General features: G+C 42.9%; 2 protein-coding genes across 5 annotated transcripts in view; one reads left to right on the forward strand and one right to left on the reverse strand.

Annotated features, from left to right (window-relative positions):
• Window positions 1-20155: 20155 nt before the first annotated feature.
• Window positions 20156-65010, forward strand: KDM3A (lysine demethylase 3A). The gene is made up of 27 exons (XM_040335233.1): window positions 20156-20520; window positions 23019-23197; window positions 38310-38465; window positions 38931-39041; window positions 40185-40287; window positions 40420-40544; window positions 42567-42636; window positions 42750-42832; window positions 42958-43110; window positions 43681-43832; window positions 44702-45231; window positions 46950-47151; window positions 48407-48621; window positions 48711-48863; window positions 49777-49875; window positions 51893-52020; window positions 52103-52265; window positions 52411-52580; window positions 54496-54732; window positions 55779-55950; window positions 56060-56150; window positions 58371-58501; window positions 59047-59166; window positions 59254-59393; window positions 60478-60654; window positions 60766-60900; window positions 64153-65010. Exons 2-27 carry the CDS (start codon window positions 23027-23029, stop codon window positions 64231-64233), a joined length of 4068 nt encoding a protein of 1355 aa, XP_040191167.1. The 5' UTR covers window positions 20156-20520; window positions 23019-23026; the 3' UTR covers window positions 64234-65010.
• Window positions 65011-93323: 28313 nt separating this feature from the next.
• The window catches only part of LOC120924341 (charged multivesicular body protein 3), a 65975-nt gene continuing 15119 nt past the window's right edge, over window positions 93324-144179 (reverse strand). Inside the window, exons 3-8 of one of the 4 annotated variants that reach the window (XM_040335237.1) lie at window positions 142084-142223; window positions 107696-107756; window positions 104824-105003; window positions 100236-100357; window positions 96444-96558; window positions 93324-95075 (exon numbers count right to left, since the gene is read on the reverse strand). In XM_040335237.1, coding sequence (XP_040191171.1) covers window positions 94936-95075; window positions 96444-96558; window positions 100236-100357; window positions 104824-105003; window positions 107696-107756; window positions 142084-142223 — 758 coding nt within the window. In that variant the 3' untranslated portion in view covers window positions 93324-94935. Of the gene's footprint in view, window positions 95076-96443; window positions 96559-100235; window positions 100358-104823; window positions 105004-107695; window positions 107757-113646; window positions 113692-134354; window positions 136341-140499; window positions 140616-142068; window positions 142224-144179 lie in introns of those variants that run through there. The other 3 variants (XM_040335236.1, XM_040335234.1, XM_040335235.1) reach the window with 3 other exon arrangements.

A 144179-nucleotide genomic window follows, 5' to 3' on the forward strand; every position in this document is an offset into this window, starting at 1 on the left:
GCTAAAAGTGTTATACAGATCATTTGTCAGTATTGGCCAGGAATGATTTTTGTGTGATTCCCAAAAAAACATGGGTCACAATGATTGGCTTAGCTAAGTCGTGAAAAAAAGAATGCAACAGTCAGGAGCTGAAAATTGAGTCTTATTTTTAAAAACCAAAGTAAAACTGTACTCCTGCCAGGCAGGAGGAGGGCAGGGTGAGTGGCTTGGAGGAGGCTGCAGGCCCAAGTAACTTGGACGAGGTGGCAGGCCCAAGTGGCTTGAACGAGGTGGCAGGCCCAAGTGGCTTGGACGAGGTGGCTGGGCGAAGTACCAGGTGTCAGGTGCCTCCTCTTCGCCTGCGTCCGAGAAGGCAGGTGAGGGATACGAGGGTGCGTGACGCCTCACTGGCCCTCATTCGGGACGCCCATGCAACCCTTCAGCAGCCTCCCACTGCTCAGGAGGGATTTGTGACTGTTGTTTTGGCAAAAATGGCAGACATGACAGTGGACCAGCGATTACTCTTTGAGGGACTCCTCATCACCCTAGCAAATCAGGGGGTGAGGGGTCTTCTCACGGAGGACACTGTCATTTGCAGACATGCCCATCCTCAGACACCAGATAACTCCCAACCTCCTCCACCTTCTTCTTCTCATGCTACTTCTCAACCTCCCCCACCTTCTTCTTCTCATGCTACTTCTCAACCTCCCCCACCTTCTTCTTCTTCTCATGCTACTTCTCAACATTCTTCTTCCTCTTCTTCTCCTGCTCATTCTCAACATTCTTCTTCCTCTTCTTCTCCTGCTCATTCTCAACATTCTTCTTCCTCTTCTTCTCCTGCTCATTCTCAACATTCTTCTTCCTCTTCTTCTCCTGCTCATTCTCAACATTCTTCTTCCTCTTCTTCTCCTGCTCATTCGCAAAATTCTTCTTACTCTTCTTCTTCTACTACTCCTACTCCACCTTCTTCTACTGCTCCTCCTCCTTCTACTGCTCCACCTCCTTCTACTGCTCCTCCTCCTTCTACTGCTCCACCTCCTTCTACTGCTCCACCTCCTTCTACTGCTCCACCTCCTTCTACTGCTCCTCCTCCTTCTACTGCTCCTCCTCCTTCTACTGCTCCTTCTACTGCTCCTCCTCCTTCTACTGCTCCTTCTACTGCTCCTCCTACTTCTACTGCTCCACCTCCTCCTCCACCACCTTCGTCTACTCCTCCTCCACCACCTTCGTCTACTCCTCCTCCTGGCATGAGTACTACCCCTGTGGCACCACCTCCAGCCAGGCAGAAGAGGAAGGCTGCTGAGAAGGCTGCAGAGAAGGTCAAAGAGCAGGCTGCAGGGAAGCCACCAAGGAAGGCCTTGAAGAAAACAAGAAAGTGACTCCCTTACTTCCATGTGGTGTACCAGAGTTCAGGCTGCTATAGTACCACAACCTGGTGACATATGCCTGCCCTGCTCCAGTTTGTGACCTCGGGGAGTCCAAGACCTTGATGCGTTCCTTCCTGAATGAACCTCTCAAGTCCCCATTTTGGCCTCCAACTGCTCACCAGTCACATCAGGCCACACCTGGCTGTGCACAAATGGCAGCAAGCTCTCCAGTGCTGACTTTTGCTTAGTTACTTTAGTTTTCTAACCAAAATAAATGGTAAATTTTTATTTTACAGTTCATACTTGTCCTTGTTTTTTTTTGCAAAAAAATTTAGCTTGTGAGAAGGCAGGTTATGTTTAAAATAAAATGGGATATAAGGTGTAATTTGAAAGGGACAGATGAGATAAGACAAAGCAATAAGGTTTCAATGGGGGGAACTTGACATTCCAAAAAAAAAGAGGATTTGCATTTTTGCTAAATTATAAATTAAGGGGAATATTAAGAGCAGGATTTAAAACACAGGACCAAAATAAGGTGACAATTTTTTAAGAAAATATAATTGAGATCAGTAAGAAAAAGGTTCCACAAAATTTAACAGAACTCTGTGTGAATATCATAACAAAAGCAAAAAAGAATATTGCTGTTTTGTGCCCTTACAAAAAATTGGGTAAAGCGCTGCAAATAAACGATGCAATAATGTTGGAAGCGGGACGAATGTGCTATCTCCATTCCAAACGCTACTTTTACCGAGGGTGTTCTCCAGTGTCTAAGTTTTTCACAGGTTTCTTAGCATACACACGTCCGAGTTTCTCGTTGATAAAACAGCCCGACGAAGAACTCGTCGATCCAAAATCCACTCCCGTCGAGAAAATAGAGAACCTGCTCTCTATTTGCTCGACGAGTTCCTCCGCGGCTCCAACGGGCCGAAAGTGTACACACGACAGAGTTTCTCGGCAGAATCCGGCTCTGACCGAGTTTCTCGACGAATTCTGCCGAGAAACTCTGTCGTGTGTACGAGGCCTAAGATACACTACGCCGCCGTAACTTACCTTTTTTTCGAATCCTCAAAATTCGCTCCGTAAGTTACGGCGGCGTAGTGTATCTTTGGCGGCGTAACGGCGCGGCATTCAAATCTCTGTGATGGGGGCGTGTTTTATGCAAATACGTTGTGACCCGACGTAAACTACTTTTTTTATCTTGTTTTGTGGATACAAAACAAAGATACGACGCGCAAAATTTGAAATTACGCAGCGTATCAGGAGATACGCCGGCGTAATTCTTCTGTGGATCTACCCCCATGGATATTATATCCTCTTAAATATATATAAAATTATATACAGCAATAAAAAACACATATATAAATATGTGTAAGCGTGACATCATCCGTGATCGCCCAAAACATAATAACCTCATTACATCATAAAATTAAATAGGCATATAAAATATATAAAATAGAATGAACAATAAATTTAATTAAATAAAATAAAAAATGGTTATAACAATAATTACCTATTCGAAATGAAACAGTTCAAATCAAATTCAACATTTAGGCCTGCTGGCGAGGAAACGTTGGTCTCATAAATCCAATAGGATTCTCGACGACTCAATTGGCGGATATAATGTCCGCCCCCGCCAGTGCTTAACAACTTTTTCAATCCCGCAAAATTTTAGGCCTTTGGGGCGATCGCGGATGATGTCACGCTTACACATATTATATGTGTTTTTTTTATTGCTGTATATAATTTTATATATATATTTAAGAGGATATAATATCCATGGTGTTTTGTTGGTTAGATAATGACGGGTTTTCTCCCTTTTCCTGTCATTTACATTCACCATTTGTATATATTTTTCTGCCCTCTTTTTTTTTATTTAACCACTTGACCACTGGGCACGTAGACCCCCTTAATAACCAGACCAATTTTCAGCTTTCGGTGCTCTCACAATTTGAATGACAATTACTCAGTCATACAACACTGTACCCAAATGAAATTTTCGTCCTTTTTTTCACACAAATAGAGCTTTCTTTTGGTGGTATTTAATCACCGTTGGGTTTTTTATTTTTTGCGCTATAAGAGAAAAAAGACTGAAAATTATGTAAAAAAAATAATTTTTCTTTGTTTCTGTTATAAAATTTGGCAAATTTAGTATTTTTTCTTCATTCTTTTGCATAAATGTGAAAGATGAAGTTACGCCGAGTAAATAGATACCCAACATGTCACCCTTCAAAATTGCACACGCTCGTGGAATGGCGCCAAACTTTGCTACTTAAAAATCCCCATAGACGACGTTGCAGGGTATTGTGGGGTATTGCGGAGTATTGCGGAGTATTGTGGGGTATTGTGGGGTATTGCGGAGTATTGCGGGGTATTGTGGGGTATTGCGGAGTATTGCGGGGTATTGCGGGGTATTGCGGGGTATTGTGGAGTATTGCGGGGTATTGCAGAGTATGGGGGCATTGCAGAGTATGGGGGCATTGCAGAGTATGGGGGCATTGCAGAGTATGGGGGCATTGCAGAGTATTTTGGGGCATTGCAGAGTATTTTGGGGCATTGCAGAGTATGGGGGCATTGCAGAGTATGGGGGCATTGCAGAGTATAGGGGCATTGCAGAGTATTGCACAGGGAGGGATGGATGGCTGGATCTGTGACTGCATGTGTCACAGATCCAGCCCGCAGCAGCAGCAGCAGCTGCTGCTACTTCCGCTCTCTCCCCTCTCCTCTCTCACACTGTACCGTTCGGTACAGAGAGGAGAGGGAGGAACCGGCGTCATCACATGACGCCGGTTTGTTTACTAGTGATCGCTCCGTCATTGGACGGAGCGATCACGTGGTAAACCGCCGCTATGAGCGGCGATTTACCATGATCCGTGATCAGCCGGGTCCGGAGGACCCGGCGGTCACGGAGACTCCCGTGTGCGCGCCCCACAGGGTGCGCGGGAGCGCGATTCTGGGAGGACGTACATTGACGCCCTCCCAGAGTTAAGCAACCGCCTTGTAGACGTATTTCGTCTATAGGGCGGTTGCTAAGTGGTTAATATAAAATGAGGAAAAAAAGTTGCGCTAACTATAAATATTGTAAACCAGTAGCAGCTAGCACCAACAAAAGACAATATTGTGTACAAAGAATAAAAAAGAAAAAATGCAGCGCTGAGTATTCAGTGAAATGAATCAAAAAATATGGTAAATAATCAAAGTTCAGTGAAAAATCAAAGAAATTTAAAAAAGAAAAAAGAGGGGGACACACCCCCAAGTAATGTGACAGGTAAATAACCTGAAAAACAGCTAGAAAGTGAGATCTAGCTGGATAATGTGTAATATAAACACACCGTGATAAGTGAGGGGACACAAAAATAAATGATAATGAGAACCTCAAATGAAGTCCATATAATTTATACGTGTAACTCAAAAAATGTAAATGTGATAGTCCAAGGTCAAAATGGCCTATACAGTCCAAAGAAATATATATATGCAATGTATTTCCTTTTTTGGAGTTGGTCAGAAGTTCTTTGTGGAAAAGACCAAATGACTGTAGAGGAATGGAAGATGTTGTGATCTTCTCAGGTATGGAACTCAGATGTTCTTAATAAGCAGTTGGAACCTCATCAGCAATCCATAGTAGTATCCAAATAAACAAGTATAAAGATGGGTACTCTTACCGGAAAGTGTGGACATACACGTCAGCGACGGTATGTCAAACACGCATGTACGAGCTCCTAGGCAGCCGTGATGTCAATGGGGAAGCTGTTTGATGTGCCAGCCTTTAATCCGCCAGGACGGGTCCAATCCAATGAGAGGAGACAGCTCGTGCAGGTGTGGTTCTCAGATGAAAGAGTGTAATATGCAGGCCAAACGTAGAAACCATGTAAGGGAAAACGTACTCACATAGTGCGGTTAATCCCAAAACAAGCCTTTATTAGGCATAGAAAATAAAAGCCAAAATAAACAAAAAACTGGATAAAAATATATAAAATAGATAAAAAAGTACAAGCCCAGTGAAAGACTAGTACAAGTGATCACAAGTAAAATATGGCGTAATGAGCAAGTAGCGTATGAGCTATGTACCCGACATGTTTCGAGCGACAGAGCTCTTCAACTGGGGCATGTTGAAGAGCTCTGTCGCTCGAAACATGTCGGGTACATAGCTCATACGCTACTTGCTCATTACGCCATATTTTACTTGTGATCACTTGTACTAGTCTTTCACTGGGCTTGTACTTTTTTATCTATTTTATATATTTTTATCCAGTTTTTTGTTTATTTTGGCTTTTATTTTCTATGCCTAATAAAGGCTTGTTTTGGGATTAACCGCACTATGTGAGTACGTTTTCCCTTACATGGTTTCTACGTTTGGCCTGCATATTACACTCTTTCATCTGAGAACCACACCTGCACGAGCTGTCTCCTCTCATTGGATTGGACCCGTCCTGGCGGATTAAAGGCTGGCACATCAAACAGCTTCCCCATTGACATCACGGCTGCCTAGGAGCTCGTACATGCGTGTTTGACATACCGTCGCTGACGTGTATGTCCACACTTTCCGGTAAGAGTACCCATCTTTATACTTGTTTATTTGGATACTACTATGGATTGCTGATGAGGTTCCAACTGCTTATTAAGAACATCTGAGTTCCATACCTGAGAAGATCACAACATCTTCCATTCCTCTACAGTCATTTGGTCTTTTCCACAAAGAACTTCTGACCAACTCCAAAAAAGGAAATACATTGCATATATATATTTCTTTGGACTGTATAGGCCATTTTGACCTTGGACTATCACATTTACATTTTTTGAGTTACACGTATAAATTATATGGACTTCATTTGAGGTTCTCATTATCATTTATTTTTGTGTCCCCTCACTTATCACGGTGTGTTTATATTACACATTATCCAGCTAGATCTCACTTTCTAGCTGTTTTTCAGGTTATTTACCTGTCACATTACTTGGGGGTGTGTCCCCCTCTTTTTTCTTTTTTAAATTTCTTTGATTTTTCACTGAACTTTGATTATTTACCATATTTTTTGATTCATTTCACTGAATACTCAGCGCTGCATTTTTTCTTTTTTAAGTGGTTAATATAGGTTGGTCAATCTCCACTTAGTTAGTGACCAGACTGGGTGCAATTCCGATCTGAGCCACTATTGGCCTTGTGTGTCGGATAGCCTGATTGGATGGTTGGTTGTCATGACACCATCCCCGCGCTATATATATATTTTAACAGTGGGACGTCTGCGTTGTTCTCTTTGCCCTACGCTGAGGAAGTCTCGCCCACAGGACGTAACTCGTACGAGGGGGAGGAGCCACGTGTGACGTCACCCGCGATCGCCGTTCATATGCTGTACACACCGATTGGAGTTATCTGACTGTTGGCCCGCACTCGGCTGAGAGTGCAGTGACATGTGAGTGTACTGCTAGTGTTTTTTAATAAATGCCGTTTTTGTACTGAGAGCATTAGATCTCTCTCCCTTTTATTTCCACATACACCATATTGCTGTCTTATATGGGCCTTCCATCTTGGAGTTGCCATGCGATCTTCTTTTTTTTTATTTCTTTTTTATTTTTTTATTTTTTTATTTATACAAAATAGAAGACCGGCCCACAGCGAGTAAACAGTACAACAGTTGTTATATGCAGGCACACATACAAAACATGGCAGTTACATGAAAATGTTCTGCGGAAACTATTAAGCTACCTGTGGAGATACCTCGCCCGGTCGGGGATATCGGCGCACAGAGCAGAAGGCTATTTGCCATCCGTCTCGCATCGCCGCCCCCAGCACAAAAACCGGCATCCCAACCCAAGCAGTGCTCTTGTGTCGTCTTTCTGCAGCCGGGCACTATGGAACCGTGTGCCAGTCCTCCACAATTTCCTTTTTCTAAGTGTAGTAGAATATAAGAAAATAGAAGTAGGGATCTGGGTGCTGCTCAGTGAGCAGTCCAGAGATAAGGAAGGTAGAAGAAGAAAAATAGAAGAGAAGAGGGAGAAAAGTGGTAGAGGGAGCAGAAAGATAAGTGGAGGGTGAGGGAGTGAAAAGGGGGGGTTAGGGGGGGTTCGCGAGCATGGACCAACATCACTGTCTAGCGATTTCTCTCGCCGTGGCGGCCTCCGCCGTCAGGGCTGCATGTCCAGGGGGGGCGGGCTTTGACCAGGGGGTGGCGGTAGTTCTCCTCTAAGGGCCTGGCCCTCCTCGGAGTACTTAAACATTGTCCATAATTGCCAGGTCTGGGAGTAGAGTTCACTCCTATCTTGCTTTGACAGAACTAGGTCCTCCATCCACCCGATCTCGTCCACCTTCCTCAGCCACATGGCCACTGTCGGTGGGTTGGGGGATTTCCAGCACAGCGGGACACAGGCCTTGGCCGCATCCAGCAAATGGCGCACCACCGACTTTTTGTATACACGCGCTGGGGTAGAGGTTGCGTGGAGCAGGAAATACGCTGGGTCATCTGGGACTTCGCGTTCCGTAAATTTTTGTGTAACTCGCCTGACCTCCTCCCAGAATGGTCTGAGGAGTGGGCAGGACCAAAAGATATGTAATAGTGTCCCTCTGTCTGAACGGCACCTCCAACAGGGGTCCGATGTGTCCGGAAACAATTTATGCAATAGGACCGGAGTTCTGTACCACCTTGTCAGCAGTTTGTAGTTGGTCTCCTGGACCCTGGTGCAAATTGATGATTTATGTGTAAATGTGAGTATCCGCTGTCTCTTAGCGGGCGTAAGCTGATAGCCCAAGCTGCAGAAAGACGACACAAGAGCACTGCTTGGGTTGGGATGCCGGTTTTTGTGCTGGGGGCGGCGATGCGAGACGGATGGCAAATAGCCTTCTGCTCTGTGCGCCGATATCCCCGACCGGGCGAGGTATCTCCACAGGTAGCTTAATAGTTTCCGCAGAACATTTTCATGTAACAATGGAGGGAAGTTGAGTTTGAATATATTAGACAGTCGTGATGGAATCCGTGTTCCTAAATACGTTAGTGCTGTGTCCGTCCATTTTAGATGAAAGCCTTGTTTAAGTCGGGTCAGTAGTGGTTGAGAGATTCCCACCCCCATCGCCTCTGACTTTGACATGTTAATTTTTAGATTTGATAGTTTGCCGTAAGAGTCAAATTCACGCATCAAGTTTGGAAGGGACGACGACGGATTAGTCAGAGAGAACAGCATGTCATCAGCATAGGCCGAGACTTTGTATTGGTTGTTTCCGACCGCGATACCCGTAATATTCGGGTTCCGCCGTACTTGCCGCAGGAAGGGTTCTAGCGTCAGGGCGAATAGGAGGGGCGATAGCGGGCATCCCTGTCTGGTCCCATTCACAATCGGGAATGGGTCTGACAGCGTTCCATTTGCTCTTACTCTGGCCGTTGGTTTCGTATAGGCCGCAGTTATCCATCGCATCATTTTCTGACCCATCCCTACATGACGCAAGGTGGCGAATAAAAATCTCCAGCTCACCCGGTCGAATGCCTTTTCGGCATCCGTCCCTACAAAAACACAGGGGACCTTTGTTTTATTAGCTACGTGGAGCAGGTTCAATACCTTGGTCGTATTGTCCCTGGCCTCTCTGGTTGGGACAAAGCCCACTTGATCCAGGTGGACAAGGCCAGGGAGATACTTCTGAATTCTCGTGGCGATCACTTTCGTGAACAGTTTGATGTCGGTGTTCAGCAATGAAATGGGTCGATAACTGCCGCATTGACCAGGGTCTTTACCCTCTTTATGGATCACTGCTATTTGCGCCTGCAGGGTGGATATATGGAACGCGCCCTCTGTCCCCAAGGTATTGAACAGGCTCACCAAATGGCTCCCCAGAGATGGCAGCAGGGTCTTGTAGTATGTGGCTGTAAGACCGTCTGGGCCCGGGGCCTTCCCTGGTTTGGATGATTTTAGTGCCATCTGTATCTCTGGTAGGGTAATTGGTTCTTCCAACTCTTCTCTCATTTCTGTTGTTAAGGTCGGCATGCTGGAGGAAGTCAGATATTCCGTCGTCTGGTCCGAGTCAAGTTTTGGGATTGGGGGGGGGGAGATTGTACAGGTTCGTATAGAAATTTTTGAATTCCTGGGAAATCTGTTGAGGGGTGGAAGCCTTTCGTCCTTCGCGTGTGATTATGTGCGGTATGTACGATGCCGCGTTTTGTGTACGGAGTGCTTGCGCCAGCATTCTCCCGCATTTATTGCCCGGTTCGTAAACATGACGCCTGTATATCTGTATCGCCGCTTTGGCCTTGAAATGTAACAGATCCGTGATCTGTGTGGGAGTGGTGTTCAGTTCAGAGTTCACTTGGGGCGTCTGGGACTGTTTATGTTGGGTTTCTAGTAACTGCAACTTAGCGAGCAGTTTGTTGAGTTGGTCTGTTCTCAGTCTCTTCAGTCGGGCCCCATGTTTGATGAGAATCCCCCTTATGACTGCCTTGTGGGCTTCCCAAACTACCCCCGCATCGCTGTCTTGTGTGGTGTTAGAGTCAAAGTAATGTCTCACCTCCTCAACCACCTCTGTCATGGTATCTGCGTCCTGCAGCAGGCTCTCATTAAGTCGCCAGGGACGTGTCTGGGCCGTCTGGGCATCTGTCAAGGCATATACTAGCGTGACCGGAGCGTGGTCAGACCAAGTTATCGATCCTATCGACACGTCTTCCACCGCCGAAAGGTGTCTGTGAGGTATCAGGAAGTAATCAATCCTGGAGTAGGATACATGGGGTTTGGAGTAGAAGGTGTAGTCCTTCTCTCCAGGATGAAGAAGACGCCAGGCGTCCACTAGCTGTGCCGAGTGTAGCGCCGCGTGTATGCGTTTACGGGAGTCTCTGGAGGTAGAGGAGAGCCCTGTTGAGGTGTCCTCCTCAGGAATCAAAGGAATGTTAAGGTCACCTCCTATAATTAGTTGACCCTCCGCGTATCGCGATAACTGTTTTAATTGTCTGGACAGAAAAGTATCTTGGTGCTCGTTTGGGGCGTAGAGGTTCGCTATAGTAACCTGAACCTGTCCAATTTTGCCCTTCAGGAACAGAAAGCGTCCCTCCGTGTCTAATTTAACATCCTCATACGACCAGGGGACTCTAGCTGAGAGAAGTATGGAAACCCCCCTGGATTTTGCTGCCGCATAGTTTGAGTGGTATACCGTGGGATAGTGTCTACTTTTTAGCATAGGTATGAACCAAGCAAAACAGATCAACACAGCATCACATGGTACATAGCAACCCAAAATCAGCAGGGTATTCTAGTTCTTTCCTCAGCTTGATGTGTCATTACTCCCCGTATGAAGGGGACCCCTCTGCTGCGCTCTATGCATGTGGTGCTATTTCTAACTAGAACAGGCAGAGTGGTGGTGAGCCATGTTATCTCCCCCTCCCCTTTTTTAAAAGTACCACCGCCCCCCTCTTTCACGTCCCAACCAATAAGGCACAGGGAGTCCGCCGAGTTGTTCCCTCTGAATGAGAGATCTCCCCTCCCCCCCACACCGAGCAACCGCTCAACACTCCCTCCCCCCACATCACAACGGGCCCCAGTGCAATGGTGTCCTCCCGTCACCCCATAGGTTCCCCAAACTCCCTCCCGCATGGCCACTGTCCAGGCCTCCAGAGGGCCCAGCTACGCCTCAGCGTACCTGTTGGTCCGGCGATGGGGGACCTTTCGCCTCCCTCACTCCATACCGGGCAGCGGCTTCAAGTGTCATTGAGAGGGGAGCAGTGGGGGGGGGGGGGGCGCTAGCGTGTCTCGTTACAAGTAGGAGCGGGTCATATCATGTCCCTTTGTGGGGTGGAAGTTCGAGGAAGTTCCTGCCTGTCAGGTGGGGTCATGAGGGTGAGAGGTTCCATCTCCTCAGCAGGGGAGCGCCAACTTCAAACTGGTTAAAGGGCCTCTGCAGACCGAGCATGCACATGTGGCCTACAGGGGTTGGTTGCCTTCCCCCACCCTCCGCATAACATCAAACAACAGGCGTGGGTTCAAAGTGGGAACACATCTGGGCCAAAGCAGAGTCTATGGGCGCTCCCTCTTTTCCCTGGTCTGACATGGCGTGGAGGGAAGAAAGAGAACCTGACGTCGGCCAGAATATGGCAGCTCGAGATCAGTCTCAGGGAGAGGGGGGCATGCATTGGAACGCCATTCAGGATCTACTCACGCCTATCGTGCCCATTAGTGGGGTGGAAGTTCGGGGAAATCCCCGCTTGTCAGGTGGGGTCATGAGGGCGAGAGATCCTGTCACCTCAGCATGGGAGCGCCAACTTCCGAACGGGCAAGGGGTATCTGCAGACCGGGTATGCATACGTGGCCAACAGGGGTTAGTTGCCTTCCCCCACCCCCCGCTTAACATTGAACAACTGTAGTGGGTTCTGAGTGGGAGGACGGCCGGGCCAAAGCAGTGTCTATGGGCGCTCCCTCTTTACCCAGGTCTGACATAGTGCGGGTGGAAGAAAGTAAACCTGATGATGGTCAGGCTATGGCAGTTAACATTCAGTCTCAGGGAGAGGGGGGTCAAACATTGGGTTACCATTCAGGGTCTACTCACGCTATCCCTGAGGCTCGTTTCCCGTACGCGGCAGGATCTGCAACCAATCCGGCACCGACACAGGCTCAGCTCCCAAAAACCGGAACAGTCCCGGCAGGTCCACCAGAGTCATCAGGGTGTAGGCCATCCCTTCCTTCCTAAAGGTGACAGACAGTGGGTAACCCCACCGGTAGGTGAAGCCGAGTTGCTTCGCAAGGTCCAAGACGGGTCTAAGCATTGCCCTGCGTCGAAGTGTTGCCCTGGAGAGATCCGGCAGGATCGTGATTCCTGCTCCCTCCACCGTCACCTCATCATGTTCCCAGGCGCCTCGCACTATTCGCTCCTTCTGTGCACATCTGAGCAGTCTGCAGATCACGTCGCGCGGCCTATCTTGATCCGCCATCCTGGGGCCTAGACCGCGGTGCGCTCTGTCGATCTCGATTACCTCCAGCGGTTCCCCCAGCACCTCCCGGAACAGCTCCTGGAGTTTCCCATCTAGCGTCTCCGCATCTACCGTCTCGGGCAACCCCCGTAGCCGCAGATTGTTGCGGCGGCTCCGGTCTTCCACATCCTCCAGGTGGAGCTGCAGGGCAATCGCCGTGTCCCTATGCTGGTCTCTCGCCCTCTCCAGGCCCGACACCCGCTGCTCCAGGGCCGTAAATGATGCTTCGCCCGACGTCACTCTCTCCGCCAGGGAGGATACGTCCGCCTTCCCCTACTGGAAGTCTCGGCGGTGGGTCTCCTCCAATTTGAGGATCAGCGCCTCTATGTCCGACCGCGTGGGGAGGGCCTCAAGCAGGGCTCGGATTTCCCTCTCCACTGGGGAGCCCCCCGGGGAGGAGGACGGGGATTCCATGCCGAGGTCAGCGAGGTTCGGTGGTGCCCGAGAGCCTGAGGGTAAGTCTGGTGTCGCCGGGGCTAGAGTCCACTCACTTCGCTCCAGGGTTTCTGTCCGGACTGCAGGTGCCGCACCGCGTGGCGCCGTTGCTCTGGCTCCCGGGGATGTCCGTTGCTGGAACTGAAAATACCAGTGCAAATCTCCAGACGGAGTGTTAGATCTGGTCACCCGGGTGGTAGCTTTAATGCTACGCTTTTTGGCCGATTGCATGACGAATTTAGTGTTGTTTTGGCCGGTATAGGGGAGGACAAGGCCGGGAGCTCAAGGAAGAAGCAGCTTCACTCAGCCATGTCCAGGCCACGCCCCGTCGCCAAGCGATCTTCTGACCGTTCCCTATAGGACCTGAGATTGATTGACATGCATTGTGACCTTTTTAAGGTCGAATTGTTGAGGTGAGAGGCCATCCTTACTTATTGGTGGAGGATCTGTGTTTTGGTCACCTGCTTTTGTATCTACACCACTGAATGAAAATCTATTGGATTTCTCCTCTTCACTTTCACCTATGGACTCTGTTCTGTTTTATATCATTATTTAAATGTTTGCCCTGCACTGTTTCACTTTATATGGAATTTGAAGATACCTATATGCCATCCTTCCTGGCATCAAAAGAAACAATTTTACAAATTAAATTATTTCACCAGATATACGATTGCCCCAGTAGCGCTCCCCATTCTTTGCTTCAAGGAATGTGGCGAGTGAGCAGATACATGTGTACATATACTTGAGATTTGGTTAAAAAATGATAGACATCTTTGGCATATACTTGGGCCTATCAAATATCTGCAACTCCAATGTCTGCATTCCGGATTTTTTGGAAGACCTTCAAATAGACTCCCATGTTATCACTTTTTGAGAATTTTGTTATTTTACTCTAAGTGGGGATCATGTTGGCATGGATGAGATCTACCTCCTCTACACTAGGAGAATGGATGAAACAAATTTAGTTAGTATTACCCCTATATAAAACTTTAGGGGTCATCCGCAATAATTTGATTGCATCTGAATCCCATGGCTTGTTTCTACCTCTTTTTTATTTCAGACTTGCTTTAAAATGTTGGTCTAAAATGTACTTTAAAATTTATGTTAACCAAAAAAATGTACTTCAAAGTGGAACTTCACCCCCCTCTTTAATAATTGCCACGTTTTTTGGGGGGTTTTCAGGTACATGGTTTTGACAGGTATCCGCTTCCACTTTAGCCTGGATTGCCGAAAGTTCGTCCACCCTTCACCCGCAACCTTCTGGGACACATCACAGGTCCCAAAAGACTGCGGGACCATTCACAAAATGCAGCGCGATTCACACTTGCTTCACAGCCATTTATCCTTAGTTAAAATGCCGGTGCTTGGACACGAAGCACGTTGAAGAACTGGCTTAGGTGAGGACAGTGCAGGATCCCTGGACAGGTAAGTGTCCATATATTAAAAGTCAGCAGCTACAGTATTTGTAGCTACTGGGCTAGATTCAGGTACCTGTTACTGTATCTGGCGTATACTTACACCGATTCTCAAAGGCAGATACGCTAAAAAAATAGGCTTCCTCCGCCGACGTAACTTGAATACGGCGGCGCATAATTGTGTGCAAATCTACGCTGGCCGCTAGGGGGCGCTTTCGTTGTAGAATATGCAAATTACCTAGATACGCCGATTCACAAACGTACGTACGGCCGACGCAATTTATTTACGTTGTTTACGTTAGGCTTTTTCGGCGTAAGGTTGTTCCTGCTATTAGGAGGCGCAGCCAATGTTAAGTATGGACGTCGTTCCCGCTTCGAAATTTGAATTGTTTACGTCGTTTGCGAATAGGGATGGACGTAATTTACGTTCACGTCGAAAAAAAACGTCGTTGCGGCGTACTTGGGAGCAATGCACACTGGGATATGTACACGGACGGCGCAGCGTAAATACGATACGCTGCGCCGCCGTAAAAACAAGCGCAGGTACCTGAATCTAGCCCTCTGACTTTAAATTTTTCTGGGGGAGACTGGAGCTCTTTTAAGTGGGGTACACCCTATAAGAAAATCGGGCGAATGATCGTCCAATTTTCCTCATTGTTCCACAGAAAAATCGTAAAATTTGTACGAAGATTCTCGTATGACAAAGGCTTTTTTTTGTTGTTGTTTATTGTTTCTGATCATACGCAGTCTTTCGTTTCTGATTTTTCTTGTACGAAAATCGTATGAAAATGGTACACATTAATCACCTAAGGACCAAGCCTGTTTTTCAGATTTGGAGTTTACAAAACATTTTTTTTTTGCTAGAAAATTACTTAAAACCCCCAAACATTATATATATTTTTTCTAACACCCTATAGAATAAAATGGCGGTCATTGCAATACTTTTTGTCACACAGTATTTGCGCAGCGGTCTTACAACCGCAGTTTTTTTGGAAAAAAAATCACTTTTGTATTAAATAGGACAACAGTAAAATTAGCCCAATTTTTTTATATATTGTGAAAGATAATGTTGCGCCGAGTAAAATGATACCCAACATGTCACGCTTCAATATTGCGCCCGCTCGTGGAATGGCGTCAAACTTTTACCCTTAAAAATCTCCATAGGCGACATTTAAAAAATTCTATAGGTTGCATCTTTTGAGCTACAGAGCAGGCCTAAGGCTAGAATTATTATTCTCTCTCTAACGATTGCGACGATACCTCACTTGTGTGGTTTGAACACCGTTTTCATATGCGGGCGCTACTCACGTATGCGTTCGCTTCTGCGCGCAAGCTCGTCGGGACGGGGCGCTTTAAAAAAAATGTTTTCTTATTTATTTTATTAATTAAAAAAAAAAATGGATCACTTTTATTCCTATTACAATGAATGTAAACATCCCTTGTAATAGAAAAAAAGCATTATAGGTCCTCTTAAATATGAGATCTGGGGTCATTTAGACTAAAATGCAAAAAAATAAAAATTTGTCATTTGAAAAAAATGACAAGAAAATATTGCTTTAAAAAGCATGGGCGGAAGTGACGTTTTTAAGTCGCTTCCGCCCTGCTATGAGGACGGGTGGGGGCCATCTTGCCCTCACTCCTATCCCAGCCATCAGACCGTTTTCATCAGACAAACCGATCGTGTGTACGCGGCATAAGTTGCTAAAGATTTCCTACATTATGGGCCAGATTCACAGACATCTGCGGCGGCGTAACGTATCGTCTTTACGTTACACCGCCGCAAGTTTTCAGCGCAAGTGCCTGATTCACCAAGCACTTGCGTGTAAACTTACGGCAGTGTAACGTAAAGCCGTCCGGCACAAGCCCGCCTAATTCAAATGGGGCGTGTACCATTTAAATTAGGCGCGTTCCCGCGCCGAACGTTCTGCGCATGCTCCGTGTGAAAATTTCCCGACGTGCTTTGCGCGAAATTACGCCGCCCCGATGTATTTTTTGAACGGCGACGTGCGTTACATCGTTTCGTATTCCCGGACGTCTTACGCAAAAAAAAAATTGGAAATTTGACGCGGGAACGACGGCCATACTTTAACATGGCTGTTCTAAATATAAGCCATTAAAAAGCAGGCTTATGTTTGCGACAGGAAAAAACTAGCGACGACGTAAGAGATTGCGACGAACGCGCGTATCTTCGTGGATTGCCGTAATCAGCTAATTTGCATACCCGACGCTGGAAAACTACGCGAACTCCACCCAGCAGCCGCCGGAAAATTACACCCAGGATCCGAAGGCGTACGAAGCCGTACGCCTGTCGGATCTTAGGCAAAAGCCGTCGTATCTTTGTTTGTGAATGACAAAGATACGATGCGGCAAATTTGAAAGTACGCCGGAGTATCAGCAGATACTCCGGCGTACTTTTTCTATGAATCTGGCCCTTTTGTTTCTAATTTATAGTCAAAATATGTCCCTGTCTGCCTTTCAATAATAGTCTTTAAGTTACTTTTTCAACTAAAAGATATACATTTCGCACCTAACACATACAGTATATTACGAGGGGGGTGCTGATAAGTATTGAGCCTTACCCAGAGGCCACTGTCACCCAAAGTCTGTGACATTTCATCATGGATCTGCTTTACAACTTTCCCTTTGGAGAAACAGGAACTTGATTATGGTTCTATGCTCTTCCACGTTGAATTTTTCTGGAGGTGCTGCCATGTTCAATTTGGACCTGAAAAAGAAAGATAAGTTAAAATCATAGGAAGCTGATTTTTGCACTCTTGAATATGGACAAATTTCTCAGTGCATCCTGCAATTTACAGCTTCCTCACTCAATTTTCTCTGGGTAAGGCTTAGTACTGATAAGCACCCCCTCGTATAACTAGTTCATAGAACTGGATCCAACGCCCACGTGAAAACCATAAATTTTACAGTACATAGCTTGGGATATTATTAACAGGCTGGACAAATCTTACGACAGATGCATCCACCATTACAAAGGCATTTCTAGCTGAATGCATACAATATATACAGTACATACAATGCAAATGTGATTCAAGCCAGCAACCCATCTCAGAGCATCTTCACTGAAAGAACAAGGTTTTGAAAACTACAATATCACCTTTATTTTATATTATTACCTCTGACATGTTCGTAAAACAGTTCAATTAAAAAAACATTAAACAAAACAACATTTAAATCGGGTGTAAATAACAAAGAAACCACATTTAAAACCATTCACCAGCTATATTCATTATACAAAAATGATTTATGAAAACCTTACCTTATTCTCTTGCGTTATGTAAATTGATATTTGTAACAATTTTGTGTGCAATGTAATCATAATAATTTGGAAAACTTGATTGCTCTGCTTAATCTTAACAGCAACATTTATACAATATATGCATTTTGGCAGAATACATTTTACAGCTGCCAGTAAAATAATTACCAAACCTGAATTCATCAATCGAAAGTCATATTTTGTATAATAGTTTTACTGTTCAAGTGTATTATAATAAAATATACAATTTTTTAATGGTCTAGAGAAAACTTTTTTTTCAACCCGATTCTTGTTAAGCCTGCTTTGCCGACACACAAGGCATCAACCCTAAAGAACCTATAAAATATATTCTTCATACATAGTGTGTGTGTGTGTGTATATATATATCATCCATCTTAATTGGATGGAAACCCCATTCTACTAACTATATAGACCATAAAATATATATTTATTTATTGAATTTCTTGAATAAAAAGGTACATCCAAATTAAATGAAATAATTGGATAAGAACCCTAGTTCATCAACCCCAACGAACCTATAACTATATTATTTTATTATACAGTATATAGTTCATATTTTTATAAGCTCTGTGTTGAGTTGATACAATGGGGTTCCCACTCAATTTTTACCATTATACTGATCTAGGTGTACCATTCTAGAATGATGATATATGATATATATATTCTAAAGAGTTAATGGAATATTTTTTATAATTGGATGGAAAACTTATTCCAACAACCCTTAAGAACCTATAAAACTTTTTTTAGATTATTTGTATACAGTGTATATATAGATATAATCTTAATTGGATGGCATCCCCATTAAACTAATTGCATATAACATAAACATTATATATATATATATATATATATATATATATATATATATATATATATATATATATATATTACAAAAAAAAGACATATTGTTGAACCTATCTTATGACATTGTATTTGGTAATGGTTTATCCCATTGTGATCATGTTTGGTAATGGTTCCTCCCATTGTCATCATGAGTGGGGTAGTAGTAGCAATGGTTCCTCCCATTGTGATCATGTTTGGTAATGGTTCCTCCCATTGTGGACATGAGTGGGGTAGTAATGGTTCCTCCCATTGTGATCATGAGTTGGGTAGTAGTAGTAATGGTTCCTCCCATTGTGATCATGGTTGGTAATGGTTCCTCCCATTGTCATCATGAGTTGGGTAGTAGTAGTAATGGTTCCTCCCATTGTGATCATGGTTGATAATGGTTCCTCCCATTGTGATCATGGTAGGTAATGGTTCCTCCCATTGTCATGAGTGGGGTAGTAATGGTTCCTCCCATTGTCATCATGAGTGGGGTAGTAGTAGCAATGGTTCCTCCCATTGTGACCATGGTTGGTAATGGTTCCTCCCATTGTGATCATGGTTAGTGGTAATGGTTCCTCCCATTGTCATCATGAGTGGGGTAGTAGTAGAAATGGTTCCTCCCATTGTGACCATGGTTGGTAATGGTTCCTCCCATTGTGATCATGAGTGGGGTAGTAGTAGTAATGGTTCCTCCCATTGTGATCATGTTGGTAATGGTTCCTCCCATTGTCATATGAGTGGGGTAGTAATGGTGCCTCCCATTGTGATCATGGTTGGTAATGGTACCTCCCATTGTGATCATGGTTGGTAATGGTTCCTCCCATTGTGATCATGGTTGGTAATGGTTCCTCCCATTGTGATCATGGTTGGTAATGGTTCCTCCCATTGTGATCATGATTGGTAATGGTTCCTCCCATTGTGATCATGATTGGTAATGGTTCCTCCCATTGTCATATGAGTGGGGTAGTAATGGTTGCACCCATTGTCATGAGTTTGGTATTGGTGGTTTCTCCCATTGTGATCCGTGGGGTAGACCATAGTAATGGTTTGCCCCATTGTGATCAGTGAGGTAGTAATGGTTTCTCCCAGTGTGACAATGTGTTAGTGTAACGTCCCTCCATGGTTGGTCTATTGGTTCTATCACACCATGTAGACCTTTCATTGGGTGTGTACATTGGATAATGTTGGACATGGAGAGGTGTCATGGCGGTTTCCAGTCACATTCTCCTCCCCACCATCTTGGGGCTCTGCCCATCCTCCATTTCACGTCCACCACACAACACGCGGACACAAAATGGCCGCCGGAACTCTTGGTGACTTTTCCCCAAGGCGGGAGCCGCGCCCAGCGCCGGGCTGTTGGCCGTCCCCATGCATTTCCGCCCAAGGACTAAGCCCGGGCGGTCAAACTGACTTCCCCGCCGCCTTCACACGACGTAGCTCGGTCTACTTCACCAAGACCGTCGTGTGAAAACAAGATGGCAGACGTGTGGGGGGAAGGCGCAGGGCGCAGCCTCGTTCTGGGTCTGACGTGACTAATAGGCGCGTGCGGGAGAAGCCCCTCCCCTCATCTCCACAGCTGCCTTCCTACCCCACCCCCACCAACTGACTCTGCTATCCCCGCTGCGGATGCACGGAGCTGCACGTAATCCATAGCCCTAGAACTGCGAGAGCTCCTTCCGCCGCCCGGGACTATTTTTCCTTCCGCCTAGCTGGTAACAGGATGTAAAGCCGATAACAAAGCGTCTCTGAATTAAGTATTGGCCGCCCGCTAGTAGCCGTACTCGGTTTATGGAGCTACAATAACACATTCCTAATCGGACTATTTTCGCTGAGCGACGTGCCCACGTCTATTACATAGGCGGCGGAGGGATACGTTTTTTTTTTTTTCAGTGGGAGCCGTCACTGGATTCCCCCAGCGCTATAGGGAATCGCTTTATAACTTGGGAGGGAGGTGGAGCGTCGCTTGGGTAGCTTAGCAACTCGAGCTTGATCGACGTTACCGTTTTCCCAATCGGAGACGGCAGCTGTCTGCCCAGTCACGCCTTCCACCCCGTATTGGCCAATGGCAAGTTAGGAGGCGCGGTTTGCAGAGTACGCGTGCAGCATTGTACCGCCTCCTCCTTCTCCTTCTAGCATAGTAGTAGTATCCTGCTGTACGGAGCTGAGTGAGGAAGGATACCGGGCAGGCTAAGTACAATAGACGGTGACGGGGGAGAGAGAGAGAGCCTATTCCTTGGGAAGGTGACAACCGCTGGATGAGAAAGTGGCTATAAACGGTGAGTACCGCCATAGGAGCGCACTCTTCTGTAGTCACCAGTCTGCACCATCGTCTGCTTTATGTACTGGAGGACTGCGGGCTGTGCCCTGCAATGCTTGTCACCTTTCCAGACTCCATTACATCTTACAAAGCCTCGGAGGGGCACCTGACAACAATGTATCCATATGTAAATATTGCCACATTGTACCCCCACCAATGAAAGTTTAGTGTATGGGTCTGGGAAGATATGGGGTCACACAGCAGAAAATAACATGGGTGGTCATGTACGCGGATTTGTAGACCCCCCCCCCCTATGTTGGTCACCACCTTGGCATTGCCCACCATTGATGAGTTACATCGGTGTCCTCAGCCTGGTTGGATAAGTTGGACCTGATTTCTGATTGGATGTGTTGGAGCGCATCGCATCCTAGTTGGTTACGTTGGACCTTGTTGTGGTTGGACCCTGACCTGGTTGGATATGTTAGACTAGAACTTATCCTGGTTAGATACGTTGGATCTCATCCCGATTGGTGGGCATCATTGCGGTTGGATCTCATCCCGATTGGTGGGCATCATTGCGGTTGGATCTCATCCCGATTGGGAGCCCCTGATTGATGGACCTCCATTGCGGTTGGATCTCATCCTGATTGGGAGACCATCATTGGTGGACCTCATTGCGGTTGGATCTCATCCGGTTTGCGAGCCCATCATTGGTGGACCTCATTGCGGTTGGATCTCATCCTGATTGGGAGCCCATCATTGGTGGACCTCATTGCGGTTGGATCTCATCCGGTTTGCGAGCCCATCATTGGTGGACCTCATTGCGGTTAGATATCATCCTGGTTGGGAGACCACCGATGGTGGACCTCATTGGACTTGCGTCCCGTTTGGATCTTATCCTGGTTGGACAGATTGCAGAGACCCCATCCTGGTTGTATATATCAGATTGATCATATCTTCCTTTTTATGAAGTGACATGGGTTGCATTTTTTTGGGTGACCCCCCCCCCCCCCAAATCTTCCTGCCCTTGTTACACTGCATGTAAATATTTAGTCATTGCTCCCTCGTCACCCGCTGAACCCTGTCTCGGTAGGATATGTTGGATCCCATCTTGGTTTGGATGTGTCATATTGATCACGTCTGCCTTTTCTGAAAGGAATCGGGGTTGTTTTTTTGAGGTGACAAGTCTAGGTGACCCCCCCCCCCCCTATCTTCCTGGACATGTGTCACATCTGGATGTAAATATTTAGCCACCTGCTTCCTGTTCTCGTGCTCTCATTGGTATGCAATGAAGGGGCGGGGACTGCTGCATGTATGACCGTGGCCATAAACTTGACGTTGTAAAGTGGCAGACACTACATAGTGTGGTTTTGTTAAGGAAGGACCCTGACCTGGTTGGATGTCTCATTGAGTACATCCTGCCTTTTATGAATCTGTAAGAATCTGGGTTTGAGTTTTTGGGTGACAAGTCCAGGTGACCCCCCACCACCCACCCCCACCTGCTGAACCCGGTCTTGGTAGGATATGTTAGATCCCATCCTGGTGCAAAGTGTCAAATTGATCACATCTGCCATTTCTGAATCTAAGGAACTAGGGTTGTGTTTTTGGGGTGACAAGGTCAAGTTGTCTCCCTCACCCACACACCTTCCTGGCCCATGTGTCACCACCTGTAAAATATTTAGCTGTCTGCTCCCTGATCAAGTGCTGTCATTGGTATGCAATGAAGGGGCGGGACGTGTCCCTGGTCATAGACTTGACATTGGTGTCTAATGTAGAGTGGCAGACACCTTCATAGTGTCTTTTGTTAAGGGAGGGGACCCCCCGGTTGGATGTGTCATATTGATTACATCCTGTCTATTAATCGGCAAAGAACTGTTTTTTTTTTTTTTTGTTTTTTTTTTGGGGTGACATGCCCAGATGACCCCCATTTTCCTGGCCATGTCCTAAATGTAAATATTTGGCCACCTTCTCCCTGGTCACGTGCAGGACCCAGTCCATATTGGATATGTTAGATCCCACCCTGGTGTGAATCTGTAAAGGAACTGGGTTTGAACTTTTGGGGTGACAAGTCCAGACCCCCCTCCCCCATCTTCCTGGCCATGTGTTGCCACCTGCTCCCTAGTCACGTGCTGAACCCTGTCTCGATAGGATATGTTAGATCCCATACTTTAATGAATATGTCAGATCACATCTGTCTTTTATGAATCTAAAAGGAACTGGGGTGACAATTGTAGGTCACCCCTTATTTTCCTGGCCATGTGTCGCCTCTGGATGTAAATATTTAGCCACATGCTCCCTGGTCACGTGCTGTCATTGGTATGCAATGAAGGGGCGGGACTTGTGCTGCTGCATGTGTAAACCTAGCCGTAAACTAGACGTTGGTGTTAAAGGTAGAGTGGCTCCACACAGACACTCAATCATTTTTGTTTTTAATAAAGAAAAGTGCTTTTTTATGTAATTGTTCTGAGTTTGGGTAAGGTCATCCTCCTAATGTGTTTCTTTCTGTTTGATCTTTAGAAACCTCCATGATGGTGCTCGTGCACCAAGAGAGTATGAATGTCCTGGTGGGACAGAAGTTTGTCTGTGTGTTGGGGGACGATCCAACGCTTGAGGTCGATGATGTAGCAGACTGGCCATGGAAGAGCGGCATCATTCGGGCTGCCTCCCATAAAGACGTGAGCTGTGACGAGTTGAAGGTAATTGGGTGCTTGTGAAGTCTACGTTATTGTTCTCATCATATGGAAATGTTTGGCGGCTGCTTGATGGAGACTGTGTGTAGTCATTTGTTGTATGTAAATCTCAACAATAAATGTCTTTTTATTTGCTGTCTCTTACCATTGACAAGTATTTTGTGATTATCTGTTAAGTGCAAAAAAAAAGCCTGTTGATCATGTCAGAAATTCAAAGCTGTCCTGTTACTCCGCCTGTGTTGTCTCAAAGAGCCCTCCTAGTTCTTATCATAGACTACAGAATGATTTAACCTTTTATGTTAGCGATTGGAGTGTGGTAGCAATAGAGTAGTTTATCGTTAGACATCGGGCATGGCTGACACCATTCAGTCCGCGAAAATGGTTTGTCAGCCCACATCGTTGGCATAGTGCATTTCTGGCAGATCAATGGGTTTTCCTGAACATGTCGTGTAACTAAAGAGTTAAAACACAGAGAAAGCGTCCATGCGGAGAAGTACAGCATGTGTTGTTTTTTTTCTCATTTTACCTTGACATATATTTCCAATACTGCATGTCATGTTGTGGTATTTGTTGAAATACTGTAGACCTTTTTTTTTTTTTCTTTTATCAGGTTTTCATTGTCACATATTTCTAGTGGTAGGGGTGGGTGCTTTAGTGTAACCCTTTATAGCGTATTACTAGTTGGAAGTAATTAGTGTTGGGTTGTACAATAAGTTATTGTGTTATATTTCCAGTTGCCCAATCTATGCTTCTTTCTTGGTAGTCAAAGCATCCTCTAGGCCTGCCTTTTTCAACCACGATGCCTTCAGGTTTCTACAAGGGGGTGCCTTGGCAAAATTCCATTCCCACCCCCCCCCCCCCCCCCCCCAGAAACTCTATACACGCCAGTGGGTGGATGAAGCCCAATTTTTATTTGCTGTATTTATCGGCGTATACCACGCACTTTTTCCCTGAAAATAGGGGGAACATCACGGGTGCGCGCTATATGCCGATAGCATACCTCGGAGGGGAAGGAGAAGGACGAGCGCCCGCCGGAAATCACCGAGCCGTCATCTCCTCTCGGCTCTCACTCAACCGTCACACACGCACAGTCCCGCCTCCGCCACCAGTGTTCCGTCTGTCACAGGAGATGGTCCGATGGTGGAGGCGGGACTGTGCGTGTGTGACGTGACAGCCGAGTGGAGATGACGGCTCTGTGATTTCCGGCGGGCGCTCGTTCCCCCCCGAGGTATGCCATAGGTACGCTCTACAGTCTCGGCCCGCGCTGCCCGCGTTTAAGGGTTTCCTCACCCTTCTACTCACCAGACTGCTGAACAATTAGGTATAGAAGCCCCAAGCAGCGCTTCAGTCCCGGTCAGCGCTGCCTGCGTCTGAGAGTTCCAGCTCCCTCCCTTCCACCATCGAGTGCTGACAGCTAGAAGCCCTAAGGTACTGGGTATCTCCTTGAACATAAGAGCTGCTCTCTGAGTTGCTTGCTGCACATTGCTGCTCATCTTATTTTTAATTTTAACTCCATTTACTATTTGGACTAAAAAAAATAGTTTTCCCAGAATATTCCCTCTTAAAATTGGGGTGCGCGTTATACGCCGATAAATACGGTTTTTAGTCAAAGGTATTGTGCACCATTACAATCTTCTAGCCACCAGGGTACTAACAATCAACAACGTCATTGGTTGATAAGGGGACATTGGGGACCTACACAGCATCCTTGTTTGACCTCCCCTGCCCCCCTCCAACACGGGGTGGGGGGGGGGGTCACATTAGTGAGGGAGAAGAGAAACCTTGGGATATTAGTAACAGTGTGAAAAGTTTTATATTTGCTTTGGAAGAATAAATCGCCTCTAACTTTGGGTGTCCTGTGAATGTGGCTGTTATGTAAAATCAATAGTTTTTCATTTATACAATGGGGTGCCTTGAGATTTGTGCAGAGTTTTAATGGGTGCCTTGACTGAAAGAGTGTTGAGGAACACTGGTCTTCTAGGCTTTGTAGGGATTCATGATCCTAGAGCAGTTTTACACCTGGGGTAACCTTGAAATATTTTTTTTCTCAGGGACCTCCTGCTAAAATTATTAGATCTATGGTAATTAGCGTGATCAGTAGGTTGTAGAGACTTTTACATTTAAAGAAGGTGGGGGGGGTTTACTTTATTAGTCGAGAACCCGTCCAGGTCCAGCAATTGTCAGCTGGCCCTCTCTGGACAAGACATGTAGACAACTAGCGTGTTTTGGGGGGAGGAGAGAGTTTGATTTAGAACTTTATTAGTGTCAGGAATGACAGCTTGGCCCATGTGTTCTTTGGTTGTAGTTGGGATAAATCAACCTTTTCAACACAGAGGGACCCTTGAAATGACTTTCTGGTCTCAGGGAACCCCTGCTAAAAATGTACTATCTCTACAACTCATGATACATAGTGTGGTGGTCAGTGGGAAGAATGTTGCTTACACTTGTGGTTATTGAGAAGAATTATCCCCTTACAAATGGGTTCCCAATGACAACTTTGATCTTCTTGAGCAATTTCTGCCCCTCAGATAACCAAGGAACCCTTGGCAACCTCTGGAGGAACCCTAGTTGAGAAACCCTGCTCTAAATTATTGTAACCCCCTTTCAGGTTTTTATTTTTGGTTGCATCCCTGCTTGGGAGATTTTCACTCACTAATTAACCCAAATGTCACCATTGATACACAAACGACAGTCTTTTACTGTCTTTGTTTGCTAAAGAACAAAACTTTATTGTGGTCAGTCTTTGTTTGGAATGTTTCTCATTGCTTCCGGTCCCAAGATAAAAAGTGAGGGAAAATCTTCTGAGCTTGGGCAGAGAGCTGTAAGAACTGACCGATCAATCTTCGGTTTGAGCTACTGTTGGGTGCCTATCGAGGGAAGACTTGCTGTGTGGAAGCCACATTGCCGGAGCTATTAAGCTTACGTGGGCTCAGTTTACATTGCCATGATTGGGATCCAACGTGAGACCCCCTAAACCACGTGGCATCCCATGTTGGTCAATTAGCACTACTGAAGTCGCTTTTACTTTGGAAAAGATTCCTGTACTACTTCAAGGCAACTTATATCTGACTTGTGCCTCAAAGTAGTGCTCAAATCGCCAGGAAGTCTCTTGGGGAAGTCGCGCGTCTTTCAGGTTGTGGCAGTGTGTGAACCAAGCCTAAATGTTTAACTTTTTTATCTGGCTACGCTTGCAAGCCTAAAAGTTCCCATCGCCTCTGAGTATGTTCTAGAGATGATCAAACTTTGGTGACACTGTCCAAAACAAAAAAAGCTTAGGTAGACATGAGTCAACCTTCTTGGTAGCCTGTATTTTTGAATTTGGTTGGCTATTGAGTTTGCTGTCTAAAAGAGATGCGTGCCTCTGCATTTTTATGCAGTTGGATTTTGTTCTGTAGTTTCCTTTAAACGGGAGGGTGATTTGTTTTTTTTTATCTGTTATGGATTTTTCTGGAAAATCCTGGGAGTGAAGGAACCAAATGTTAGAGAAACAGCAGGGTCATAACCAAAATAAGTTACCGTCCATGGAAGCACCTGGCTTTGAGGTGCTTAGACCAAGGGTAGGGAAATTTTGCGCTCCAGCTGTGGTGAACCTACAAGTCCCATGAGACAATGTAGGACTGACTGGCATGACTTTTTAGAGGCATGATGGGATTTGTAGTTTTACCACAGCTGGAGTGCTGAGGTTGATTAACCCATGCTTTTAGTGTGTGCCGACTTTCAGCTTGGACTGACTTACTTTTAGACAAAGTATTCAGAGCAGGAACATGCATACAATAATACTAAATATGCAAGCTAACACTTGGGTAATTCAAATAAAAAACCTCATAAGTACATGAAAATTGGAAGCAGTGCAATAAAATTAACTAAAATTTAACTGTCCGTGTGTGATCATCCAAGATCACCATTCGTTGGTATATTGCTCCAAATATCCAGGAATGTCACTACATGCACATATGGAATGTCCAAGAAAAGCAGTGTCCCACAAGTGAAACCGGCAAATGCAAACAATGAAGCAGTGATCCAGGTCCCTCCACCACAGACAATCTCACCTCATTGATTTGACCTGAAACAGGTCACTATGCCAAAAGATCCATTGGGATGATAATGATGATAGATCAGTTAAACTTCCACAGCACGTGTTTGGATTAAAAGAGAGGAAGGGGACAATCTAGTGCTCTCAGTATAAACTTTGTTTATCAATAAAATATATAAAGATTACGCACAAGGAAAGCACTCATGAACAAGTTCCGATTATGCAAACATATCTGAATGATGGCCGCAGGTGATGTCGGACAAGGCTCCCCCCCCCCCCCCCCCGTACACGTTGCGTCCTGTAGGCGGGGACTTCTTCAGCTTGGGGACGGAAGCTTTTACTTTTAGACTTGAAGCAAAACTTGACTTTGTAAGTATAGTGCCATTTTGTAGTTGCCAGCCAAACCTGTCACCTTGCACTCGGTTGGGTACTGTTCCTATCCAATAAGTAAATGAATGGAGCCTGGGACACTGATCAGCAAGCATGGCTGTTCATATTTTGGGGCAAATCTGTTGATAAGCATTGTCTTTTTCTAGAGAGTCACTATTTGCGTAGGCATTAGGGAGGGTGGCACAGGCATTGTCGTAGGTCCTTTCTATGTTTTGATATGCAAGACTGTTGTGTTGTAAATCTGAATGACTTAATTTAAATGGCTTGGCCATGTGATAAAACTCTTGTGTATTTTACATTGTTTCTGGTAAAGTGTAAACTAGTCTGTTTGCCGGGAAGTATTGTAGACACGTGTGTAGATGTCCTCCTGGTTGAACATCTGAGCATGCTGGTTCTTTAGAATGCCTCTTTTTATTAACGTATGACCATGAGATTATCATTCATTATTTACTGTTGACAACTTTTTGAAAACTTTATAGCTTACCATTAGTAGCATGAGTTTGTATGGAAGCCAGTCAGTGGTATAAAAAAGAGAAATGGAAGCCAGTCAAACTTCCAGTATGTTTTTGGAATTTTGACGGAAACCAGAGCAGCTGAAAAGTAATCTCTCGTGTGAGGGCGCATATAACCTCCGGGCACATGGGGTGCTGTTGTGAATATTAGCCAGTAACGGAACATCGAGGTCACCGTGCTTATCTTGAATGCACTGTATTTTTAACCCGTTTATCGCAAATTTTTATGGCAATCTTACATTTCTGGATACCTCCAATGAAGTGCTTAATTATGACACAGCTAGTTGCCCACGTTTAACATTCAAAGGTCCTGTTATATGTCCCATTTATTTTTTCTGTTGCCTTCCAAACTTTAGTATCTTTCACTGCCTAAAATAAAGCAACCGTGTTTAGAATTGCCCTTGACCTTGAGACCCGTTCAAATTCTTACTTTCATTTCCAAACCTGAACTGGAAGAATGTTGAAGAGACGCTCTTGTAGGTCCATTCTCCCCCCTTAAAAAACAGTATTGGGTTAATGGCCTTTTTCATTGTATAAGTAATCAGTATGGTGTGCTGATCCTAATGAGCTGTTCTTTCTGTGCCCAACCCTGTATGAATGCTTCTGCATATGCCAGCTGCCATTGGCATTGTTTGGAAATGCCACTTAGAGTCATGTCTTTGCTGCTTCCGTGAGCCAAGTAGTTACATGGTTAATTGGAGCACAAAGAAACATGTCCGTTGTGTCCGATCTCAAACGGTCCAGTAGAGGAAGAATACTCCAATTTTTAGACAGGACATGTACAAGTGCTTGATATTTTTGCAGATTTTTTGTTTAGAAAATTGCTGTCAGTTGTCTCTTGTAGTTTCCATAAGTCCCGCTCACACTGGTGGGTTAATGACCTGGCCAGAAGTGAATGAATGCTTGGTGCTGTACACTGTGTGCTAAAGCTGCAAGTCAAACTAGATGGAGACAAGCAGCTTGCCACTGAGTAAAGGAGGCATTAAGAGATCATTCTACAAACCTGCAGCTGACAACTGGAGGCAGCCATCTTGTGGGCTGGGTCACCACTGACAGTATGAACCTGATAGGCTACACTGGAAGCTTGGTTCTGCCCACAATATGGCTGCCTCTACAATCTGATTTAGTTTCAGAATCTGACATCAAAAACTATGTCTGTATACTGTGTGTTTCGGTTGTGTCATTGATTTATGCTGTGTACAATGAGGACATTAGGAGAATATACAACATTGTAGCATATAGAAATGTCTGAAAGAGTAGATGAGGGTTGGAGAAATACCATTAGCTTTTTTTATTAAAATCATGCTTAATGTTATGATCATGGGTGGTTTTGGGCTTAGAGACCACTTTTAACGGGGGGTTCGTGGTTGTCTATTTTTGTATGGGGAACATGAATGTTTGGAGCCGTCAAAGAACATGGGTCATGTTATCCCTGCATCAGGACAGGTCCAAAAGAATCCAAAAATAGGACCGGCTATTGGTCTTTACGCAAAGTCAATGTGGAGTCCAAATGCGTTTCCACAACTATTGGTTTTGGAGGACTGTTCTAGAAGACATGGATGCATATTTGTGCTGGATTGCAAATGTGACTTGCTTAAAGAATATTGGTATTTATAGACTAAGTGCAATATGGAAGTCGTGAATACTATTTTTTTTATTTTATTGTTTTTGGACATTGTGACTGCCTGATGGTGAACTTGTTGTGTTTTTTTGCCATCTGGGGCTCCTTGTATGGCAGTGTCGGGGTTGTGTCCCCCAGGAGAGGTGTGTGTGTGTGTGTGTGTGTGTGTGTGTGTGTGTGTGTGTGTGTGTGTACGTGCGTGCAGAACTTTGTTTTTCCACGTAGTATTTTCTCGATCTGTTACCAGGCAGAGTTGAGCAAAATAGTGCTGATCTCTCTGGGAGCTAGTGTGATTGGTATAGTAAGCAGAATATGGAGATTTAGAACAGTACATTATGCTATAAAATGTTCTTCACATTGTAAAGTTAACTATGTGGTTTGTCTACAGTTTAGTGATTAACGACACGTCCTTTGTTGCACGCCTGCTTGGCTAATTTTTTATTTTTTTGTGTGTGTAAGAAGCCATGTGACCCAGCCCAAGTGGTGAGAGACGGAGCCATTGTTTTCTAGTGAATGTCCTTTGCAATGGTGCTGCTGCTGCTGCTTTGCTTCTCTTCCCCCATCCCCCAGCTGCTGTGGGTTTGCAAGTTCCTCTGTGTGTACGTGCCGTCTGCCTTACAGAGGAGGGGGTTGTTATCGTGTGTAAACTTGGGACAAGCAGATTCTTCAGCATACAGTTGGGGAGGGGAGCGCCAGGCTAGCTTGTTGCTCTCGTGAGTCATGGTGTTATGTGAGGGGTGTAGCCCTGCCAAACATGACATTATCGTGCGCAAAGTCGATGAGCAAGCCTTTTTTATTACATTGTATATGCAGTTATATGAATTGAGTATTATGGATTAATGAGCAGGAAATGAAGAAAACATGAAGTGCTTTGAAATATTGCTAATGACCTTGTGTATTTGTGTGCGGTTTTTATTTGTGTTCAGCTGAAGGATTACCTCCTGGGGTTTAAAAAAAAAAACACACGGAAAGGCAAAATAATATTTGGGATGTAAAGTATACCTTGCATTGGGTCTGCCTGCTTCAGCACATGTGGCCATTGAGAATTTTGGTATTGGATTGAAAGCAAGAAGATCGGCAATGGTGGCCACAGTGATTTACTCTGTGAAATTGGTTTGCATTGTTACTAAACCCACAACCGTAATATCGGTCTGTATATGCAGTAAAACATGCTCCTTGTACTCGCTGTGAAACCTAAGGGGTTACATTTTTCAAATTGTGTAAAAAGAAAAAACGCTGTTTGATTTCATCCTCTCTCTTTCCGTTGTCCCTAATCATCTCCTGGTAAGATAAAGGCTTTGGAGTCACTGTGCACATGTTCAGTATGGTGTGTATTGCTAGAGTTGTGTCCCCCACCCCCCTCTTGGGGAAAGTGCATGTGATCAGCACTGTCCAAACAGAGGGTCAGGGGTCCTGCAGCCTCAGGACTGTCAGAGCAGAATGAAAACTCATAGAAGCTTTAACCAGACACTGATAGAAGTCACAAGACTGCTATATATTGCCGATGAGAAAAGGTATTTAGCAGTTTATATTTAATAAACCAATTGCATTTCCATGTTCTGTGGAAGACCAGATATAGTGAATGCAGGGTCCTGGGTTTAGTAACGCTTTAAGCATGTTGGCCTGGAGAGTGCCTTTTACCTGCTTTTTTTTATTCTGTTTTGTATGTGGCATTGGCCATTTGTATCAGTCTCCGCTTTTTGCAGCATCCAGTTTGGGGTCCCTGATGTTGGCCATGAAATCAGTTTGGGTCATTGGTTTAACCAGTGTTTTACTCTGAGAGAAAACCAAAGCACCACAAGTGGACCTCCTTTTTAACATGGGCCAGAACGTTTCAATCCTTTCTGTGTTTTTTCTGAGCTCGAGGCCACAGTGTTGGGTCAGGACTGCAATTGTTATACTTTGATCCAGATAGCTATTGCTCCTTAAAAATTACAGTTGGCACCAAAATTGAGGTTTCCTCTAGTTGTTGAGCTGGTACCTGGCATGGACAGGGTTGCTCTTGAATTCCATAATAATTTGACCACCCCATATAAGTTTAATTTGCAATGCAAACAAATGGCTTGCCGGATGCACAATCAGAGTCTCAAAGCTGCCATGACATTAAATCCATGCGTTGCTTTCTATCTGATTTTAAGATACTTGCAATGTCTTGGTTGGAATATCAGAACGGCATGCATTTATTTCCCTGACGTCTGTCGGCTGTTTACTCTTGCTGACTCCTCCCACCAGCCAGTAAATTTCAGCCTTTCAGTTTCAGGTCTGCTCTTATAGGCTAACAGGCAAATCAGGAAATGATGCAAGCTCTTTCATAAGAAAAGTCTGAATGAATGACTGTAACTTTGTAGAATTAGACCTCATGCATATGGGCCATGCATGCTTGCAGTCAATTTGCTCCTGCAGTTTTGCAATTTATAAGCTATTCTAATCTGTTGCTCCATTGTTGCCTTATCATTGGAAAGGCATGGAAGTGCAAGCTTCTGTTATTGGGTCAGCCATCTCCAAATTGGACCCTTTTTACAATTACATTTTTTTTGCCTGACTTGACTGCCTCCCTTTCCCTCTTGCAGGAATGAGTAGAGAGGAGACGGGAGGGTGCTTGCATTGCAAATTGCATACTATAAAAGGAATTTGCTGGGGTTTTGTGCAGGCTGTTGGGGGAGTAGAGGATGTGTGAGAGCGGATTAGTCTGGCAGCTGTGCACTTCAATAGATTTAAATATTGCACAGAGATGTTGCTCTTAAAATATACATTTTGGCTTGTTAGTTTAGGTGTTTATTTTGCATCTCTACGTGTCGTTACAGATGACAAAATTCTATGAGAAATGACTTGCTATATGTTGCCTTTTTGCTGGATGGTGGTCGAAGCTATAGCCCAGCCTTTCTCAACACTTTAAACGAAGAGGAACCCTGGAAACTTCATGTCTTAGGGAACCTCTAATAATAATTACAGTATATAGAGCTGACTGGGCGTTTGATGGTCTGTGGGACGACGCGTGCATGCCGTGTCAGTGGAAAAGTCCATCCTTTTGAAGATGGCTAAATCTTTTAAATCAATTGGTCGGGATCCCCTAGCCATCTCTGGAGGAATCATGGGGTTGGCAACCCTAGCTAGTTGGCAAGCTAGGGTTGCCCCCTCATCCCTTTCAACCCAAACACGTATGAATTACACAGGTTCTGTGGTTGATTATGGTGGTAATTTAAGCTCTGTGCTATTTCTGCATTAAATTGTCCTCAGAACCTGTGTAATTCATATGTGTTTGAAATTAACCTCTTGACCACCGCCCCATGTCAAAAAGACGTCCTCCTTTTTAAAGTTGAATATCTCGATAACGGCAGCAGCTGCTGCCACAACCGAGATATTCATCTTTGCAGGGGGCGGTGGTGTACACGATAACGGCGGTCTCCGCGGCGGATTCGCCGCGAGATCGCCGTTATCGGTGGCGGGAGAGGGGCCCCTCCCGCCGCTCTCCCGCGCTCTCCGCCGCTTACCGGAGCCGTCGGTAGCGGCGGAGGGGATCCGATGTGTCCGGCAGCTGAGCGGGGACGGGACTGAAGGAGAAATCTCCTTCACCCGTCCTCATAGCTCTGCTGGGCGGAAGTGACGTCAAAACGTCAGTCCCGCCCAGCCTCTTAAAGAAACATTTTTTTTTTTGTCATTTGAAAAAATGACTTTTTTTTTTTTATTTTTTTTTTTGCATTTAAGTCTAATTATGAGATCTGAGGTCTTTTTGACCCCAGATCTCATATTTAAGAGGACCTGTCATGCTTTTTTCTATTACAAGGGATGTTTACATTCCTTGTAATAGGAATAAAAGTGATCAATTTTTTTTATTTTATTTTTTTCAGTGTAAAAAATTATAAAACTAAATAAAAATAAATAAGAAAACCAAAAAAAAATTTTTTAAAGCGCCCCGTCCCGACGAGCTCGCGCGCAGAAGTAAACGCATACGCGAGTAGCGCCCGCATATGAAAACGGTATTCAAACCACACAAGTGAGGTATCGCCGCGATCGTTAGAGCGAGAGCAATAATTCTAGCCCTAGACCTACTCTGCAACTCAAAAAATGCAACCTGTAGAATTTTTTAAACGTCGCCTATCGAGATTTTTAAGGGTAAAAGTTTGACGCCATGCCACGAGCGGGCGCAATTTTTAAGCGTGACATGTTGGGTATCATTTTACTCGGCGTAACATTATCTTTCACAATATATAAAAAAATTGGGCAAAATGTATTGTTGTCTTATTTTTTAATTCAAAAAAGTGATTTTTATCCAAAAAAAGTGCGCTTGTAAGACCGCTGCGCAAATACGGTGTGACAAAAAGTATTGCAATGACTGCCATTTTATTCCCTAGGATGTCTGCTAAAAAAAAGTATATAATGTTTGGGGGTTCTGATAAATTTTCTAGCAAAAAAATTGTGATTTTCACATGAAGGAGAGAAGTGCCAGAATTTACCTGGTGGGCAAGTGGTTAAAGGGATGAGGTGGCAATCCTAGCTGTAGTGTGTGTGTGTGTGTGTGTGTGTGTGTGTGTGTGTGTGTGTGTGTGTGTGTGTGTGTTGTTTTTCGTCTTCATCACTTAACATTTCAAAGCAAACCAGTTCAAGCCGTTTGAGAGCAGGAAGTGTGATTAGTGAATTAACTGTGGAGGTGAATATGTAGTCACAAGTCAGTGGTTTGGCGAACAAATCATTGATGGGGAGGAAGGAATCCGGTTCCAGCAGGTTTCCTCATACTGGGTTAGATATAGCTTGGAATAGAACTGGATATGAGCATGGGACATGTCTTAAATACTACACTTCACATAAAAAAAATATAATAATCTATCAGTGGAAATTATACTATGGACACAAATCTACCTTGGCTCCGTTCACATTTGGTGTGGCAAGAACAAGCATTCCCATGTGTGGTGTGTTTTATTTACGATAATTTTTTTTTCCCCCAGTGTGATTTTCATGTTTGTTGCGTCGTAGGGAAGCCCATTCATTTCAGTGGGCTTCCCTATGGCACGTGAGCTGCCCTATGGCACATTTGTCACCCAAAAGCTCCTGCTTTAGGCATGTTTTCCTTTTTATTGTGTTGTGCGATAATCCCTGCAAATATGCCCCATGTTTGGGGTGCCATTAAGAATTCTGGCACCAGAGTGTGCGTTTTACCACAATTTTGGACTCGCAGGCAGCATTACGGTGATTCCAAATTGCCAAGTGTGAACCAGGTTTCCATAAAACTCTAGGGTTCCTGCAGAGGTTGCTAGGAGTTCCTTGAGCAACTTCTGCTTCTTGTAGGTTCCCACTGACACACACCATTGATCCTTTTTATCTATCTGTGAGGGGTAATTCAGTGCCCGCAATTGTAAGGAGCATGCCCCCCCCCACTGACCATTACACCAACGGAATCATGAGTTGTAGCTATATACTGTAGTCCTTTTTTAGCAGGGGCTCCCTGAGACCGGAATTTTTTTATTTTTTTTTAGAACGGTTCCTCTGTGTTGAATAGAGAGAATTTCCACCTCTCCATTTAACTAATGCTGATCTGAATGTATGAACTGAGGATGGCTGGGCAGCAACCTGCACAAGAAAAAGCAGTTTTCTCCATTGCCCTTGGCTTCCTAGGGAATGGCAGATGAAGACTATTTGCTTGGAGATGCTTTAAAGGAAACCCCAATGGCATTTTCCTAAAATGTTTGGCTCCCAGATTGGTCTGTGGTAATACTCATTACATGGGCTGAGTGGGTATAACTGTGTCCTGTCTTAAAGGGATCTGTGATTAAAGGGGTGTCGCAAAGCATGATGTAGGAAATGGTTAAATTTATTTTTTGTAACTTAATTGTTTTTGCAGTTGAATGGTTAATGCCTGTGCATGGATTTCATTGCGTTTAAGCTGGATGTACTCTAGTAGAATTGTGACATTTCTTTCATGAGAAGTTGTTTTTCTGCTAATCTTTGAAGACTGGAAATGCAAAATTTGGTTGGGGGATGGGAGAAAACTCAGTTCTTCCCTCCTAGTTTTGGGACTAAAAATGTGGCTTTCAAACTGTTTTAGCGTTTTATAAACTGTTAACCCTTTATGGTCACCATGCCCCACTAACCATTCTGATACCGCCGCTTTATGTCCGTGTTTAATGTGCATTTGTAGGCTTTTGCTTGTCCCGGATTCAGGTGATCTAGGGAAGGCTTTGAATAGTGAGAAATGTTCAGTTTGATAACATTGCAGGAAGCTTTTCAGCTTTAACCCTAATGTGTCCCTGTAGACTTTGATTTTGTGGTTAGATCTTCTTATCCCAATAAAATGGAAGCAATGCCACCAGTGATTACCCAGCAAAAACGAAACCCTTTTCTAGTGATTACTCATCCCGTCCCCCTGCTGGTTAGACAATTTCATGTAAACAAACAGCCACATGGTGATCAACCCCTCCCATCACTGGAAGTGGGTGTGGAGATAAATCCCGCCCTCCCTGGGGAGGTCACTTCATCTCTGACACATCCATGTGCCGTGTATTGCCAAGATTTCCATTCACTATTTTTAAATGCAATAATTGCAGTTTACAGGGGATCCTATTCTCTCCAGCTGTACTGCTGGGAGAACCGTATACATTTCAAACATAGCAGTCCTATTACACAATCATATCCTGCTATGTAGATGTGAGAATGCAATTTCATTTGATGCTGGAAGTTACAGGAGCATCATGATGCATCCCCCCCCCCATCTGATTTTTTTTTTTTTTTTTTTTTTTTTATCATATTGACTTATGTTCTTTTTTGGATTGGTTTTAAATCTGCATTGATGACTACTTTTTGTAAAATGTTAATCTAGACTTTTCTTTCTAGATGTCTACACAGAATGGTGCATCAAAATTAAAAATTCTGGTGCCCAAAACTGATTAAAAAAAAAAAAGAGGGGGGGGGGGTCTCTATCTAAATTAGTTTTTAACATTTTTCATTCTGAATTTTAATGACTATTTGTCAGCAGTTATCGACATCTTTTGAAACTGTTAAAAATACTGCTTGCTGCCTCACTGTGCCGGTGCCTAGACTGATGTTTAACATGGGAGTCGATGGAAGGGGTGCCCAGTTTGAGAAATCAATGCTCCCCAGCCGTAGGTCCCCCAGACAACAAACTTTGCACACTTATAGAGAAGAAATGGGGCTACATTTGTGCCTAGTTCCGGGTCCAGGGGACCTACGACCGGCCGGTACCGGGTTCCCAAAGTCACCAGAGAAATGACGACAGTTTAACATGGGAGTCTATGGAAGGGGTGCCGGCTTGGAAAAATCGGTGCTCCCCGGCTGTAGGTCCCCCAGGCAACAAACTTTTGCCCACTACGGCCGGCTGGTACCGGGTCCCCAAATTCCGGAGATCAGGCGCAAAAAGGTGACTGGAGTATAACCCGGGGGGGGGGGGGGGGGCATTTTCAGCACAAACAAAAAGGGCTGAAAAACTTGGCTTATACTCGAGTATATCCTAAAGGAAATTGCATAATGTATGGCCAGCTTTTGGCATCCCTTACTGGCCACTGTTGTCTTCTCCTTTGGGCTAACGCTGGGTGCCAGGTTTTTGGACTCTAGATTGGTCAGCGGGAGGTGCATGCACATGGGAGCCAGTGATTCAGCACAGCCAGGAATGTATGCCGAAGTGCACATCTCGGTGTTCATTCATTGGAAAGATGCAAGCGGGCAAGTCTGTATTATACACGCTAGGTCCCTTCTGTATATCTCTTCTGCAATGAGGTATTGCTATCTATTTATTTTATTTATATATATCTATCTCCTTTTTATTTTTTTGTAGATTTAGTTCCTGACACCTTTAACTACCTTTTGTGAGGATTTTATTTTGCATCTGCTTTGATTTTTTGTCTTTTTAAAATAAAAAGGGAATGACAGTTGCAGCTCTTCAATTGTGTGTGTTTTTTTTTCTCTACGCACACGTGGACATTTATGCCGTTCAAACGGAAATTTATGAACGTTAAAAATAGTTTGGCATGGCAAGAAGCAGCTGTTGCTAGGCGTGGTGTGCTGAGGAGTGTTGAAGGTTTGTGTAGACGGACCGGCTTTGTTTATGAACCCTGCATTTTACAGTTGAGTGCAGGGCTGCGTAAAAAAGTGTGCGTCTGAATGCCAAGCACAGCTCCAGAATGGTCCACTTTTTGCAAAAATTAATAGGAACCTTTTAAGAATAACAGATGGTAGCTCATACTCTTAATTTGAGTAGTTAACCCTACAAGATTTTTTTTTGAGCCTCCTTTTGTGTGTTGCTCTGCAGAGGACGTTGGTTGCTCAGAACATTTTTTTTTTTTAGTCCTGCTGACTAAAACTGGCATGGAATTGAATCTAGATGGAAGTAGTCGGCAGGCTTTGAGACATACATTAGTCATTTATCTGGCTGTGGTTCAGTTGTGTGTCTGTGGGTGGAGCTACGGTCGGTGTTGTGCAGCGTCATACTGACGGAAGTCGTGCACGTGTCTGCCACTAAATATAGTTTTAGTGCCACGCATTAATTTGTGTCTACATCATTTCTTATACTGTGTTTTTTTTTTTTTTTTTTTTTTTTTTTTTTTTTCCACTAAGGTCTGTGTGGAGTTTGAAGATGAATCCTGGGAGAACAGATCATGGATTGAAATATTTGGGCCCCAAGTCCAATTGTTCTTGGTTGAGCACAGCCTGGCAGTGGCTGATCGCCAGTGTCCAAGTAACCCCTCGGTATCTGTGCTTTGTCCAGCAATGGTGAGTATCGGCTTGAATAGTGACCTTGGGTTGTGAAGAAATGGCAGAAAGACCCAATGTTGTATGCCACCGACTCATTAAAAAAAAATGGCTCATTAGTATATCTTCTAGAAATGTATATTACCTTTTTAAATGTAACACCTAGAGCTGCATGATTAATCGTGAAGAATCTAAATCACAATCTTTTTTTACCTTTCCCGATTTTTCAAAACAGCATTTTACAATCGTTCTTTCTAACGAGTGCAAAAAGTTCTCACAGCTGGTTGGGCCGGCAGATGACCGGTTGGTACCCGCACACTGCAAAAATCATGCTTGTCATTTTAGCCAGAATCGTGCAGATCTAGTAGCACCTATGGTCTGACATTAAAGTGGCAGATTCATATTTAACATTTTAATTTTTTTTGTGGTAGTGTTTACACAGTTTCTGAATTATTATTTATTTATTTTTTCTTGGGGGAAAAAAAGCAATTTCAGCCGTTGGTGGCCAAAGTATCTATGGAACCCATGACCTGCATACAGTTTCTTGGGGACAAGAACAAAGTCTACATGCATACAGAAGTTGTGAAGCCTGTGCGGGTAAATGTTTACTTCATTGTTTTTATTCTAGTTCAGGGAGCAGCTATGTGAAACGATCTAGTACAATTTTGACTTTAGGCCTACATTAAGGTGCCGGCATGTGAGCCGCCCATCATTCGAATGTCCTTTTTTTTTAGATTTTTTTTTTTTATATAAATAACAAACATGTTATACTTGCCTCCACTGTGTAGCTCGTTTTGCAGAGTGGCCCCAAATCTGGTCTTCTGGGGTCACTCGGAGCCTGCCTCCTCTCTTCCCCGCAAGAACTATCCACCTTCATGTGAGGTCTTTCGCATGGTGGTTCTTGCGGGGCGCGCTCCCGTGATACAGCCGGCAGCTATAGCCGCTCACTATCACTTGGCCCCGCCCCCTGGCGTCATTGGATGTGATTGACAGCAGCGTGAACCAATGGCTGTGCTGCTTTCAATCAACAATTGACTGAGCCGAGAAGCCAGTGCGTTTACGGCGCAGGACTTTTTGAGGGGTCAGGTAAGTTAAAGGAGGCTCGTTTGGGAGGGGGCACTAATCCTCAAATGTTTTTTCACCTCAATGCATAGGATGCATTAAGGTGAGAAAACTTGTACCTTTACAACATTTTAATAGCTGTTTTAGCCAGAAGTGTTTTTTATTATTTTTTCTGTTTAGGGATTAAACAGAAAATTGGTAATGTTTAGGCCCATAGAGGAAGATTAAGCTTTATGACTTAAAGCTTTTAACCCAACAAAAAAAATCCTGTTCCTTTTTTTAAAGCATGTTGTTTAGCACAGGTGGTAGACCTCATAATTTTGTCTGTCCACAGTCCTGTCCCCCCACATGTTAGCGTTTTTTTTTCTTAAGATGTTCAATCGTTAATAATTAAATTGTTTTACAAGATAACCGGGTATGCCACGCCTAGTGGTGCCTAATCATTACAATTTTTTTTTTTTTTTTTTTTTTTTTTCATTTCTTGACCATATTTTATATAAAAAATTGCAAAAACAAAGAATGTGAAGACTAATTCTCCTAATGAACTCACTCATTTGCTTTTTACAAATACAACCAAGAAAAAGTAGTGTACACCCATTTTATATATTGCCTCCTCCCTAAGATCCATCTATCCTGTGCAGAATTGTTCAATTGTTTACAAACTGCTTATAATTCTAGGATCGGGACAGCTTGAAGCAGTTTATGCAAGGAAACCGGACTTTTAACAAGGCTTTTCAGGAGCTGATAAGAAAAAATGTGGATGAGAGCCGCATATTACAAGGTGAGATCACGCTCTACTGCGTTTGAAAAAGACTCTTAGTGAGCGATCAGTATTGGTCTTCTCTTTTCAGAAATAATCAGCAGTTGTGTAGCTTTTGCGTGTGCAGTGTGTAATAATGTTTTACTTCTGAAGGTGCCAAGAATTTAATTGGGACAACTATAAAGGTTTACAGCATGAGTGAAGGAATCCAGTGGTTCACTGCCACAGTGTTGAATGCCAACGGAGGTTCTCGCACTCTGGAGATTAAATGTGAACAGGTAAATATCCATTAGAACTTAATATGGTCTTCATGGTTTCGCCAGCACTGTTCCTGCATGCACACTATTGTTTGTTTTTCTTGCTTACTATGAGTAGAAGGTTCCTCATACTGAACCCGACATCCCTAAATATGAGGTGATCTGTAGTGGAAGTAATAACCAGATTTCTAGCTGCTGGAATTAGTCCTATCCCTTGGCCTTGATTTTTTTTATTTTCCATTTTGCACTAGAAATGGATCTGTAGTAGGTTGGCTATACATGTAGAGCAGGGGTGTCCAAACTTTTTTCAAAGAGGGCCAGATTTGATTAAGTGAATATGCGTGAGGGCCAACTATTTTGCCTGACATTCTTTGAACCATTAAAATTCGGTCTAAGTGTGTTCGCCTGAGCACTAATACACTGCCCAACAAGAATTCTCTTGCCTTTGTGGCTGTGTGTGGTGAAGAGATGAGCTTGGGCGTGTTATTTGGATATACTGTATATATTTCTTTTGCGGCCCCAACGAATCCCAGAGCGATGCTTAGGACTAAGGATGAGCTTGGGCGTGTTCTTTGGATATACCGTATTTATCGGCGTATAACACGTACGGGCTTACCATTGCCATGAATGCAGCCTCACCATTGCCATGAGTGCAGCCTCAACGATGCCAATCTGCAGCCTGGGGGAGGGGGGCGGGACGAGTGCCGACAGATTACAAACCGGAGAATCTCTAGTTTACCCTGTGGCCTCTTTTATACAAAGTCCCACCTCCTATGATAGACAGAACAGTCATCCAATGGCATCCCAGGAGATGGGACTTCCAATAGAGGCGCTGCTGAGAAAACAGGAGATTCTCTTCATGTAATCTGATGGCGCTCGTCCTGTCCCCTCCAAGGCAGCGCCAGTAAATACAGTATATATCTTTTGTGGCCCTGGGGGCCACAAACAATACATATATCCAAATCCCCAGGGGGGCCATTTTAAATCAACAGGGGGGCCGGACTTTGGACATGCCTGATGTAGAGGGATCTTCATGATCCGTTGTGTAAAAAAAAAAATCAATCTGTTTAATGTTTATGTATAAGGCCCGTTCCACACAGGGCAGATCGGCAGGGGATCGCCCAGTTGATCCCTGCTAAGTGGGTGGATGACAGGTCAGTTTCTGCGTACTGAGCAGGGAAGGGCCAGTCAGAGCCCCACTGATTCCTATGGGGAGATCGGGCGAAAACAGACAGCATATCTGTTTTCAGCAAATCTCATCTGATCCGCTATACGGATGGCTTAACTTATCGCCCTACATCTGATTTTAGTGACACATCGCCGCTGACATTCGCCTGCCAATTGAAGTCAATGGGTGGCCGCTCGGATCCGCCTGAAAACGGACAGGTGGATCGATCCGAGCAGGCTTGTGTAAAAAGGGCCCTATTTGTAAGTAAATATTTTTATAGAGCAGCCTTTATGACTTATCCGTGCAGGCTCTGCTTTAGACATGCTGCTCATTGTAGTGCCTTGCTAGGATCTTCTTGTCTCACTGTAAGTCTGCTGGACTTGTGCTGAATATAAATAAAAATTCTCTGCGGTTTTGTTATATTAAATGCCAATAGCGCTTCTGGTAGCCACAGACTATGTAATCTAGGCTGTAGGTCACAAAATGGACATAACTATATATTTTTTTTATTACTGAAAGATGTAATTTTAAAGACACTGGTGTTGATTAAAAAAAATGCAAAATCTGGTGCCCTTCTGCGTGTGTTTTTGTTTGTTTTGTGTTTTTTTTTTTTTTTTTTTAGCTTAATTGAACGAGCATAACTATATACATGTATTGTCTGTGTGTGTGTGTGTGTGTGTGTGTGTGTGTGTGTGTGTGATTCTGCACAGAGCCTCCACCCTGTAAGCAGTAAATCTGCCATAGGGTGGTCGGGAAAAGGTTAAAGAGCCCCGTTGCTTGGGGATCATAGATCATACCCTTGGCTAGTGCTAATTTTCTTTATCGTGTTTTTTTCACATTACAAAAAAATAATATATTTTTTCATTTACTTCTAGGTTCCCAGTTTAACTGATATTGACCCAGCATTAATTCATGTGGAGATTATGCACAACTATGTGGATAAAGGTATGCCTTGGTCTCGCTAACATTTTTGTGTGTGTTCTGTTCAGATTTCTAGAAATGAAGGTTATATATGCACGTGTGCCTCTTGGCTTACAAATCTTTGCAAATTGTTTTAGTGAAGCCCAAGAGACCTCCAAAAAGGCCAACTTCGGAAGCACCTACATTAAAGCCTAAGGCAAAACAGACCTGTGTTGAACCGGTAAGTGAAGTATTTGATGGCCAGTACATTAATTTGTAACCCAAAGAATTTGTGTAGATTCCTAATATGTATACTCCCTTTTTTTTTTTTTTTTTTTCTTTCTTTCTTTCTTTCTTTTTCTTTAGGCACCTGTAAAGGAGCCTGCCCAGAAGCCAAGCTTCATCACATATTCCAGAGATGATGGGAAGACATTGGTAGTGGTGGACAACCCAAAGTCTTCAGGAAATTCTCTTCTGAGCCTCATCAAAACCGCTGACCAAGGAGTGAACCCAATTGCAGTGAGTTCCTAATTGTAATCACTGCGTGTGTGTGATATCGCTGCTGTAAAGTCGCTGACTTTTTCCTGTCCGGGCCAATTCTGATATTTCTCTTTATGTAAAAAAAATCAGATATTTAATTTTTTGTGCTAGAAATTTACTTGGAAACCCCAAAATTATATATACTTTTTTTTTTTTTTTTTTTACCACGTCACATGTCATTGACTTTTTTGAGTGGGTGATATCTGAGTGATGCCTGCAGCTGCATGTAAAGGTGATTGAGGGACAGTATAGCTGCTCCTATCACGTATTTTGTAGGAAATTGTTGGCAGAACAAAATATCTTCATCGTTGCTGCAGCAATGACCAAGCGATCACCCTTCTCGTGTGTGCGTGCTGCGTGTGTGTATAGAGAGATATCGGATGTGAAGAGGTTCAAAGGAACCTTTGGCCGTGATGTATAAAATCATTGAATCGTTGCAGTTTGTGTCTACTGTACATTGGGGAACATAAATGGGGTCGGCAGTGTTTTGGGATACTGACCAAATATTTTATTACTTGGCTGTAATTTATCAAATTTCTTTTAATATAGAAAACGGTCTCCAAGCAGTCTGTTCCAGTGGGATTTGGAGAAGCATTACTAGGATGTACAGCTACAACTCCTGCAAGCCAAACACAGACAGCCCGTGCTACTCCACCACAAGCCAATTCTCCACCAAACTTTGGTGCTGCCACACCTCCAGGGTAAGCACCTTTCTGGCTGTACATTAGTTCACTTGGTTTGCCAACAGAAAAGTTAAAGGTTTGGATTTTGGTATAAAAATTGAATTCTAAAGTAGATAAGGGATCCATTCACAGTTTATTTCAATAGCAATCTTCTAAGTAAGTCAGTCTTTTCCAAACTACATCCCGGGGGCTGGCCATTTGCTCCTTAATCTGGCCCCTGGGACACTATTCCTCCCACTGATGCAAGGAAATATTCCTTCTACACCATCCTGTTGAGACCCTCTTTATTAAGATACCTTTTAACGGGCTGACACCAGTGATGGGGCACTGTTGTATGCCCATTTAATGTATTTTGGGCATATTTATGTAAAAAAAGCCCCCTTTGTGTGGACACCAAGCCTGGCAACTGCTGCTGGATGCCGCCACTTTGGATGTGACTCAAAGCTGTTGCTCATGTGATATTCTAATTTTCCCATTTGCTCCTCCTCCAGGGGCAACATAAAAGGTTATGTAGGAAGGGTGCTGGGGGTGGAGGAGCTGGACCAGCACTGACAGAAGTTAACATTCCCAGAGGAGAGGGCTGTGCTGGGAAACTGATTCTTGGGGAACATGGTTCTCTTTATCAGTTCTCTTTCTTCTGATTAGGCCCAGTGTTCATGCAGAGGTTACCAGGGCTTTCTATCGTGTACCCATTCAGAAAACCATTTTGGTGCTGAATCTGAATTCAAGCCATTTTTGAGTAGACAGTGGTGAATTCGACAGTCTTCACAAGTTTCTCCAGTATTCATATTAAAAAATGTGGATTAAGGCTGCCCCCATCTTGTTTGGGGAGAGAATGTTTTTTTGGTGTCTCCTGCATGCTAATTTTTTATTTTATTTTTTTGCAGGAAGTTTACCCAGAATTTACCCAGTGAAACTTCTGTACTGAACGGGGATGAGAACAACTTGTTCCTAAGTGTTGCAGCTTCTCAAGGCAATAAGGGTCTTGGATTTGGATTGGATGCGTCAGCTGGGCCCTTCTCGGGCGGAGGTTTTTCTTCCTGGGCCAGCAAAGCAAATGGGGAAAACGGACTGAAATCTGAAAACCTCTTTGCTGCATTTACAAAACCATCAACAGTTTTCCCTAAAGGCTTTGAGTTTTCAGTTGAGCGATTTCCAGAGAAGAACACCTTGTCGGTGACTGATTCTCCGCGGTTGGGAAGCTCCGAGGCTTGCAAGAACTTGACATGGAAGCCGGATAGTAATCAGCGTCTGTTTAGCAATACACTCCCATCAACAGAATCCAAGCCTGCCCCTATTTTATCGGCTGTATCAACTGTTGCAGCTGAAATTAAAAGCAAGCCACAAAATATAACTCCAGTGATGCCAAAAAAAGTTGAATCTTCACTTTCCAAGAGCCCTAGTAAAAATGACGGGGGTAAGTTAATAGATTCTAACAATTGTAAATACCCTTTGAGTAGTATGATCGTCTTGCAGTATTCCAAAAGGGGTAAGGGGGAATACTGCAGGAAAAACTGGGGACTTGGAAACTACAGCACAGTCAGCTGAGTAAGCAGCTCAATTTGCAGGCAGCATTTTATAGAAAGTTAGTGAATTTTCCTTTTTTAAGGGCCTGGTATGCATTTGCCAGGCCCTTAAAACTGTGTCTGTGTTGACATAGTGGTCCGTTTTGATGAGGAAAAAGCCCTACACTTTATGGTTGTTTGTATGTGTTTGTGTTTTTTTTTTCTTTTTTTCTTTCTTAAAATTCTGACAATAGTTCCACTTTTAGATCCTGCTAGATCACTTCAGGATGTCCCATTTTGCAGGTATAGCTATGTAAAACCTTAAAAATGCCTGTACTGTTTGAAATCCAGTAATACTGTCTTGCCCTGCACCTGCTCTGTTGCTCTCTATTTTTTGGCACTGTGCCGAAAATCGGAGCCACTAGAGCAGGGGTGCCCAACCAGTGGCCTGCGGAGCCCTCTGATGTGGTCGTTGTTGACTCCTATCCCAGAGCATTAGTTTTGTGAATGAAGCCAGTGGTAGAGCAAGCAAGCGGGCGGCTGCATAAGTCTATGCTTCCTCTATAGTGCTGGCTCCTGTCATAGGCAGAGTGATACCAAATGCATTTTGCCTGGGACAGCAACAGCCGGTGAAGCCTGAATGAAAAACTGTTATTAAAGGTACGTTTATTACTAAAATCAGAGTGTGTGTGCATATCTGTTCTGCAGTGATTATTGGGCTGCTTTCAAACTGAAATGCAGAGCACTGCACCTGTGGGTTGCCTTCATTGAATCATAGACTTCTGTTATTACCTGTGGATTTAGTGCGCTTTCAAAGTCGTCTATGGCAAAGTGCAGCTAACCCGCAGAAAAGCCACAGGTGCACTTCTCTGCATTCGGGGTGTGGGTAAACGGCAGCACATCGATGTAAAAAGCAGCCTTGGGTCCCTTTCACGCGAACGGTCCGACCCATTCGGACCTTCCATTCACCTCTATGGAGCTGCAGATGTAAGCAGACTTGTGTCTGATTACACCTGCCTACCTCCAATCTGATCTGCTAAAAAAACACAAGGGGTTCTGTCCCATTCCATCTGGGAGGATCGGTGGCCCCATAGAGTACAAGTGGGCTGGACCTTTCATCCGCCCGCTCATTGTGGACCGTGACCGGTTACCAAGTCGCTTAAGTGGCCCTCGCTCTTCAAAAGGTTGGGCACCCCTGCACTAGAGCCTGATCTGCTGGCAGCCTAATGATTTTCTGCTTATCAGGGCTTCACCATAATTTCAGCCTCTGGTGAGACAATGCTGGAGGCAATTAATAGTACACATTAATTTTGGTAGCATAATTCCTTTTTTTTTTTTTTTCCAATTAACATTTTTTTTTTTATTGGTATAAATCGGTTCACAAGATACAGATAAATGCAGGTAATAACAGTAGCCAAATCATACACTTATCCAAGAGTACTGATATTACCCTCGCCCTTTATGGGTAGAGGGGGAGTTGAGATTCCGGCCCTAGGGGCCCTATTCCAAAAGCTGGCTCTACCGGTAGCATAATTCCAATGTGAAATGTATATTCCTTGCTAAAGAACCATATTTTTTTTTTTTTTTTTTATCAAGTTGCTATTGGTAAATTTTATGATTTTATTTTCAGTGACCTATCCAAGATCCATACTAATGGACCCACAAAAGCTGAAGAGACTCATGTCAAATGGGGACTGCTTCGTGCAGGATGGTTCTTGTAATGACATTGCACCTCATCTTCACAAGTGCAGAGAGTGCCGCCTGGACCGATTTGGGAGAAGTAAGGAACAGAGAGATGCCGCTGTTTTCTGCCGCTTCTTTCACTTTCGAAGGTAAGATCCCTTGTGGATTTATTTCAAATGTGCATTGTCCTACTCTGGAACCCCTTGTACAAACATGTAAATTCGGGTTTTACTAAAGTATAATAATAATAATCTAGCTATTCACTTTTAAGACCCCTGAAGAAATATATTCTGAGATAAAAACTACAGGCAAAACTTTTTTTTTTTTTTTTTTTTTTTTAAATACCGTATTTCATGGTGTGTATAAGATGACCCCCTAATTTTACCGTTTTTAAGATTTTTTTTTTTTTTTTTGGCCTGTACTGACCATATAAGACGACCCCCTTTCCGAGGCTTCCGGCGCTTCATATTTATTCTGCAGCCATTTTCTTCTTCCTCCTTGCTGGAACTGAAACCAATCACGGCGAGCAATGTATTCTATTAATGAATACAAAGCCTGCTCAGATTGGCAGAGGTTATTACTCCAATCCAAGCAGGCTCTGTATTCATTTGAATGCATCGCTCACCGGATTGGCTAAGCGGTATGTTCTGTATGTAGTCAAAGCTACATACAGTATTACAGCACATCCAGCAGGCATCAGAGCAGCTGACCCGGCTAATAAGGCGACCCCCCTGCTTTTTGGCCAGCTTTTTAAGTGTAAAAGGTAGTCTTTTATACGCCAGAAAATACGGTACATTCTTGCAGCTTTGAAAGTGTGCGATTTCAGATGAAGTCGTACAAAATTTCAAACCCGCATGTCAGTGCGAATTGGTAGGCATCTGTGCGGCTTCATGCACAGATGTTTATGCAATTCGCACCAGAAATCACCAAAAGTAGGGCAGCAACCACTTTTTCAAATGGATGCAGCATCGTAAAGCTGGCGTAGCATTAATTTGAACTGTTACGTTGCCTGACAGTAGGGCAACCGCATAACAAGTTGCTCCAGTGTGCATGAGAACGTAACATTTAAAGGTCAAATCGCATGGCAAGTCTCATGACCAGACAGAGGGTCAGGGGTCCTGCAGCCTTGTAGGACAGTGAGAGCAGAATGAAAACTTCTTCTACAAGCTTTAACCAGACACTGATAATAATCAGAAGACTTCTATATACTGCTGAGAAAAGGTATTTAGCAGTTTATATTTACTAAAACTATTGCATTTTCCATGATCTGTGTACTGTGAGAGGCCAGATATAGTGAAGGCAGTCTCCTTGGTTTAGTAACACTTTAAACTGTAATATATTGGAAAAAGTAGAATATTGTCTCTGGAATTAAAGGTATGAACATTGCCCAACTCTCTTCTGTAGGTTACACTTCAACAAGCACGGGATACTGCGAGAAGGAGGCTTCCTGACTCCTAATAAGTTTGACGCTGAAGCAATAAACTTGTGGCTTCCATTAATCAGCAATGTTATAGACTTGGACCTAGACACAGCCAAATATATCTTGGCCAATGTCGGGGACCATTTCTGCAAACTGGTCATGTCTGAGAAAGAAGTGATGGCATCTGTAGACCCCAAAAGTAAGCGTTTTTGTCTTTTTATTGTTTAAAAAAAAAAAAAAGTCTTTGTTTATTAGGGACGTGATTGATTGATTTCCTGTTTTTTACAGAACAAGTAGCCTGGAAACGTGCTGTACGCGGTGTACGAGAAATGTGCGATGCTTGCGACACAACTATCTTTAATCTGCACTGGGTCTGTCCTAAATGTGGATTTGGAGTGTGCATGGACTGTTACAGAATGAAAAAGAAGAGTTTGAGTGAAGGTACGTAGTAATACCATCGACAGATTATCACTTTGGACTTGGTGACATCAGGAAAGTCTAATTCCTAGTACACACGATGAGATTATCGGACATATGATTGTGTTTTTTATTTTTTGGCATGCTAATCTCGGATCAAACCTGAAGAGGTTACTAAAGTCACAAATTCTCCTACGACAGAATAAAAATTCGGAAGTGATGTCATTTGTAGTGTATTTGTTTTGCATTTTCGAACGACAACTGTATTGACTAAGCAATTTTATTTTTTTGTGCATGTCCAATTAAATATTGAATGAACTGTGCTCATGGGCTCTGTACCAACAATCGGATTATTGTATGATCGCTCCGAAATCGGTATTTTTCGTACGATTTTCTGATCGTATGTATAGGGCTTTAAGTGACCATGTCGCTACAGACTCGAATCTCAGACAAAATATCTGTAATGGAGTATATGTGCATAACCTCTTCAGCAGGTGTATTACATTGCTGATCCCTGGCCTCTGCAGGTATTTGACACTTAGGTGGGTGCAATGCCTGCTCTCCTGCTGTGGTTACTGCTGCTGACTTGTACATCTTGTAGCGACCTAAAGCTGGCAGAGGGAACGGGTATGGACTCATCCAGAAGTGTGGAGTACTACAGCAGTTGGTGAACAGCTGTGTCGCAATGTTTTAACAAACAGTTGGAAAGGTAAGTATATAGCTCCTTCTGTTGCAGCTATAGCTTTATATTCTATTTTAAAGGACAAGTTCACCTTTTGGAACATGTCTGTTGATGCAGTCCAGAATATCTAACCACTGGCAGTGCCCAAGAGATAGCACAGCAGACTTAATCTATAACTAAAATATTAAATTTTAAATGAAAGTTTGTGACTAGAACAAGATTGACTAATGGTTTGCCGTTCTCCTCTTAACACAGGCAATGATGGCATTGAAACATTCTCTTGGTTAAAATGTGTGAAGGGTCAGTTACATGAACCGGAAAATCTAATGCCAACACAAATTGTTCCAGGAAAAGGTAATTTTATTGCGTGTGCCAAAGTGTTCAAAAGAAAAGTGGATTTGTTTTCTACATATTTTGATATAAACTGTACTTTTTAAAATGAGCTCATAATTTTATCACTAGTGGTTGAGTGAAAAATTTATATATCGCAACACATGCGAACTGAATCGCCTCTGGGCGCTGTATCCTTTTCGTGGGTGAAACCCATTGACCTCAGAAGAGATGGGTTTTAATCTTTCTCCTGAAGGCCAGGTGGTCCACCTCCAAACTGATGGTGATTGGTAGAGCTGTGCATCTACACTATGGGGGTTAGCAATAGATTTAGTTGACTTGAGGAAGGAGGGCCAATGTGTGCCATACCACTGGGCAGAGGTGGTTACAACGGGTGCTCTTCTTGAAAAGGGGAGCTTGAACTACTTTCTTCAGTCTAGCATGGTGTGTTTTTTGTAGGGAAACACAATCAATGATGTCACACCTACAGCCACACCCCCTTACAGTTAGAAACACAAATGAGGTCACACTTAACCCCTTCAGCGCCCCCTTGTGGTTAACTCCCAAACTGCAATTGTCATTTTCACAGTAAACAATGTATTTTTAATCCATGTTTTGCTGTGAAAATGACAATGGTCCCAAAAATGTGTCAAAATTGTCCGAAGTGTCCGACATAATGTCGCAGTCACGAAAAAAAATCGCTGATCGCCGCCATTGGTAGTAAAAAAAAATTAATAAAACTATCCCCTATTTTGTGAAAGCTTTACATTTTACCAAAAATAGGTAGAATACGTATCTGCATAAACTGAGAATTTTTATATATATATATATATATATATATATATATATATATATTTGGGGGATATTATAACAAAAAGTAAAATATATTGCATTTTTTTTTTTTTTTCAAAATTGTCGCTCTATTTTTGTTTATAGCTCAAAAAATAAAAACCGCAGAGGTGATCAAATACCACCAAAAGAAAGCTCTATTGGTGGGGAAAAAAGGACGCCAATTTTGTTTGGGAGCCACGTCGCACGACCGCACAATTGTCAGTTAAAGCGACGCAGTGCCGAATCGCAAAAACTAGCCAAGTCCTTTAGCTGCCTAAAGGTCCGGGGCTTAAGTGGTTAAGATCTATTTACAGTATTTTCATTAAAGGGTCAGTTCACCTTTTATTAAAAAAATAAAATAAATTGTGTAACCCTTTGTAATGTAAAGTTGATTCTGTGGGGATAACACTAGGAAAGTTGCTGTTGCATACTTGTTTTTATTAAGATGCAAGCTCATGGGCTCTTTACTATTTTTCCATTGACTTCTACTTGCTCAAGAGCCATTGGTATTGTATGGGAGTAAAGACCAAATGGTCAGAAAACAGATCTTTCTCTTGAACATTAAAAATCAGTAACCAATTGCTGCTCACAGGTTCACATTCATGAAAATGCACATTGAGAAAATATGGAGACTGCCATTGATGATGGCTTGTAAAAATACAGGTTGCCTCTCTATCATGCGATAAGGTCTTCAGCACTAAAAGTTTTTAAGTCGGATAGCTAGGAAGCTAGTATTGGGTGGATACCTGCAATTGACAGCTCGTCATTCTCCGTTGTTACAAAATATTCCAACTGCACACCTTCCAGGACAATGGCCAATAAGTAAAAGGGTGCTGAAACGATCACCAGCTGGGAACCGGAAAGCAAATCATGTACACATATTCGCCAGCACACCAAAGATCTTTTGCCTGACGAAGAGGTCCTGCGTGACCTCGAAACGTTGCTTTTTGGATCGCTATTATGCATTAAATTTTTGGACGTTTTTTCAATGATCCTTGGTGGGCTGGCGAATATGTGTACATTCTCAGTTGTTAGGTGCTGGTCCCTAGTTTATATCTTTTTGACGTAGAGCATTTCAGAAAATCTGACATTTGCTGACTATCACTGTTGGAAAGGATCTGTGAAATGATTGACCACTAATGATTTTTTGCACTGTAGTGATTTCAGTTCCTATTGCCTGTATTTAGTGACCGCTGTTTTTGTGTTTCAGCACTGTACGATGTGGGTGATGTAGTTCACTCGGTCAGAGGGAAGTGGGGAATAAAGTCAAATTGCCCGTGTTCCAATAGGAACCAAAAGCCTTTACCTAAACCAACTGTGAAAGAAGATGCGAAACAGGTATTCAGGCCTATATTTGTTATATACCTTATTTCTGCTTCTTTCTGCCCTTTCTTACCACTGTGTATCTATCTAATTGCAGAGTTCTAGCACTGAAACCACAAATGGAACTCTACCTGAGCAAAGTAAGCCTTCCACACAAGATCCTTTACCCCCTAGTAGTAAACCGCCTTCATCTTCAGGCTCTGGTCCTTTAAGTTGGCTGACAAACCTTCCCAACACAAATGTCAACAAGGAAAACAAAGGTAGGAAGTGGTGTTCTTTGCCGTTTGTCCTTGACCTAGGGCGGTACATGTGTAAATTTGCCAGTGTGGCAAGGAACAAACAAATCTTGATTTATAGGCGATACGAGCTTGGCTCTACTTTTAACAAGTGCTTTGTTTTCTACAGATAACCCATTCACATCTATGGTGAAGACAGAAAGTAAAACGCTACCCTCTTTTGCTAGTTTTGGGAAGCCAGCTGCCTCTCTACAGCCATTCAGCACCTCCATTCTCTCTCCTATGAGCAGTAATAGCTCTGGCTTTTTACGGAATCTCCTCAATTCTTCCAGCATCAAGGTAAGGGCATGTGTTCATCTTTACTAATTGTTTACATGTGGAGACCTGATAGATATACAAGTAATTAAATTCTCATGTTTTTGAGATTGTGTGTGTGTGTGTGTGTGTGTGTGTGTGTGTATATATGTATGTATGTGTGTGTGTGTGTGTGTGTGTGTGTGTGTGTGTGTATATATGTATGTGTATGTATGTATATATGTATGTATGTATATATATATATATATATATATATGTATGTATATATATATATATACATATACATAATTTGCTTTGTACAGTGGTTTTGCAAAGGGCAGCCTGGATCCTCCTCTTCTTGGGTCCCTGGCTGGAGCTCCTGGTCCCTCTCTTCTGAGTGCCCCCACAGCTAGCAGCTTGCTATGGGGGCACCTGAGCCGAGCTGCAGCTCCACGTATCCATTTAGAGACAGAGCTGCTGTTTGGCCCTGCCCACTCCTCTCCTGATTGGCTGAGACTCAGCAGTGGTGCCATTGGCTCCTGCCAAACTCAGTTAGCCAATCAGGAGGGAGAGTTCTGGACAGCTGGGGCTCAGGCAAGTATGAGGGCTGCTGCACACAGAAGGCCTTTTTTCTTAATGCATAGAATGTTTTAAGATAAACGTTCTGCCTTTACCTATCATTCTTCCGTTGGGGCAGCCAAATATTTAGAAGCCATGCAGCTGATTTGAGCTTTGTAGCAGTAGATCTGATCATTAATGAATCAGTAGGGCACATATGTTCATTGTCAAATTGCTGCTTTTTTCATTAGGGATACCATGCTTTGCGTTACCCATGCAGTGAAAAGCAATTTGGCCACTTAACTTGCCCCATACCTAGCAGTATATTCTAGCATTTCCTTGGCTCCCTTACCACTCTGCTCAATTTCTTGGAGCTAAATTTAAAGGGAAGTTGCAGCCTTTTTAGGTTTATTAAGTCAGCAGCTACAAAAGGTGTAGCTGCTGACTTTTAATTAACACACTTACCTGCTCTACGGTCCAGCGATGCGCTCCTCTTCCTCCCCGGCGCCTCCATTCACTCTGTGGGCACGCGGCCGTGACAGCTTTCAGCTTCACGGCCGGGCACGCACTGCACATGCGCGAGCTGTGCTGCGCTCCCTGAGTGCCGACGTGTTGCGTGTCCCAGGAGATCGCCTAGAGCAGTGTTGGCAAACCTTGGCACCCCAGATGTTTTGGAACTACATTTCCCATGATGCTTAGCTACACTGCAGAGTGCATGAGCATCATGGGAAATGTAGTTCCAAAACATCTGGGGTGCCAAGGTTCGCCAACACTGGCCTAGAGGGATGAGACACTTTAGGCTAGAGGAGAAGGTGGCCTCTGGGCGGAAGGAGGAAGTGGGACATGAAGTATGTCATGCCACATATGGCATGTAAGGGGGTGAGGAGTGCTTAAAGCAGAAGTTCCACCTTTGGGTGGACCTCCACTTTAAATGCCCAGCCTATGTTTTGATGGCCCTAAAAATCTGAGGTGTCAAAATGTATTATCTGGATACAATTTGCCATGTTTTTTTATAGATTGTATCATATACAACTACTGAGCCTGCTGACCGCATCTGTAGTATTCTGTGGTTTAATGATGACAGATCATTTTATACAGATCAGGGGTCTCCAAATGTTCTAAGCAAAGGACCAGTTTATTGTCCTTCAGACTTAAGGGGGTCTGGACTGTGGTCATTGGGGGGTACAATGGGTCCCAATGTCAGTGGGAATAAACAATGCCCCATCTTTGCTGTCAGTGGGCAGAATATCGGTATCATTGGGAGGAATTGGGCACCTTTTGTTGGTGTCACTGGGAGGAATTCCACTCCTTCGTTGGTTTTGGGGAGGATTATAGATGTTTGATTTTGTGAACAAGGGTCTGGGGTCTTCTGCCTTACTTTGAAATATGTTCTGTTTTGTAGCAAGAAAGCAGTGAGAAGAGCACTCCGAAGCTCCTCGATGACATCTTTGCATCACTGGTACAAACAAAACCTATGACCGAACCCATCAGAAGGCCACAGGGGCTTGCAGTCCAACCCAGCCTTATGGGATTCAATACACCGCACTATTGGTTGTGCGACAACAGATTGCTCTGTCTACAAGACCCCAGCAATAAAAGCAACTGGAACGTTTTCAGGGAGTGCTGGAAACAAGGCCAGGTAAGTGTCATATCTTCATGGCTATAAATCAGTGAAGTCACACTTGCTCCGTTATTAATTTTGTGTTCTGTTTTTTAATAGTTTGTAGTTTTAAATTGGTTTATAGTTCTCTTAACTGATGCCTATTGGCTGTTAAACTCTTGGACAGTTGTAAGTTTCGAGACTAGAAGAAAATAAGGGACGTTTAGACCAGTTTGCCCAGTGCTGGGTCAATGCTAGAGGGTAAGAGGCATTGTGATCGGGTGTTGGTGGTATCTTCATGCTTATATGCTTAGTTATACTATAGTATTAGTGACCTCCTCCTGGATACTTCATGTGGACTCTTGTTAATATGGACTTTTGAAATGACTTTGTATTGCGTTTTAACCTCTTTCCACCCGCCATATAGCAATATGACATGCGCAAAGTGGGTTTTATTATCCTGATAGGACGTGATCATATGCGCTTATTATCAGGGACACTCTCAGGAATGCCCACGACTTATAACCACCAGTTATGCCACCCGGGATAACAATCAGTGCCACCCGTCTGTGCCACTTATGAGTGCCACCTATTAATGCCTCATCAGTGCCCGTCGGTCAAGGAGAAAAGTGGCTTACAAAGTTTTGTAACAAACAAAATATTTTTTTCAAAATTTTCGTTTTTTTATTTGTTTAGCAGAAAAAAAAATGCCAGAGGTGCTCAGATACCCCAAAAGAAAGCTCTATTTGTGGGAACAAAATTATAAAAAGTTTGAGTACAGTGTAGCATGACCACGCAATTGTCATTTAAAAAGCGACAGTGCTGAAAACTGGCTTGGGTGGGGTGCCCTGTATTTAAGTGGTTAAATTAAGCGCTTCACTATCATTATCTTTTGTTTGGTCTCCAGCAGTCTTTTACTAGCAGCTTAATTTTTTTTTTTAGGTATTGTGTAATTTGATTTAATACCTAGCGGCGCCGCAGATTTGTGTGTGTTCACAATACATATCAACCATTTTACCTTCAGTGACAGAACAGACCTTTCACAAAACCATTTTTTTTTTCATCATTGTTTTGTTCTCTTCTAGCCTGTAATGGTATCCGGGATCCACCATAAATTGAACGGAGAGCTTTGGAGGCCGGAATCTTTCAGGATAGAATTTGGTGAGCAGGAGGTTGACCTGGTGAACTGCAGAACCAATGACATCATCACAGGAGCCACTGTTGGCGACTTCTGGGATGGCTTTGAAGATATTGCAAGTATGTAGGATTTCGTCACTTTCTATTTAGAACACGATGTTAACAAATTTGATTGGCTTTTCAGTTATAACAATCTGTGCACTTATATATATTTTTATTTTGTTTACAGAACGCCTTAAAAATGACCAAGGGGAGGCAATGGTGCTGAAGTTAAAAGATTGGCCTCCTGGTGAAGATTTCAGAGATATGATGCGCTCTCGGTAGGTTATTCCAGCCTTTGTGAACCTGGGTGCGCCTTCCCAATTAGTCAGGGGTGCATTGCAAAATGCCTTTAAAATTGCCCCCATAGCTTCCATTTTCTGCATTTTTTTTTTTTTTTTTCTGCGAATACCAAAAACCAGTTTGCAGCCGAAATTTAGGTGCACCACTAATTAAAAGTGCCTCGGTATTGTGCATAATTGGAAAAAGGGTTAAACACTGGGTCATTCAATATGCTACTGTTAACGTTTTTGTAGTTTGCCAATTCTAATCGTAGTGGAGGCCAAATTTCTCAGCAGTTTACAATTGATTTCCTCAAACATTGTTCAATATCGTCAGTTTATGGCCTGACGTTGAGAACCAGTAAGGTTATGTGAATCCAAATGTAGGGATAAATCGTCATAGAAATCGGTAGCAATAGTGGCTTGAATAATCCTGCCTTATCCGACCATGCGATTTCCCCATCTGTCATCCAGTAGCTGCTGGAGAAGACCACAACGAATGTGCCATTGAAACCGATGGGTGACCTCTCTGCTCCATGTATAACCAGCTGCTGTTGGAAGTGCTCTCTCCTCCCTTTTTCCCTTTTTGAAGCCCCTGTTCTGACATGGGGAATCATGTCACTGGAGCGTCCTGAAAATAGGCAAGTACGAGGGGAGGCCAATAAGTTCTTGCCCTCGCCATGGTCTAGATGTGCTAGAGATCTGAAATTTTGCAACTTTATAGGTGGATATATTGGTATAGGGTAATATGCATGTAGGTTTTGGTGCTAATGCATAGTTGGAGCCGAGAGAAATGGTGTGTCTCATGCCAGACAAAGTTGAATACCGAGGCGTGATTCGGTTTCTCCATCTTCAAGGGAAATCTGCCCAAATAATCCATGAAGAGATGTCTGCTGTGTATGGACCATGAATGAAAGCTGGGTATAGCTACATGATCCTGAGAAATTGGTGAAACCTGCTTCATCACATACCCCCGAAAAGGCTAAGGTGCAACATTCATACATTAATCACGACTCAGTATTCAACTTTGTCCGGCATGACACCTACTCCATTTCTCTTGGTTCTAACTATAATTTACCGCGACCTACAAAAACAAACATTGGTGTGCATCTTACTAAGAGCCACCTATAAACCTGCAAAATTTCAGATCCCTGGCACATCATGGTGAGGGTAAGAACTTATTAGCCTCCCATCGTATACACCTCTTTATTACACAAGTAAGCATAGGTGTTAGGAGGGGGAGGGACAGTTTTAGGAGTAGCCAGGGTTAATCCGTAATTCTGCATTAGTCAATTTGTAACTCTGTATAATTAAAATACAAAGGCGTAAATAAGATGAGTGTAATGAAGAAATCTGGAATACGGCTTGCTGTTTTCAAATTGGTTTTATAAAATATTGTCCAGAATGTTTTACAGTATACAGTCAATTTTGTTAACCATATACAAACTTGGTAATTTAACCAAGATTCATTTTTAAATTTAGAATGAATATATGGTTCAACACATACTATATAACTAATCCAATCATAATACTTTGAAGTATTTTATCTTTGTTTAAAAGCGAAACAAATTTGTACTGAAGTTAGAATTCTATCTACTTCAAAACTGAACTACCAATATTGATTGGTTTAGTTTGGCATTTGCTCAAACAACTTCAATTACCCAAAAGGTAAAAATTTCAAGATTAATACTTTTACCATGGCTTAAGAAATCTGTTATTTGAAGAAGCATAAAGTTAGTCGTCCCACAGGACTTCTCAAACATGCCTACATCTCTGCGCTCTCTCCTTCTTCTCCTTTAGTCTTCCAAGATGCTTTCCATCCCAAAAATTCTATCGAACCTCAAGCTTCAGCTATGTGTAACCTGTCTATATTGCCCTTGGAATGTGGGTGAGGAAATGCCTTACACGTCACCAGTGACGTAAAACGCACATTTCCTGAATAACCCTTTTAGAAATATTGTAGTTCCCTATGTTGACCATTTCAAAGGAGGCAGTATTGAATTAGAATTGACTTTATTCTTATACTTAAATAAGCTGATGCAAGGGCCTTAGAATCTCTTGCAAAATTAAAATCTCTTCTCTAAAGTTAAAACCAACTTCACGGTCTTTAGAAGGAAAAAAAAATTAACATGTCTCTGAGTTTCTTTTTAACCCCAATAGTCTTGACAATATCTTCATTTGTATGGTAGGTTAATGGAAAGTTAATCTTCTTTTTTGCAGGTTTGATGATCTCATGAATAACATCCCACTGCCAGAATACACTAGGAGGGAAGGCAGGCTAAATCTTGCCTCTCGGCTTCCGACATACTTTGTACGCCCTGATCTTGGACCCAAAATGTACAATGCTTATGGTAAGAATCCTCATGATCTTGTGTCCATTACAGTAGCTAGTGAACTAATCGGGAAATGTAGGCTGCTCTTTTTCGAAAACTTGCAGAAGTTGCGTTTTGGATTCTTTTTGTTCTGGGATTAATGCGATCTTTCTGTTAACAGAGATTTTTATATATTTATCATCTACCACAGTACATACTTGAAAGAAAAGTGTGTGTGTGTGTGTGTGTGTGTGTATATATATGTGTATATATGTGTGTGTGTGTGTATGTATATGTATGTGTATGTATATATATATATATATATATATATATATATATATATATATATATATATATATATATATATATATATATATATATATATATGTATGTATGTATGTGTGTGTGTGTGTGTGTGTGTGTGTGTGTGTGTGTGTGTGTGTGTGTGTGTGTGTGTGTGTGTGTATGTATGTGTGTGTGTGTATATATATATATATATATATATATATATATATATATATATATATATATACATTTTATTTCTTTTACTGCTTGAATATGACGTTTATGTACTTTTATAATAGGTTTAACTACACCAGAGGACCGAAAGTATGGGACAACCAACCTCCACCTTGATGTGTCGGATGCTGCCAATGTTATGGTGTATGTGGGAATCCCAAAGGATGAGGGTGATCAGGAGCAAGGTATGCTGATTTTTATTTTTTGCCTTAGTCTGATTTCGGAAGCCTTCCTAAGCTGAACACTAATAACATTGATTCCTAATGCAACAGAAGTGCTGAGGACTGTTCAAGATGGAGATGCCGATGAACTGACCGTTAAGCGCTTTGTGGAGTTCAAAGAGAAGCCAGGAGCCTTATGGCACATCTATGCAGCAAAGGACACTGAGAAGATCCGGCAGTTCTTAAAAAAGGTAATGTGCCTATTGCATAGGGTGTTTTTAAGTGGACTGATGTTTATAGCTGCTGTAAACCGTTAAGTACCAGCATGGTTGGGAGATGGACCTCTGCTCTCGAACAGAGAGAGAGCAGAGGTCCAACTCTTTAGGAAGATGCCTGTCAGTACAGTTAAAGTGGCGTTCCACCCAAAAAACAACTACATCCCGTCACATGGAGAACACTATTGGCCATTTTTTTTATTATTTTTGTGTGTAAATATGCTTTGTTAGCTGCCTCTTCCGGGATTTCCCTCCTGCAGGAGGAGGAGTTCCTACTCATTTCCCCGGCACCGTCATCTGGGAGCTTGTCGCAATGTCTCCTGGGTGCACTGTGTCATGTTTCCCAGGAGACATTGCTCTACGCTGTCCAGCAAATACCATCACAATGGGGCATGAACTTTCAATGACGCCGCCCGTTGTGATGGCAACCAGTAAGTTTACGGCGCTACTTGCCATAAACACTGTGCAGGCGCGCGAGATACAGTGGTGAATGCTGGGAGATGAGCATTCACCGCTTCCAGGAAATGATTGCTTGTGGGCTTCACAATGCCCACAAGCAAAATGGAAACTTAAGAACAGATTTTAAAAGTTCTTCTTTGCCATGAAAATGGACAGGGGATATTTGAAGAAACCAAACAAGTGAGTTTAACTTTTATATTGTGAAACCCCTTTGAATGCATCAAACAAAACGAATCACTGCAGATTCTCCGCTTTAACCTCTTTCCAATGGCCGTATGCTTATGTGGCTGCACAGACCTGAGCCTCGTTCCATCTGCTACATATGCACTACTGCTTGATGTTGGGAGTGCACTCAGCATGGTGACCATGTCGCCTACAACTTCCATTCACACAGTAATGCTCAGAAGATGGTAGGAATGGGCTGCTGACCATTGTAACAGCCAATCGCATGATCAGGAAGCTAATATAACTCCTGGTTTTAAAATATTCTTATAGAGCCAGCAGGAAAGGTTTAAACGCAAACACATAGTAAATAATAAAAAAAAAAATCACAGCCTAAATGATGCCATGTTAAGTTGATGACCTGTGTTTTTTTCTAAAGGTGGCGGAGGAGCAGGGTCAGGAGAATCCCCCAGATCATGATCCAATCCACGATCAGAGCTGGTATCTAGACAGCATTCTGAGGAAGAGGCTTCTCCAGGAACACGGGGTTCAGGGCTGGGCCATTGTACAGTTCCTGGGAGATGCAGTCTTCATTCCAGCTGGAGCCCCTCATCAGGTAATGTAATCCTTTTGCTGGTCCTGTTCTTTGCTTGTGGAATGCTGATATCTTAAAAGATGTTGTGAATTATGATTTCTGATTCCTTTTTATCGCTTTTCTCAATTTCAGGTGCACAACTTGTACAGCTGTATAAAAGTTGCAGAAGACTTTGTATCTCCGGAGCACGTCAAGCACTGTTTTTGTCTCACTCAGGAATTCCGCTATCTTTCCCACACACATACAAACCACGAGGACAAGCTGCAGGTATGAGAGGCTTTGCAATGCCCTTTATTCGTACGGTGGTTTCCACACCAAAAAAATAATTAGCGGCAAACTTTTTTTTTTAAACCCGTGCGGTTTTCTAATGCATACTCCCTATATTCTGGCAGGTACTTCTTAGGGCAGCGTTTGTTCAAATTTCGTATCATATATGCTCATTTTGAAAATTTATAGTGCAGATCTTCATGACTGTCGCCAGTAAACGCCATAAGTGGTGTGGGGTGTTTTTTGTGTTGTGTTTTTTTTATTTTATGTTTTGCAAGATCTACTGACAGTTGAAGTCACTTATTGGTTAAGGTTTTCTCACTTAGCCAATATCAGTGGTCATTTAGGATATTCCAGTACAATGATTACAAAGTCACTGATACGGCTTTATCAGTGTTGCTTTAAAAATAAAATCTTCCTTTTTTTATGCAATTTTTTTGTTCCAATTTTTTTAACTAACTGGGTTTAGGATCCTTATTTGAATAAGTAACTGTTATTTGCAGCTGAGTCCAGTGAGATTTGAAGTAAAAGCGTTGTGAAATTGAGCCTTTCATTGTCCTTTAGACCAGCTACATTTGAGTTGTAATAACGAAGACAAATTGCAGAAATCAAATTTGTACATTGAGAGGCATTTATTAAAACTGGAGTAGATGGCATCTGGAGCAGGTGTGCATGGCAACTAATCGGTGTCTATCTTTGATTTTCAAAGCTTAAACTTGGTATACCAACCTCTTACCTAAAGGTCCAAAGTCTGCAAGTGATGCCTCGCCAGCTTCTTTTCTGTGGCTCCTTTTTGGGTGCCAGACTTCAGGCATCTTCATTGGCCAGCTTGGGATGATGTCACAGGAGTCAGTCATCCTGGCACACAGACCATGCTGGCGATGTAGTGCTCAGTTTACAAGCTACAAACAGGCAGGTGTGTTTTATTGCAGAAAAGACCTTGAATGTCTCTTCTGCCATAAATAGCCTGATTGCTTATGTCGTCGTCCCACATTATGACAAACTTTCCTTAAAACAAAGCCCTCCAGCGACACGCTTTCACTGTTGACATAGCTTGCATCCTTGCCCGGTCTTCCTTCTAGGTTTGCAGGCCGCGGCTGTTTAAATGGCCAGGCTGCGATTTATGTCACTCTCGCACATGCACGTTGGAGTTATGGTCGCAGCAAAGCACTCTCAATGGGTGGACTACTCCAGTATGCCGTCTGTTGAGAGCAGTGTGTACCGGTGATGTCACTAGCTGCTACAAATGTGAATATTCACTCTACCTCCAGGCCTTATTTTAAATTTACCTGGAAGTGAACTTTACTACCGTAAAGCGAATTTCCCCCAAAAAATTGAACTTCCGCTGATCTGATTCCCCCCTCGGTGCCACAATTGGCACATTTCAGGGGGAGGGAGCACAGGATACCTGTCTTTGACAGGTATCCTTTCCCACTTCTGGCCGCCATGCGCAGTAGGGTTCCTGGCGTGAAGCCGAAAGGCTACACTGCCAGGCTCCCTTACCTGCAATGGCAGCGGCAACAGCTGATGGAAGCATAACATTTTTTTCCCCCTCAGTTTAGGCCGATACGTATTCTACCTATTTTTGGTTTCTCGATTGGTTTGCGCAAAATTTATAGCGTTTACAAAATAGGGGATCGTTTTTATTGCATTTTTTTTTTAAATATATATATATATATATATATATATATATATATATATATATATATATATATATATATATATATATATATATATATATATATATATATATAATTTAATTTTTTATTTAAAAAAAAAAAAAAATTATGCGACATTATGGCGGACACATCAGACAATTTTGACACATTTTTGGGACCATTGTCATTTTCACAGCAAAAAGTGCTATAAAAATGCATTGTTTACTGTGAAAATGACAATTTCAATATAGGAGTTAAGTGAGCTCATTTGTGTTTCTAACTGTAGGGGGGCGGGGCTGGACGTGTGACGTTGGTGATTGTCTTTCCCTATATCAGGGAACAGACGATCACTGACCTTGCCACAATGAAGAATGGGAAGGTGTGTTTACACACACCTCTCCCTGTTCTTCAGCTCCGGTGACCGATCCCGGGACATCGGCAGCGATCGGGTCGCGAGTGCGCCGGCACGATCGCGACCCCACGGCTGGGCTTAGACACGTACAGGTACGTGATTGTGCCCAGCCATGCCATTCTGCCGACGTATATCGTCGGTAGGGGGTCCTTAAGTGGTTAAGTAATGAGTCTCCTGTGTGGTCATCCTGACTTTTAAAGGGGTTGTAAAGGAAATATATTTTTTTTCCCTAAATAGCTTCCTTTACCCTAGTGCAGTCCTCCTTCACTTACCTCATCCTTCCATTTTGCTTTTAAATGTCCTTATTTCTTCTGAGAAATGCTCACTTCCTGTTCTTCTGTCTGTAACTCCACACAGTAATGCGAGGCTTTCTCCCTGGTGTTAGCTATTTAGGGGGAAAAAATGTCCTTTACAACCCTTTTAATGCTTAAAATCTAATTTTGCCCAGAATGGCCAAAAGTAACAGGTTCATTTTACAGGAGGGACTTGAAACCTGTACGTTTTTCCCTGTGCTTTCTCACCTCCCCAGTCTAAATTTGCAGGCCTGTCACCTAACACTTGTCTGTGCACTTCATACAGTTCTGCATAATGGCGCATGTTCTCCCATGCCCAAGAATATCAACTATTTTGTGGTGGGTCAGGAAACTGCAGGGAAAGTTGGCTCGCTTAGTGGCCCTGATGCGGTTAAAACAAAAAAAAAAGTATTATCAACTTGCCCTGTCTCCCATTCTTCACTCTACAGTGTGTGTGTGTGGTTTGGCCTTCAAAAAAGGCGTCAAAATTTGACATGTTAAGGTGATTCCTGGTCCCCATTGGCACTGTGATTCTGTCTGGTTTCTCAGGAAGTATCTGATTGTATAGATTCTGCCGAAGGTCTGTCATAACTGTTGAAAGATCCTAGGACCATATAGTGGGACAAGCTTTTTTTTTTTTTTTTTTTTTTTTTTTTTTTTCTCCCCCCATCATGGCTGTTGAACAAAAAGTGATTTTTATTGATATAAAGAACAGATTTCCATAGCCTTCAAAACCACCAGTATTTGCTCATCCAACGTGCTCTGGTATTTGGGTGTACCTGGGAGGGTTCAGAAACCGGTCAAAGTACCTTTTCCTCAAGGTATATTTTATTGATGCCTTTTTAAATTTTACTTCTGTATATTGACTTTATATCCTTTGCATATGCAGGTGAAGAACGTCATCTACCACGCAGTGAAAGATGCAGTGGCAGTTCTGAAAGCAAATGAAGCCAGTATCGGGAAAGTTTAACACCTTTTGGCCTCCATACTGTATATCGAATGGACTTCCTGTGGCAGCTGACCTATGCCTATCTATAGTTCTATGAAGCTTACCTCGTCACAGCACGTTCCCAAGGAAGTGTTTACAATCCCTGGAATAGTTTGGAGATTGCAAAACGGACACACACTAGATAAAGGTTCCGCTTTTTTTGGAGTTGCATTGTCTTACTGCCGATGAGAACTTTTCTCACCTGAGGTGTGAGGCCAGAAGACCTACAAGTCGGAAAACCAAAACTTTTTTTAGACTGTACAAAATATACCTCTGGTTTTTGGAGTCGCTCCAAAGACGCCCTGTAAATTTGATTTAAATATCCTTTTTCCCCTCTTAATATTTTGTGGGCTTATAGGGAAGTTACTTTATAGAAGGGGGTGGGGTGGGGGTTATTTTTTTATTTTTTTTTCTCAAGTTTTTTTTAAATGAATACTATTGTAGCCATGATGCTCTGCTAGAATGCGTGTTCTAAGTAAAATGTAAATAAGCAGGCTCTTATAATTTTACATTGATTTAGAACTAGCACTGATGTGCCTGGATTTGTGTATTGAATTGATTTAGACCTATTTTTTGTTCAAATGTATTTCTTTAATTTAATTAACATTTCCTTTTGACTTATTTACTTTTGACCATTCAGAAGAAGGAAGGGTGGGAAAATGGGCAAGCGACCTGGACAGTTACCAGGTTATGGAGTACATTGTAATTTTTTTATTACTTCAGTACTTAAACAATGAAAATAAAACAGTTATTTGTGTTCGTGTTTTGTAGATTTTGCTTTATCTTCAAACTGCTTTCCATTTTACTGTTCCATAAGGTTGTACCCTTGGACCTACTTTCAAATATCTAAAGCGGAGGCTCAGTTTCCACTAGCAGGACTTTGGCCACATTAAGTTGCATGACAAGTCACAGCCTATTGATGAACTAGTGGAAATGTAGCCTAAATGTTAGGGGGGGGAAAGGGAATGACCTATTCTTCCTCTAATTGATCACATGATAAGTGTCAGGGAATTGATAACATTTGCTAAAGGGAGTCATTGGCCAGAACTGACTTGGCAGCAGAAAGGTCCACATTAAAAAGGGGCTCCAGGCTCCCCCAGAAAAATTAAGTCAGCAGTTGCTTATACTGTCGGAAAACAGACCCAACTTTGCATGGAATATGCAGACTTAATGACAGTTGCAGAAATATTGCTCAGTGCATCACGCTGGGACAACTATCAAATACTTGTATACAGAGGTGGCTCTAGACTTTGTGAGGCCTTAGGCAAAACTTAGACCTGAGGCCCCACTCACGCCCATAATGAGAAATATTATAAAAACTATAAAAATGAACTGTATAAATGCATATATTAAATTAAATCCACAAATATAGATCAAATTGTGCAGCTGCCTACTCATTATCCTCTGTGCTGTCTCGTAAATGTGAAATAAATTTGTCAAAGTATAAAACAAACAAAGTAATGTTACAACATATTCTTGCACATAACCTGTTTAATGCAACAAGGATGCAACAAGTGATTTTTTTTTTTTTTACAAACATGTAAAACATAAAAACATATAAATATGTAACTTTGCATATTTGCTCAGTAGTGCATGGAACATACCGTAATGGGTATAAAGTGCAATATTTTTCAAGTAACAAAATAACTCAGTTTCTTGTATTCTGTGCCCATCAAACGCAGGCACTGTGCCCATCAAACGCAGGCACTGTGACAAGGTACGGACAATGATGATGAGACCAATTAAAATTATTTATTTGAGAAAAGAAGCACTTATCATGAATGAAGAAACAAACTCCTCCAACAGAATTCATATTGGCCCATGCAGATTGCAGAGATAATATGGTATTTAACCTGGGGGTGCATTATTGTATTTTTTTTCTATATATATATATATATATATATATATATATATATATATATATATATAAATACAATAATGCACCCCCAGGTTAAATACCATATTATCTCTGCAATATAGATATAGACCGACAATATAGTTTTATATAATAGACCATGACCTCCTTCTGCTCCTCGCCTGCTTGGTGACACTGACTTAGTCCTTCTCCACGACTAAAGGCAGCAGGAGTCAGGACTCTGAGGTTCGGAGAAGCAACTTCTGTCTCTCCCGCTCTCTGAGTCTGCCCTGCAGTGCAATATGGGAGTTGTAGTCTCTCTGCAGAGCACAGGCACTAGATGGCCAAGTTGAAGTCTGTGTGCTCTGTGGGAGAACTACAACTCCCGCCATGCACTGGGGCCGCCATCGCCGACTTTGGGTGGAGCCTGCTATTGGACGCAGGCAGCCTGCCCACCATCCACCCCAGGAATGATGGCATCATAGCAATGTTTGCCCGCCTCGTCTGCCACCGTGGATCACGGCGGTGGCTCAGTCAGCTCCCTCAGTCTGCAGCTATGTGCAGCCTCGCGCCCGCTCACCCCGTCCCCGCCGCTTGCGAGTCCCTGACTGTCCCGCACTGTGTGCACAACACATTAAAGGCAAATTAGGCGACGGTGAGGCCTTTTCTGTGGGCGAGGCCTAATTAGCCTAATTATAGAGCCGACTCTGCTTGTATACATGGCCAAGGCAACTATGATTGAAAGACAAAAAAAACGGTGAAATCGGGAGTGAACTTCCCCAGAACAGAGAAGTACTGAATAAAAGAGAGCAGACAGGGCCCCTCGCCCAGAGAGTGAGGCTGGATACAGAAAGGTTAGCTTGATTGAGCCACCTCCTGTAAATAAGCGTCAGTGTGTACAAAATGGTTCCAGGGCCGACAGGTCCCGCGGAAGGTCTCGCGGTTGTGTAAGGTAGAGGTAAGATCATCCATGTCTCTAATTCATTCACTTTAGAAAACCACAGATATTTGGATGGGGAGTCTTCAGATCTCCAGCAAATGGGGATGCAAGCCTTGGCCACATTCAGTAACTGGATTGTGAGAGGCCTTATATTTCCTGAGCAGTCTTCTTGAAAGATGCAGACAGGCCACCATGTCCCCTTCCAGGTCAATATTGATCAGGTGCTTGAATGTGCAGATCACCTCCCTGCCAAAAGGGAAGAAGTTTTGTGGAAGGAAATGGTGCAGGGTGGTAGGCACCCTGTACCAACAGGTTAGGATCTTGTAGCATGACTCCTGTATCCTTGTGGCTATGGATGACTTGTGGAAAAGGTAAAGGATCTTCTCTTTCTGAGCATCTGTGAACTGGGTGCCTAGGTCAGACTCCCATTTTGTTAGGAAGGGAGGGATGTATCCCTCCGCCGGTCTAGTCAAGGAGGCGTGTAGCTGCTAACTTTTAATATAAGGACACTTACCTGACCAGAGATGTCCTCACTGGATCATATTCTTCAATCGGCTTCAGGTGTACTAGACTGCATATAAAGTAAGGGAAATGGGCAGTGAAACCTTACGTCAAAAACAGGTACTCGTGCACCCCACTCCCCCCCAAAAAGTGCCAAATGTGGTGGGGGGGAGGGGGATGCAAACAAGCAGAATTTCCCCTTTTTGGGTGACCTTTTTCTTTAACAGCTTGACATCCAGAAAACGTTACCCCCTTCATGACAAGGTCATTGATCACTGCTATTTTAACTGGCAATTGTGCTGTACCCAAACAATTTTTCATCGCTTTTTTTTTTCACACAAATGGAGATTTCTTTTGGGTTTTGTGTGTATAGATAGATATCTATCTATATATATCTCTATTTTTTTTTTTTTATATACCTATGGTGGTTATCCACGACTTATAGTAGGATTGCAATAGTGCGGTGGTCAATCTGACACTGACATCACCAGTGATATTATTCACCATATTCATGACACTGGCTAGGAAGGGGTTGACTTCTAGGTCGAGCAAGGGGTTAAACGTCTGCCCAACTATGTGTAAAGTGTGGGGGAAATTAGGTTGCGCTAAATCTACACAACATGAGAAACTGTGCATAATAGGTATAAATGAAATGAATACAGTTAAGACCAATACCCCTCCTAGGTGATAAGGACAGTAAACCACACAAAGTCCAGAGTAATTAATAAAAATGATGTCCAGAAATTGATAAATAAGTGTCTAATGTGTAAAGTGTGCTGCTTTTACTACTAGATCCAAGTTTCTCATCTCTGCTTTTGCAGGGATGAGAAACCGAGATCGTTCTCTGTACAAAGCTCTGTGGTGATTGTCAACAAAGTTCTGAAATGTAATTCTACTTGGCCCATCAGCATTTCCCAAGAGTGAATCACTGGCCAGGACTTGCTGATAGGCTTTTGCTGTGTACAGTTACAGGGGGTGCGCGCCCTAAGCCTGACAGCGGAGAGCAATGTACGGGCTGCCTGTCTGCAGTATATTACAGGCAGTCTGCAAGTGGTTAAACAAATTCATTTTTTGATGGAGTGCAGTAGGATGGGTTAATTAAGCTAGACTGCATTTTTCATGAAGCGGCACTCAAAACAAAGCCATTTTCTATTTTTTGAAAGACGCACCTGAATCGATAGCCCAGGGGTCTCCAAACTTTTCACTTCAAGGGCCACATTGTAAATTTGACACTTGATTTGCGAGCCAAACTTTTTTTATTTAGAAATTAATTTATCCCCCCCCCCATATGCACATTTTTGTCCCCCTCAGAGCCCCCCCATGCACACTTGTCATCACAGCCCCCCATGTACATTTGTGGGTCCCCAGCACGTTTATGTCCGCATCACAGTCCACTCGTACATTTGTGTCTCACTCAGAGGCCCCGCCCCCCATCGGAAACATCCCCCCTCGCGCACCCCCCCCCCCCAGAGCCCACATGCATATTTTTGTGCCCATAACAGCCCCCCCATGTACATTTGTGTCCCCCTCAGAACCTTCCATGCACATTTTATATCCCCCTTGTTTTGCCTCCTGATCAGGAATACCCTATGTATCACCAGCTTCAGTGCAGATCTGCTGCACCTCCCAGCTCTGGTGCTGCTGTTTTGGTCTTTTACGCACGGTGTCCATGTAACAGGAGGGCGCCCTATGAAGCACTTCATTGGTTGCTAGGTGGTCCTAGCAACCAATAACGGCACAGTACAGTGCTGGGAGGGGCGGGCTGTGTCTGGTTGCAGGACCTGCTCTGTACAGTGCGGGGGGAGTGGTGTATGCAGCAGAAGTCCTGCAACCTGACAAATTTTAGAGACTGGTCCTTGCAGCGAGTATGAGGACTCAAGCTGTGGGCTGTAGTTTGTAGACCGCTGCTATAGACCATGAAGCTTCTGTATTGTAAAATAGTCTGATGTGTTGAATCAATGCAACTGCTTACAGTAAGTAGGTGGACACTAACAGAAAAAATGTTAGGCTGCTAACTGAACTGGGATATTCCCATAAACAGATTAAATATGCAAAGCTGCTAAACGGAGCAGAAAGAGCTTGCTCCTCATGGACTCAAATCAAGCTACGAAAACGAATGAATATGGCCCTGTGAGACTAATTCGTACATATGGCTCCCAATGGGGGACCATTAGAAAAACATTGGGGCATTCTCACCAGCAATAAAAGCTTAGCAAACATTGTGGGTGAATGCCCCAAGATGGTAGCCCGGATTTCTAAGAACCTGGGAGACATCCTCATCCAATCGGAATTTACCAGACAGACAAACACGTCTTGGCTGTCCGAGTATCCTCGAAGTGTAGGGGGAAGGAAACTGCCGCTCCAGGTGAGTGCGCTCAGCAATCAATGTCCTCTCAGAAGCGTGGGTGCAGGCAATGCATGGAGCAAGAACTGGAAGAAAAGAATGGACAGCCACACTTCCACAAAATCCTTAAAATGTTGCCTTTATTGGTAAAAAAATGGAAACCGCACTACAAGTCACAGCAGAGAGTGGGGTGGATAGCTGATGCGTTTCGCACTGTGGTATCAGCGCTTCGTCATAGCTAAAACAAAAATGGTACACAACTCGAATATATACACACCTAAACCAGTCATGTGATCCGCCTTCACCTGTGACCAACCATCGCTAATGATGTGAATAGGATGGTGAAAAGAACAATCAATGGTGATCACCTGGGGAGCTGGATGACATAAGTGGTGAAGTTTAACACACATGCAAACAAAAAAAAACTTAAATATGCAATAAGGAAAAAAAACAAATATATATATAACGGACATGAACCTTAAATGTAAGGAAAAGATTCATAAATAGAATCTAGTGACAATAAATATACAAATATAATCGAAGTGACAATAAGTGATGCAGAGCAATGTCATTAGATACAAATGGAAGTGCATGTGTTCTTATTCGACATATGCGACAACATGAAAAAATTGAGAATCCTGTGCATGTATGTGCAGATAAAATGGACATCAAGATTGAATGGCATTGTGTAACAGGAGAGTCAGACGTTGTAAACGAAAGAGAAACAATGTACAAGAGAAGGTGATAAAAAGACAGAGCTCATATATATATATATGATCTTTTATGATTACTTGTTACTATAAGATCCTGTTCAGATTTTATTTGAAATGTGAACAATATATCTAGGTCATAGATTACGCTGTATTGCTGAAAACCTTTAATAAAATGTTTATTAAAAAAAAAAAAAAAAAGACAGAGCTCAAAGTAATATGTAAAAGTGGGATTGTGTAAACTTATCGGTGACTATGATAATGCTCACCTAAAGAGCTATGATAGAATATAATATGTGGTTCCTATTGACTAAAATTGGTCAAATATACACATGCAATAGTGATAACGAGTGTATAGAAAGAAATTTGGGTAATCGGTGTGTGTGTCCATGCATCTGGAGACGCAATGGAAATCGAAGGCAAAATGGGCAGGGGAGGTACAGAAAAAAGTATGACTCCCATCACATTGCCCTAAATCCCCACTGTGTGTTATTATTCAGGGCATGTGCCATCATAAAAACGTGCACAAACTAGGACTATTCGCAGACGATATCATATTGACACTGACAGAACCTGATATATCTCTGCCTACAATACACGCAATACTAGAAAAATTCAAAGATGTCTCATACTATAAAATCAATCAGGATAAATGCTTTATCCTCCCTATGAACATACCAGACTCGACAATCAATTCTCTACGCACAACACATAAATACAATTGGGACAAATCAATAACATACCTAGGGATCCAACTCACATTTCCTCCAATCAAAATGTATGATGCCAATTTCCCCACACTTTTAGGCCAAATATCCCGTGACTTATCGCATATTCAAAAAACCAACTTATCCTGGGTTGGTAAAATAGCCGCTTTCAAGATGCAAACTTTACCTAAAACTTTATATCTCTTTAGATGCCTCCCCATACCAATTCCTGCCAAGTTCTTTAAACAACTAGACCAGTGTTTCCCAACTCCAGTCCTCAAGGCACACCAACAGGTCATGTTTTCAGGTTTTCCATTATTTTGCACAGGTGATTTGATCAGTTTCACTGCCTTAGTAATTACCACAGCTGTTTCATCTGAGGGAAATCCTGAAAACATGACCTGTTGGTGTGCCTTGAGGACTGGAGTTGGGAAACACTAAACTAGACAGCAAACTTAGACAATTTATCTGGAACAAAAAAAAAATAGAGTTGCTTTCTCGATCCTTACTACTAAAAAAGAATTCCGGTGGAATGGGCTTCCCAGACATTAGAAATTATTATTTTGCTATCTTACATCAGGTGAAACATTGGTTTACCCCAACAAATGACAAATTATGGGTAAACATTGAACGTCTAGCCACACACAATTTTGACCTCCCTTCTCTCGTAGTAGCTAGCGCTATTATTCCCAAGATAACAAACCCCAACCTAATTAAAACTACTTTATTCGCTTGGAAACACATGGGACCGCAGGCCACACTACCCACCCCTTCAAAACCCAACACTCCTAGTGAACAAAAGACCAAACAACTTCTTGGCATTTTAATGGCCGTGGAACCTTTATTGGTTTAAACAAATTAATATATCATAACCATTTTTATTTAATCAAATTATCGTATTGAATAATAAACTTTTAATAATCCAAAAATTCCCTGTTCAGTCTTAGGACTCGAGCAGCTAAACTTGAACAAACTGTAAAGTCCCCCCCCCGATTCGGGGGTGACAAACCACATAATTGTGCCAACGACAGGGAGGGGAGGTAGGGAGCAATGTCCAGTACCCAGCCAACAGCCCTGAATGAACGCAGCTGCGGCCTTATATAGGGTCCATCCAGATCCAGAACCTTCCAGCCGTTCACCTGCTCCTTGTGCATGGGCCCAAATGAATTGTGCCCTTTTATGCCATTCTGTCAAAAAACAGACATGTAGAGAAAAAGGCTAAATTACATCTTCCCACAGAAGTCATTAATTATTGCAGAATCAGATTCTCTGTAAATAAGTGGATCAGTAATGGATATAATCTATACCAGAACCTACCCCCTAATGTTAAGAACATCATCGAGACTAAGATTGGTAAGTGTACCCGACTGAAGGATTTCTCTCCCAGTAATTTGATCAAAATCCCTATGAACCTTTGGGAGTTCCTCTCTCCTCAGAAAAATGATAACAAGAAAGGCTTTCTTCTACGATGTGTTATCCTCCCAACTGTTTAGCAAAAACACAAATATGCTGAAATGGGAAAGAGATCTGTACCAGATTTTTTTCCCAACTCAGTGGATTAAAGCATTTCAAACAATAAGTAAGTCATCCTCTTGCATTGAACACTGGGATAATGCCCAAAAAATAATTAATAGATGGTACTTAACACCATACAAGTTATCCAAAATGTATCCAACAGCATCCGACATCTGTTGGAAATGTAACGAGCAAACGGGAAACCTCCTGCACACGCTTTGGAGTTGCAAGACTCTAAAAAGTTTTTGGAACTCTATCTCATCCTTTATCGCCAATCTTATGGGTAACCTTACCAAGCTTACTCCTACTAACACATTATTAGGTATAGATCTAGACAAATACCCCACTTTGTATAGGACTATTGTCTTACATATTTTGATAGCCTCAAGAATTACAGTGGCCTCTCTGGAAATCCGCAGACGCCCCAAACCTACCAATGGTCATCAAAAGATTAAATACCCAAGCTCAATTAGAACTATTATTAGCCTATAAGAATGATTCCATAATCCCCCATCGTACAAAATGGAAAATGTGGTTAACCCACCCGAAAGCTTCCAAATATTTAAAAGATTCTTTATTTTTCAGACTATATGAAGATTATTAAAGTAACAGTATAAAATACTGAATCTTTGGTATTAGATAATGACTAACGGCAGCCTTTATTTCAGTTTTCTCCATCCCTTCCCCCTCCTTTATTTGTATTTACTTTAGCTGTATAGGTGTACCACTGATCATCTTGGTGACCTCCCAGTCCTACAGTTTGTACCCAATTGGGGTAGTCTGGCCTAGGTCGCTGAGTACCGTATTCTTTTTCTGTTAAATGTTTGCCTGTACAAGGTGATTATACTAAAGTTGTATATTGAATGCAACTACCTCAAGTGTTGTAAATTGATAAACCCAATAAAAATGTATTGATAAAAAAAAAAATAGATACTGTATAGGAAAGGCTCGATAAATCGGCCGATCCTGTGCATGAATGGTCCTCAATAAAGAAACCCTCGGGAGCCCCATGGAACCAACGAGAAAGAATGATGAATAATAACTACTAGATACAATATGTGGAAATATAGTAAGTTCAGAGCACAAATGTCACAAATGCATGTGGAAAAATAATCAGTATGACGTAAAAGAACAGTTTGCACTGAACTATATGGTTATAAGTGGAATGAATGTAAAGAAAGGGAGAAAAGTTAAGATTGTGTGCATAAGTAGAGGAATGTTTCGAGACCTTTGAGATATGATTGCGGTGGCATCAATATTATGGTCTCTCTCGTGTGCTGGAGGTTATATTAATTAATATCTGATTATTCTGTTACACAATTTTTTTATAATTTCATTATTGTTTAACAATCTTTTGTTGTGTATGGACACACTCCGGTCTTTATACTAGCATATGTACATTGTTTAGAGAGTTTTATGCGTGTTGCCCCTGTTTTTCATATGATGTTTAGTCCACATACATATTAACCCTCTATTTAACTCCTTTGATGGCCTCATGGTTGACAACTTCGAAGGTTTCAATATCCAACACTTAAGATTTTTAACGACCTAAAAATTCTTCTTAGGCCTTTTTATGACGGCACATGCCCTGAATAATAACACACGGTGGGGATTTAGGGCAATGTGATGGGAGTCATACTTTTTTCTGTACCTCCCCAGCCCATTTTGCCTTTGATTTCCATTGTGTGTCTAGATGCATGGACATACACACACCGATTACCCAAATTTCTTTTTTCTATACACTCGTCATCACTATTGCACGATGAGTGTATATTTGACCAATTTTAGTCAATAGGAACTTGAACCACATATTATATACTCTATTCTATCATAGCTCTTTATGTGAGCGTTATCATAGTCACAGATAAGTTTACACAATCCCACTTTTACATATTACTTTGAGCTCTGTCTTTTTATCACTTTCTCTTGTACATTGTTTCTCTTTTGTCTACAATGTCTAAGGCCCCATACACACCATAGAATCTATCCGCAGATAAATCCCATCAAATGGGTTTCTGCGGATAGATCCTATGGTGTGTACACGCCAACGGATATTTATCCGCAGAGAAATCTCCCCTGGGATGGATTTCCAGCAGATGGATATTTGCTGACATGCTCAACATATCCATCTGCTGGAATCCATTCCAACGGATGGATCCGCTCGTCTGTACAGACTTACCGGATCCATCCGTCTAAAGGGATTCCCCGCACGCGTCGTAATGATTTGACGCATGCGTGGAATTCCTTATATGACAGCGTCGCGCCCGTCGCCGCGTCATAATAGCGGCGACGGCGCGACACGTCATCGGCAGAGGATTTCAGCGCGGATTTCAATGCGATGGTGTGTACACGCCATCGCATAGAAATCCTCTGAAATCCTCGAGAGGATTTATCCGCGGATACGGTCCGCTGGACCGTATCTGCGGATAAATCCTCTCGTGTGTATGGGGCCTGAGTCTCCTGTTACACAATGCCATTCAATCTTGATGTCCATTTTATCTGTACATACATGCACAGGATTCTCAATTTTTTCACGTTGTCTCATATGTCGAATAAGAACACATGCACTTACATTTGTATCTAATGACATTGCTCTGCATCACTTATTGTCACTTCGATTATATTTATTGTCACTAGATTCTATTTATGAATCTTTTCCTTACATTTAAGGTTCATGTCCGTTTTATATATATTCTATATTTGTTTATTTTACCTTTTTTTACCTTATTGCATATTTTAGTTTTTTTGTTTGTTTGTTTACATGTATGTTAAACTTCACCACTTAGGTGATCCAGCTCCCCAGGTGATCACCATCGATTGTTCTTTTCACCATCCTATTCACATCATTAGCGATGGTTGGTCACAGGTGGAGGTGGATCACGTGACTGGTTTAGGCTTGGTTTAGGTGTGTATATTGTTGTGTACCATTTTTGTTTTAGCTATGACTAAGCGCTGATACCACAGTGTGAAACACGTCAGCTATCCACCCCACTGTCTGCTGTGACTGTTTCCATTTTTTACCATTAAAGACCCTGTCTGCCATCCTCATCCCAGACATGGAAAAAATTGTTAGGCAGACTTTCTCAGTCATCTGTGTCTGGTGGAATGGGAGAACACCCGGAAGTGTTCCAAGACCTAGGTGGGGGATATAAAATGGGATTTATGTCGTATAGATTTAAAAAAAAAACTGGTCAGGTTTGTCGTCAGTTCCAGGGACCCTAGGGCGGCGGGACTATACAGTTAACTCTCTGGTGATTTCATGGGTTTGGTTCCAATCTATTCCTTTACCACCAGCTTCTCCCTCAACTGATCCACAGGATTGAGAGGGAGGGCATGTTGGTGATTTTAACTGCACCAAACTAGTCCAAGAGGATGTGTTACTTAAGGCCCATACACACGATCGGACTTTCCAGCAACAACGGTCCAACGGACGTGTTTTATCGGGCAATCCGATCGTCTGTATGCTCCATTGGACAATTGTTGTTGAAATTTACACGGACAAATGTTCGCTGTGCATGCTCTCAAACTTTCTGACAACAAATGTGTTACGTCGGATCATCCGATCGGACTTAAATCCAAAGTACAAAAATGCATGCTCAGAACCAATGTGGGAGGGTAAGGCGGGAAACTATTACTCCCTTTGGCTAAAATACTCCTCCGACGGGTGAAGTCGAAGGAAGTAAGATTACGTAAAGGGTAGTACTGGAGCAAGTGAAAGGGAGAGCTGATATTGTGATAGGTATAGGATGAAGTAAGTCATATAAGGATCAAGAGACGTTTAGTTGATGTGAATTATGGATGTCATGGTATATAAGATGTTTGAAGAGGTTGTCTTTGTATGTGGAAAAAATATATAAAATAAAATAAAATAAAGAATTATAAAAAAAAAAGAACCAATGTTAAACATCAGACAACAATAGCAGAAGTTACCCAAAGGGTGGCAGTAAAGAGCTGAAAAAACACATGATTTGGTGAATGTTGGCTGAAAATGTTCTGCCATGTGTATGCATACCAAGTTCACGGCCAACGCCCCTTTGGACAAAAATCCACGGAAAAGTCAGATGGAAGTCCGATTGTGTGTATGAGGCTTTAGACATACAAGAAGTCTGCCTTCCCTCCAGGAAAAAACTGTAAGCGCTGCACAAATGGTTTGGTTCTTATAGGAACAAAGGGGTACATTTGAAAAGCAGTGGTATGGTAAAAATAAGAATATAGGCTCCACACATTTAAGAAAACAGTGATGTGTTTCATTAACCACTTCCCGACCCCCGCATGTATATGTACGTCCACAATATGGCACGTACAGGCACATGGGCGTACAGGTACGTCCTCGCCTATTAGCGGGTGGGGGGTCCGATCGGGACCCCCCCCGCTACATGCGGAGGTCGGGTCCGCTCGGGGAGCGATCCGGGACCACGGCACGGCTATTGGTTTATAGCCGCTCCGTCGCGATCGCTCCCCGGAGCTGAAGAACGGGGAGAGCCGTGTGTAAACACGGCTTCCCCGTCCTTCACTGTGGCGGCGCATCGATCGCGTCATTCCCTTTATAGGGAAGACACGATCGATGACGTCATTCCTACAGCCACACCCCCAAACAGTTGTAAACACATACTAGGTGCACCCTAACTCCTACAGCGCCACCTGTGGTTAACTCCCAAACTGCAACTGTCATTTTCACAATAAAGAATGCAATTTAAATGCATTTTTTGCTGTGAAAATGACAATGGTCCCAAAAATGTGTCAAAATTGTCCGAAGTGTCCGCCATAATGTCGCAGTCACGAAAAAAATTGCTGATCGCCGCCATTAGTAGTAAAAAAAAAATAAAAATAAAAAATGCAATAAAACTATCCCCTATTTTGTAAACACTATAAATTTTGCGCAAACCAATCGATAAACGCTTATTGCGATTTTTTTTACTAAAAATAGGTAGAAGAATACGTATCGGCCTAAACTGAGGAAAAAAAATGTTTTTATATATGTTTTTGGGGGATATTTATTACAGCAAAAAGTAAAAAATATTGCTTTTTTTTCAAAATTGTCGCTCTATTTTTGTTTATAGCGCAAAAACTAAAAACCGCAGATGTGATCAAATACCACCAAAAGAAAGCTCTATTTGTGGGGAAAAAAGGACGCCAATTTTGTTTGGGAGCCACGTCGCACGACCGCGCAATTGTCTGTTAAAGCGACGCAGTCCCGAACTGTAAAAACACCTTGGGTCTTTAGGCTCCATATTGGTCCGGGGCTTAAGTGGTTAATGTGCATTGCAGTCTGCTGGCTGTAGCTGGCCATACATCTCTCAAATTTCTGATTCCCGTGAATCCACTAAAACTCAAGCCTTGGGTGGCTGTGCTCATCAAACTTCCAATTGATGCAAGGAGCCAGACAGAAAAATAAGTCAGCAGAAAACCAATTGCAGCCAATCAGCTGCAGTCACTTTACAGGTATTCTGAAAGCCACAGGTGCTGGCTGTCAGAATACAATAATCGTCATTAACGCAGTTTAGCATGAATGAGGGAGTCTATAGATTTCTCACGTTCAGCCTGCTGGTTTGAATGAGATAAATCTTGTATTTCCAACTTTTTTTTGCAGTCCAAAGCCAGCAGGGTACAATATAACTGGATGGCAGTTGTGAAAAAAAGGCTGGGAGCAGAGCGCAGTCATGTTACCTGCCCCTGTAATGAGGACCTCTTTGCTTGCATTTATTAAACCACATTTTTCCGGCTGTGGTGTGCAAAGGAGAGCAAATAGCAATATCCTCTCTCTGATACAAATGAGCCCCTTGCTCAATGGAAATACAAAGAAACATATGGCTAAATAGGATTTAAAAAATATATAATATGAGGCAGAAAAGAGCATTTTAACCACTTAAGGACCGGACCAATATGCTGCTAAATGACCCAAGGGGTTTTTACAATTCGGCACTGCGTCGCTTTAACAGACAATTGCGCAGTCGTGCAACGTGGCTCCCAAACAAAATTGGCGTCCTTTTTTCCCCACAAATAGAGCTTTCTTTTGGTGGTATTTGATCACCTCTGCGGTTTTTATTTGTTGCGCTATAAACAAAAATAGAGCGACAATTTTGAAAAAAATGCAATATTTTTTACTTTTTGCTATAATAAATATCCCCCAAAAATATATAAAACAACTTTTTTTTTCCTCAGTTTAGGCCGATACGTATTCTTCTACCTATTTTTGGTAAAAAAAATCGCAATAAGCGTTTATCGGTTGCTTTGTGCAAAATTTATAGCGTTTACAAAATAGGGGATAGTTTTATTGCATTTTTATAAAAAATTTTTACTACTTATGGCGGCGATCAGCGATTTTTTTTCGCGACTGCGACATTATGGCGGACACTTCGGACAATTTTGACACATTTTTGGGACCATTGTCATTTTCACAGCAAAAAATGCATTTAAATTGCATTGTTTATTGTGAAAATGACAGTTGCAGTTTGGGAGTTAACCACAGGGGGCGCTGAAGGAGTTTTGTTTCACCTAGTGTGTGTTTACAACTGTAGGGGGGTGTGGCTGTAGGTGTGACGTCATCGATCGTGTCTCCCTATAAAAGGGATCACACGATCGATGCAGCCGCCACAGTGAAGAACGGGGAAGCCGTGTTTACACACGGCTCTCCCCGTTCTTCAGCTCCGGGGACCGATCGCCGCACTCCAGCGGCGATCGAGTCTGCGGGACCCGCGGTCCCGGAGCTTCGGACCGGGTCGCGGGAGCGCGCCGCGGGCGACCCACGGCTGGGTACTAGTACAAGACGTACCTGTACGTACATGTGCCCAGCCGTGCCATTCTGCCGACGTATATGTGCAGGAGGCGGTCCGGAAGTGGTTAAAGGGTCACTAAAGGAATTTTTTTTTTTTTAGCTAAATAGCTTCCTTTACCTTACTGCAGTCCTGGTTTCATGTCCTCATTGTTCATTTTTGCTTTGAAGTAGCTGTAATCCTTCTCTGATCTTCACACTTGTCTGGCTCCTTATGAAAAATCTCATGCGAGCTTCTCACTGTGGTCCATGATCAAGAAGGTGTGATTACTGTGTGTCTAAAACCCCTCAGAACCAATCAGATTCATTTTAAAAACAAACACTGCCGTGTGTTTGTTTTTGTTCTGTATGTCTCTGTACCTCACAGAAACATGAAACCAGTTTAAAAACAAAACTAAACTGCAGGCACATAATATGATTGATTTTTATCTATTTTTAATCATTTTTAAAAGGAATCCGTTAACTATTATGTGCAAAATAAACTGCATAGGTATGTGTGGGACTGAAAGTTCAGTGTATTAATTAATGAACTATAATCGAATACATTTAATATAAGCTGCAAAAAAAAAAAGTTGGCAGAGGTCAAGGCTAAAAAACATACAGCTAATGACACTAAATCAAAATCTACAAGTATATACAGTACAGTCTTGGAAGCCTGATAATATAGGACAGGACCAAGCTGAAAGAAAATCTTCCCTGACAAACATCAAGGCTGACATTGCTGATTTCTCATTCTGCAAATGCTGGCTGTCTGCCTGTCATGTTATTCATTTCTGAGCTATTGCTAACTTGTGCTGGGTCAGCATAACAACCAGGCAACTGGAAATTTCAGGAGGTCAGCAGTGACGGCCCCCATATTTCTCATAGGAAAGCTTTACTTGTAAGGACAGCTCCATTAAAAATAAGATATATGACTGTAGCTCATTAGAGAAAGAAGCAGGTTCCAATTAAAGGAGCTTTCTAATCTAAGCATGTCTTTGTAGCTACACTAAAAGCTCCCAACGACCTCTAGTGTCTTCTTAGATAGCTGCAATAAAAACAAAATGTAACCTATACTGGCACCTGCTGGTAAAGTCAGGTATTGTCTATTAAATCATTTGTGCTAAATTTTGTATGAGCATAGACTTCAGGCGAGCACAAAGGGTACTATAATACAGTGTTTTTCAACTCCAGTCCTCAAGGCACACCAACAGGTCATGTTTTCAGGATTTCCCTCTGATGAAATGGCTGTGCTAATTACTAAGGCAGTGAAACTGATTAAATTCCCTGTGCAAAATAATGGAAAGCCTGAAAACATGACCTGTTGGTGTGGAAAATAACTATACTAGAAGTATAGATAAACACCGCGCTACTATAAAAAACGTATAAAATGCAGCCAACACCACGGAATGGATCAATTCCGAAAAACAAACAAAATAAAACATAAAGTGTAGCGCTAATTATAAGTGAGATAAAGGATTGGGTATATTAATAATTAACCAATCATTGAAAAGTGTCCGTATGAAACACATTAAAGTAGTCCATAAAAAACTGTGAAAAAATTAATAATAAATGAATCCTCAAAATTCAGTTCACAGTGGATAAATGTGCAAAATAAACTTCAATAAAGAAATGGTAATAAATCTTCATAGGTAAAAAAGATGTATAAATCCAGCACCGAAATGAATGGAGGCTTACCAGAAGCTGTGGACCCAGAATAGGCATATACCTAGTGGGTCATTTGCGCTTTAAAGTTGATGATACCAGCGAGGAGGTGAAGTCCAACACAGGATCAGGTGAAAGTCAGTTCAGAAGCACCTTGTATTAGGTTGTAGAATTTTCAGCATTGGTAACAGGCATGTAACAAAGAGCAGTATTGTCAGCAAATTCCCTATTTGCTGACAATACTGCTCTTTGTTACATGCCTGTTACCAATGCTGAAAATTCTACAACCTAATACAAGGTGCTTCTGAACTGACTTTCACCTGATCCTGTGTTGGACTTCACCTCCTCGCTGGTATCATCAACTTTAAAGCGCAAATGACCCACTAGGTATATGCCTATTCTGGGTCCACAGCTTCTGGTAAGCCTCCATTCATTTCGGTGCTGGATTTATACATCTTTTTTACCTATGAAGATTTATTACCATTTCTTTATTGAAGTTTATTTTGCACATTTATCCACTGTGAACTGAATTTTGAGGATTCATTTATTATTAATTTTTTCACAGTTTTTTATGGACTACTTTAATGTGTTTCATACGGACACTTTTCAATGACCTGTTGGTGTGCCTTGAGGACTGGAGTTGAAAAACACTGCTATAATAGGAGTCCTACGTGTGTGTGTATCTCTCTCTCTCTCTCTCTCTCTCTCATATATATATATATATATATATATATATCGGGTAAAATAAAGTATTGAACACGTCACCATTTTTCTAAGTAAACATTTTTACATTCAAGGTGCTATTGACATGAAATTTTCACCACATGTCGGTAACAGTCCATACAATCCATCCATACAAGGAAACCAAAGCAAATAACTTCAGAAATGAAGTTATGTGTAACAAAATGGAATGACACAAGCAAAAGGTATTAAACATACTAACTAAAATGTATTTAAAGTGGTTGTAAACCCACTTCTCAAAAAAAAGAAAAACACCACCTGCAAGATAAAGGCATTATGAGCTAGTATGCATAGCATACTAGCTCATTATGTAATACTGTAAGAGAACTACTGGTTTCTGCCCGATGAGCACTCGTGCGCGCGCACGGGCGCCCACAGTTGCCTGGGTGCACTAATGCGCATGCACGTGTGCCACAGTTGCCTGGGCGCACCAATGCACATGCGTGTGCACGGCGGACACCTGACACCCTCTCCCGTATGTTCCAAAACACAGAGGTTCCCCCTGAACCTGATACCATTTTACCTGCTAAAAACTTTCTTTTGTTACAGATCGATCTCATCTCTCAAATCAAGTCAGCAGTCCAGAACCAGCCTCCATCCCAAGAATTCCACCTTCAGTTGAAAGAGGGTCTCTATTTCCAAGGTGAGCAGATCTTTGTTCCTGAACACTTACGGACAGCAGTTCTTTAAATGTGCCATGACCACCCCTTGGCAGGGCATTTCGGAGTTCATAAGACTTCAATCCTGGCTCTTTGCTCCTTCTGGTGTGGCCAAACCTGGTACAAGACTGCAGGGACTATATCAAGTCCTGTACAACACGTCTTCGGAATAAATCTGATAAGGCCAAGAATTGGGGTCTGTTGGAACCCCTTTCTGTTCCTGATAAATTATGGACCATGATCAATATGGACTTTATTGTTGAATTATCCCCATCCGAAGGGTTCACCACCATTTTTGTAATTGTGGATCACTTATCTAAGATGGCCCACTTTGTGCCCCTGAAAGGTACCCCCTCCGCTGCAGAGACTGCCTCTTCTTTTATCAAGGAGGTTGTACGCCTACACGGTATTCCTGCTAACACCACTAACCGTGGGGTACAATTTATATGCCGATTTGTGAAGTCCTTGGCATTAAACACTATTTATCATCTGCCTACTATCTGCAGACTAACAGTCAAACAGAGAGGACAAACCAGACCCTGTGGCATTGCAACAATAAGGCTGCAAAGGTCTTGAGAGAGCTATTTGCTTTTACCTATCATGAGATGTTTCTTGTGTGACACCTTGGTAATGAGACTTTTTATAGGCCATCAGTTGAGACTGAACCAACTTTTTTATTACTGATAGATTTCAGCTGGTGTCTAGGCTTTCCATGCCTTTTTGCATCTCCCTTTCTTCATGTGTTCAATACTTTTTCCCTGTGTCCTTCCATTTTATTACACATAACTTAAATTCTGAACTTATTCATTTTGGTTTATTTGTATGTATGAATTGTTACTGACATGTGGTGAAAATGTCATGTCAATAGCACCCATAGAAATATGTTTACCTAGAAAAATGATGACGTCTTTTATACTTATTCTAACACACACACACACGTTTACGGCAGGTGTTAAAAAAAAAAATATGCTGTAAATGAAGAATGTTTTAAAAAATACAAGTGAATGAACAAAAGTGAAATCCAACTGAATCAACTCAATATTAGGTGTGATCACCTTCAAAGCAGCATCAATTCTTCTAAGTACACAGTTTTTGAAGGACCTTGGCAGGTAGGTTGTTCCAAACATCTTGGAGAACTAAGCACAGATCTTCTGTGGATATAGGCTGCCCTTAACCTCCTTAGCGGTAATCCCAAGTCTGGCTCGGGATGAATTTTTAATACCAAAAGCGGTATCCCCAAGCCAGACTCGGGATTGCATTGCAGGATACAGGGGGAAGTTACTTACCTTGTCCCTGGATCCTTCCATGTGTCCCCGCTGTGTTTGTGGGCTCCTCTGCTGTGTCTCCTCGCTCGATTCACAGTGCCGCCGAGCTCCGTTCCCTGCGACGTTACGACGCACGGGGACGGAGTTCGGCTCCAAATTCAAAAAGTGAAAAACACAATACACATACAGTATACTGTAATCTTACAGATTACAGTACTGTATGAAATAAATACACACCCCCTTTGTCCCTAGTGGTTAGTCCAGTGTCCTGCATGCAGTTTTATATAATAAAAACTATTCTTTCTGCCTGGAAACTGGAGATTGTCCATAGCAACCAAAAAGTGTCCCTTTACATCAAAAGTACTTTTAGACCAGCTAGAAAACAACGATAATAAATTAGAATCACTTGCAGAATTGTGCGATAGCGATTTGTGGGGAAATTCGTCATCAAACAATAAAAGTAATGACAGCGACAATTCTGCAACTGAGCAAATTTCAGTGTTTTTGATTTGATTACATTATTGAATAATTTTTATTATAATTACATTAATATTTGTTATAATTATTTATAATTTATGATTTTGTGTTTCAAACTTTATCATACCCGGATGTCTACTAGACTCTTGTTTGGTCAGATTTAAGTGAGTTATTCCTAAGAATTGCAGGCCTACAGTATAAAACGCCAAATTTCCATGCAAAAAAATTTACCGCTTTTGGTACGAAATTTCAGACATAATCATACCGCCAGGGAGGTTAAATCCTTCTGTCTCTTCATGTAATTCCAGACTCCATTATGTTGAGTTCAGGGCTCTGTGGAGTCTTTTAGGACTCCTTTTCTTTTTTAAGCTGAATATAGTTTTTAATGACATTGGCTGCATGTTTGGGGTCGTTGTTCTGCTGCAGACTAAATTTGGGGCCAATCACACGCCTCCCTGATGGCATGACATGATGGATAAATATCTGCCTGTATTTCTCAGCATTGAGGACGCCATTGATCCTGACCAAATCTATTTGCAGAAATGCAGCCCCAAGTGGGCTTAACCACTTAAGGACCCCTTCACGCTGATATACGTCAGCAGAATGGCACGGCTGGGCACATCAACGTATAGGTACGTTGTCCTTTAAGCCCAGCCGTGGGGTCATGGGCGTGCTCCCGCGACCCGGTCCGAAGCTTCGTGACCGTGGGACTCGATCGCCGCTGGAGTCCCGCAATCGGTCGCCGGAGCTGAAGAACGGGGAGAGCCGTGTGTATACACGGCTTCCCCGTTCTTCACTGTGGCTCCGTCATCGATCGTGTCATCCCTTTTATAGGGGGACACAATCGATGACGTCACACCTACAGCCACACCCCCCTACAGTTGTAAACACACTTCAGGGAACACATAACCCCAACAGCGCCCCCTGTGGTTAACTCCCAAACTGCAACTGTAATTTTCACAATAAATGCATTTTTTGCTGTGAAAATGACAATGGTCCCAAAAATGTGTCAAAATTGTCCGAAGTGTCCGCCGTAATGTCGCAGTCACGAAAAAAAATTGCTGATCGCCACCATTAGTAGTAAAAAAAATTAAATGTATAAAAATGCAATAAAACTATCCCCTATTTTGTAAACGCTATAAATTTTGCGCAAACCAACCTATAAACGCTTATTACGATTTGTTTACCAAAAATAGGTAGAAGAATACGTATCGGCCTAAACTGAGGAAAAAAAATGTTTTTATATATTTTTGGGTGATATTTATTATAGCAAAAAGTAAAAAATATTGCATTTTTTTCAGAAATGTCGCTCTATTTTTGTTTATAGCGCAAAAAATAAAAATCGCAGAGGTGATCAAATACCACCAAAAGAAAGCTCTATTTGTGGGAAAAAAAAGGACGCCAATTTTGTTTGGGAACCACGTCGCACGACCGCGCAATTGTCAGTTAAAGCGACGCAGTGCCGAATCGCAAAAAGGGGCAAGGTCCTTTAGCTGCATTTTGGTCCGGGTCTTAAGTGGTTAAAGAACAAGTACAGCCAAAGCTGTTCATTTGGCTATACTTCTCCTGTGGATCACAGGAATGCAGTTCATTCTGCACTCCTGTGACCTGTTTTCAGCAAACAGCTGTCGGCTGACATCACAGAACCAGTCCTGGCCGGGTCAGAACCACCTTTCGCTGCAATTACAGCTGAAAGCCTTTTTGGGGATGTCTCTACCAGATTTGCACATCTAGAGGGTGATATTTTTGCTCATTCTCCTTTTCAAAATAGGCCAAGCTCTGTCAGATTGGATGGAGAGTGTCTGTGAACAGCAATTTTCAAGTCTTGCCACAGATTCTCAATTGGATTTAGGTCTGGACTTTGACTGGGCCATTCTAACACATGAATATGCTTGGATCTAAACCATTCCATTGTAGCTCTGGCTGTATGTTAGGGTTGTTGTCCTGCTGGAAGGTGACACTCTGCCCCAGTCTCAAGTTTTTTGCAGACTAAGGCCTCGTACACTTGATAGGTTAAACAGAGGACAGCGGTCTGATGGACTGTTTTCATTGGTCAAAACCGATCGTGTGTGGGCCCCATAGGTTATTTAACCATTGGTTAAAAAAAAAAGCCAACTTGCTTTAAATTTAACCGATGGATTCCTAACCGATAGGACAAAACCGATCGTTAGTAGGCACGACCATCGGTTAAAAATCCATGCATGCTCAGAATCAAATCGACGCATGCTTGGAAGCATTGAACTTCGTTTTTTTCAGCACGTCATTGTGTTTTACGTCACCGCTTTCTGACACGATCGTTTTTTTAACCGATGGTGTGTAGGCGCGACGGACCATCAGTCAGCTTCATCGGTTAACCGATGAAAACGGTCCATCGGTCCGTTCTCATCGGATGGACCGATCGTGTGTACGTGGCATAACAGGTGTTCTTCTAATGCCCTGTACACGATCGGTTCGTCTGATGAAAACGGACCGATGGATTTTTTCATCAGATATCCGATGAAGCTGACTTTCATCAGTCTTGCCTACACACCATCAGTTAAAAATCCGATCGTGTCCAACGCGGTGACGTAAAACACAACGACGTACTGAGAAAAATGAAATTCAATGCTTCTGAGCATGCGTCGACTTGATTCTCAGCATGCGTGGATTTTTGACCGATGGATCTCCCCACAGACGATCATTTTTTTCTATCGTTTTTTTAACCATAAGAAAACATTTAAAACAGGTTCTATTTTTTTTCACCAATGGGAAAAAAAAAACGATGGGGCCCACACACAATCGGTTCGTCCGATGAACTGTGTGTACAAGGCATAAGATTGCCCTGTATTTGGCTCCATCCATCTTCCCATCAACTCTGACCAGATTCCCTGTCCCTGCTAAAGAAAAGCATCCCCCCAGCATGATGCTGCCACCACCATGTTTCACGGTGGGAATGGTGTGTTCAGGGTGATGAGCAGTGTTAGTTTTCTGCCACACATAGCGTTTTACTTTTAGGCCAAAAAGTTCAATTTTGGTCATATCTGACTAGAGCACCTTCTTCCACACGTTTGCCGTGTCCCCCACATGGCTTCTCACAAACTGCAAATGGGACATCTTATGGCTTTCTTCCAACAATGACTTTCTTCTTGCCACTTCCATAAAAGGACAGATTTGTGGAGAGCACAACTAATAGTTGTCCTGTGGACAGATTCTCCCACCTGAGCTGTGGATCGTTACCATGGGCCTCTTGGCTGCTTCTCTAATTAATGCTCTCCTTGCCTGGCCTGTCAATTTAGGTGGACGGCTATGTCTTGGTAGGTTTGCAGTTGAGCCATACTCTTTGCATTTTCAGACGATGGATTGAACAATGGTCCGTGAGATGTTCAAAGCTTGGGATAATTATTTTATTTTTATTTTTTTTAAACCCAACACTGCTGTAAACTTCTCCACAACTTTTAGTTGATTTTAGTCAGGGGTATCAGAGTAAAGGGGGCTGAATACAAATGCATGCCACACTTTTTTTTTTACCAAAAAAATTATCTGAAATGAAAACTCTTATTATTTTCCTTCCGCTTCACAATTATGTGCCACTTTGTGTTGGTCTATCACATAAATTCACAATAAAATTACATAAAAATTTTTGGTTGTAACATGAAAAAAAAAAAATGTGGAAAACTTTAGGGGTATGAAAACGTTTTCAAGGCACTGTATCATACAATTATTTCATAAACATACATTGCATATATCATTTGGAGAAAAATATGCTTTTAAAATAGTTTACCATTTGCCAATTAAAAAAAAAATATATATAATTGTCTGGTCACCTTTCTTTATTGGGACCAAAAAAAGAAGGAGGAGCAGCACTTGTTTTGGCTAGCACTGTACAGCAGTATATCGTCCAAACAAAGAAAGACCCCAGTAAGTGTATAAACAGCCTTTATTATAGTTACAGTTCCACACAATTTCCATCTTGTAGAAAAATAAGAGGATTCACCCATTTTAAACACTCCCACACGAGCCAATTTTTATTAAATTCTTGTGCCAGGCTATAATTAGGCTACACAACAGAGTCAACCATTTTATTTTATTTTTTTGCTTACAGTATTGGTGATGTTATGGACGTAAATTTAGCCTTCAATTTATAAAGCCATCACAGAAGCATGTGTGCTGAAAACATGCTTTTACAAAAGGACGTCTTGCATTTTACAAACTTCACTTTTAGTGTACACGTTTTTGGCATACAGGCAAAAGTCAACATTTTTAAATTGATATATTTTTTGGAGGTTTCTGGTATTTCTAACAAAGATTATAAAGATGGAAACTGTCTTCATAGATAATCTTGGAAATGGAAAACAAACTCACGCAGCTGCCACTGCACAGAACTAAAAATGTACACTTTTTGTTATTTCCCAGCAGAGCCTGTGTTCAGTGTTCCGCCCATCACGGACGTCCTCTCGTCCGAGGACGAGGCGACGTCTTTGATAGGCGGATCACTGAGCCTATCACGGAACAGCACGAGGAGGAGGCGCGGCTTTAAAAAAAAATGGACGCCTGCAGTCCGCTTACGGCCTATAAGACGACCCCCCGATTTTTGAGCCAAATTTTTAAGTATAAAAGGCCGTCTTATACGCCAGCAAATAAGGTATATTTTTAATTACTTATTTGCAGTGGCAGCTGCTTGAGCTTTTTAGAGTGTGTTCCATTGGAAAGATTTAACATATACCCGTAAAACTTGTGTAAAGTAATTTTGTGGAATGGGACAACATTTTAGTGTCTTCCCATAAATAAGCGACACACTGGGGCCTCTTTTCCCAAAGCTTCTGAAATCGTGCAACTTCATCACCACAATGGTTCAATTGGCTTTAAGCCGGTATATCCACATCACAGACGTCAAAATTAAGGGTAACAACTTGATTGCCATAGACAACATATACACAATTCCTTCAGGGCTACTGCATGCTTTTGGCCATACCACAGTGAGGCTGACCCTTGGAAAAAGTTTGCCCAACCCATAAAATGGCTTTCTATTGGGGGACATTTGTAAAACTCATGCAGGTTTGTTTTTTTTGGATACAGTAGGGAGGGATTTGAATCCCTGTGAGGTCTTCACTGCTATCTGGAGCTCCGTTTGGGAGATTTTCATTCACATTCTGGGGGTTATTTACAAAAGGCAAATCCACTTTGCACTACAAGTGCAAAATGCACCTGGAAGTGCAGTCGCTGTAAATCTGAGGGGTAGATCTGAAATGACGGGGGAAGCTCTGCTGATTTTATCATCCAATCATGTGCAAGCTAAAATGCTATTTTTTATCATCCTTGCATGTCCCCCTCGTATCTACAGCGACTGCACTTCAGTGCAATTTCAAGTGCACTTTGCACTTGTAGTGCAAAGTGGATTTGCCTTTAGTAAATAACCCCCTCTGTCTTGCTATCAACAGTTTCCATAGAAAGTGGGTAAAGATCTGCAAGAGGGACACAGACAACAAATACAAATCTAGTGGAGTTTTATTTTCCATATAAGACTTAGAAAATAAATAATAATATCTTTGTGTCTGTTGCAGATTTATCCTCACTTCTTTCTATAGGAAAGTCCCATAGGACAGAATGGGGCCACAGTGCGCACGTAAAGTAAAATAGGCCACTTTCAGAAGAAAGATAATGTGGTTTCGAGCAGGGCCACACAATGAAGATCGCTGGATCAGGGCTGAGGGTATAAGGCCGGATTCACACATGTTCGGCTGCGTTTTGCAGCCCGGAGTCCAGAGCGTTTCTGTTCTCCGATTCAGGTGAGAATTTTTGCCTAAATTTGCATTTGAACTGGACCCAAAAAACACCTAGGGCCCTTTCCAAAAGCGCACCGCGGCTGCCCCGGACATGTGAGAGACTGTCACATTCACGTTATGCAAATAAAAATGCATCCAATTCGCATTTATGTGAACCCAGCCTAAAGGATAAAATAGAACACTTCCCAAGCACACTGGCTGTGACAGTGGTTCCATAATCAGAAGCCCACTCTGCCAGCTCCTGATCACAACCAATTGGGACTGGGAGCCATTTGTAACAGCTCTAGCACTGTTCTTTGACCACCAGGTATGCCCCCCCTAGACCACCAGGGAAATGCCAATCTGTGCCCAGGCAGCTGCCAATCAGTGCTCATGCACAATACCAACCAGTGCCACTAGGGGTGCCTATCAGTGCCACGTATCAGTGCTCAGCAGTGACGCCCATAAGCACCCATTATTGCAGCCTTTCAGTGCCGTGTCGCCTATCAGTGCCCACCAGTGCCACCCATGAGTGCCCATCGGTGCCACCTCATCAGTGAAGGAGAAAAACTTACATATTTTCAAAATGTTATAACAGAAACAAAAATACTTTTTTTTTCAGAATTTTCGATCTTATTGTTTAGCAAAAAATAAAAACCGCAGCGGTGATCAAATGCCACCAAAAGAAAGCTCTATTTGTGGGAACAACATTATAAAAATTCTGTTTGGGTACTGTGTAGCATGACTGCGCAATTATCATTTAAACAGCTACAGCGCAGAAAGCTGAAAATTGGCTTGGGCAGGAAGTGCCTGATATTGAATGGGTTTAAGGTTTTAAAAAGGCATCCTACAGCAGTTATACAATTCCCTGCATTGCATCTATAAAGCTCCGCTGCTCACCTGTGAAACTAATCTTTGGGAGGTCAAGCCTACAATTCTCTATATAGATTTTATTTACAAATTGCACATGGAAGAATTTTTTTTTTCTGTAGTGTTAAGTTTCAGTGCACCAGCTGCTAATGGGGGAGAGGAGGGAGTGTATATTTGAAGGGAACTTGCCAGGAGACAAAACGTAGGAGCCGCTAATGCTGACTTTTTTGCAGGTGCATAGTTCAAGGCCGAATTCTTATTCTTGCTTCTCTGCTTGATGAGTCACAAGCAATAGATATGTCAAGCATCTATACACTTAAAAGGGTTGTAAAAGGTAACATTTTTTCCCCCCTAAATAGCTTCCTTTACCTTAGTGCAGTCCTCCTTCACTTACCTCATCCTTCCATTTTGCTTTTAAATGTCCTTATTTCTTCTGAGAAATCCTCACTTCCTGTTCTTCTGTCTGTAACTCACCACCATAATGCGAGGCTTTCTCCCTGGTGTGGAGTGTCGTGCTCACCCCCTCCCTTGGACTACAGGAGAGTCAGGACGCCCACTAACACACAGCTCCGTTCTCTATCTGCAATGTAGAGAGCGTCCTGACTCTCCCATAGTCCAAGGGAGGGGGCGAACACGACACTCCACACCAGGGAGAAAGCCTTGCATTACTGTGTGGAGTTACAGACAGAAGAACAGAAGTGAGGATTTCTCAGAAGAAATAAGGACATTTAAAAGCAAAATCGATGGATGAGGTAAGTGAAGGAGGACTGCACTAAGGTAAAGGAAGCTATTTAGGATTTTTTTTTTACCTTTACAGCCCATTTAAAAAAGGGAAAGTATAGCCAAAACCATCTTAGCTGTACTTCTCCTAGGCATCACAGGGGTTCAGTTCCTTCTGCACTCCTGAGACCCATTTTCAGCAGACAGTGGGCTAAAGCCCACTGTCGGCTGACGTTGCAGAGCCATGCCAGGCTCTGAAAATATATGGTCGGGATCTGCCTGGAAAGCCTGAACCGCCAGCTGGCTCAGCCTCTCAGCGATCTGCTGAGCCAGCTGCTCCCACCCCCTCCACAGTCCAGCACTCCAATGAGCGCTGGAGAGGCAGAGCAGGGAGACTGTGACTGACAATCTCAGACTCTCTGCTCACTGAAGGCTGAGAACCAAGGGATCAGTGGTCTTTGATCGCTCTGTTCTCAGTCTTAGAAGCAATGGGGGACAGATGCCGCATCAGATCAATGTTGCATCCATTGAGGCGAATATAAATGTTTTTTTTTTTTTTTACCAGATAATACTTCTTTCAAGTCACCGTCTCACAAAATAGAGAAGGGAGGATAAAAATGGCAATCCTGGAGAATGCACCTGGAAAAACAAGTCAGCAATTTTAACAGGTTCTATTAAAAAAAAAAAAGCGTTGCTCATATCAGAATCAACTATATTTCACTTTGTAGCCTGCATTAGATAAATGACAGTTGTAGACTTGTGGATTTCTTGTATGGACATCACCACTTTCCTAGTGTACCTAAACAAGCCTCATTACTGCGTTTCCAAACTGGCAAGGACTTATGGAGAAGATCAAACCGACCTATTGGTGAAAGGCAACAGCAGCAACAGTTCTGTCACCTTCACAAGATGCGGACAGCACCGGCGTTACAGAAATTCAGGCTACGAAAGCACCAATCCAACCAAAACTAGTGGCAGTTATAGGCAGATGCTTGTGGCAGAACCACCCACTGGCTTTTTAGCTCTCCAAATAACTCCGATGTTGAAATGGTTTCCAGTTCCAAACTCAACCTCTCATCAGCTGCCATTACAATGTCCCAGCAACCACTTCATAGCAGAGATTTGTGATGGTTTATATTATTTGTGAGCAGTAGCTGGATACAGAGTTGCTTCTGTAGTTGTCTACAACAGTGACCATTGCAGATACAGTGGTAGGCCATGATCGCTATTCGCTGCATTTGGTAACATGATAAAGTATTGAAAACTAGAGATTCTTTATCTAGCTCTGAGAAGAGCAATAGAGCTATCAATAGAACCGACATCTCTCTGACTTCAATTTTTTTCTAAAATAAAAACGATGAGTTTCTTTAGCTGCTATAAAACTGTCAAGCGCAACTCAATGTAAAATTTCAATAATGCCAAAATGATTGAACTGCTGCGCATGCACAGGAGCGACATCACCTTGGCCTGGCCAATGAAAACGACTGATGATCGGTACCCGAAAGCAGACTAGTCAAAGAGGTCAGCAGCTCGGGGGGAGCTCTGGGACACCACAGCACTGGAGAGAAGGAGAGTATAGTTATGCCTTAGGAAAAGATAAGAACAACTGGATTGAGTGCAAAATTTAATCATATAGTTTATGGTGGAGACAGATGTTACAGAGTCACAACGTTGAAACATTAAGACCCTATTCACACCTGGACTTGGTAAACGTGGGCAGCGATTCTGCTCACGATCCCTAAATGCTCTGCGAAACTGACAATTCACACTACGTTTTTTTTTTCCAGGTTCTATTCATTTTCAATTGCATCTGAAGACAGGTAAGGTTCTGCTGCAATTGTCAAGACTTGTTGCCCAAAAGAAGCTTCTACTTCTTTTTGAGCGTCTAGCTTCTCGTGATGCAGATTGCCATGAGTACAGTTCGATTTATCAAAAGCGTGGTGTGATGTCAGTTTTGCAGCGTTTTGGGATCGCAGGCAGAATTGCGGCAATTTTGTCCACGTTTGCCAACGCCCAGGTGTGAATGGTGCTTTGTTTCAATGTTATGACTCAAGTCTGCTTCTTTTGGTCAACAGATTTCGGCAATCACTGCAAAACCGCACCTGCGTTTAGGTGCCATTGAAAAGGAATGGCACCTGAACAAGTGTAGTGCGATTTGTCAGTTTTGCGGAGCGTTTTGGAAATGCAGGCAGAATTGCTGCCATTCTGCCCGTGGTCGCAAACACCCAAGTGTGAACGCGGCCTAAGATTGATACAAGCAATCTTACCGTTTGCTTCTTTGTGTTGTAATGAAAGATCACTAAAATCACTTGAACAACTGGGTTGTACAGCCAATCATTTGATTGGCTGTATGTATGATTACTGGTGAGATGTTATCATAGCATACAATGTAACCCCTGGTTGACAACTAGCCCTTTTAAAAAGTGAGCAATTGGTCAGAAAGGGGTTAAAGTTCATGATCGCAATTGTATAAAAGCTCACCTGTGAGCCCTGAATCAAAGGTGGATAAATTGATAAGCCAGTGGCGGATTCATCCCAGCAGCAGCCACTTATAACTGGAATATCAGTTTGGGTGGAATGACCCTTTTATGCACTAGGAACCTAGAATATTTACCTGAAATCAAAGCCCCAAGCTCACAAAATCACTACCTCTTCTCCATGAGGTACCAAGGTCACGATAAATGAAAATGATTAACAGTTAGGCAGCCTTATATGGACGAGTGCTAAAACTGTACAATATATCTATGGGAAGGTACAAGGATCAAACATATGTCAAATATCTTTAAAAGGAGAACCAGGCCACGTGGTGGAGGAAGAATATGCTCAGACATTGGTAATAATCGTTTACAAAGAGTGCAATGACATTAATGATGTATGCAGAGTCCTCTCTTTGTCCATGGTTAGTCTATTCCACTAAACTTGCCCAGCAGGTAAAATCGTTCAACTGGTTATTTCCCGTTAAGAGTAAGGCCTGCCCGGCAGCAAAGAGAGAGGGCAAAGTGCATTATGGGCACGGAAAGATGTCCAGTCTTTGCCTTCAGCATACCTCCTTCTCAAGCAAGATGCGAATACCAGTACCAGGGGGAGGAGTCAGTACAAGGATTTTGCCACCTTTAATAAGCCAGAGATAGATATATTACCCCAAATACTTTCACAAAAGAAAGTTACAGATAGAGGAAAACAAAGTCGCTCAGTACTGGAGGAGAAACTGCACAGCGCAGCATTAGCTGCGAAGGGCAGCCAGTCGCGAATGCATGGCTTCCAGATCCTCCTCTTCGTCGGATGCAGCGGTGGCGCCCTCCAGCTCTGGCTCCGGTTCTGGTAAGGCATCAGTGACTTTGTTGGGAGCTTTGCCCAGGGCCCCTGAAAGAAAAAAAAAAAAAAAAAAACAGATCAAGGTTAAATTCATACTTATTATCCTTTAAGCATAACAGACAAAGATAAAAAAAAATCTCTTAAGAGTGAGAACCTTGGCTAGATTTTTACTGCTCTTTTTATGGGAGGTTTTTATTTCCTTTCCTTGAGAGAGTGGTCACCAGCACAGTAAATAAGAGGAAATATCCCCCATAGGGGGAGAAGTGTTAGAACTTTGGTCAAGTCTTAGCTGCTGTTTACCAATTAGTGAGACTCCCTTATTTCCTCTCCTAAAGACAGTAACCAATGTTTTGGAACTTTTCCTACCTGAATTGAATGCAGGATAAAAATTGTGTGTTAATGTAGTAAAAAGTGTAAAGTTATAAAAAGTGTGCCGATTTTAACACTAGGGAACACAAGGGGGCGGCAGACTTAGCGTAGCAGGTTAGAATTAAAGGTTTGAGATAGAAGCGGATGCCGCATTCCTCGTCTCTCGTTGATGTCACTTCCGGCCTAGCTCCCTCTGCAGATGCTTCCAGCCAGCGTCATCCAATCCATTATCTGGAGCTTCGAGCCTCTATGAACCACCTCTGGATGACCTTGAGACCTCTGCCACAGACATATTTATGGTGCCTTCTTGTTTTATACCCATGTGCCAGTTGGCTTTTAATAAACCCATTTATTGTAACCTGCTACACCACAGGTGTCAAACACAAGGCCTGCGGGCCGAATCTGGCCCTCTGGGCCATTTCATGTGGCCCTCGCACCTCTCCTGCAGCTGCAGGAGAGCTCCAGCCCTCCCCTAGTCCTCCTCCAGACGCTTACTTTCTGCTTTCAAACAATGCATCCAGCTTCTTCTCAGCTGCAGCATAAGGAAAGGGGGGTGCACTGATGTAAGGGAGACCCACCCTTTTCAGCTATAACAGCTTCTGGGAGCACAGGAAGTTATCAGATGATAAGATTTCTGGCAGGATCAATAAGTATTTTTCCGCACTAATCCAACAGACATAACAAAACACCCTCAATGGTGATATTTAATAGATCAAGAGAGAGCAAGTTGAAAGAAAGAAAAGTTTACAGTAAGGCCTCATTCACATGGTTGATTAGGGTTGTAGTGTGGCAAGAGTCATTCATTGTAACTATATCCTAAACCGTGGAGGTTTAGGAGATATTTCCAGCACCTACAGGTAAGCCTTAATGTATGCTTACCTGTAGGTAAAAGTGGTTGTAAAGGTTTTACAACCACTTTAAAGCAGCACTCCAGGCTGCAGTATCTATATTTTTTATACCTTCTCCCTGCCTGCATAGAGCAGGCTTGGTGCTCTCGATTTATGTTATTGTCCTCCAATTACATGCACTATTGTTATCAGTAATTACCTGCTGTGATCTCATACAGAATCTTATCAATCTCCAGATCTGCTGCTTCTTCCATTTCATCCTCATCCTCCATTCCTGCAAATGTGTCCTCCAGCATCTCTTCTATAATCCCTGCCTAAAGAGAATAATCAAAAAGCAATTAAAAAACCTAGAATGAACAAAATATTCAAACATTTGGAAGCCACTCCAGGGGCCTGCAGACAACTTTGGGGCCAAAATGTTTTGTAGAAGCTGAAGAAAAGCATTTGAAAACTCACTATTTTGTAGGTAGATTGGCTCTTTAGCTCCAGGGATTTGTCCAGCCCTGTCAAGGACATGGAGTTATTGACAAGACGACAAGAACCCCAAACACAAGGCCAAAAAAAAAAAAAGTTTTGAATTACCTGCCACAAAAAGACAAACCAGGAATCCTGTTACAAGTGTTATGCCCCCAATGAGCCCCAATCTCAACATCACTGTGCCAGTCTGGGATTACAGTACTTTCAAAAGATAGAAGGAAGGAAGTCAGCCAAAAAGTGTGGCAAGTTCTCCAAGATGCTTGAAACAAACTATCACATAGGGGTCTCAAGACACTGCATGTAAGTGTACCCAAGGAAGTCACTGCCGAGATGGCACTTGCTTGAAAGTTCAATGAATAAAATTATACTGCTTCACAAAAAGAGATAAGTGAGCTCTGTGCTGTGAATAGATATAAATCCACAATACAAACGAAGCATTAGACATTTGGGCGCCTATAAAACATTCAATCCTTCAAAGTTATGTTTTATTGTCATAGAAGTTAATCACAAATGTTATGCTTTTTTTGTTTTGTCTTTTACGCAATTTAAAGTCATTTTGCAGAAACATTCCTATACTAGAAATACCCCAAGCCTCAGACCCAAAAGCCTCAAGATTGGGGCTAGCATGTTGGTGAATAATCTGGGAGCAGTAGATAGGTTGAAAAGCAGGGCCACGAACAGAAAGTGTCTTCAACGGCAAACTGCAGGGACCATTGGTGGGGAGATTGGGATGTGTGGACAAGTATTTTTGATATCCACTGTTGCTAAAAAATGCATGGAGGAACAGGGGCGGACTAACAACTCATGGGGCCCCTGGGCAATAGGAGATTATGGGGGCCCCCCCAGTCAGACAGGGACAGATGTAAAAAAAAAAAAAGATTTTTTGTATACTATCCCTGGTTTTACTGAGGCTGGCAACCCGGATGAGGCCCCCTAGTGGCAGTGCCCAAGTGCTCGAATGGTCAGACCGCCCCTGTGGAGGAAACAACTAACTGGACCAAATCCATCCAGAACTTCTGCACTGAGAAACTTCTTGAGATGTAGAATAGGATGAACATTTGGTTTTGGAACCGTGAAGAAATTTGAGTAGGAACCAAGAAACCTAAGCTAATCGCATCTCATTTAAAGTCCCAACCGTCCATATTTTATCCTTACAGGGATGGAGGCCTGTGGTGACTTAAACCACATGCCTCATATAAAGTCCCAACCCCATTTTTAACGGAACCAAGAAACCTTTCCGGGACTAAGACAATCACTCTGATAAACAATAACATAAAAAAAAACAAAAAAAACAACTGTCTTTTTTTGCAGATTCAAAGAAAGATTTTATAACAAAGCATTGAGGGTAAAAGCTCTGAAATACCAGCCTGTAACCCTGAGCAACATACAAGCGGGACACTCCTTCATTGCGAGGAGGACTTGACTCTTGACTTGGAGAGCTTTGGAGTCCATGTGTTCTTGCGGAACTGAGATTGGGGCTTGGGTTGAAACCCTGAAGATTGTGGTTGGCAAATTAATTGCTTTTTGGAAGTAGGGCTGGCAGCCATTTGTACTGTAGGCGTCAATTTTGTTTTGAGAAGCAACAGAGTACTCCCGCCCACAGTTACCTTTTGGATGTAGTCCTCCAGGGCAGGACCAAACATTCTCCATGAAAGGGTAAGTGTTCAAATTGCTTTTCACAAGGAAACTCCACTGACCAACACTTCAGCCAAAAGATCCTGAGTATGTGAACCAACAAGAAGCTCAGGTGAAAAAGGTGTTGGATGAAGTCCTTCAAGCATCCACCAAAAAATACAGGCACAAGAAAAATCCTGCTGGTAACTGCCTCACTCAGTATCCTCGTGGTCAGGGTCTCCATCTTTCATCATCCGATGAGCCTAGATTTCTTAGGCTTGGACACACTCCTACAGGCGCAAATGCAGGTTGTAAGGCCACCACAACTAGAGCAAAAGAGGCTTTAATATTTGTCCAGAAAATGTTCTTAAAGTGGAGCCCCCCTCCCCACGGTACCATATTTGCCACCTTTCGGGGGGGGGGGGGGCTCTGTCAGGGGAAAGCGGTATCATGTCCCCACTTCCAGGAGTCTGGACGCGTCAAATTACGCCAGCAGCTCGGCTCCCGGGCCAGTAGGAGTGAGAAGCGGAGCCTCGCGCAATAGGGTTCCCGGAGCGAACCCATAACGCTACACTGCCAGGTTCCCTTACCTGTAATGGCAGGGCGGCAGCACTGAAAACATTAGCTGCAGTGCCGACATCGCTGGACTCCAGGACAGGCAAGTGTTCTAATATTAAAAGTCAGCAGCTGCAGTATGTGTAGCTGCTGGCTTTTAATTTTTGCAGGGATGGGCAGACCTCCGCTTTAAATACAAGGACTTTGTCAACTGAAAACATAAGCGTTTTATTGAGAGAGGAAATTTCCAGGTCCATTGCATGTACTTACTAGTGAAATCATTATTCATGGAATAATACTCAGCAGATTGTTTTGATGGAATGAACATCTTTTCAGGGTGAGCTCAGTCCACGTATACCGCATCTTTTAAATGACAATGTACAGATAAATATTGGGGATGCTGTGGCGTCCACTGTGATCCCAATCCTGTGATCTTTGGGACAAAGGGCTCAAGAAGCACCGATTTTAATTTAGTCTGGACCACTTCAACCAGAAGCCCTCAGGACTAAAGGAGAAAAGAGAAATTTTCAACATCCCCCTCATCCAAAAAGGTCCCTTTCCACCTCTTCCTTCAAAGTTTCCTTGGGAGGCTCCTCCTCAGTCAAAGAAGGTGGAGGAGAAGGTGAGTTTTACTTGTGAGCTAAATGGTGTAAAGTGGATATAAATCTGGAAAGCTGTTGTAAACTCACAATAGAAGAGGAGAATCCCCCCTTTAAAGTACAAAGTAGCTGGAGGAAAGTGTCCCAGAGGGAGTGGAAAGACCAGATAAAAACTGAAATATTCAGAACAACCAGGAATTCAATAGGGGGGACCTCCAGGGGAGATATTGCAAGGAGATCTATAGCCAGGTTACTCTCTTCCTACCCTCACTGCAATTTTCTCCCACTTACTGTCATCACTGAGACATAGTCTGCCAGCAAAAGCTTTGGGCACCAACCATAAAAGAGTTCAGAACTAGCCGAGATCAATAAATATCAAGACACCAGTAAAAAATAAAAAAAGTTAAACCCCAAAATGGTTCCTGCTATTTCAGTACCAATTACACCCTCCCTAAAGAGAGCCATAGCACAGTGTCCAACAAGAACACCAATATTTACGGTGCCTGTGTGTTAGTACCAGGCCGTTGTAGGCATCAAGATGGCTGCTGGAGATACGCTCTGCCTCGCCAAGGGGATTTCCGTTTTTTTTTTTGCCAGTATCCAATCATCTGAAAGTGGCAGCATAACCTTATAGTAATAGATAAGAAGATACCCTGTGTCTTGGGATGTACAATAACAAAAATGACAAATACTACACAAAACAATCAAACAATGGAGTCTTTAACTTTCTGATGTTCTGCTCTTACCTTCATCATCTCTTTGGAAAGCTCCCTCATGTTGGCCTGGATCTCAGGGATTTTCACCAAGTTCTGCATGGCTTTCATCACCTCTGTGCTCCTCTGTAAGGACCCAGAGACTTTCAGGACAGCTATAAAAAAAACACATGAAAATCACTAAGAAAAGGGATACAAAAAAGGTGTATTCACACAGTGTGCACCTCAAGAGTGATAATTGTGGGGTTTTTACTTTTTTTTTTTACACTTTGACATTTTACAGGTTTTTGGATCAACAGACTCCGATAACCATCTTTACCAAACGGTCTCACAGAATTGCACTGAAAGGACCCTGCCCCTTGTCATAGGATTTGACTGACAGCAGCCAATAGCTCCCACTGACGCAAAGCCTGTGATAGCAGGGAGAGAGGAGAGCTACTACAGAATGGCACAGCATTGGATCAAGTATAAAGTGGGAAGGGCAATACTGCCAACGGAACATTTATACCTTAATCTTATCTATTTCTCTAACACTGCTCCCTTTATTCTACCACCTCTGTCCCTCTATCCTGTAGAAATACTAGAATTTAACCGACAGTGCTTTCGGAAAGTATTCAAAGCGGTTCACTTTTTCCACATTTTGTTATGTTAGTTTTATTCCAAAATGGATTAAATTCATTATTTTCCCCCCAATTCTACAAACAATACCCCATAATGACATCGTGAAAGACGTTTGTTTGAAATCTTAGCAAAATTATTATAAAAAAAAAACTCAAATCTGAGCTCAGATGGATCCTGTTTTCTCTGGTCTGATGAAACAAAGATTGAACTCTTTGGCCTAAATGGCAAGCGCCATGTCTGGAGGAAGCCATGCACCGCTGAACACTTGGCCAATACCATCCCTACAGTGAAGCATGGTGATGGCAGAATCATGCTTTGGGGATGTTTTTAAGCAGCAGGAACTGAGAGACTAGTCATGATTGAGGGAAAGATGAATGCAGGAATGTACAGAGACATTCTTGATGAAGACCTGCTCCAGAGCGCTCTGGACCTCAGACTGAGGTGAAGGTTCATCTTCCAACAGGACAACGACCTTAAGCACAGCCAAGACAACAAAGGAGTGGCTATGAGACAACTCTGTGAATGTCCTTGAGTGGCCCAGCCAGAGCCCAGATCTGAAAATGGCGGTGCACTTACGCTCCCCATCCAACCTGATGGAACTTGAGAGGTCCTACAAAGAATAATGGGAGAAACTGCCCAACACCAGGTGTGACAAGCTTGTAGCATCATACACAAAAAGACTTGAGGCTGTTGTTGGTGCCAAAGGTGCTTCAACAAAGTATTGAGCAAAGGCTGTGAAGACTTATGTACATGGGATTTTTTGGTTTTTACATTTTTAATAAATTTGCAAAGATTTCAAACAAACTTCTTTCACGTTGTCATTATGGGGTATTGTTTGTAGAATTTTATGGAAAATAATGAATTTAATCCATGGAATAAGGCAGAAAAAGTGAAGCGCTGTGAATACTTTTCGGATGCACTGCACCTGGTCTCATCCAGACAAAATGACAAATGATACCAAAAATGTCAGCCTACCCTTATTTTGGGAAATTCAAACCTAAACCACTGCGCTATAGAACCTTCTAGGGCCAGGTCACACCAGACGCAGTTCTGCACGCATTTTTTCTGCACTAAAAATGCATGTATTCCAATGGATCCAACTCACACCATGCAGTCAGTTTCCGGTGCAGAAACTAACCAGAAACTGACTGCATGGTGTGAACTAGAACCATTGGAATACATGGAAAACACTGCGCATGAATTTTGTGCAGAAAAAAAAGCGCACGGAACTGAATGGAACTGCTTCTGGTGTGAACTGGCCCTGTAGTGCATCCGCGAAGTCGATTTCAAATTCCCACTCACCTTAGAAGCAGCCTGAACCTAATTCTAGAGAGGCACACCCAAACTTAAATATACAGTATAGTTTACCTAACCTATTTTTTTCCCCTCCCAAAAAAAAAAAAAATTACAACTACAATGGCTGAAAGTAGAACTATGAGACCACATCGTATCACCACAAGACTACTGCACACATGTACACAACACTTGACACACAATTTTCGATAAGTTCTAGAACAGCTTTAATGTGTATATAGAGAGCCAGAACTTTTTTTGTAGTAGTTTAGATGTAGTAGGGAGATTTAGAATCTGTCAGGTTTCCACACAAAATATGAGGTAATGCATCCTTCAATCCTCAGCGCTGAGCTGACTAAAAAGTACAAATATCAAAACAAAACATAACCTTCAGGCTTAGTTTCCACTAGTGCAACTCCAAAGTCGTGCGATTTAGAGAGTGTGACCTTGAATCAACGCTCTCTGAATCAAAGTAGTGCGGGCATCTTTTTAATGCCGCTGCAACTTTAAGTCACAGACTGGAATGGGTGCCATTGAAAGCAATGGGCTGTGACTTGTCATGCAACTTTGTGTCCAACATCACATGACTAGTCGCACAGTTTCCAACCATTTATAACAACAACTGTCCAGCTCCCAAACCACCCCTTAACCACTCGCTGACTAGTTCATAGCCAAATGACAGCTACAGCACGATCGGTTAGTTCTGGGGGAGGATACTATGTCATCCTCTCGCAATTGCGCATTCCCATGCACCCCCTGGGGGAGAGGGGACCCGTCGCATTACGGATCGGGGTAAATGGCAGATGACAGCCCTTTACCACGTGATCGCTCCTTCCAATGACGGAGTGATCACTTGTCAACAAGCCGGCGCATGTCCGGTTCAGCTCTCTCTCCTCTCAGCGATCGGTACAGCATGCGAGGAGAGGAGGTAGTCGGTGCAGCAGGATGAGTGGGCTGGATGTAAAGTGCCCACAGCGCTAATCTGTGCCCATTCATGCCCCATCAATGCCTCATACATGCATATTTTTTGCTATGTACATGCTATGTGTTACAAAAATATTTTATAAATTGATAACTTTGCGTTTTTATTTTCTTTCCACATTTTCCAAAAACGTGTGGAAACAAAATGACAAGTTCAAAAGACTCATTATGCCTCCTAGATTATTTTGGGGTGTTTGCTTTTCAAAATGGGGTAATTTTTTGGGGCATTTACATTGTCCTGGGGCTCCAGGGCCTTCAAAAAGTGTAATAGGTAAATGTCCGATTTACGTCCCTAGAACACCTGATGGTGCTCCCTGCAAAAAGTCTCACACGTGGTATCACCATACTCAGGAGTAGTATCAGAATGTGTGTTGGGGTGTAGTTACAAGTATGCATATGCTGAATTCGAGAAATAACCTGTTAATATGATAATTTTGAGGGGGAAAAAAAATTATATTAATAAAAAAAATGATTTATATATAAAAAAAATAATAATTCAATTTAATTTAATTTCACAAAAAGATCGCAGGAAAAAAATAAAATAAAACTCACCATTCCTCTTGCTAAATACATTGGAATGTCTACTTTCCAAAAAGGGGTCATTTGGGGGAATTTATACTTTCCTAGCTTGTTAGTGTCTCAAGAAATGAGATAGGCCGTCAGTACATTGGGTGCGATACATTTTCAGTGATTGGCACCATAGCTTGTAGACTATAACTTTCAAAAAGACCAAATATACACAGATTTTGGTCATTTTAACCAAAGATATGTAGCAGTATAAATTGTGGCCAACATTTATGAGGAAAGATTTATAAATTTGCTAAATTTAAGAACAGAAACAAAGATAAATATATTTTTTACCAACTTTTCAGTCTCTATTTATAGCACAAATGACTGCGTAATTGTCATTCAAAATGTGAGCGCTGAAAGCTGAAAATTGGCCTGGTTAGGAAGGGGGTATAAGTGCCCAGTGGTTAATTATGTTTTTGCTGCTGTCCTCTGGATCTTATTCAACAATAAGCCTGGGTTCACACATCGCATGTGATTCGCACACGCACTGCGGTGCCGATCGCATGCAATGTTTGTGCAATGCGAGTTGAGCCATACAGTGGTATACAGTTGTATGGCTGAACTTGCATAAGATTCACAGGAAAATAGTGCAGGGACTTTTTGTCCCCGCACTGGAATCAGATCACATGGGTGTTCTCACCTATGCGATTTGATTTCTGTCGGAGTTTACAGTTCGAACTGCGATCTGTGAAACGATCTGGGGGTGTCATTTACATTGTATTGACACCCGCAGCGGTCAGTGTGAACAGTGTGAGAAGCAAAGCGAGAACAGCGCTGGAATTGCACCAGTTCCTGCATTGCATATGTGTGAACCTAGGCTAAATGGCTTCAAACATGCTTGGGACAAAGATGAATCTATACTTTAGCTATACAAAAGTTTTTTTTTTTTTTTTTTTCTCTCTCCATTAAGAGAAGAAGGACTAGCAGACTCGATGGACCACTCAGTCTTTTTTCTGCAGTCACTTTTCTATGTACATGTTTCTAGGCAAGATTCACCCCTCTCTCTGTCTTGGTGACAATTTTTACAGAGGGATCCAAAACTAAACATAAAAAAAAAAAAAAAGAAAAACCCATACGATAACAGAAATCCAAAACCAGGCAAACATAAACGAGTCAACATAGCGGTTTAACCCTCCCCTAGAAAGGAAAGGCTTACCCAACTGATTCTTCATACTCATGAGTACAGAGTTCATGTGGGCCTTGGAGGCATAGAGCTTACTTATTGCCCGATTGGAATGCACAACCTCCTTTGCCAATATTTTACAAACATCCTTGTTGCCTTTCTTTGCCGAGTCCTTTATTGAGCGCTTGACTTTCTCTTGCTCTCTCTGGATATCTAGAACACATGTACATACATTATTTGGCTTGCTACCAAAAAACAGAAGCATTTAAAGTGCACATGTATTGTCCACACAACTAAACCACCTCTTCAGGCATCATAAAACGTTTTAGAGAGGTCAAATTAATTTTTATTTTGCATCTTGATAACTCTTCTCAAGATTAGAAAATTGAATGAACATTCTTAAAAAAAAAAATAAAAAAAAAATATTGGACTGAAAATCTATTCGTGTTTTGCCATCATAAGATGACTGTTCTTTTATTATTATGAATGAAAAATCAACACTGCACTAAAGGGGACTGACAACACTGCTTAGCACAGGGCTCGACAAACTCCGGGCGCCAGGTCGCATTTGCGACCTGGCGCGGCACAGCTGGGGTATCATGTCTCCATGCGCCCCCCGGCGCGATCGCGTTGGGCTGTTCCGGCCGGTAATTGAGGCCGCGGCTTTGTGGCCTTCTGCAGTCTTATGGTTACTTCTGGAATCTGGCGCCCTCTTGTGATGGCTGTTGGTATGACAAGACAACCAGCAATGCTAATGGAGCATCCCCTGTCTGTTTTAACTGCCCGCCCATCTCCTTCCCTTTACTTAGAACTAGGGTTGTCCCGATACCGATATTAGTATCGGTACCGATACAGAGCATTTGCGCGAGTACTTGTACTCGCACAAATGCTCCCGATGCCTGACCAGATACTTGGTCAGCGGGTGGAGGTTTTGAGCAGAGAGGGCAGGCAGAGTTTGTGAGCGGAGAGGGCGGGTGTATGCTGCTCTCCCCCTCCGCGCGCCGTGTCCCCCGCCGTGGTCCTGCTGTCCTCCTCCATGCTGTGTCCCCTTCTGAGATGCTGTTCTCCCCCCCGAGTGATGCTGCTGTCGGCGCTCTGCGTCCCCCTCTGTTTTCCTGCTGTCCTCCATGCTCTTTGTCCCGATGCCTGGGTCCTCCATGCTTTGTCCCGTGTCTTGTGTCCCCTTCCGTGATTCTCCTCTCCCCGAGTGGTGCTGCTGTCGGCGCTCTGCGTCCCCCTCCGTTTTCCTGCTGTGCTCCATGGTCTGTGTCCCGATGCCTGTGTACTCCATGCTGTGTCCCGTGTCCCCTTCCGTGATGCTGCTCTCCCCCAGAGTGATGCTGCTGTTGGTGCTCTGCGTCCCCCTCCGTTTTCCTGCTGTCCTCCATGCTCAGTGTCCCAATGCCTGTGTCCTCCATGCGGTGTCCCCTTCCATGATGCTGCTCTCCCCCCGAGTGATGCTGCTGTCCGCGCTCAGTGTCCCCCTCCGTGATCCTGCTGTCCTCCATGATGCTGCTCTCCCCCTCCATTTTGCGTGTCCCCCCTCCTGCTGCTGTCCCCCTCTGCACTCTGTTTCCCCTCCACTCTCTCTGTCCTCGTCAGGATAGAGAGCGAAGGTAGGAGCCACTAAACCCGGCTCCTACCTGTTCTGAATGAACAGAATCAGTTGTCACTGACTCTGTCCATTCACATAACAAACATCGTAACCTGTGTTTAAAATGCCTCAGTTTATGAATGGAATGGAGGCTGTGTCTTCTGTCCATTCATTTTACCTGAGGCTGCAGAGAAAGGGACTGGGGAATCTGTGTCCTTAGTCCCTTTCTCTGTCTCAAAGTTAAGACCCCTGTTAAGACCCCTGACATCTCACCCAAGCCACCCACAGTGCTAAAAGGAAAAAAATTGCAATAAATATAAAATAAATGAATTGTAAAAAAACAAAAAAAAAAACAACACACACTGACACCATTCACTCCCCCCGCCCCTAAAAAAAGAAGAAAGCATCGTTAAAAAAAAATAAAAAATAAAAAACCATAACAAAAAATTGTAAAAAAAACTAAATACTGACATATGTGCCACTGTCACATGACATAAAAAAAAAAAAAAAGTATCGGTAATCAGTATCGTCGAGTACTTGTATACGGTCTTAAAAAAGTGTTATCGGGACAACCCTACTTAGAACCCCCGAACATTATATATATTTTTTATTCTAACAGCCTAGAAAATAAAACGGCGGTCGCTGCAATACTTTCTGTCACACCGTATTTGCGCAGCGGTCTTACAAGTGCACTTTTTTGGGGAAAAAAAACACTTTAATTAAAAAATAAGACAACAGTAAAGTTAACCCAAATTTTTTTTAGATTGTGAAAGATAATGTTACGCCGAGTAAAACCTTTATAATCTCCATAGGCAACGTTTAAATAATTCTACAAGTTGCACGTTTTGAGTCACAGACGAGGTCTAGGGCTAGAATTATTGCTCTACCAATCGCGGCGATGTCTCATGTGTGGTTTGAACACAGCTTTCATATGCGGACGCTACTCACGTATGCGTTCGCTTCTGCACGCAAGATCGGCCGGACGGGGCGCGTTTCTGGCTCCTCTATTTTTTAGCTGGCTCCTAGATTCCAAGCAAATTTTTCAAGCCCTGGCTTAGCAATTGTCGGACCCAACAGACCTAACAGCAGGGGTCTCAAACTGGTGGCCCTCCAGCTGTTGCGAAACTACAAGTCCCATCATGCCTCCGCTTGTGGAAGTCATGCTTGTAACTGTCAGCCTTGCAATTCCTCATGGGACTTGTAGATTCACAACAGCTGAAGGGCCATCAGTTTGCGACCCCTGCCTAACAGATTACATTAAAAATTGAGAAGTCTAGTGAGGCTTCTTCTATGATTAAATCATTCTCTTACCTCTTATCTGTCTGTCAATAACACGCATTTCTTTACGAATTTTTAGTGACCATTCATTGACCTAAAATAAAAATAAAAAAGAACAAAATAGTAAAGTTTTAAATTATAATACAAGATGATTTATACAATGTACAGTGCCATGTTACAAGATAGTGTCATGCACTTTACAGAATCATAATATAGAATAATTATACTTTCTATATACTACAATGTCAGGTAAAGAGTGACTGCTATACAGACACTGGACAGAGTAAGACATATACAGTAAAACCTTGGTTTTAGAGTAACTTGGTTTAGGAGCTTTTGCAAGACAAGCAAAACTTTTTAAATACATTTTGACTTGATATACAAGTAGTGTCATGTCACAACTGGGTATAAAACAGAAGAGAGGCACCACCAAGTGTAGCAATATGGTTACATTTAAAGCGGATGTGCCATGGGAAAATAATATTAAAAGCCAGCAGCTACAAATACTGCAGCTGCTGACTTTTAATATTAGGACACTTACCTGTCCTGGAGTCCAGCACCGATCGCAGCAGAGGACGAGCGATCGCTCGTCCCTCTGCTGCTCCCCCTGACATCCACGCTGAGGGAACCAGGAAGTGAAGCGCTGCGGCTTCACTGCCCGGTTCCCTACGGCGCATGCGCGAGTCGCGCCCGCCGATTGGCTCCCGCTGTGTGCTGGGAGCCGAGTGTTCCCAGCACACAACGGGGGGGCGACGGGATGTGACGGAATGCCCGTCTTTTGCCCGTGAATGCCGGGCCGGAAGTGGGTGCAAATACCTGTCTTTACACAGGTATCTGCACCCCCCTCCCCCCTGAAAGGTGTCAAATGTGACACCGGAGGGGGGGAGGGTTCCGATCAGCGGGACTCCACTTTAGGGTGGAGAACCGCTTTAATGAAGGTATAACATTTAGCAACATATTGCTACACTTAGAGGCGCCTCTCTTCTCTTTTATACTCTGTAGCTCCTGCTGGATTTTGCGTCTAATCCCCTTGTGGATGGACATTTTATAGTTACACAACCTATCACATTGCTATAATCTTTTTATATGGACTATGAACTGAAGGACTTATGAATAAATGGTTGTAAACAAATAATTAGAGTTTCCATTATTTCCTATGGGGAAATTCACTTTGATATACAAGTTCTTTGGATTACAAGCATGTTTCTGGAAAGAATTATGCTCACAATCCAAGGTTTTACTGTACTGTATATGGTAATGTTATCAATACACATCATGATATATAATACAGATTAATTATTATTTCTATATACTACAATGTCAGGTTAAAGAGTGACTGTTATACAGACATTAGACCAGGGATCTTCAAACTACGGCCCTCCAGTTGTTCAGGAACTCCAATTCCCATCATGCCTAGTCATGTCTGTGAATGTTTACAATGCCTCATGGGATGTGTAGTTCCGCAACAGCTGGAGGGCCGTAGTTTGAGGATCCCTGCATTAGACAGAGTAAGGCATATACTGCATATGGTAATTTTTTTCAAAACACATCATGATATATACCTGACTGGATACAGTCATTGTCACTTTTCTTGAGCCAGGTGGTTTCAACAAGGCCAGCCACAGCTTATATTGCAACGATTCAGCAGAAACTGGTTAGCACTTCCGCCTAGCAGTATTAGGGTCGTCGGTTCAAGCACACACCACAGTCCACTGCCTGGAGTTTGCATTGTCACCCTGGGTTTCCTCCGAGTACTGCGGTTTCCTCCCACACTCCAACAACATGCTGGTAGACTAAATTGGCTGCTGTCTAGAATAGCCCTAGTATGTGTATGTATGAATGCGTGTTTGGGACATTAGATTGTAAGCTCCTTGAGGACAGGGACTGATGTGAATGTACTATACAGTATACCCATCTTACATCAGTTAGTTAGTACAGGTGTTTGGGGGAAGCTGAGTAAAAGATGATCCGCACTCCGGTCGTTGCTCTTAAACAATTGACGTATTTGACAGGCCACAGTAGACAAACGCAAATAGGAAAGGTTGGCGCGTATCAGCCTATAAGGCCTTAGTCATAACCACATTACAAACATGAAATTTGTAAAATAAATAGTAGCTCTAAGGATCACTGACTCCACCCATTAATTGTCTGAATTGACTGCAAGCAATTATCCAAGGAAGGAAATCAGCTGAAATGCAGGCAAGTTATGGGTGGAGTCAGTGATCCTTAGAGCTACTATTTATTTCACAAGTTTCATGTCTGTAATGTGGTTATGACTAAGGCCTTATAGACTGAAACGCGCCAACCTTTCCTATTTGCGTTAGTCTACTGTGGCCTGTCAATAAATACGTCAATTGTTTAAGAGCAACGACCGGAGGGCGGATCATCTTTTCCTCATTATTCTGCACAGTCAGCGACTGTGGATCGAGCCCCCGGGAGCTCTGCTTTCCATGTGATGTATGGGTAGTAGCACTGACTGTTTTGGTTTATAGTTTGGGGGAAGCCGGTTTAAGATCAGTTAGGTTCACTCATTTGTGATTGACCACCAATAAAATACACAGGATTGTGGACGTGGAGTGTTTTGGAGCTCTGGTGTGAATGGGCTCTAAAAGTGAACATAGCCTACGCCCATCAACCTCAACCCCACGGAGAAGGTATAGCAGTGAATGTATATACACACACACACACACACACACCAGGGTGTACTGTGTAAATAATAGCAGTGTACATGATCAATTCAAGATGGAACCCACATGAGGAGTACACAGCCATCCTTATGTGATACACAGTCTGTTCTTGCACACAGTGAGGATGAGTTACTAAAGGAGCCAAGAATGTTACCGCTATAAATTATATAAATATCTACTTCAATTATCCACTCAAGTGAAAAGCAAATTCCCGTTTACTGATTTCATCTGCATACAATTGGATAATTGAAGTGCGCATTCACACATCTGAAACAATATTGAAGAAAATTGTCAGCTGAGCAGAGCCTGCATCCAATCAGAGGCCGGTATTTAGACAACCAGCTGCAACATTGGCTGTCAAAGTACAATAGCCGCAGTGGAAGACTTCTACATCTGCCTTGTACATGGAGATAGAGAAAGAGGCAAACTCAAGGAAAAAAAATGTGTGTGTGTATGGCCAGCTTTAGTAAATCAGCCCAATTCGCACAATATAAACCCTATATAATAATAATATTATATCCCCAAACTGTTAAAGTGACGCAGTGCCACATCCCAAAAAAATGGCCTGGTCATTAAGGAGGCAAATCTTCCGGTCCCAACAATGGTTAAATATTGGTATTAAACCCAAAAACGTAATATACTGCAGCTTACCAATCATTAGATGTGGAGGCTAGAGTTTTTTTTGGCTGGCAGAACACAATGATTACTGCTGGCGACTATACCCACAGGTAGTAATTGCATGTAAAAAATTCAACAGGCTAGTTGTAACCCAGTCGATCGATAGATGGCTACAGATGGATTAAATCTCGGCCAGTCCCCTGCTTAAAGAGGGAGTAAATCCATGGGCTTTTTTTTTTTCTAACCTGATGTCACTTCCACACATGCACCCGGGACCTGCCGTTTAGGGCACAGGACTCTGAAGAACAGCCCGGGTGGCCCTTCCACCGGTGACGTCACCAGATGCATGTACAGTAAATATCTCCATCACATTTAGGACATATTTACAGTACCTCCTATAAGTAAGCCTTATTGTAGACTTACCTATAGGCAGGGCTCGATAAACCCCGGGTGCCAGGTTGCAATTGCAACTAGAATTACCGACCTGGCGCGGCACAGCTGGGGTACCCCGTCTCCGTGCGCATCCCCCTGGCGATTGCGTCATTCTGTGCCGGACGGTAATTGAGGCCGCGGCTTTTTGCAGTCCTATGGTTCCTTCTGGAATCTGGTGCCCTCTTGTGGTGGCCGTTGGTATGACATGACAACCAGCAATGCTAATGGAGCTTCCCCTGTCTGTTTCCATCTCCTTCCCTTTACTTAGAAGTTAGAACCCCCAAACATTACATATATTTTTTATTCTAACACCCTAGAGAATAAAACGGCGGTCGTTGCAATACTTTGTCACACCGTACTTGCACAGCGGTCTTACAAGCGCACTTTTTTGGGAAAAAAAATACTTTTTTTATTTTATATTGTGAAAGATAATGCTATGCCGAGTAAATTGATACCCAACGTCTGCTCGTGGAATGGCGTCAAACTTTTACCCTTTAAAATCTCCATCGGCGTCGTTTAAAAAATCCTACAGGTTGCATGTTTCGAGTTACAGAGGTCTAGAATTATTGCTCTCGCTCTACTTATCACGGCGATACCTCACATGTGTGGTTTGAACACAGCTTTCATATGCGGACGCTACTCGCGTATGCGTTCGCTTCTGCGTGCAAGCTCGGCGGGGTGGGGCGCGTTCCTAGCTCCTAACTTTTTTTAGCTGGCTCCTAGATTCCAAGCAAATTTGTCAAGCCCTGCCTATAGGTACAAGTCAGAGACGGGAATTTACTCAAACCAAACCGAAATTTGACAGATCTATGGCCAGCTTTAAATCGTTTGTCTCAACCCTCTAACTGCTAAATCTGCAGGACAGCTTGTTCTATTGAGAAATAGGATTTACTGGCTAGATCACCAGGTTAAAATGAAGGCAAGAAAGCTTAAAAAAGAAAACACATGCAGCCATCACATCTAAGAATTGGTAGGCTGCAATATGTAATAAAATGTTTGCTTTTGGGTTTAAAACCTCTTTAAAGGGGAGTTCCACCCACAATTTCACTTTTTAAATATTAATACCCCTGTAATACACAAGCTAATGTATTCTAGTAAAGTTAGTCTGTAAACTAAGGTCCGTTTTGTTAGGTTGTTACAGCATTTAAATAGTTTATAATCTAGAAATATCATCATGAAGCCAGACTGTATGACTTCCTGGATTTCAGCTTTGCATATCTCGCACATGCTCAGTGCACAAGCAATGTAATAGGTCTCAGTCAGGTTTGCAAGGACTACTGGGAAACATGATGCCTATCCCAGAAACCCTTGCAAATAGCCTAGGCAAATAAGGAGGAGGAAGTAATGAAGGACTACAAAATAAAGGTATTTACAAGCAACAAATTAAATAAAAATTGTCCATTCTGAACACTATGAGATTAGAGCATGCAGCACAGACAAACATAAAAAAATGGGTGGAACTCCACTTTAAAGGGTAAGTTCACCTTTACAAAAAAAAAAAAAAAAAAAAAAAAAAAAAAAAAAATCGGTAGGGTAAACTTACACTGGCCCCTCCCTAGCGGTTCCAACCATTTATGTCTGAATATCTGTATTAGCCTTGTATTGAAATGTGAGGAAAACCCTTTATCACTTACTTTTCAGCTTCTCTGCTCCTCCCCTGATAAAAGCCCAATTTGTGGGCATCTCTAATGTTGAGTTTAGTTGCCACCACCCCCTAGTCAATGAACACACCTAAGGGGGGAGGGGCCAGAGTTCCCCTGTTCTACCCCCACTGTTGCTATGGACACGGGTGGCCCTGCCACCAGGCATCCTATGCTGCTTCTCTCCAGCTTGTTTTAGTGGTCATATTGTCGCAACATGGACAGATTCCCTATTAGTGGAACACTGTAACCAATATGATAGGGGGGTCCAGAAACAGTTGGCGGAATGAACAACATAATCAAGTAAAGGGGGCCCTCCGGTGGCTGTGAGGAGCAGTGAAATGGATCTCTGAGCACATCAGGGGGATTTAGGAGCCATGAACTAGTGACAGGTCCTCTTTAATGTCCAGCATCACAGCCTACACAGTATAGACCGTGAACCGGCTCTTGATGTTCCTTATTTAGAAGATCACGCCCTATACAGATGGTGGGACAGAGTGCTGAGCCCTACTCACGTCACACAGGGTGACTAATATGGCCGGGTAACCCCCCTAGGAGGTTCGAGGAGAATTAAGGACATGACCCTTCTACTTCCTGCCTCACTCACCAGGTCTTTAGGCGGCCTATCCTGCGTCTTCCCGAACAGCCCCATGTCAGCTCACCCGACAGCAAACACAACACAAGTCCCCAGAAATATCTCCTAACCACGTCCGGTAGCTGCACTTCCTGCTTCCGCCCGTCTCTTCACAGCTTTCCGTTCTCTTCCGCCCTGAACGTGACTTCAAGGTGCCATGCGTCACACCTTGTACGCCACTGCCAAGAGATGTGCGGGGCTATGGGACTTGGGCGCAAGTAGCTATGGGTTTTTTTTTTGTTTTTTTTTTATTATTTTTTAATCTTTATGGTTTTCTATTGCCTGCTGTTAATTTGGTGAATAAACATAACAAGCACTCATTATTCATTGCATTATTGCACACGTGTAGCGTTATTGAGGCTCTTTTTACACCTGAGCGTTTTGTAGTTTGAGCCCGGGTTCACACCACCGAGGGCTAGATTCAGATAGATTAGCGGATCTTTAGATCCGCGTAATCTATCTGATTTACGATCCGCCGGCGCAAGTTTGAGAGGCTAGTGCTGTATTCAGAAAGCACTTCCCTCAAAACTTGCGGCGGCATATCGTAAATCCCCCGGCGGAATTCAAATTCCGCAGCTAGGGGGAGTGTAGTATTTAAATCAGGCGCGTCCCCGCACCGATTTAACTGCGCATGTGCCGTCCGCAAATTTTCCCGGCGTGCATTTCTCCCAATGACGTCGCTAGGATGTCATATGGTTTCGGCGTGAGCGTAAATTACGTCCATTCGTATCTGCGAACTACTTACGCAAACGATGTAAAAATTCAAAACTCGGCGCGGGAACGACGGCCATACTTAACATAGGATACGCCTCACATAACAGGGGTAACTATACGCCGGAAAAAGCCGAACGCAAGCGACGTAAAAAAAAAGCGACGGGCGGGCGTTCGTTTCTGAATCGGCATAAATGCTCATTAGCATATTCGACACGTAAAAGACACGGAAGCGCCACCTAGTGGCCGGCCTGGAATTGCAGCCTAAGATCTGACGGTGTAAGTCACTTACACCTGTCGGATCTTAGGCATATCTATGCGTAACTGATTCTATGAATCAGTCGCATAGATACGACCGGCCGGCCATAGAGATACGACGGCGTATCTCCTATCTGAATCTGGGCCCGAGACTTCAAAAGTAGCGCAAATTCCGTGCGACTTTGAAGCTGAATCCCTGTGCAACTTTGGCACGACTCTTATGAGACTTTTTTAAAGCTACTTTCACACTGTAGCCGCGGTCGGGGTGAGGGTAAATCACCACTCGTTTTAGTGGTGCTTTACCGCCATTTTAGCTGCACTTTTCAGCCAATAGCGGGGCCGCTAGTGACCAAAGAAAGGGTTAAAACCGCCCATGTTGCACCGCTGCCTAGTCATTCCAATGGACAGGGGCGGTATAGGATTGCATCCAAACTGCCCCAAAGATGCTGCTTGCAGGACTTTTTTTCCTGTCCCACAAGTGCACCGCCCCGTGTGAAAGCACAAAGGGCCAGATTCTTGTACAGCCGCGTAAAATTGTGCGGGCGTAACGTATCTGATTTACGCTACGCCTCCGCAACTTACATGGGCAAGTGCTGTATTCTCAAAGCACTTGCTCCGTAAGTTGCGGCAGCGTAGCGTAAATCGGTCGGCGTAAGCCCGCCCAATTCAAATTTGGATCAGGGGGGCGTGTTTTATGTAAAACTACTGTGACCCGACGTGATTGACGTTTTTGCGGAACGGCGCATGTGCCGTCCGTGGAATTTCCCAGTGTGCATTGCTCCAAAGTACGCCGCAAAGACGTCATTGGTTTCGACGTGAACGTAATTGACGTCCAGCCCCATTCACGGACGACTTACGCAAACGACGTAACTTTTTCAAATTTCGACGCGGGAACGACGGCCATACTTAACATTGTTACGCCGCACTTATGCCTCATATAGCAGGGGCAACTATACGCCGGGAAAAGCCTAACGTAAACGTCGTAACTTTACTGCGTCGGCCGCGTGTACGTTTGGGAATTCGCGTATCTAGCTAATTTGCATACTCGACGCAGAATTCAACGGAAGCGCCACCTAGCGGTCAAAAAAAAAATGCAGTTAAGATCCGATGGCGTAAGAGACTTACGCCTGTCGGATCTAATGGATATTCTAAGAATCAGACGCATAGATACGACGGGTCGGATTAGGACTTACGACGGCGTACATGGCGCTGCCCGTTGTAAGTCCTTTCAAAATATGGCCCTAAGGCTTTAACTCCGGGGGGGCAGTTTACAGGCGCTATTTCTAGTGCTAAAACGCCTGAAAACCGGCTTCAGTGTGAAAGGGGTCTAATAGAAGTCAATGTAAGTTGGACCAAGAGTAGTGCAGGAACTTTGAGGAGCGACTCAAGTCGCACTGATTAGAAAGGTTCCATGGCACTGAATGGGGTCCGACTTCTGATGTGACAAGTGCTCCAAAGTTGAAGTGCTTGTTGCATCAGTGTGAACCGGAGCAAAGGCTCCATTCACATCTGATCACGGATTGAATCACAGCGATACCGCCAGCAAATTCAAATTGCTGCAAAACGCGTGAGGTGTTTACAATGCAATTACTTCTTGATGGCACCCCAATCACGCCCGATTTTTGCCAAGATTGCCGCTCACAAAGGTACATGAGCTTCTTTTGGCTGACAGCAGTGCTCGTTGCAAATGCGGCATGATTTACCTTGCGGCAAAAGCCTAATTAAAAGTAATGGCATCACTGAGATCCCATTGGTTGCCAGTAAAAGACAGAATCACTTTCCAGGCACTCTGCCTAACGCATAAGTGTATTCAAGGAAACGCCCCCCAATATCTATGCGGAAAAATAAAAGCCCATAACCCCAATCGCATTCTGCGATCCACAAATCAAAACCTCCTCCAGATACCCAAAGCCAGATACAAGTCCAGAGGAGATCGAAGATTTGCAGTCCAGGGACCTCGCCTGTGGAATGCGCTACCAACTAACATCTGACTAGAGCCAGACCACTTGGCCTTCAGGAGAAAGATGAAAACCCATCTCTTCTGAGGTCAAGGGGTTCCTTACCCATGAAATGGATACAGCGCCCAGAGGCGATTCAGTTTGCATGTGTTGCGCTTTACAAGTTTCTCACTCACTCACTTGCAAACGCGTCACATGTTTTGCAGCGATTTGGAATCGCGATCAGGCATGAATGGAGTCTAAGGGAGACAAAAATAATTTAGACCCCCCTTTTACACTTTCGTGTATCGGAATCGCAGACGGAACCACGCGACTCTGCCTGCGATTCCAGAATCGCAGCAAACCGTTTGACACACTTGGGGCATAGCTCCCTGTCTCTGGGTTCAAGGGACTTTCCCTGATTTGGAACAAAGTCCCTCTGTCCCTCTTTCCTCCTCATTTGTCCCTCATCTTGGTCTGATCCATATAGTTGTATATAAAGTGCACTTTTTATATTTCAAAAATTGTTCCCCAGTGCTAAACCTTTCATCTAATTTCTAAATTACTGCATTTGTACATTTAAAAAAAAAAACACCTGTGGGTTTAACTTCTTTTGCATAATTCTCCTTTGAGGGGGCGTGGCAGGGGGGGGGTGTCCTATGCTACATACTTTTGCTTATAGGTGTCTCTCTCTCCCATCTCAGAAAGTTGGGAGGTATGTTATGGTGCCATTAGTTCTTAATGGCACCACATACATGGTGCAACTTTGCCGCAATTGTTCTGCAAAAAAAACGCACAAAAATCACAGCAAAACGCATTGATTTTTTACAAATTGTGGACTGTTCCTTTAAACACACACACAAAAAAATATGGCCAAGAAGTGTTACCATCAGTGGGAGGAAATATATGTTGGTGGTCTTGAAGAAGCAGCTGGACAGGGTTGCACACATGCCCCAGCCACAAAGTGTTGGTAAATTAAGCACTTGGCTAGCAGTATTCCCATTCAAATAGCCCATTTGTCTGTTTTAAAAAAACAAACAAACAAATACATGCCAGGCCTGCACAGCTCTATGAAATGCATGCCACTGCTGGTTGCTCTTCACAGTGCAATGCAGGTGTAAACAAGACTTTAAGACCCCTTTCACACTGAGGAGTTTTTCAGGCTGTACAGCGCTAAAAATAGCGCTGCTATACCACCTGAAAAACTCATTCACTGCATACTCAATGTGAAAGCCCAAAGGGCTTTCACACTGAGGCGATGCGCTGGCGGGAGAGAAAAAAATCTCCTGTCAGCAGCATCTTTGGAGCGGTGAGAGGAGTGGCGTGTATACCGCTCCTTCCCATTTAAAACAATGGGAAACCGCGGCAATACCGCCCGCAATGCGCCTCTGCAGAGGCGCATTGCGGGCGGTATTAACCCTTTATCGGCCGCTAGCGGGGGTTAATACCGCACCGCTAGCGGCCGATTCCCGCGGCAATCCCGGCGGTATAGCGCTGCTATTTTTAGCAGCGCTATACCGCCACTGCGGCTCCCGCTCCAATGTGAAAAGGGGCCTTAAGCAGAACTATACTCACTCCCACTCCAGAACGAGATGATGTCACTCCCTCACATTGCTGAAATTGTACACTGAGCTGCACAGAGCAGCCCAGATCCTCGTCTTCTGGGGTCCCCCTCTGGTGCTCCTGGACCTTGCCCCCCGATGAGTGCCCCCAAAGCAGGTTACTTGGTTTGTTGGCACTCGTGCAGGATTTATCGCAAGCCAAACTATGTGCATCTATTGAGACACACAGTGCGGCTCAGTCCCACCCCCTGATCCCTCCTCACTGAATTTGACTGATAGCAGCAGAAGCCAATGACTTCACATGCACTAATACAGAGAAACAGCACTCAAACAATTCCTTCTTCTCGAGGCATAGACGGTTTAAAGGGGGCTCTCGGGATATAAATATTGAGGGGAGGTTCAAATGGATCAATAATTAATATTGATAGATAATTAAGATAGATAGTTAATAGATATAATAGAAAAATAGAAAAGATACAAAGAAATCTTGGTTTGCGAGCATAATTAGTTCCAGAAACATGCTTGTAATCCAAAGCACTTGTATATCAAAGCATTTTTTTACAGGGTATAAAAGAGAAGAGAGGCACCTCTAATGCCTCGTACACACGATCGGAATTTCCTAGAAAAAAAGGAATTTTTTCATCGGATATTCCGACCGTGTGTGTGCCCCATCTGAGTTTTTCCTTCGGAAATTCCGACGGACTTAAAAAGAGAACATTCTATCGGAAATTCAGTTCGTCTGTATGGAACCCGAAGGAGAAAAAAACATGCATGCTCAGAAACAAGACGACAAACTTAATTTTTCTCGGCTCGTCGTAGTGTTGTACGTCACCATGTTCTTGACGGTCGGAATTTGGTGTGACGGTGTGTATGCAAGAGCAAGACAGCTTGAACGGAATTCCGGCGAAAAAATCTGTCAGAGTTTATCCCGATGGAAATTCCGATCGTGTGTACAAGGCATTGGTGTAGCAATAAGTTGCTAAATGTTGTACCTTCATTAAATGTAACCATATTGCTACACTAAGGCCTCGTACAGACGGACAAACATGTACGATGAAAATGCTCCACCGGACCGTTTTCAGCGTACATGTCTGCCCGGAGATTTCTGTATGATGGCTGTACACACCATCATACAGAAATCCGCACGTACTCGATACGTGGCGACGAGGCCGCGCCGTTGCCGCGACGATGACGCGCCGACGTGCGCGGCCCTGGCAGTTCAATGCTTCCACGCATGCGTCAAAGTCATTCGACGCATGCGAGGGATGGCGGCCGCTCGGACATGTACGGTAGGTCTGTACAGACGACCGAACATGTCCGACGGACAGGATTCCAGCGGGCATGTTTCTAAACATGTTTAGAAATATTTGCCCGCTCGAAAAAGGCCCGGCGGGCAAATGTACGCTGGAATCCTGTCCGCTCGGCTGTACAGACGACCGAACATGTCTGCTGAAACTGGTCCGCGGACCAGTTTCAGCAGACATGGTCGGTCGTCTGTACGGGGCCTTAGAGGCTCCTCTCTTCTTTTTTATACTCAGTTTGTGACATGACGCTACTCTTATATCAAGACATTGCTTGTATATCAAGTCAAAATTTATTAAAAAATGTTGCTTGTCTTGCAAAACGCTCTCAAACCAAGGTTTTACTGTATTCGGAAATCCCCGAAACATGTCATGTGAAAGGTATGTGTATTTTTTATAGTCTCCCTTGAAGCCCCATAAATAAGCCCCAGTCCCCACTGTGATTTTTTCCCCACTTAATTTGGCTCTGCACAGACAGTGTGTCACCTACCCCATGGTAGTGCACAGTTTCCTCAGTTTTTTTTTATTACCAATAGCTTGCCTATTAGCTTTGAAAATGACCAGAATTCCACTGGAGCTGGGGAGCTCTACATCAATGTCAAGGTGAGTGTGCTCTGCCGAGCTGCGATGGCGACTGACTGCACAGTGGATGTAAGTATGACATATTTGTTATTTAAAAAAAACGGGAACCTTTAGTGTCCCTTTAAGATTGCCCCCTTATAGACTTCAATGAGTTTCTCCAATAAGTTTGGTTATTACGAAATTTTAAATAAGATTCGACAAACCACCTGTAAATCAAAATAGGCAGAGTCACCCATCTCTTTAGCTCAACCTTTTTTCCATTTGTAAATTCATTAGGAATGACGAATCAGAATAGTAAATCTATATATCTAATAAATACTGTATATCCAACTAGGTGAAGCCCAAGAACATAACAGAAAATTGTTACCCTATACTTACTGTAATTTTCCTTTCCTGGTCTATCCTCACGTCAGCATGTATGGGTTTAACTCCTCCTCCAGAACCCTCAGGACCCTCTTCTTCTAGCCTAATAAAAAGAGAACCTCCCCTTCATTCCTGTCAGGGCTGGGCTCAGCTGTCGTGTTAATTGTCAGTACTCTTCATTCCACAGTGACTCACCTGGTCTTCATATCCTGCTCGTCAGCTAGCCCTGCTGGCTATTTAAACTGCCTGGATCAGATCTCCTGTGCCTTCACCTGGTCAACATATACAGATACCCTCTGCTGTGTTTTCCTGTTAAAGACTTTTACCTGGTTGACTTCCCTTCTGGATCCTGATCCTGTTTACTGACTCTACTACGCTGATCTCTGGATTCCTGTTTCATTGGCTTGTTCTGACTACCCGTTCTGGTTACCGAACTCTAGCTATGTTTTGACTAAATTTGCTCTGTTTGTACCATTTTATTAAAAAGTGTGATTTTTACTGCACTTCTGTCTCAGTCTGATTCATGGTTCCTAACTATTCCATATTTGATGATTTGGCTTGTGACAGGCCACTAGGTAGAATAAAACTGTGCTGATGCGAGGATAGACCAGGAAAGAAAATTATGGTAAGTATAGGCAACAGTTTTCTGTTTTTCTGGCCCACCTCACATTATCACATATGGGATATAACTATAGGACTATATGAGACTATAAACTCAAGGGTAGAAAAAGAAAGAACAAATGCTCCAAAAATACTGCTTCACACAAAACGTTATTCCTGCTGGAAAGCTGCTGACACCAAAAGGCTGCCACCCCTCTGGCTGAGTGAGCTTGCACTTGTTGTGGAGGAGCCAAGCCTTGTTTCTTACTCCACATCCAGGGGCGGACTGACCATTGAGTCACTCAGGCACTGCCCGAGGGCCCCATGCCACTAGGGGGCCCCATCACGGTTGCCAGGCTCAGTAAAACCAGGGACAGTATGTAAAAATCTATGTTTTTTTTACATCTGTCCCTGATATGTCTGAATCTGCACTGCCTCCTGGCACGGTGGCCATCTGTAAGCCCGGGGGCCCCATAATCTTCTATTGCCCGGGGGCCCCATGAGTTGTCAGTCCGCCCCTGTCCACATCGATCACTCTGGTGATACAAGAAACTATTATTTTTGATGATGCCGCCTCTTCTTTTCTTGGACCCGCAGGTAGTATAAACAAACTTCTGTTTGTATACCGTGGGAACACTGTCAATAGGCTGTAAATATTTGACCATGTCTGAAAGGCTAAACTGGCTGGCTTGTGTTCTTTTGGGTTTGTGAAAAGCTTGGGAGGACTGTCTCCCAATCTTCATGGAATCTGGATATCACCTCTGATGAAAAGCTTGGTGAGGGTCACAGAACTACCTTGCCTGGCAGGATAATACAGAAGGGTGCTTTACAGGATAGGGCTGCCAATTCCTGATACTCTTCTTGTCCATGTGACGGCTGTAAGGAATACAAGCTTGATAGTAGAAAACCACAGTGGACAAGACACGATAGGCACAAATGGTGGCTACAATAGGGCTTTCAGCACTACCCCCCGAATCCCATGAAGGTAAAAGGGGTCTTCCTGGGAGGTTGTATTCATATTGCCGCCCGTAACAAATGCTCAACCAAATTATGATGTCCAAAGTAGAAATTACACCACTCCAGATGAGATCACCAACCACATCGTTCAATTTCTGTGGTAGGTGCTCGCCCCGACTCACCATGGTCCCACACCAAGATAAGAGATACCGGCTGCACACCACCATGAGGATGCTTAAACCATTTATTCTGTGAAAGTCTCAAATGAGAACAGCACGAGACACAGTGGGGCCGATTTACTAAACCTGGTTCACTTCTGCTTAGGGGTGTACTCACTTTTGTTGCCAGCGGTTTCGACATTAATGGCTGTGTGTTGAGTTATTTTGAGGGGACAGCAAATTTACACTGTTATACAAGCTGTACACTTACTACTCTACATTGTAATAAAGTGTCATTCCTTCAGTGTTGTCACATGAAAAGATATAATAACATATTTACAAAAATGTGAGGAGTATACTCACTTACACACACAGTATATGTATATACAGTGTGTATATATATATATATATATATATATATATATATATATATATATATATAGCGCCTGTGTACTTTTCAGTACAGGTACTATGTTAAATTAAGTGGGATGAGAGAGTCTTTTGCTTTCATCGGTGCTGATCTGTTTAAATTTTGGCTGTCGCCAGCCCTGAACTGTCCTGTGGGTCATTCTATCCTCCAGAGATGCAGTTCCATCTCTGGATGACAGGTGGCGCCAGAGGGGTCCAGGCGGAGCCACTTTTCCCCAGCAGCCAATTAGAGGAGCGTTTCCCTCGCGGGGCATGCTGGGGAGGGGTATTTCTGTGGCGGAAGCCTTTGCTCGGGTTCTTCGCGGGTTCCTGGTTCCAGGTGCGGCACCCACCTTTAGGGTGTGCGCACATCACGGGCCCCGGGCGATATGGCCTACCATGCCGGGGCACACGTGCTACTCAGAGTCCCTGACTTTGGGCCCTCATGGCTCAGAGCACCTGAAGCTACAATGGGGCCCCAGTGACTTACTGGGTCCCCACACTTTGAGAGAAAGATCCCAAGCTGGCTGTGCTGTTCGGTGGGGAGTCGGTCTGAGGTGAGCCCGGAGGCAGGTGTTCCAATAGGGCTCGGACAAACCATCGGGGATCTGGGTGACCAAATACTGGCAGGTTGTATGCTGCAAACTATCAGTCGGTGGCCCCAAATTATTGACTGAGAGGATTCGCTCTACTTTCATGTTCCTGAGTACTGGGCCGGTGGCAGAGACCCTTTACTAATCCAAATTCTATTAGAGCCAAGTCGGTGGCAGAGACTTGTTCCTTCTCAGTGGTTCCGAGTGACGCCCTGGCTGCCAGGCCTGTGAGAGGGACCTGTCCAGGGGCACTATATAAAAGCATTGAAAACGTCAACCAACTGTCTGGACATTCCATCACTGCTCTCACCATCATCATCACCCCTAGACACATCACAGAGGTAACATAATTATGCCGTCCCAAATCTAACCAGCGGCTCCTAAGGGGGTAGCACTACATATATATATATTAGTACAGTAAAACTTTGGTTTGAGAGTAACTTGGTTTGAGAGCGTTCTTCAAGACAAGCAAAGTTTTTTTAATAAATTTTGACTTGATACACAACTGAGTATAAAAGAGAGGAGGGTGCCTCTAAGTGTAGCAATATGGTTACATTTACTAAAGGTACAACATTTAGCAACTCACATGGCTAATGATTAAAAAGGGCACATCTACGTATGCAGGCATCCCAGGTAACATATAGACTATCCTCCTCACCACCATCCCTTCCACGCTGCGCTCAATGAGCGGTTCAAGCCATGCTTTCAGATCGCTCTACTGCAGGGTAGGCTTCCCAGTCACACTGACAGCGGTGAGGAGGACGGTCTATGTGGATCACTTTACCCCGGAATCCTGCATACTTGGATGTGCCTCTTTTAATAATGAACCATGTGAGTTGCTATATGTTGTACCTTCATTAAATGTAACCATATTGCTACACTTAGAGGCTCCTCTCTTCTCTTTTATACTCTGTAGCTCCTGCTGGATTTTGCTTCTTATTCCCTTGTGGATGGACATGTTTTGGTTACACAACTTATCACATTGCTATAATCTTTTTTATAAGGACTATAAACTGAAGGACTTATTAATAAGAAATCATCTGAGTTTTGATGATTTCTTATGGGAAAATGTGCTTTTAAATAAGAGTGCTTTGGGTTACAAGGAACAAATTATGCTCGCAATCCAGTTTTACTGTAGGTGTGTTCCATTTTCCCCACTAGATGGTGCTATTCATTTAAAATAAGAGACATCACATTGTTGAAAATTCTAAAAGGTTTTTTTAAAAAAGGGGCTAGTTTTTATTGGCAGTGAAAGAGGTATAAGGCAGTGTGTATATAGCCACCAATTCAAGAGACTATCACTGTGCCCCGGAATGGTTTAGGTTTCTGTTTATGATAGGTCCACTTTCATGGGCAGGAAACATCTGCTTTCACTGACATCCAGAGAAAAGATAAAAAAAAAAGGGCATGACAGCAGAACATTAAAATTTTGTGGTCACATTGGTCCCCTTTCCTTAAGCTCTGAAAATAAAAGATAAAAGCTGATCGGTTGCCATAGTTAACTGCTCCAGATTCAGTTTGCTACATCACTGGGAAAAAAGAGAGCAGGTTACATTTAAATGGAATGCAACACTCTACAACTGGTTGCAATGCACTGCAAAGTACATTAAGGAAATAAATAAATTAATATATATATATATATATATATATATATATATATATATATATATATATATATATATATATATATATATTTTGTTAATGTGTGTGGATTTTTTTCCGTAAAATACAACCTTTGACAAAAAAATTATTGCCGTCTGTGTCTTCTTGTCTCAATGACCACTCCTACGACCAACAGTGATGGGAAATGGAAAGGAAATTAAGCTTTAGAACTGGATCTATCCCAGGGTCTGAAACTGTAATAAATATTAAAGTGTATGAAATCCCTAACATTGAACTTCTCCTATTTGGTCCTTCTATTTCTTCTCATGGACTACAGAATGACCAACCTTTAAGTTGTAGAGATCTGCGAGTAAGAAGAATGGTTGAGTAGTGTAGCAAAATAAACTGGGCAGGGCTAACACCACTCAGTCTACACAAATGCTGTGTGTTGTCAGCTCAAAACAGGACTGTTGAGTGCATTCTGGCACACAAATAGGATTTTTTCTGAATTTGCAGCAGTTTTGAGCTAGTTCACACTGATGCGAATTGGATGCAATGTTCACCGCATCCAATTTGCATGACAGGAGAGTGTGCCCGGCTCTCAATGGAGCCGGGTCACACAGCTCCAGGGCAGTCGTGGCCTGCATTGAAAAAGGGTCCTGTGCATGTTTGGCTTCATTTCAGGTGTGAATTTAGGCAAAAATTCAGACCTGAATCAGTGAACAGGGACACACTGGACTCTCTACTGTGTCCCACGGGCTCATCAGTGTGAACCCAGCCTTAAAGGGATTAACACATGCGAAAATGTGAATGTAACGCAGAAATGTACTAATATATATATATATATATATATATATATATATATATATATACATACATACATACACACATATATACACACACACACACACACACACAATATATATATATATATATATATATATATATTTTATAGTATTGCCTTGAACTATGCATTAAAAACAGCAGAATAATTAGAAAGAACAGCTACCGAATTTGGGCGTAAAGTACAAGGCTAATACAAAAACTGCCGTGTATACATGACCCGTGTTTAACCAGTTAGCCAAAAAAAACTATTTGAAGTTACAATGCCTTTAGACTAAGCATCCTTCTTGCAGGTATATTCCACATATGTGTATTGGAAGCCTAATATCATAAACATTTGAGTATTCTTTCCAGAGAGGTGAAGGACTTTGCTCTGTCATACCCTAAATACAAGGAAGACACTTATACTATATGGCCAAAAGTATGTGGTCACCAACCAAATTCTTATTTTCAGGTGTTTTCAGTGACAGGTAGTGTGATGCTTGAGCATACAGTGAGGAAAATAAGTATTTGAACACCCTGCTATTTTGCAAGTTCTCCCACTTGGAAATCATGGAGGGGTCTGAAATTGTCATCGTAGGTGCATGTCCACTGTGAGAGACATAATCAAAAAAAAAAATTCCAGAAATCACAATTTATGATTTTTTAACTATTTATTTGTATGATACAGCTGCAAATAAGTATTTGAACACCTGTCTATCAGCTAGAATTCTGACCCTCAAAGACCCGTTAGTCTGCCTTTAAAATGTCCACCTCCACTCCATTTATTATCCTAAATTAGATGCACCTGTTTGAGGTCATTAGCTGCATAAAGACACATGTCCACCCCATACAATCAGTAAGAATCCAACTACTAACATGGCCAAGACCAAAGAGCTGTCCAAAGACACTAGAGACAAAATTGTACACCTCCACAAGGCTGGAAAGGGCTACGGGGAAATTGCCAAGCAGCTTGGTGAAAAAAGGTCCACTGTTGGAGCAATCATTAGAAAATGGAAGAAGCTAAACATGACTGTCAATCTCCCTCGGACTGGGGCTCCATGCAAAATCTCACCTCGTGGGGTCTCAATGATCCTAAGAAAGGTGAGAAATCAGCCCAGGACTACACGGAAGGAGCTGGTCAATGACCTGAAAAGAGCTGGGACCACCGTTTCCAAGGTTACTGTTGGTAATACACTAAGACGTCATGGTTTGAAATCATGCATGGCACGGAAGGTTCCCCTGCTTAAACCAGCACATGTCAAGGCCCATCTTAAGTTTGCCAATGACCATTCGGATGATCCAGAGGAGTCATGGGAGAAAGTCATGTGGTCAGATGAGACCAAAATAGAACTTTTTGGTCATAATTCCACTAACCGTGTTTGGAGGAAGAAGAATGATGAGTACCATCCCAAGAACACCATCCCTACTGTGAAGCATGGGGGTGGTAGCATCATGCTTTGGGGGTGTTTTTCTGCACATGGGACAGGGCGACTGCACTGTATTAAGGAGAGGATGACCGGGGCCATGTATTGCGAGATTTTGGGCAACAACCTCCTTCCCTCAGTTAGAGCTTTGAAGATGGGTCGAGGCTGGGTCTTCCAACATGACAATGACCCGAAGCACACAGCCAGGATAACCAAGGAGTGGCTCTGTAAGAAGCATATCAAGGTTCTGGCGTGGCCTAGCCAGTCTCCAGACCTAAACCCAATAGAGAATCTTTGGAGGGAGCTCAAACTCTGTGTTTCTCAGCGACAGCCCAGAAACCTGACTGATCTAGAGAAGATCTGTGTGGAGGAGTGGGCCAAAATCCCTCCTCCAGTGTGTGCAAACCTGGTGAAAAACTACAAGAAACGTTTGAACTCTGTAATTGCAAACAAAGGCTACTGTACCAAATATTAACATTGATTTTCTCAGGTGTTCAAATACTTATTTGCAGCTGTATCATACAAATAAATAGTTAAAAAAAATCATACATTGTGATTTCTGGATTTTTTTTTTTTTATTATGTCTCTCACAGTGGACATGCACCTACGATAACAATTTCAGACCCCTCCATGATTTCCAAGTGGGAGAACTTGCAAAATAGCAGGGTGTTCAAATACTTATTTTCATCACTGTATATAGTTAAATTTAGACAATGGTACGTTTCTATCCTTGTAACAACTGTTTGGGGAAGACCCCTTTGTGTTACAATGACCCTGTGCAGCACAGTGGCTAAGTGGTTAATATTTCCACCTAGCAGCACTAGGGTCATTGGTCCGAAAACCCAACCATGATAGTACTTTTCTGGCGTTTGCATGTTCTCCCTGTACCTGCGTTGGTTTCCCCTGCGTACTCTGGTTTCCTCCTACACTCCAAAGACATGGTGGTGGGTTAATTGGCTCCTGTGTAAATTGGCTTTAGTATATGAATGTGAGTTAGTGATCATAGATTGTAAGCTCCTGGGAGGGCTGGGACTGAGGTGAATGATATACACACACACACACATATATATATATATATATATATATTACATATACACATACCGTATATACTCGAGTATAAGCCGAGGCCCTAATTTTACCTCCAAAAACGTATTGACTCGAGTATAAGCCTAGGGTGAGAATGCAGCAGCTACTGTAAGCGGAAAAGAGGGTCAACAATGCCCATTTGCATGCCTCACTGTGCCTATCGCAGCCTTACTGTGCCTATTCTCATTGTGCCCATTGTAGCCTTACTGTGCCCATTGCAGCCTCAGTGTACCTGTATTCTTGACAGGCTGCAGGCATCCATTTTTCAAAAGTCACGGCTTCCTCCTGGTCCCATTTGTTCTGTGATAGTCAGTGTACCTGTCGGGTCGCGGGCGTCCCTTTTTCAAAAGTCGCAGCTTCCTCCTGGTCCGTGATAGGCAATTGACACTGTGTTCGGCTACCGCCTATCATGGAAGTCCTCTCATCCTCGGACTCAGTTTCCCAGCAGACACTGTGTTCAGTGTTCCGCCAATCACGGACCTTCTTTCATCCTCGGACAAGAGGACGTCAATGATAGGCGGAACACTGAACACAGTGGCTGCTGGGAAAGTCCGAGGATGAGAGGACCTCCGTGATAGGCAGTAGCGCAACACAGTGTTAAACGCCCATCACCGACCAGGGGGAAGCCGCGACTTTTGAAAAATGGATGCCCGCGAACCGACAGGTACACTGACTCGGGTTTAACCTGAGGGGGCTATTTTTAGCCCTAAAAAAGGGCTGAAAAACTCTGCTTATACGGTACATACATATTCACACACAGTTGTGCTTATAAGTTTACATACCCTGGCAGAATTGATGATTTGGCAATTTTTCAGAGAATATGAATAACACAAAAACTTTTCTTTCACTCATGGTTAGTGTTTGGCTGAATCAACTGTATTCACTCTTTTAAATAATGACAACAGAAACTAGTCAAATGACCCTAATCAAAAGTTTACATACCCCAGTTAATAATATTGTGAATTGCCCCCTTTAACATCGACAGCTTGAAGTCTTTTGTGGTATTTGTGGACGAGGCTCTTTATCTTCTCAGATAGTAAAGCTGCCCATTCCTCTTGGCAAAAAGCCTCCAGTTCCTGTGAATTCTTGGGCTGTCTTGCATGAACTGCACGTTTGAGATCTCCCCAGAATGGCCCAATTATATTGAGGTCAGCAGACTGAGATGGCCACTCCAGAACCTTCAGTTTATTCTGCTGTAGCCAAGGACAGGTCGACTTGGCCTTGTGTTTTGGATCATTGTCATGTTGGAATGTCCAAGTACGTCCCATGCACAGCTTCCTGGTTGATGGATGCAAATGTTTCTCCAGTAATTTTTGATTACATTCATCTTGCCATCTATTTTTGCCAAATTTCCTGCGCCTTTGTAGCTCACACATCCTCAAAACATTAGCGATCCACCTCCGTGTTCCACAGTAGGAATGGTGTACCTTTCATCATAAGCCTTGTTGACTCCTCTCCAAACATAGCGTTTATGTTTGTGGGCAAAAAGCAAAATTTTGGTCTCATCTCTTTAATGGACTTTGCGCCAGAAGGTTTGAGGCTTGCCTCTGTGCTCTTTGGCGTATTGTAAGCCAGATACTTTATGGCATTTGCATAGTAATGGCTTTCTTCTGGCGACTCGACCATGCAGCCCATCTTTCTTCAGGTACCTCCTAAAACAGTCACACCACATGTCTTCAGAGAGTCCTGTATTTCACCTGAAGTTATTTTGGGGGTTTTCTTTGCATCCTGAACAATTTTCCTGGCAGTTGTGGCTACAATTTTAGTTGGTCTACCTGACCGTTGTTTGGTTCCAACAGAACCCCTCATTTTCCACTAGAGTTGCTGATTGGCACTTCATTTCTTGGATATCTTTTTATATCCCTTTCCTGTTTTATACAGTTAAATTACCTTTTACCACAGATCCTTTGACAATTATTTTGCTTTCCCCAAGACTCAGAATCCAAAAACGTCAGTGCAGTACTAGATGACAGATGCAAGGGTCTGTAAGGCGTCCAGAAACTCATTGACCTTTTATCCATAAATACACCCACCCACCCACTAATTACAAGCAAACAGATCACAGGTGAGGATGGTTACCTTTAATAGCCATTCAAACCCCCTTGTGTCAAATTGTGTGCATGTTATCAGGCCAAAATCGCCAGGGTATGTAAACTTTTGATCAGGGTAATTTGTATAGTTTCTGTTGTCATTATGATCTAAAAAGTAAACACATTTGATTGATAATAAATGGTTTCATCCAAACACTAACCATGAGTGAAAGAAAAAAGTTTTATCATTCATATTTTCTGAAAAATGGCCAAGAAATCATAAATTCTGCCAGGGTATGTAAACTTATGAGCACAACTGTATATATCTCTATCGCTGTGTAAATTGACAGTGCTATATCGAAGTACCTGTAATACTAAATAAAGACATGTTGTGAAGGCTGCTATGGGAAAAGGATCAGTGGGGAAAAATACTATATTAATGCTCTTTATTTTTTTTAATAGAATATTCAACTAAATCATATAAATTCAATGAATGTATTCTTTTAACATATTTGAACAGGTACACACTAGATCTTCATTTAAACAGTGCCTACAGATAAAGGGTCTATGCTCGATTGAAAAGACAACATATTTTCTTGTATTTTTAATCATTTCCCCCAAAAAATATCAATAACTATAATGGTGTACTGTGGCCTCTGGGATCAAAAGACGGTTTTGCCCCATTTAGCAGAAATTACTTTATGTAGTCATTTTGTATAACTAAAAAAAAAGAAAAAAAAAAAAGAGGATAGTACCACGCTACAGACTGCTAGACTAAATGTCAAAAATATTATATTGCAAAAATATTATGTAACAAGCTGCAGCCCCCACTGAAACCAACTGTCAAAGCAGATGTCAGTAATGAATAAAAAGGAAAATTATAAGACTGGGTATGGCGCTGATAATGAGGTAAAATAAGTGTCATACAAAAAGGTAAATATTACCATATTGCATAAAGTGTGCAAAAAACGCAATACATAAAATCATATATATGTATAAATAAAAATCGTCCAAATACAATTCACTACTGCCAGAAACTGCACAAATATGTAAATGCAATGCAAGTAAAACAGTGTTAACCTAAAAAAAAAAAAAAAAAAAAAAAAAAAAGGTAAAACATACCATATAATGCAAAAATAAAATCAAAAAAATTCCACAGTGCTCAAATATCAAAACAAATCTCATGTACATTTATAGAAGTTCTACATCGATAAGTAAATTAAAAGTGAAGTTAAATATGAAGTCCACTGGTGAAATCGTCTTATGAACCAAAAAGTCTTTAAATCATATAAGTGAACAGAAGTGTTGCAGTTTCCACACAGGAAAGCATTGTCTGCATATCACTCGTGCTTCCCCCCTATTTGAATGCACTTACCAAATGAAGGTCCTCCTTCAAAGGGTAGTGCGCAATCACAGTTGTATATAGATCTTTCTGTGGTTGCCTCAATCTCCAGAGCATGCTTTGTCACAGTGGTACCATGTAGGGATAATAAAAGCCTCCATAGCGTAATTTCGTAAACAGTTTATTGAATATATAAAAAAATAAAAATAAAGTAAAATAATGCACTTCATCCAAAGCGCCCACTTCTGATGAAGTCTTGATGATGAAACGTGCAAGACAGAGTTAGAGCGTCACTACTTCACATCAAGTTTGAGTCCGTAGGGCAGCGAGCTCCGGACTTCCTGTTTTCAATGCTTGATGTTTTTAACTGCTGTAAGTGAAATATTTTACCTTCATATTCAATAAACGGTTTATGGAATTACAGAAGCTATTATATTTAATTAAATATTTACCTTTGTTTGACACTTAATTTGCGCAACATTTATTTTTACCTCATCAGCAGCACCATACCCACTCTTATAATTTCCTTTTATTCATTTTGTACCTGCCCTCTAGTCTCTGAGATTGTTCAAAAATATCAATTTCCCCATGCAAAGTTCCAAGATATTTGTGGGTTTCTTAGCATGAACTGCTTATTTCATTATCCCCGACAAAGATTTAATGGGGATCAAACCGGAGCTTTGCCAATGAGAAGATGCAGAATGTATACAAAGCTATGAGGTTCTTTTAAAATGCTATTGTAGGTTGGTATAAACATGTCTAACATTACTGTGATCACTCAGCTATATCTTTGTTTGATCAGTCTTCTACACATTGTTCCAGAAGGCCTGGTCTTTGTTTATATGGCAAACTGTAGACCTGCTCTAAATGTTAAAGCGGATGTGCGCTGAAAAAAAAAAAAAAGCCAGCAGCTACAAATACTGCAGCTGCTGACTTTTAATATTAGGACACTTACCTGTCCTGGAGTCCAGCGCCGTCCGCAGCAGAGGACGAGCGATCGCTCGTCACTCTGCTGCTCCCCTCGCCATCCTCGGTGGGGGAACCAGGAAGTGAAGCGCTCCGGCTTCACTGCCCGGTTCCCTACGGCGCATGCGCGAGTCGCGCTACGCCTGCCGATTGGCTCCAGCTGTGTACTGGGAGCCGAGTGTTCCCAGAACACAACAGGGGGCGTCGGGAGGTGACGTCATGCCCGCAGTCTGCCCGAGACTGTGTAGCCGGAAGTGGGTGCAAATACCTGTCTTTAGACAGGTATCTGCACCCCCCTCCCCCCTGAAAGGTGTCAAATGTGACACCGGAGGGGGGAGGGTTCCGATCAGCGGGAGTTCCACTTTAGGGTGAAGCTCTGCTTCAAGAAAAAGCCTTTGCTGTCTAAAATTAACTCATTCAGGTTACATTTGTGCAATCCCTTTCAGATTTTAGACGACTGCACTTAACCCCAACTGTTACAAGAGTCACCCAGACACCCTGTGATGGAATTCTGGGAATTCTTGAAGACTTCTTTTAGCATTAAATGGTTAGTTCTTGGGCTGAAGTTGTTGGGTCAGCCAGTCCTGGATAAAATTAAGATAAGTTTAAAATCTATACCACTAGGAGATTTTATTTTCTTCTTTACAGTGCAATGATTGATTTCAAATCATTTGGCATTTTTTTTAAATCCCTGCCAAACTCCTAGGCATCAACAACCCTCCACCTTAGAGAGTTCTATGGATCTTTGTATGATGACATCACAAATGTCAGTAGCAAAAGGAGAACACCAGACCCCAGATGTCTGGGAGTTAAACAAAGACAGGTTCTATCTGCTACTCCCTAAGGGGGTTCTAATCATTGCCTCCTAATCTTGAACGCAAAAATTCTCATTTCATAGATTTTAATTAGTGGTAAATGCAGGGGTGTACTTACCATTTACATATAACAAATCTGCATTTTCACAAAATTTTGTTCATGAAAATTAATATAGCGTATTAATTTTATGTCATTTGTCCAAGTATATCACTAGGCACTATTTAGGCTCTGTTCACACCTAGGCGATTTTTTTCTGCTGTAAGCCTCAGCTCTAAAAACGCCCAAAAAAACGAATCCCATTCATTTCAATGGCCCCTGTTGACATCTGAGCATTTTGTCATCTGAAGCAAAACACCCGAACCTCAAAAAATTACAGGAGCTTCTTTTTTGGCAGATTACAGGCCATGTAACCGACTTTCTGCCTGAAAACAAAACGCTTAGGTGTGAACAGAGCCTTAAAGCAGGGGTTCACCCTAAAAAAACATTTTTTTTTCCCTAGCATGCCATCAAGCATACTAGCGCGATCTACAGTACACCTTTCTTTTATTTTTTGGCGCCGTACTCACTGTTTACTGCCGTAATGAAGTTTCAGACTCCCCGCAGGGAATGGGCGTTCCTATGCACAGGGAAGATGATTGACGGCCGGCTATGGCGCGTCACGCTCCCCGAAGATAGCCGAAATAGGACTTGCCTCTTCACGGCGCCTGCGCAGTCAGCTCCGATGTCTGTGCGCAGGCGCCGTATAGCGCCGTGAAGAGGCAAGTCCTATTTTGGCTATCTTCGGGGAGCGTGACGCGCCATAGCCGGCCGTCAATTATCTTCCCTGTGCATAGGAACGCCCATTCCCCGCGGGGAGTCTGAAACTTCATTACGGCAGTAAACAGCGAGTACGGCGCCAAAAAATAAAAGAAAGGTGTACTGTAAATCATGCTAGTATGCTTGATGGCATGTTAGAAATTTGTTTTTAGGGTGAAACACCGCTTTAAATCAACATCCAATGTTTGCCTGTTGAAATATGATGAAAAAAAATCACAGGGGGTATACTTACTTGTTCACACACCTGTAGGTGTGATAATTAGGTGTCCACAACTTTTAGCTATTTATTCTGTCAATTGAAAACCTTTATTTTCTTTAGAAGAACAAATCTTCTTTCAATAAAATGAGCAGAAACCAGTGTTCATGATTTATTAAAAATAACACTTATCCCATTTGATTAAACTTTCATAATGTACCTTCACAAGCTTCTGAAATGCTGAGCAAGGTTGATAGAAACTAGCAATCAAAAATAAATCAACATGATATTTCTTCTAGAGTTTGGCGGAAGATTAATCTTGTTTTAAAAAATAGTACAATGAAATAGGAATATTTTTCAAAATCATAAAAATATTTTTTTTCTGGTTACGTATGCATTGACATTGAACACACAAGGCAACAAGACAGATGATGAGGGACCATGGACATTGACAGAACTTTGTATTAGTTCCAATGTGAAGACTGAAAACAGGACATCAAACCACTTAAGTTTCTAACAGATACAAGCATAAACAGGCAAGTAAGCTCACAGGCAAAAACGCGGGCGCTAAGAGACAGTGGTACTTGACAATGATGCTTGGTGACTGTAATTTTTCTTTTTGTAGGATGCCCAACGGCAAACCGGGCAACAGTGTCTACCTCCAGCCAGCCACATCACAATGCAGTTTTGGTGGAATACGTGAGCACAAGGTAGACCCATAAGTAGAGAACCATCCTCAAAATTCTCAAGACACACAACACATTCTGTACAGTGCAACATGTTTACCGGCCACACAGACCAATCTGGTTCTAGGTCTTCCTCAGTGCAATAAGAACCATAAGCCCTGACTTTTCCTCCACATGGGCTGCCTCTTTTTTGTGTGTCAATACATGATGAGCAAGTTTGGTCAGTGGTTTCCGTTGAAGGCTTAGCTGTGCTACAGTTGGTATGGACTTCAAGTGCTTGACATTGACAAGTTGCGCCGTTAGAAGGCTCAGTTTCAGAGTCACTTTCGCTTTCTATAGAACCTTCCGAGAGGTCTTCTTCTACGCAATGCCTATGACTCTGGAACTGCCAGGTGGGTAGATTTTTGATGTAGTCGGTGGGTATCAGAGGGTGAAGCCACAAATCTGGAAATGCCAGCCGCTCAAGGTAGAGATCTGGGTCTTCATCCCAGTCAGAGTTGTTGGGAAAGTGCTGGAAAGAGGCGATCGGATGGAAAAGATAACTAGTGTACCAATCCCAGAGGCTGGACAGCCACTCTAAGTTATTGGCATTGATTTCATCGGCGTTGTTTCGACGTCTCTTCTTTTCAAAGTAATCTATGAGTAAGCCATGACCAAGATAAGTGCTTAAGAAAAGGGCAGGATGGGAAGAGTAGAACATCCAGTCAGCTCTTACCCATGAAGCCAAAGTGGTCGTGTTAGAAAAGCGGAGTAACTTTAGACTATACTCATAAAAGCTGTCTAGGTAGGGCAACTGTAGGAATCCCAACACTGGCAGCCAGGAAATGATTAACAGGGAATTATAGGCCCCTAAAGTGCTGATTAAAACCACAAATCTTTTGATGGTGGCTCCTTGAGTGATAAATAAGTCCATCCAAGCCATGAGGTTCACCAAGACCAAACTGAGCACAAACAAGTCATTGACTTCGGGCTGTAAGGTGCGCAGGAAGGAATCCATAGCTTGGAGGGAGATGTACTCGCCTGTATTATTTCCATATTTATAAATTCCCTCTGGGGTCTTCAAAACATAGGAAGGTGTTCTGGATATGCCAATTTCTGTCATGTAGCTCGTGTTGTCCCAATTACCGACATTGACAAAGATAAATTCCACTCTCCCGGTAAATTTCACACTCAGTGCCGAGAAGAAAGCTGGCGGCTTATCAAGATTTGCGAAGAGGTACAACTTGACCTTGTACTGATCACTTTTGTTCCATTCTTCTTTCAAGTGCTCGGACTTGTAAACAGTTTTGATCCGTGAAGCGGCGTGTGCAGTTATCCACTTAAAAATATGCTCTGTTTCGATTTTGCGTCCACTGTACTCTTTCAGCATGACTCTTCCCTTTGAAGTGCTAGTTTGAGGCACAGACATAATAAGGGTGGACCTAATCCATCCTCTCTTCCTGCAGTATCTACAAGAGAAAAAAAAACAGGAGAGGGTAAGAGTACTGTGAAGAGAAAATGCAATATTATTGAAGCTTTGTTAAAACACAATTTTGTTTCACAAAAGATTTATTGGGTTTTTGTAGAGATGGTAGATAAAAAACAGTTGGGCGAACAGAGGCGAGTTTAACCATTTTAGCCCCGGAGGATTTGGCTGCCCAATGACCGGGCCATTTGTTGCGATTCGACACTGCTTTGCGTTAACCGACAATTGCGCGGTCGTGCGACATGGCACCCAAACAAAATTAACGTCCTTTTTTCCCCACAAATTTAGCTTTATTTTGGTGGTATTTGAACACCTCTGCGGTTTTTATTTTTTGCGCTATACACAAAAAAAAAGGTGATAAATAAAATAAAAAAAATAAAAAAAAAAAAGCAATATTTTTCACTTTTTGCTATAATAAATATCCCCAAAAAATAGGGGATATATTTATGGAATTTTTATTACTGTGGGGGGCTGGGCTACGAGTGACACGACAGAGATCACTGCAACCGATGACAGGGAGCAGTAGATCGGTGTCCTGTCACTAAGCAAAACAGGGAAATGCCTTGTTTACATGGGCATATCCCCATTCTGCCGCTCCGTGAGACGATCGCGGGCACCCGGCGGACATAAAGTCTGAGGGATGTACAGATATGTCCCTTTGTGCAGCCATGCCATTCTGCTGATATATATAGATATAGATATAGATATAGATAGATACACACATGTCAATAAACACACAGAATAACCAAGCTCAAGTTACCAACCAATCAGCAACCAACCATTGCTGACTGGTTGGTAAGTTGAGCTTGGTTATTCTGTGTGTTTGTTGGCATGTGTGTATCTATCTATGATATATTATATATATGATAGATAGATAGATACACACATGCCAACAAACACACAGAATAACCAAGCTCAACTTTCCAACCAGTCAGCAATGGTTGGTTGCTGATTGGTTGGCAACTTGAGCTTGGTTATTCTGTGTGTTTGTTGACATGCTTCCGTCCTTCCAATGCTCCTTGCTGTGAAGACCAGTCATAGGTGGGGCAATGACTGGTGTGTGTGTGTATGTGTATGTGTATGTGTATGTGTATGTGTATGTGTATATATATATATATATATATATATATATATATATATATATATATACATACATACACACACACACACACACACGTGGCAAGTGGTTAAACAAGGAAATGTGGACAAGCCCATTATTATAGGTCATAAGCGAAAACAAAGCGAAAACAAAGCATCATGAACAATAAAATATTAGGTTCCCCATGGCCATTAAAAGGAATAGGGGCCCTGGGTGGTTCAATAGGGAGTGCTCTGTTTTAGCAGATGTTAGTGCCTCTTAGGAGGCAAGGAGCTAGAAAATGCCACTTGGTTCATGGAGGAAGTGTTAGGTCAATAAGTAAGAAAAAGCGAAGGTTAGAGAGAAAAAAGGAACAAGGGTAGCCATAAATGAAAAGAAAGGCGAGGGACAGTTTGCCTGGAGCAGATAAAAAGAGAAAGAAGGGGGAGAGTGGGGGGGGGGGGGGGTAGTCAGGGGATGGACCCACAGCTGAGGTCTGCCAAATGGCAGCAGTGGGAAAACACATCATTTTGGATGCAGACCAAGACCTTGTATAAACAAGGATTCCTTGCGAATGCTCATCTGCAGTGCTTGAATATAAAAAAGTAATAAGCTGGCAGTCCCTGAGTTACAAACAAGATTTCTGTAGGTTTGTTGCAAGTCGGAAAAGGTAAATTTTCTAAGTGTAACTACAGCCCAAAAAACAATCCTTACGTTTTTTTTGCATAGCCTAGCAAAGGGTTAAGAAGATTTCACCTCACTTTTTGTCCCAGTGGCAATTGGAGGACAGATGCAGCATCCACCTAGACAAGTATAAATCGCAAATAAAAAAAAATAAAAAAAAATAAAAAAAAAGAGACCCAACAAACACCCCCCCCCCCCCCCCCCCCCCCCATGATAAAACCCTTACAGGAGTGGATTTTCCTTCCTTAAGTGGATTTCCTCTCACTTCCTGTTGTCTCCCTCTGTAAGTAGGAGTCGTTTGTAAGTCAAATGTTTGTAACCCAGAGGCTGCCTGTACTGGACTGAACATTCACGACCAGGCCATTTTTTTTCGATACGCACCGTCAATTTTGAAAGAAAAAAAATAAATAAAGTTTCATCACTTTAGACCAGGGGTCTCCAAACTTTTCAAACCAAGGGCCAGTTTATTGTCCTTCAGACTTTAGGAGGGCCGGATTGCGGCCTGCTGGGGGCAGAAAATGTCCTGAGCCCAGCATCAGTGAGAATAAATATGGCCTCAAGGTTGGTGGTCAGTAGGAGGAAAAGTAGTGCTTCTTATTAGTAAGAGGACTAGTATCCCATCATTGGTATCAGTGGAAGAAATAGTTCCCCCTTGTTTGTGTCAGTGGGAGGAATAGTGTCCCAAGGGCCAGATAAAGGCTAGCAAAGGGCCACATCTGGCCCTACAGCTGCAGCATGGAGACCCCTGGTTTAGACCAATATGTACTCTGCTACATGTTTTTGGTAAAAAATCCCAATAAGTATATATTGATTGTAGACACTATGGGCCAGATTCAGGTAGAATAGCGGTGGTGTAATGTATCGCATTTACGTTAAACCACCGCAAGTTTTACGGGCAAGTGCTTGATTCACAAAGCACTTGCCTGTAAAGTTGCGGCAGCGTAGCGCAAATCCCTCTGGCGCAAGCCCGCCTAATTCAAATGGGGCGTGGATCATTTAAATTAGGCGTGTTCCCGCGCTGAACGTACTGCGCATGCTCCGTTTTGAAATGTGCTTTGCGCGAAATGACGTCGCACCGACGTCATTTTTTGAACGTCGACGCGAGTTACGTCCTTTCCTATTCACGGACGACTTACGCAAAAAAAAATAAAAAATTAAAATTCGACGCGGGAACGACGGCCATACTTTAACATGGCAAGTCTAACTTTAGACCACAAAATAGCAGCTTTAACTATACGCCGGGAAAAGCCGACTAGCGACGACTTGAGAATGCGACGGCCGCGCGTACCTTCGTGAATCGCCGTAAAAAGCTAATTAGCATACCCGACGCGGAAAACGACGCAAACTCCACCCAGCGGGCGCCGAAGTATTACACCTTTGATCCGAAGGCGTACGAAGCCGTACGCCTGTCGGATTAAAGCCAAAAGCCGTCGTATCTTGGTTTGAGGATTCAAACTAAAGATACGACGCAGCAAATTTGAAAATACGCCGGCGTATCAGTAGATACTCCGGCGTTCTTCTGTGAATCTGGCCCTATAACTTTTGCACAAACAAAAACTTTTTTTTTCTTTTCTTTTTTTTGCCGACGATCATCGATTTTTAGCAGGACAATGACATTGCGGTGGACAGATCTGACACCAAGTGACACTTTTTGGTGACCAATACAGTGGTTAAAAAAAATAAAAATAAATTATGAGCACTGAACTTGCTCTGCATACAGATGGCAAAACGTTGTCAGCCAACAAATACGAAACTATGTGGTTATTCAGTTCTTTAGCACCACCCTTTGGGCAACGTCTGCTAATGTTGTGCTATGGTTAGCATTGCTTCTGAGCATGCGTGTTTGTACTTTGGATTTTTTTCCTGACGGACTTGTGTACACACGATCGGATAATCTGACAGAACACATTTGTTGTCAGAAAATGTTAAAAGCATGCTATCCCACATTTGTTGTCCGAAAAGCAGACAACAAATTGTCTGATGGAGCATACAAACGGTCACATTTTCTGACAAAACTCTGCCATCACACAATTCCCATTGGAAAATCCGATTGTGTATATGGGCCTTAACAGTCAGGTAACCAGCATTCTTAGGAGAGGTCAGCAAATGCAGGCTCTAATGTTCTATTATGACAGGTACTCTTTAAGTGATGTTAGGTGGGGGTTTTGCTAAAAGGGGTGGAAGAGGTTAAAAAGAAAGAATGGGATAGAACACAGGTAAAAGGAAGGATGGTCTAAAATGCACACCATTGGCCACAATAATAGTCAGGACAGCCATCTTTATGAAAAGCAGCCACGTGATAATACCCTACATCATAATAAAGGGTTTCTTTAGCCATCTTTTTAATCTTTGTTATAAATGTACAGAGGTCTCTACTCACTTGGGGTCACTGGAGCAGTTGAACGTCCCTGTCCGGATGCCAAACTTGGTGACTTTTTTCACCATCTTCTCCCAGTGCACTTTACTCACTAGAGGACTTCGATCATTCGCAACCACCTGGAAAAAAAATAAGCAGCAACTCAGAGGATGATATCTGATGGGCACAGATTAAAAAGGTCAAACCGCATGATTTTATTAAACATATTCATGTAAAAAGGGCTTTCAAATAACTTGAGACTCCCCGGGGATTAAGGCAGCAGAACACAACCCTTTTACTGCCCCCAACATAGGTCATACGTGGACAGCAGATGGGAGGGGGAGGGGGGGTGGCGTTTCTACACACTCCAGACTGCTATAGATAAATTGGACTGTAGGATTTCAGATGAAAGATTGAAGGGCTGTACAACAGCTGAAGGGCTTCCCACGGATTATGTCACTACTGAGTTTGGCTGTCACTTTCCATGGCCAGGGAATGGGCGTTCCTATCCAGAGGGAAGATGATTGACAGCCGGCTCTGGCGCGTCACGCTTCTCCGGAAATAGCCGAAATAGGACTTGGCTCTTCACGGTGCCTGCGCATAGTCTGTGCGCAGGCGCCGTGAAGAGCCGAGACCTACTCCGGCTATCTTCGGGGAGCGTGACGTGCCATAGCTGGCCGTCAATCATCCTCCCTCTGGATAGGAACGCCCATTCCCCGCGGGGAGTCGGAATCTTCACTATAGGATTAAACAGTGAGTACGGGTCAAAAGAAATAAGGACATTTAAAAGCAAAATGGAAGGATGAGGGAAGAGAAGGAGGAAGCGATTTAGGGGAATTTTTTTTACCTTTACAACCCCTTTAACCTAAAAGCACAGCTACAAATGAATACAGGAACTGTCCCGGACAGGTTTAACAATGCCTATGTACAATGCGGTCAAACAGGTTCTGGATAGAACTGTAGTGATAAATTCAGGTGTGGCAGTCAAAATTAAGGAGCTCTATCCTATGATTGTGTGTACTGAATTGTACACAAGACAAATATACATAAAGTAACAGTAACCATGCCTGCAAGACTGACAGATAAATATAATCCACAACATGGGACTATGCCTGAACCCAACCAGTTCAAAACATGAGCTGTCACTCCAGTGTGCCCATTTATTACATTAAAAGTAAACTATTTTAAAACTTTTACAACCACATTTCATGTTTGTATTCCTCCATAATTTGAAGTTTTAATTGTTTTGAATGATTTATTGAAAGCTCAGATGCAAAAATACATACCAAAAGTTATTTGTATAGGGTAGATCTATTAATTATTGGCCACCTTCTGTCTTCTTTATAGCTCACAAACTCTAACAATGAAATGTACCCATCAGATACCAATCCGCTACAGCCCCAGGCCGCCTGTGTATTTTCTCTGATGTGGTTCATAAACTCGAATAAGAAACTTTCACAAGTGACAGAAGTACCAGGGCTTCAATATCTCAATGTTGGGGTCTATGAAAGACCGAAGCATCCAGCAAGGAAATTCAATGTACCGTCAGTGCATACATCTTACTACACAGCGCACACATCTACATCTACACACCGTAAATCCAGTTACCTGCACCAGCCAGATGCCATCCTTTGTGTCTTCCACCAGCTCATAGAAGTGCATTTCTCCACTGAAGTTAGTGCTGGAGCAGGATTCTGAGGCCTCCTCTTCCGTCAGGGCAGAGTACAACTCTCCTTCCATCAAGTCACCTGATGGACACAAAAAAAATGGATATAAAGTGTCATTTCAACACAGAACCAAAATCCAAGATATAATTTACAGGGGACACACACACACACACACACACACACACACACACACACACACACAAAAAGATATAAAGCACATTTACAAATATTGGGCCAGATTCACGTAGGAGAGCGTATCTTTGTTCCGGCGTAGCGTATCCTATTTACGCTACGCCTCCGCAACTTAGACGGGCAAGTGCAGTATTCACAAAGCACTTGCTCTGTAAGCCCGCCTAATTCAAATGTGGAAGAGGTGGGCGTGTTGTATGTAAATCAATCATGCCCCCACGTAAATGACGCGCTTAAAGAACGGCGCATGCGCAGTATCACGTTTAATTTTTTCCCTAAGTTATGCCGGCTCAATGCCTGTGACGTGAACGTAACCTACGCACAGCCCCATTCACGTACGACTTACGTAAACGACGTAAAAAGATACGCTTGCCAACGTCCATACTTTCCATTACCTACGCCTCATATAGCAGGGGTAACTTTACGCCGGACGTAAGCGGCGTAGCGGCCGCAAATACGTTTGTGAATCGGCGTATCTACCCAATTTACATATTTGACAAGTAAATCTACGGAAGCGCCCCTTGCGGCCAGCGTAAATATTGCACACAAGAGACGGCGGCGTAGGAGACTCGCGCCGCTCGTATCTTGGCCAAATCAATGCGTAACCGATTCTAGGAATCAGGCGCATAGATACGACGGCTCGGATTCGGACTTACGACGGCGTACGTGGAGATACGCCGTCGTAAGTCCATTGTGAATCTGGTCCATACTGTGTATAAATATTGTTAGAAAATAATTAGCAGGATACCAATATAAAACAGGCATATTATGAGCAAAAATTAAAAATGTAAGATATACAAATTGGTGGAAAATGAGCAATACAGAGATTTTAAGTAGATTAAAAAAAAAAAAAATTTGTTGTTTTTGTTTTGTAAAGATTAGATAATAGTTAAAGTGGTTGTAAACCCTTACAGACCACTTTTACCTACAGGTAAGCCTAGATTAAGGCTTACCTGTAGGTGCAAGAAATATCTCCTAAACATATACGGTTTAGGAGATATTTGCAGAAAAGACTGCACCGATGTCTACGGCGCAGGCGCACTGAGCATGCCGCTAGTGAAGACGATCATGCCGTCACTGCCGGCTGTCGTGTGCTGCTCCGGCCAGTCACAGCGCCGGAGCAGCGATCCCCGGAAGTCACTCCAGGTATCATGGCTGCGACAGAGGAGGTGAGCGAGAGTCGCTTCGATCTCAGGTAAGTAATTCACTCTTGCAGGGTGTTTTTTTTTTTGTGAGGGTTTACTTCCTCTTTAAAGTGTTACTAAACCCAGGACCCTGCATTCACTATATCTGGTCTCCCACAGTACACAGAACATGGAAATGCAATTATTTTAGAAAATATAAAACTGCTAAATACATTTTTTCATCAGCAGTTTGTAGCAGTCTTATGACTTCTATCAGTATCTGGTTAAAGCTTGTAGGAGTTTTTATTGTACTCTGACTGTCCTATGAGGCTGCAAGACCCATGAACCTCTGTCTGGACAGTGATGATTGGCCCTGTGCTAATCACATGCAACCTTCCAAACAAAAGAAAACAAAAAACAAAAACACACAAACGCCAAACTGAGCATGTGCAGAATGCCTCCAAGGCAGGGGATGGATTGGGGACAAAGAAGGGGAGGATCATAGAAGACAGGATCAAATAGCCTTTTTACACAATACACAAGATTAACCCCTTAGGACCCATAGTGACCATGCTTTACTGCATATACAGACTGATTTTACTGTTGTGGGTTTAGTAACACTTTAAGACTCCCTTCAAATGTTCTTTCCCCTTTCTGTGTCCCATTGTGGAGATTTCCCTTCTCTTCCTGAAAATTAAGGTCTTATAAAGTCACTAGAACAGAT

The sequence above is a fragment of the Rana temporaria genome, chromosome 1, assembly GCF_905171775.1.
Source record: "Rana temporaria chromosome 1, aRanTem1.1, whole genome shotgun sequence".
Lineage (NCBI taxonomy): Eukaryota > Metazoa > Chordata > Amphibia > Anura > Ranidae > Rana > Rana temporaria.

Bases quoted from the DNA above. Each gene is read 5' to 3' on its own strand.
- KDM3A (XM_040335233.1), top strand. From the start codon at position 23,027: ATGATGGTGCTCGTGCACCAAGAGAGTATGAATGTCCTGGTGGGACAG. The intron at 39,042-40,184 runs GTAAATGTTTAC...TTATAATTCTAG, and splicing joins AAGTTGTGAAGCCTGTGCGG to GATCGGGACAGCTTGAAGCA. The intron at 43,833-44,701 runs GTAAGCACCTTT...ATTTTTTTGCAG, and splicing joins GGTGCTGCCACACCTCCAGG to GAAGTTTACCCAGAATTTAC.